This window comes from Genypterus blacodes, unplaced genomic scaffold, assembly GCF_046128005.1.
Source record: "Genypterus blacodes isolate CSIRO-AG114 ecotype Tasmania unplaced genomic scaffold, CSIRO-AGI_Gbla_v1 ptg000067l_1, whole genome shotgun sequence".
In the NCBI taxonomy this organism is placed as follows: Eukaryota; Metazoa; Chordata; class Actinopteri; order Ophidiiformes; family Ophidiidae; genus Genypterus; species Genypterus blacodes.
This window is the reverse complement of record NW_027466879.1, coordinates 11,920,721-12,061,552: the sequence shown is the minus strand read 5'-3', so window position 1 is coordinate 12,061,552 and position 140,832 is coordinate 11,920,721. Positions and strand designations below refer to the sequence as shown.

Here is a 140,832-nt window from a genome sequence, read left to right as displayed (position 1 = left end):
CCTTATGAGATGCTTTGAGGTGAAAACGAGCTGAAGGAATTCATCGGGCTGTATGTATGCGTTTGAGTGTGTGTGTGTCTGTGTGTGTGTGTGTGTGTGTGTGTGTGTGTGTGTGTGTGTGTGGGTGGGTGGGTGGGTGCTTGCGTACACATGCAGAGAGATCATTTATGTGTTATCATTGGCAGCCACAGCGTTTTCGCAAGCACGGGAGGTATTGCACACCTGAGCTGAGCACTGTCCTCAGCTAAATGTTTTCTGATGTACAGCCTTGAGCTAATATACTGTATCTGTATGATGCATTAGTCACAGCACATCTGACTCAATGCATAGTTCTGCAATCTGTATCTATACTGCAACTTTCTTACTTACTACAACACCCACAGCAGACATTAAAAATGAATAAAAACTCAATTTCCTGAACGCAATGAATGAAGAAATTGGTAAAGAGGCCTCTCACCACAACAGAGATGCAGTTGTATCGTAGGTTGAGTTCAGTCAAAGAATCCAGACCCTTGAGGTTTTCCACAATGGAGAGCTTGTTTCCCGCCAGGTTGACCACCCGCAGCCTGTTCAGGTGAGACATGTTCTCTATGCACGAGATCTGGATGAATCCACAGTCAAACATAAAAGACAATGGGTAATGTGAAAATTGGGCAAAAGGATAGACAGGATAAAAATAACAGATAACAATAGACAAAGAGGAGGATCAAACACTCCCCCGACCAGACAATGAGATGTTTCAAAATGTAAAGAAATCATCCCTTTGGTACATTAAATAACTTTAGGACGATGGTGTGACAGGGTGTAGATGATCTAACGCCCTGGTTTAGGAATCCATGACCTCGACAAAGCAGGCATAAGTTTACGACTACTGTCAACACTTTATCTCCTTGATCAACACCCATTTCTCACTCAGGCCCATTGTGGATAATACAATAAAAATATTTGAGGATCAAGTGTTCCACAGGACAAAACAGAGCTCTACACTTGGTGCTGGTCTGACATCCAAAATACTTTGGCTTGTGTGACTCGTCCAAATTTTGGTTCTGAAAGAATTTAACAACTTAATGTACATTATGCGCTGACAGTAATGTGATAAACATTAAACATGTGAGTAGGACATGGACAGCTTGGACTCAGGATAAAATCCTATGACCAAAAGAAAAAAAGCGACAACTAAAATAATAATAATAAGACCAATTTGCTTTTTTTCTAGATTCAGATCAAATTACACCTATAGTAGACAATAGAAATGGTCGTAAACCAGCTTCCCTAACTTGATGGGATCCCTTTTCTTTGTTGCATAAACCCCAGAGGACATTAGATAACTGTACTATCTCCTGTGAGTATTCAAATACAATTGCCCAAATGGGAGACATCACCATCTAACAAAAGAGCAGTTATTCAACGTGAGGCCACACTGTAACCCCAACACTTGGTCACAGAGATCGAGTGTGGTTTAAATGTCCTACACTCCCAGAGAGAATATCCTCTTTTGAATAGTTCCAGCAAAGTGGAAATGAAACAACATCCTGCCACAGAAGATAGTTGGCCATTCTGAGTTAAAAGGAGTAAAGTGAGCCTTTCTACAAGAGGACAGGAGGATGAAAGGCTCTAAGTGATCTACCGCTTGTGGTTATAGCAGGCACACATGAAAGGGGACCGGCAACAAGCTCATTAAACAACAAGCTGACAGGATAGGAAAATATAATAATGTTGAGCTGAATATCATTCCGATTTATTATTCTGTTAATTCACTGAACAGATTAATTCCATTCATCTGCTTTTCTCTTTCATCGTCAGCATCTCACATTAGATTTGGGTGGTGAAGTGGTGTGCTATTTTTTATTTACTGGGAGAGGCAATTGTGCAGTAAAATAGCACAACAGGTGGAGAGCAATTTCAGGACAACAAAGCAACCTCTGTCCGGAAAAACGCTACACATAACCCTGTGTAGTAGTCACTGACTAATAATTGGGATTCCGGCTCCTGTAAAGAGCAGCCAACGTCAGAAAGGGAAGGAGTCTTACAAAGGCTCCAGACCAGCTCTCAGAGGAGAGGTGTGGGCGGCCTGCTGGCAGAACGCTCATTTGGGTAAAGGCAGGCCTTTCCATTCTATTCTACAGGAGCTGCGAAAATCCTCATCAGTCGTCAGTATCAGCGGCATCTTTTTTTCTTCCCAGACTTTGTTTTGGTGGCTGAGAGACGAGATTTTTTGACTCAGATTAACTAAACTGCAGCATCATTTGCTGTCGCAAATTCGTTCTTGGGTTGCTTAAACACAGAAACAGTCGTGTCTGTTGAATAAGTTAAGATTGGGTCACACTGAGGAAATGGATGTGGGAGTAAGAACCCAGACAAAAGCTCAAGGGCTCTGATGTTTTTTAATCATTTGTTTTTGAACAATGGTGGGAACTAAAAGAGTACTATGCATGAAGTACATCAAGGGAATTAATGGAAGAAAATGATGACAACCAAAAGGTGGACTCTTCTTCAATAGTATTGATATATATTGGAGCTTCACCATTTAAAAGATGTCAGACTGTGTCAAGAATATACATCCTTGGCTAGCAGAAGTGATGATGGAATAAATGATTCTGAGTGAGCCCGACAACATTTGCCTGGTCTCCTGCGGTCATGTCGGTTTGCCTCTAGCGTTTACAGACTCTAACATAACCACCAGCTATCAACACTGTGGAGAACGAGGAGAAGCCAATCAACTCCTGCTGAACCTTGCAGCTAGAAATCATCATTTTCCTCCGGTTACTGTACAGGAAAGTAAATTACAATGCTCAAATACACAAACGCTATAGGAGGGTGGATAGTAACAGACAACTAACAGTACCTGATTCTCATGCAAATCCAGGACATTCAGTTTGGAAAGATTTTCCAGACTGCATATTTTACGAATTCTGTGAAGTGAGAAGAAAAAGTGACACAATTATCAAAGAAAATCTGAATTTATATAAGTATATGTGCACTTTTGCAAATGTATCAATTACAGGCTGGTGTCATTTTATTTTTGACATAGCTGATCTGTCTTTAGAGTTACATTTTCTATTCATCGCATTATCAGCTCTTTGTTGTTTACTCAGTGAAGCTGCAGATTGCTCAGAGGATTGACTAAAGATAACCTTTGTGTTATTGTACCAATATTGTCTCCATTACAAAGCCGTTTGCAGCCAAGAGTATTAAAATGTTATTTTCCCTGAGGAGATGGAGCGTAGTTTACACTGTCTTTTTGTTCACGACTGTCCATGTGGGTTTATATCAAATTGCATGTAAGGACATAAGGCTGCAGTTTGTTGAAATTGCCAACAGAAACCAAAATAAGTAGTATGCTTTACACTCCAGGAAGTACATGTGGCCCTGAAAGTGGGTCTAGAGACAAATGCCATGTTTTATAAATTCTGGAACAAAACAAGAGTTTGCCTGTAAGATCCTGATGGCATTCATTCAGTGATTTGTAAACTTAATCTCTTTCCTGTCGACCTTTTGAAACAAAAATGAGTAACACCGTAAGGTACATTTTTCTACTGAAACTGGGCACCTGCTGGAAACCACTCATCCCTGCAGCTTGCCACATGGCAGTAGCTAGTGTATCAAATGATACTACAAAACACAGAATGTGCTGAATATCCCACAAGTAACACTTCATTACTTCACAGCAATCCACAGATTTCCTTATAGAATAATGAACAATAGGGATTCTGTTCAGAAGACACCTAGTCTGCAGCTTATGACACCACTGATAACATCTTACTCTCATAAATAACCGGGACATTAGAACGAGTTTGACCTCAAGTGATGACAACCAACCTGTTCTTCCCCAAAATGAGGAATCGAAGAGAGGTCAGAGCTTCAATGCCAGTCATTTCAGAAATGTGATTGTCATACAGGTCCAGAAAAACAAGGTACTGTAAGTGTGAGAGATGCTGGATCCTTATGATTAAATTGTGCTGCAGGTTCAGAAACCGCAGCTCATCCATTATCCCCAGCTGGGGGCATTCGCCCAGACTGTGCCTTAAAAGGAGAAAGACGACATTTTACAAATCACACTTTCATCAGACCATATTTTACATTCAAGCCACTCCATGATAAATATAATCCAGAATATTGATGTATAAATATACTTATTGATTATGACCACATCAATATAAAAGTGTCTCTTTGTCAACACACTCTGATATTTGGATTATGAGGGTGCATATTTAAGTGAATGTGCTGCTCCCTGGTGGCAACATGCAGCACTTTCCATTTCGACAGCCATTATTATATGAAAATGACGTAATTGTCAGACTAAGTGAATTAAAACAACAAAACTAAATCACATAATAATACATAACATGAAAGGCACTGGAAGAACAGTACACATATATATGGTCAGCGACAAGACCTGAAAATTAGGCCTGTATGTGAGAGCTACACTGGATTGAGGAGGCAGCTACCAACATGTTCTAAGGTAAAGATAAGTGCCAAAAATTATAGTCCAGGATGTGAATGAAAGATGGAAGCCAGACTTTACCTGTCCAAGTCCATCCGTTCAAGGCTGGATGCAGAACCGTCGCACGTAAACGGAGTGACAGGAAAAGCAGCCACTTCAGTGTAATTACATCCTCCAGAACCACCTGGTGTGGAATTACACACAGCACTTTTCAAAACAGCTTTTCTCCATTTTGATTGAAAAGTTACGTTACATTTACCTGCTGACTTTGGATGCTTTAAGCCACTCTGACAGGAGTCGGTACTATCTGCAAATGCTGACGGCACTGGGGCTGTGTGGAGCATTCTGTGGCTGTACACATGGGTCCTGTTGTCTACATGGAACATGGTAGGGTGAGGAAACAGGGAAGTTATGAAATGTAGGATTAAGTTTATTGATTGAGTGACTGAATAAGTAGATTGTTGCTTACCTGGTTTTGAGGGATCCATTGTTTGGTGTGTATTCATATTTGTTTCCTTGGGCAGATCTTTTGAGTCTCTCTGTGAAACAGTAAACAGGAATAGTGACGCAGATATTGCAAACCGTGATTACATCATATAAATACACTACACGGCCGAAAGACACAACAGTTACACCCATATGTCATAATATCTTCGTGTTACTAAGATAAGGTCTGGGGACCGATGTTGGGGCAATGAGACTTGGATCACAGTCGGTTGTGTTCACGACTCTGTGCAGGCCGGTCAAGTTCTTCCTCACCAAAGACAGCATACTATCTCTTCCAGGCCCTTTGTTTTGTCATACATGTGTTATGTATGACAAAACAAAGGGCCTTTGCTGTCACAAAGTCAGACGCACATTATTGTATAAAATATTATAATACAAAAACCAGCAGTGAATCGAATGACAAAGCCTGTCCACACATTTTTGGCCATGTATGTTGCTTCTCTCTCATGTGACTCACCGCCCTCTGGCTCCTCGCTGCTGCTGCTGCTGCTGATCTCACAGCGGTGACGTGCAGCTTGCTGACCTGCACAGATTTGTCACGAAGTATTACAATAGACCCACACAACATTTAAACATGCACACCCAGGTTGTGGTAGTGTTGCATGTACCGTGGGGGTGAGCAGCGTCAATCTCTCGTTGTTGTTGTTGACGCTCAGGTTGTACTTGTGAGCGCGCATTGTTTTCGCGTTGATGCACTAGCTAACTTTGACAGGTAAGAACGGCCTAAAACGTCAAAAAGTCACTTTAATGTTGCTGCCAACTTCATATTTCGTTACTCCGATAATTCAAAGGAGAACGCAAAGTTATTTACAACAATATAGGTAGGTTTTTGTGGTTTCTTTCCTCAAAAACGGCGCTTAGTTTTGCTTTAGGCACATGTTCCGGCATTCCTCTCAGAGACAAGCGAAGGCGTTGCTTGGTTACCTTAATTTCCTGTGTCTCAGAAAAAACATTCCGCAGGGAAACATGCTGAGCTTTTGATTGCACTGCTAAATTAAAAGGATTTGGTTTATACATAAAAAGTTTCGTCTGGTAAAACAAAATAACTAGAATTTTCATTATAGAGAACAAAAAAGATAGACAAAATATAAAAAAAAATATTTACCTTGGTTTTGTTTCATGCTTCAGTTAAAGATGATTGAAAGATATCAGATCAGCAAAGCATTTTGGATCATATAGGCTTAATATAAAGTAATGAAAAGCTGAAACTTCACACTGATGTTGTGCTGCTCTATAGCTTATATAATGTGTGTCAGTCAACATAATATCATGTGTAGTCACCCTTACATCCACCAGTTTGATGCTGCTATGGCAACTTTTGTAAGACACATTTAATTTATCAAAAAAGTCAATAATGGAAAACTCCAGCGCAATGTGACATGTTGCATATTTTATTTTACATTCTGTGAGTGAGGCTTTTGCCGATAGAACGCATGTCCAGATTGATCAAAGTGACATCCTCCATTTTTCCTGTCACAGTCTATTCATGAAGCACACGCTGACACATATAATGGGAGGTGATCATCAACAGCTTGTGTGACAGGCCACATTGAAATAGCTCAATGTAAATCTTGGCTGAGTATAGATCTGTAGTACTTTCTGTAGCTTTATGCCAAGAAGCTCTGATTCTTTAACAACAAGGAGAGAGCAAACACTAAAATGTATGAAAGTATTAAGAAGCTGGAGTTCATCTAGTACAATCATTGTGCAACTGTGCAAACTTGTGACCTTGTGGCTACATAGAGACAAACAAACACAAACACACTCACACAGACAGGCATATTACAGTTTCCAATTCCTATTTTGAGGAGTATTTCATTCAGAAATTGAACATTGCTGTTTGTTTCATTTAATACCGTTCATTGAATGGCATTTGATTCATAATATGTTAGTGCAGGAGCACTGCAATTTTTAATTTAGCAGGGGAATAACAACCAGTGTCTGGCTTTCTCAGTATTTCCGCCTTTAATTAGAGGAGATTTCTTTAGAGTGACTCAAGGGGAGACAGTGAGGTCACCAATAATTTTCGCTCTGTGTCCATGACTACCCTTGGCCACCCCTTGGGGCACCATTGATGCCTTAAATGTTTGTATGTAGATAACCTGGTTACAGTGTTGACATTGAGGTTGTAATAACTGTGTTGGCGTAAACACATTGAATGGCACATGTAGCCGTGGTTTGGTGAATACTGTCAATACATCTGCTTCAACAAGACTGGAAACTCCCATAAATATCATCTGGTTATGGAACTGCCGTACCAACATATTAGTCTCTCTAGTGATATGCAACTTTAAATTCACGTTAGTTATAAATGTATGTGCTCAGACCTCATTGTTTGCTGAAGGGTTGGGGGAGGGAAACATTTCCTCTAAAGGTAGCAACCATTCCCCCTTTTTTCAGTGTTCCTTGGATGTGGAGGCAGGAGGATGGAACAAAAGGGAAAGCTGTGAATTAGTGGCCAAATCCCTTTCCATCTGCCATGTCACACCACAATACCACACAATACCATAATGCCTCAGAGGCTCAGAGAAGAGGGCTTGATTATGAAGCCAAGTGTTTGGGCAAGGACTCAACTGAATACTGATAAGCTGAGAGCTACCATTGTTACAAACCATAGAAAATATAAAACAAGAGCATTGTTAACTGATTAATTTTATCGGATTTTAATTACCAAGAATGCTCTGATCAATTGCTTACCTCATTTCAGCACATTTTCAGTTGATTTGTCTATTTGCAGTTTTTTAAGTTTCAACGGTTTGAATTAATCAATACAACTCTTAATTGATGAATGAATTAAGATTTGCTCATTGCAGAAATCATCCATCCAAGCATTTTATAACTTACACACTTCTTACATTCATCTTTTTTGTTATCAGAGAACACAGAAGATTATTCCATTGGAATTCCTATTGTTTCTGGTATTTATTCCAGATATTGGTGTTAATTTCATGGAGGGTAAAAGGCGTGCACATATTATTTTAATTTCTCTATTGCTCTAAGACAATAAAACAGAATGATTATAATAATTTATTGTGCTCTGGTTCCAACCCTTCCCCCTCTGATTCTCTCATCGTTACTCCCTCTGTCTCCTCCCATGTTGCTTTGTACATCAACAGGCATGTGGTGCACAGAATGACTCAGACTGCCCACCAGCTGTGAGCTTGCCAATAAGGAGAAGTAAAGATATTTTGTGCAGGGTTGCTAACTTCCAACAACATTGGTGTGTGGGTGATTCATAGGTTCATTAGGATTTTAGCCAACAACAACCTGCAAAAATGGACCTGAGACATAGCCAGCATGGGACTTTTGTATGATTGTAATAATATTTAAGTCTGATTGCCTTGTGCCAGTAATCAATGCCATATGACTCAAGCCACGGATTCTTAATGGCCTGCTTGTAGAGCTCCTTTCAGCCAAATCAGAGAAGGTTTCTATTGCCTGAAAGTTTGAATAATTTAAAGGCAACACTTTCTTACTATCCTTTTCTGTTTTCCTATGTGCACCGTTCTCAGAATCTAATAATCATCTGGACGCTGCCATAAATCAGATTCTGCTGCTATCTCCACCGACTGATTTCCATGTTTTCAGATATCCCCTCTCTCAGTGGATTCAATAACTCTCCAATCCCTTGCTTAATACAGCCAGAAACCATTTAAAGAACAATTTGACACATTAGTGATACACTGTTTTCACCCTAGATCAGTGTACGTTTCATGTCAGGGTTGAAAACTGCACCTCAAGCCACAACATCCTCTATGCTTGTGCCATCACTGGTAGCTACAGCTTAGTTGAGTCACATTCCAATGGAAAAGTGATGCCAAAGATGAATCTGATCTCTTAATAGTTTGTCTACTATCACCCTCACTTAACAATTAACAAGGTACATAAACAGACATCATTTCTCATGTACGATAATTATGTTTTATATACAAATAAACCATACATAGAGGAAATGTAACTGTAGAAATGTCTAATTTGCAAAGAACTGGTGACAATTCACATCTTATATTCTGGGACCCAGCCCATTGAATTGTGTCGTCTGTAGTGGACATTTTGTTCACAGGCAGCTCCTACTTCTTTGTGAACAACTCTATCAATCCCTGTTGCATTGTACAGAGTACATCCAGTGATATGTTCTTTTTACAGCATGTCCACTACAGTGACCATGCTGTAAAATAAAAATTTAAAAATTGCTGGATGTTTTTTTAAACTCTTAATAAGTAGGACATCACTAAAAAGTACATTTTTCCTTTGTTCCCAGGAGGATATAGTTAAAGCATTCAAATGTTTAATGAAGCTAAATCTATAAGCATTAGTTTACTGCAAAAGGAAGGAGTAGTTTCTTAATATCTGCAAATTCACCATATTTGGAAATAAAATAATTAGCAGAATAAGAACGATACAGTATTTTAAATTTAAGATACTAGGTATTTGTAAAGCAATGACCCGCTTTCCCTTCCCTCTAGGACACACAAACACACACACACAATAGACACCTGCACTCAACTAAACTCTGAAAGCCTATTATCCAATTAGCAGGTCAGTTGTCCTTGGAGCAGCAATTTCCCAATTAAGAAGAGACACGTGAGTTATGATGGTTTTACTCCGCCTATTTAGAGCCACGTTACCGGCCCAAGCACCAGCCAGAAACAAGAAACAAGTGTGTGTTTGTGTGCATTCTGAGTGTATTCCAAAACAACAACAAAAAAAGAAAGAAAGGGAGAAATATGCACGCTTTGGTGAACGCCTTCATGCGCTGCATGTGCTTCCTCCTGCCTCCCTCCTGGCTTTGTGTCAGCTTCTGCTTGTGGGCTGGGAAAGAGTGCGAGGAGACTCTGTCGCGGCCCAATCCGAGAGCCCGTTTCAAACGCACAAAGCCTCTTACATATGAGGAAGTAGTAGCAGCAGCAGCACAGGCAGAAGAAGACGAAGCGCACGGAGGCTCCAGTCCGTCGGTGTCGCCAGGTCCGGGCTGCGTCTCGCTGGCAGCTACAAGCCCCGTTGTTCCACAGGGCCCTCCGCCGGGGCTGATCTGGATCCGGGGTCTCTGGCGAGCCGTGGAGCGAGTCTTCGGAAACCCCTGGATCCTCCTCCGCCACCGCCACTGGTGCCCTAAGAGGCGTCGAGCAGGTTTACGCGCCCCGTGTCTCGTGTGTGCCTTCGTTTCGAGCGAGATTCAAAGCTTCCGCGGAGGCGCCGTTGCCGCTACAACAACCGAGGACCGGAAGGCGACGGGTGGAAGCACCTTGACTTATCCGTGTAACATGAGCGGGTCCTTGGGGATCCCCGAGTCGGAGCCTGCTGCTGCTGCGGAGTGCGCCTCGGATGCGTCAGCGGAGCAGGGCATCGATGAGGTGATCACCGTGGATCAGCACACGCAGGAGATGGGGACCGTGACGATTACGGTAGCCATTCAAGCGGCGGATGACGAGGAGCCCGAGGAAGTGCCATCGAATAATATTGACTTCCTCGGAGGAAGCTGTAGTGAGGACGAAATCGGAAGACACGACAAATCAAGGTTTGAGACTAAACTATGATTATCGTCAAAATTCCGATAGATCGTGACCTCCAGACAGTTATGATGAGGCAAACGGTCCTAATATCACCTTAAATAACCGACTTCATTTAACTCCAAACTTATTCCAGTCAGGTTTAGCTCTATCTCCTCATTATAATGCTGTATGTGGCATAATGGGCATGTAGATGTTGTTAAATAATCTGAGTTCACTTGGGTCTAGCCTCCACTGCATTACTCTGATCACTTTAATGAATGAAACCGTTTTGCTCTTGCTGTCAAGGTTATTGGAAACCCACCAGGCTGTTATTGCTCTGGATTATAGTCAGTTGATCACGGGCCAACACAGGAGAGGAGCTTTATTATAGCTGTGTTTTGTTTTTGTGTGGCTGAAAGCTCCACTTCAGCGGTGTACAAAGATCCTTTAACATACAAGTGGAATCCTGACAGGAATGTCAGTCACACCAGGAGTGTTGACAAGGACATACAGGATGTTTACAAATGACATGGCATGTACAATAGAAGGTGTTAACCACCTGTAGACGGCATTGGTGTTCTAAGAGGAGACACCTGACACAGATAAAGGATGAAACCTCCACTTGAGTCTTATTCACCTGCGTCATAGTCTATTTTTATCCTTTGGCCTATACACAGACTGTACACAAAGAGTGAGGCAGTGATGGAAAGGCCAAAGGTGAAAATGGAGCGTTGCTTCCCAGGCATTGTGTCGAGTGCTTTCTACCCATACTAAGCAAGTATTAAACACTCAATACTGCGTTTGAGTTTGCAGGAGAGTCCCGTTGTAATAGATCTGGAGCGTAAGGAGTCCCCATGGCACCTGTGCAAGCCGGGGGCACATTTTTATACACAAAGCATTATTGCGCACCCTTTTGTTAGGGCACCCGTGGGAGCTTAGATGTTCAGGGTCTTTCAGATTGTCAGATTATGTTCACATGGCATCTGCAAAGCAACATTTCACTTAACTCAACCGCCTTAATCGCCTAACTGTAACGGTAGTGTTTCTCTTGCATCATCCCATATGGGGGTAATGATGACAAAGTTGTATCTGCCATCCAGCCAGAGGAAGCAGCGATCCTGTGCTGGAAAGCTATTGACTGAGGGCGTGTGAGGGAGGGAGTAGGCAGGAGGAGGTGATGAGTCATCCACAAATTTTCATTCAGACCTTCACTGTGATCTGCAAGGCTACCCGACTGTGCCACTCCAAAGCATCAGCAATGTGTTTGACAAAAGGTCAGGAGTCTATGGTACCTGTTTTGGTAAATGGTGTTTAGCTGATTAGGTGAGCCACCGCATGCTGTGTGGGAGTGCCAGCCTATGACTCTGAACCCCTTTCATGACTGGTTAACACTCTGCGGTGTTAAGGTGCTGGCACTTGAGGCATATTTACTGTGGCTGAGGGCCCAGCTCGTCACTGGAAAAGATATGAGGACAGGAAAACAGCCCATCTCCTTTAACGCCGGCACGTTGCCGACGGTAACGGCAGGGCAAAGACGTGTTCTGCCAAAACCTGCATCTGCCTTATTGTAGTAATAATAAAACTGGCATGTTTGTCTCCTCTAATGTTTACAATTACTAACTGAAGCATAATGCGGTTTCAGTGATGAGAAATTATTCTAGGCAAGAGTTCAGTGCTTAACAGAATGGAAATGTTTTCTCCCACACACAGCGGTGCCGGGACGAGCGGAGGGGAGCTGGAGGAGGAGAGCTGGCAGCCCCCGGATCCAGAGCTCACCCAGAAGCTGGTGGCTCAGATCGAGTACTACTTGTCAGATGAGAACCTGGAGCACGACGCCTTCCTGCTCAAACACGTCAGACGCAACAAACTTGGCTTTGTTAGTGTCAAGCTGCTCACCTCATTCAAAAAGGTAACCATGGCTGCAAAGCACGTGGGCATGGTGTGAAAACGGGAAATTCATTTGAATTCCCTTTCTTTGTAAGGCTGGAAAATGCATATGAAGCATGGACTACAGATGGGGTTCCCCTGGTGGCTCGCAGTGTGCGTTTGTGTGTGTTTTATTATAATTGATGCAGTTACGTTGATTGCCCAGTCAGGGTTATCACTCTGTTCAAACGCAGTCAGCTTACGTCAGCGGGAAGCCTTGATTTAGAATATGCAAATTTAAGTTGAGTACCGGGTTCTGGTAAACGCAGTCTTTAAAATGGAACATTTATGAACCTGGGCAATGGTCCATTCTGAATTTCCTAATACCAAATAACATATTCTCACAATAATAGCCGCTGTCTGGTGTCAACATGAGGCGCTGCTGGGGGATGCAGTGAAATTCTCACATTAATTCACAGCAGCTGGTGCTACTTTAAGCTCATGCAAGCAGACTGCCTGGTTTCCTTTTCGGGTAGATGCCACTTGGTTTGTCCCATGTGGTTCTCTGCGTCCTGCCTGTTTAAACACTATGCAAAGGCCAGTTTGGTGACCGTAATGTGACGCACTTTCAAACATGCACACATTGCACAGGTGATATCAATTATGAGTAAGGCGCTGAAGACAGGATGTCTAGTTCTGTGATTCAATGATGATGCCACTAGCACAGATCCAGGAAGTATGACAAGCTGCAGGGTGGATGCAGTGAAGCACATCGTCCTGACTGATCCTGCTTGAGTGTTTATTGTCATTACACTGTACATTTTCTTTTTACTGGTGGTCTTCCTTTCTTTTATAAGACTCTCTAAACCACAAGGTGACTTGTCCATGTAACAAGTGTTCTTTCGTTGCAGGTCAAACACTTGACTCGTGACTGGAGAACAACTGCTTACGCTCTAAGACACTCATCGATTCTTGAGCTGAACGATGAGGGGCGCAAGGTGAGGCGCAAGTCCGCTGTGCCGGTCTTCGCCAGCGAGTCTCTGCCAAGTCGCATGCTCCTGCTTAGTGATCTGCAAAAGTGGCCCGAGCTGGCGGCTGTGGCAGAAGGCACGAGGGAGAATGGAAACAGCGAGGGAGGAGCGACTCAGCAGGAGCAGCTGATGAAGCTCTTGCTGAAAGCGTTCGGAACATACGGCACCATCTCTTCTGTCAGAGTCCTGAAGCCCGGGAAGGAACTGCCAGCTGACTTGAAGAGGCTCAGTGGCCGCTACTCCCAGCTGGGTGTGGAAGAATGTGCAATTGTGGAGTTTGAGGAGGTGGAGGCTGCCGTCAAAGCCAATGAGGCTGTGGGGAATGAGGATGGCGGGACCAGTTCCCTAGGGTTGAAGGTTGTCCTGATCGGTACGAAACCGCCCAAGAAGAAGGTCCCCAAAGAACGGCCAAGGGAGGAGGGAGGGATGCGCAAAAGTCGCTCCCTCAACAGCCGAGTGCGAGAGCTCCAGTACCACGGCGACGACTCGGCCTGCAGCTCTTCGGAGACGGAGAGCAACCCTACGTCGCCCAGGCTGGCTCGCAAGTCGCAATCCTGCAACAAGCTGAGCCCCACAACCGCAGGGATCGGCTTTCAGAACAATCATCTCAGCCCCAGCATGTCCCCGCGTAACAGTCCCTGGTCTAGTCCCCGCGCCAGCCCCTGTCTTCAGCGCAAATCTCCCCACAAGTCTCCCCTGGCCAGCGAAGGGAGGCTGAGCCCTGAGCCGGGGCGCCGCTGGGCAGACTACTCGTCAGACAGCAGCCTCACGCCTTTAGGAAGCCCGTGGGTCCAGCGGCGCAAGCAGGTAGCGTCTCAGGAGAGTAGTCCGGTGGGAAGCCCGATGATGGGGAGAAAGATGCAGAATGCTGACGGCCTTCCTCCCGGCGTAACTAGGCTGCCGAGGGGCCCCGACGGAACCCGCGGCTTTCACTGTGTCACTGTGGCCGAAAGGGGAAAAACTGCTGCTACTCAGACTTGATATGTGCGGCATCTTTATGCATTCTTTATTCCCCAGAAGAAGAGAGGGAAAAAAAAAAAGGAACTCTGGAAATCTGACCTGATCATGGCCATGTCAGTCCGCCTCCACCCCATGTTTGAGACTCTGTATACATGTTTTTGTTGAGTGCAGCTTTGGCTCTTTGTTTATATTTTTATATGAAGTTTGAGTTGAAATGGCGACATTAGTGATTTGCTAATGTAATTTGAGTGAATGTTACTTCGACATTGATTTAGGGAGTGATCGACTGTTTCAGACACTGAAACGGAGCAAGGTCATCTCCGTTGCTGTTTTGTTCTACATGGGGTGGATTGGAGAAGAATTTCCACTGAATTATTTTTGGTTTTTGTTTCTTTTAAATTGGTGTCCTCTTGTCTTGACGTGTATGTGTGTGTGTAAGTAAAAGCTCACCTGTCTGTGGATGGTGTATAAATATGTAGATGGTGTAAGTGGCATAGGCACATGGAATCACCATATGCCTTTTCTGTGTTTGTCTACTGTGAGTTCCATTTTTACATGCTGTTTAAACTGAGGCCATAATTGCTCCACTGCCTGAAAGGTGTGACAGTTAAAATTTGAGTTTTAGTTGTTTGCCTTTTTTTTTTATATTTTCTTTTATTTTTGCCTTGACAGTTTGGGAGAATTTCTTCTAGCACTACTTCGAAAGTAGCTACTTTAATTTATTTCCTTTTTAGCATTATTTTGTTCGAAGCTTATCCAATCCCCATTGGTCTGCGCTCAGTGCGGCTTTGGAAGGATGTTCAGGTCAGATAGAAAAGATGCTCTTGTGTTCATGCCTTTACATCCAATCAGGGGTGTTGTACACTGCATTTCCTATTGTACAAATAAATCACTAAAATATTGCAATTTGCTTGACTTGTTGACATGCTACTGTTGGTCAAGGTCTGAAGCAAATATGATTTCATTATGCAAGAATTAATAAGTTACTGTGCCTCCAGAACCAATGCCAGACTGTGGGGGGGGGGGGGGGGGGTAGAAATGGCATAATGTGAACCCAGGTTGAAATTGGATCGCTCAGATGATGGATGCTGTGTTGAGGTATATAAATGTGATCAAAACTGATAACCAATCCAGTCTCGCTCATTGTTTTTATGTATTTTTTGCCTTCAGATGGGTTTTCAAGCTCTAAGCTTGAGGTCGGATGGCTGCAGACATTTGATTTCACGTGGGCATTCTGTTTATCCACTTTTGTTACAGATGATTATCTGTGTGCACCATAAGAGCACTCGGCCTACTTGGACAGTTTCGGATTACAGAGGGTCAGAGCCCGGGCAGCAAAATTCACAGTTGTGATGGGACTGAGTGGGAATTGCGTAGGCACGGAATGAATACACTTTTATCCTCTTTTCATGATTAGCAATTCAAAATCATCACGGGTCATCGGTCATCTCGACTCAGTGGTTGGGTGCGATGACGTGATGTGTGTCCACGCTCACTAACAACTCTTCATTTCTAGTAAGTAAATTACTGGAATGATTACACCCATAATTAAACCATTATTCTCATTTGGATTAGTACATTTCTAATAATTGACCTTAATGATGGTTTAATCAAACATCGAAAGGGAATGTATAAAGGGAGATGGCAGAGTGAGTAAATTCTGGCCATTATTGTAATTTGGTGATATTTTACTGTATAGGGCACCAATTATGTTATTTGGTTTCTTTTTATTTCATCAACCGTGAAATATGGTCATTAGATTGCCTCCCTCCTGTTTGTGCCATGTATTTTAAAAAGAGAGCAAAAACAACTTTCTAATTTTCTCCACACTGAAAGGAAACCTTCAATAAGATCATCAGACAAGATTTTTCACCCCATAGTTCCAGATAAACGTGTTTATGTATCCATGTTCCGAGTATCTCTTCATACATCATGACTCATAACTTATTTCAGGTGACGGTGTATAGAGAAATGATATCTCACTGTGGCATTATTACTAACATCGTCCTCGCAGTCAGGAACTAATGCATCTTGTCATCATTTGATCAGTCATTTATGAATGTTAAGATGATTTCCGCAGTACTAAATTACAGGCAGAGGCAAATAACGGAAAGAAATTCTGAACAGACTTTCAATCATCCTGACCTCAGCGTATCTGTCACACACTTACATCAGTCTGTGGGAGGGAGTGAGGTGCTGTGAGCGGGTGTTGCCAAAGTTGAGGAAGTAGAATTTGGGTTGGGTAGATCTACAACAGTCTCGGCAAAGCAACCGATTGAAAAAGACGACACAAAAACCTCAGACGCGAGAAGGAAGTCATTGTTTTCTCTCCACTCACATTATGCACTGTTTTGTACAGTGAGGGGTTAAATTATGTTGGACTGACATTGCATTGCTCAAAGGCCTTGACACTAGTACTTGTTTAGCAAGTGTAAGCATTTCACACACACACACACACACACACAAACACAGACGACTGTCCCCTTCTGTCAAAACGCCGATGCATTCTAACACATTAACCAAGACCTCTGGCACTAATCGCTGTCTAATATGAGAAAAAGAACGGACATCTGTGAAAATGACCTCAGCTAATAATAAGAGACCTAATTTCCTATCGAGAGCTTCACTACAGGGAGAACGGCGTTGAAGTGGAAGGCTTGAGCTCACCGTCCTGCTGAGGCTCTCTGTCCTGAATGAACACCGTGTCCTGATTTGGTCCTTTGTGACTGAATCCGACCTATGAACCTCTTTGCAACGGGGAGGGGGCTTTACCGGATCAATCAAGCACCAGAAACTCAAACAAGTTTTTATCAAGGAGGATCCCGAGTGCAGACAAAGATCAAGACAGCTTTACACATAGTCGTGAAAGTGCTGCCTTTTTTTTTACTAAAATTACCACCAAGTGCTACTATCGGTCCTTTCATTGCTGCTGCTTTCACCTTCCAGTTTCAGTTTCATAAACACAGTAGTAGTACTCGCAGTAGTATTTCACAATTTATTTACATCACTTAGAAATATAATTTAGTCTTCCAACAGAGAAAAACATGACATCAAAACAGAATAAACATAGCAGAAAAGAGAGCCAATTTGATTTGGGCCACATTCAAACGACAACATTAACAAACTGTTCATATTCAGCAATGACAGCATGGAAGATACTTGATAACACATGAACACTGAAAAACCTCTAGAACCGACAAGCGCAAGTGATCGAGCGTGCGTGTGAACCTGTCAATTTGCATCATATACCACGATGCTGATGCTGATTATTATCTCTGCTTTTATCGCCTGCCGACATGCTGCAGCGAGCGACGGCGGCTATTTTAGCTCTTGCATCTGTGCTTCTATCTGGTCGTCGCTCAGGTTTCAGTGTTCGCTGCCGTTTAAAAAACGCAGTAACTTATTTCTTTATATAACGGGATACAGTGTGTGTGTTTACAGGGTTTGTCCTTTCTCTCATCTACAGTGGGAGGGGGGGGGTCTTCTTACAGTTGTGGCCCGCACCAACTGAATAAATGAAGGACGAATTCAGCTCAGGCAAGACTCATAACCGTCATGTACGTCTGCTCCTGTGTTTTCGACGGTGCATGCAAGAAAAAACGTGGAACGTATTCACAGGCCGGTAGAAAAGACATCTGTTGTCTGCAAAGCACATACGTACTTGTATACTTGTATGCCGTCTTCCCATATTCGTGCTCTATCGCAGGACAGAAACATTACCTTTCCTCTTTCCAATTGTATACCATAACTGTTCCATGTAGCCATGGTTACCATCTGACCCCAGTCGATGCATTTACCTTGCATTGAGGGAAGAACGCCACAGGGCTCCGAAGTGACGAGATGTGCCTGAGAGCACCACTTGACAGGAAAGCGAACCTATCTTTATCAGCATGACGCAGCCTTAGAAAGCAGTTCAGTCAAACCATCTTGACAAACCTAATTAGTGGCTCTCACCAGGAGAGGAAAGAAGGATGATTAGGATTGATCTCACGGCTGTGTGGGTAGAGTCATCCTGCATGTGGTGAGGAAGACGCTTCCTCCCCGTTGGCAGATGGGATGTGGACGTGTGTCGGGAGTGAGCTTGAGGAGGCAGGCGTGCTAAAAACACGGCATCGCGGATCTCGGATCAATCTTTGCGTGACGGGCGGAGCGGCACAAAGCGGGGAACATTCAGCCACGTCCCAAGAGTCCCCGTTTCAGATGTAGAGAGAACCGTCCGCGGGTCCCACATAACCGACCCCTATCAGAAGAACATCTATTAAAGTCCAAATGCCCAGGCCGCCGAAGCTGAACAGTTTGCCCAGACCCTCTCTCCACTGGCCCAGATAGAACCTATCTGCTCCAAAGCCCCCAAGCGTGATGCTGCAGGTGGGAAAGGGAGTGGGGGAAAAAAGAATTCCGTTAAGTCAAAGTGTGTTTCTTGCATCTACGCTTTCATTAGTCATGTGACACTGGTTTTACCTGAGTGCTAATGCCGTGGACCATTTGTATCCTCCAGTCCAGTTGCAATATAATCGTTTCTGAAAACGCCTTTTACCTATAGAAGGAACAACACAACACAATATAATCTAAGTCCTGTATTTTCTATGAACCTGAACCCACAAATGACTTCAACTTGTAAACCCTGAACTGACTGAAAAAAATTTGGACCCTTTTCTTAATATCTGCCTTCCTTTTCCCAGGAACTGAAACAACCACACATACTTTATCAATGAGCATTTATCCCACCTAAACAATGTACGTGGTCCAGCACATCACAGGTGGCGTTGTAGCGTTTGCGTGGGCATGACACCGTCATACAGTTAGTGGAGTTTGAGCATCGGTACTGGGATGGATCCAGCTGCCAGCAGAACTGACAGGTTACAGTGAGAGGGAAGCTGGATTGTTGCTGCCCCGACTCTGCCTACAAACACAAAAACACATCATTAAACTACAGTTTTGGTTTAGAATTCGTGAGTCTCACACATTCTCTGTTCCTATATGGAAAAACTCAAATAGGACTCACTATACAGTGGATGCCTCTCTTGGCTTTACAGGTGAAATTAGCAGGTTTTCCATATGTGCAGTTGTGTTGATAATTGCAGTGGACACAATCAGCTGGGAGGCGACTGCAGAGACCCGCGCTCGGACATTTAGAGGCGTAGCTCTCTTCTTCTGCGGGAGCCGCTGCAGGAGAAACATGTTTTCATTCAGCAAGAAGGGCAATCTAACCATTTTAATTCAATTCAAGACTTCATTTCTGATTTCATGAATGAGAAAGACATGAATTTTAGAAGAAGAAGGCTTGTGACAGATTTGATCTATAGGTTTAAACTAATTTTCCTCATGAATCCAATCCAATAATATGTCACAATGACAAAGCAAAAAAAAAAAAACCTACTGAAGGATTTTAAAAATTATAATGGCACACACTACTGTTACAATCTGTATAACGCTGATTACTGACGGAAGAGTTTACCTGAGGCTGCAGCGGGGACCACTGGGCTGCTGATGACAGGGCTCTGTTGGGGGTCTCTGGTGAAGGGGGCCTCCTGGCCAACGTGAGGAGAGCTCAGATATCCTGACAAACAGCCGGACGATAACACAAATATTAGAACAATGCTGCAGTTTCTGAACTTCACTCCACAGACACTATCCGTACATTATCATAGACATTATTAGGCTCAGTCCAACTCCTCTGCCATGATGATGAGACCACACTGACATGGGTGTGGAAATAACAATGATTGCTATAAAAAAAGAAAGAAAAAAAGAAAATGCTTGTGTTCTGAGAGAAATGCACACCGACGTCATTAAAAAACGAGAGAAAAAAATATAAAAACAACTATAAATTAAGGACTGTTATATGTAAATACGGCGTTGTGAGAAATTTGACAGTAAAATCAGGTTTATGTCTTAGTACTGAAACAATCAATAAAAAATGTTTAACTGGTTTAGGTAATTATTTAGCCGACTGAGTTAATACTAAAGGTGTATTTTGTATTTAAGAGATAGCTAATCAGTGCTCCCCCAATGCGTTCCATGTTTTCACAGCTGCCTGGCGTTAGCTTGGTAGCTAACCGCCTGACGCTAACTCAGCTAACATCACTAGATCGCTTTGCTTATGGGCCAAGACAGTGTCGATCTCTACCATACACACACACACGCACCGTTAACACACTGCAAGGCCAGGTCCATGAACAATATCGTCACAATTCCGTAGGCTTTCAAGCATCGCCCTCGATCCGGTCTCCATATCTGGTAGACAGTGGCCATTGTTGCTACAGAGAGCGAGCATACGCTGCGTTCAGGTCCTGTAGGGAAATACTGCTGTATTCATCTGACGAGTCTAAAAATGGTGTGCACAGGTTATGTATTTGCAAGTGATGTAACATGTTTGAATAAACATTGTTTCGATGAAACCAAATACTGCCATAAATGCCAAACCAAAATCTGCCAAATAATTATGAAATAAAATGAAAGCTGAAAGCTGAAGAGTTATGGCTACACATAATCTAACTATTCCCTACATAAGCATTTGTTTACTAACTTGTACTTTCAATACGTAGGAGGACGTTAAGGCAGAATTCAAGCTAGAGTGACATCAAAGCTGAGCTGAGATAAAAATGTCTTATCAATAACCAACCATCGACAATTTTCCCACGGAATATGAACGCAGCGAAACAAGTACTTCCGTGTCTGCATTGTAGCCACGCCCACCTCTAACCAAAACTCCATGTTTCCAGTATATGATGCAGGGCTGCACAGAAGTGGCACGCAGGTTTTTACATGTCCTGAAACGGAAAATGAGCTAATCTGATCTCTAGAAAGGAAATGCACATTTGTGTAACAAGAAGCGGCAGCCAACAGAGAAAAGGGGACAGGGGCGAGAGAGAGAGAGAGAGAGAAAGAGATAGAGACGTTTAATAATGTTGTAGAACCAAAACATCTAAAAATCAATCAATCTAATGATTAGATTTTCATGCAGGGCCTAATTTATTGTATTTGATTAGATTAGATTTAAATACAATATGCCTACATGAAATCATGATGACTTGATTTACCTGGTGATTTGTAAGACTTCGCACAACAAGAAACGATGATGTATCTTTAGGGTTTTTTTTAAGATTTTAAAATTCTTACATGTCTTTATAACGTGCGAGGAAAACCGAATGCCAGGGAAAACCCTCACAGGCACAGGGAGAACATGCACCACACAGGACTCCGGCTGTCTGCTGGATTTGAAGCCAAATACCTCCTGCAGTGATGCAACTGCTACTCACTACGCCTCATTCACACGTGCCGTCTTTCCCTGCAATGTCCAAGAAAGCTTCCTGCATGTAGACAGAGAGATGGGTCATGTGTGAATGGGAACAGGGATCGATATTCACGGAATTCTGTACCTCCAGTGTCTTACCTCTGGACAGCCTGTAAGGCTGTGCTTGGAATGAAAGCAATTGAGAAGAATGGAAGCGCAGATCAAGGCTTAGGTCCATCTGACGGGACATTTTTCATATGGAGGGATCGAACCAATCACAAGACTCTGATGAGAGCTGATGACCCATTTGAATCCTGTGTCCTCGTAATGACGAGTTGACAAAGTTTTTTTTCCAAGAATAGCCGGCGTTGAATATCAACTACATTACAAGAACAATGAAACCGGACAAAAACAGCTCCTTGCCCACCATGTTGCTGGAAATAATAGTAGTCTTTTGCCGAGTTGGCTTCAAGTGTATCCAGTCTTGTCCCATCCGTTCCTTCATCTATTACTTTTTTTAGTGGTTGGCATCCATAAATGTTGCATTTCCGCCATCTGCTAGACTGTCCCTTGCCCCATCTATTCCGGCATTGCCATAGCATGTGTGAAAAGGTGCAAGACAGCAATGCTCCTGAACACAACTGCATATATGAATACTGAAAATCACTAGCGGTGCCTAAAAGGTCATGCCAGGAATTTACTATGTTTCAAAAGGCCTTGAGCCATTGTGTCAGTCCTTTTGCCAGTGGCTAGCAATTTCACTGGCCAACCAATAGCCTCAGTACACCCCTGGTTTGACTCATTATTCGGTGATGGCTCAGACCTGGATTGCAGCCAGTGGTGGTTTACAAGGTCCTCCAGTGTGGGCCGATCATCTGGGTTCTTGGCCAGGCAACTCTCCAAAAATCTACGGCAATCTGAAGAGAAAGAATGAAATCCAAATGAATCCAAATATTTACATACATTGTCCTTAAAGGTGTTTTGTGTGTGGGTGTGTGTGCGTGTGAGAGAGAGGGAGACTGACTTGCAGACAGCTTTTTGCTGATAGTAGGTTTCATGAAGATGATATCAACTTTTCTTTGGAAAGGATTACTCCCATGCACCATTGCATAAAGCAATAAACCAAGCTGCCAAACGGTGGTCGGCTCAGCTTTGTAGCAAGAATACAGATGCATCTCAGGTGGACAGTAAGCAAAGGTTCCTAAAATACACACCAAGACACAGAAAGAGATACGATTAGTACAGAGTGAACTTTTCATCAGTGACTCAGGTTAGAGTAAAAAAGTCATGATTAAAAAGCAGCCCACCCACCTGCAGTCACATTGTTCTCATGTTGTGTGAATCGGATTCCACAGCCAAAGTCTATCACTTTGACACAAGGAACACTAGAAGTTGTTTGAATTAGAATGTTTTGTAGTTTGAGGTCGCGGTGGAAGACTCCTTTGGATTTCATATGTACGGCAGCATCCACCAGCTGCTTCTGTATATCCTGAGGCAGAGAGAGAACAAGACAATTAGTTTGTAGGAGACTGAAATTGTCCACAGAATGCCAACTAATAACACGCACACACACCAACTTTACCTTAGCTATGTGCTCTTGCAGGCCTCCACTGCTCTTAATGTAGTCCAGAAGATCCATGCAGGGCACAGGGCGCTCCATAACCAGGATGAGCTCATCGTCCAGATCAAAACAGTCCAACAGGGCAACTACGGGATTGTTGCCAGTTGACTCACGTCCTGCCCATGCAGAGTACATCATTACTGCCTCTAGTGAAATGAAGTGCAAGTCCCCATTTAATCTCTGAAGAAGAACACAAAGAGGATTGGAAAAACATGAATGAATATATGGAAAACAATCTGAAGAAATGTTTAATTGTGATTTAGACCAAATCACTCACTAGAGGTGTGCGTACTACACTTGTCTGGTCAACATGTTTAATAGCCACCTACAAGATAGAATATAATGAATACTTGAATATAATGAATATATCACATTATAGTACGTGAACTGTATAAGGTACTTGTGCTTTTTGTAATGTGTGTGTGTCTGTGTCTGTGTGAATGAGACTCACAGGTAAATTGTCTTCTTTGCGGTACCCAGCAAAGACTTCACCAAAGCCTCCTTGACCCAGAGATTCCTCCTCTGAATATGCTGCTTCAAAATAAACTAGGGAAAGCAAATCACACATCTAATCAATGATTGCAATTCATGTTTTTTTAAGAAAAGTAATCGCAATAATCTTATTAAGTTATATATTACCTCTGGAGTTTCGGCATATGTTGCAATTGAGAATACTCTTCATCACTTCAAGCTTGGAGGGAGTCAGAGATTTCCCTTTCCTTTCCTTCCCTCTCCTCTTCCTGGTGCCCCCTCGGTCATCCTCAGTCTTTCTTTTGCTGCTCCTCCCCTCTAACTTGCTCGAGGTCTGGCTGTCGTCCTGGGTCAAGCTCAGGAATTCTCCGCTATTGTCACGGATAACCTTTCGTTTTATCGTCTGTCTTCTTTTCAAGGTGGCAACGTCCGCCTCTGTGTTGCTGTTGTTGCTTTCAGTGGCTTCGCTTTTAACAACTTGTGTCCTTACACGGGTGCTGCCTGTAAAAATGAGAAATAAAATGATTTGCATGTTTAACTGCTGCTTGTTGTGACTCAGTTGCCCTTTTCTGTGTAAAGCGGGAGAACAAAACATTAGAAACATTTATGTTGAGGTTGAATCAATACAGCTGGGATGCAGTGTCCACAAAAAGTCAACTTTATGAGTTTCACAAATAGGATTTCCTTCGCTGGCATATGTACACAATCTATAACACACACACGTTGGTGCCGAGGACCAGCAACTACATACTTTCCCATGTCTCCCTGCTCTCCATGTGCCTCATCATCTAAATTGGGTGTGTTGTGTGGGTTTTGTGCCTTCCAGATCTGGATTAGTTAAACAGCTGATTGTGTGTGTAGGTGTTGCAGGAGGACAGGAGAGAATCAGATTCACATTCAACAGAACATATCATCAGTCTGCATAGTGTTACTACACAGGAGTACATCAAGTGTGAACAGTGTGCATCATTGTTGAGGATCTTCATTACTCACTATGCTTCCTATAAGGACAGAAACGTAATTCTCGTGTAGATGTGCAATACATGGTGCGTGTGACTGAAAGGAATATGGGAATGTGTTATAATAGAGTAAAGTGATGTCATGCGGGATTGACGGTAGAGAGATGGGGGCGGGACGTCCATCGATGACGTCGTCACCCGAGAAAATACGCAATCAAAAGGCACGCGACGTGTGTTTGAGCTTGCAGTTCGTGTTGTCGTATTGCTGTGCGTATTTGAAGTGTGTTTCGTTTCTGTGGCGGAATTAAAACGAAGTTGGTTTGGAAGTAGCGCTGCGCCGTGATGCCTTGGATGTGAAGAATGGACTGGCAAAACAATTTAAAGTAGTTCAAACAAATGCAATCTCCAACATGAGAATATAATTAAACTGGGACTTTATCGGCTCCCATCCCTTTAATTGCCGATTATAAAATACACTAATAAACTGGGACTGAAGGGTTATGTTCCTAAATATCAAATGATCAATGTGACAGTGGGATTAAACGAAACCTGAAAAAAAAGCTTCAGAGTAGAGGCTGATTTGGCTGAATTGATGACACCATAACATGTTGATATGCAAATATGGCCACCAAACACTCTGCTGCTACTCATACTCCCCAATCCAATAGCGAGAGGAGAATTAAAAAACCGTTTAAAATAATGTACCTGTTATGTTGACAGTTTCCCATGCAGAGTAGGTCAATGTCCTCCAGCAGGCTGCTTCAAAACTTTGATTTGGATGTACTGCAATATGCATGGAAATACAAACATAAAAACACAGTCTCAGTATACATATTGATGGTCTCACAACATCCAAAGCTTCATACAAACCTCTGACACAGATCCTCTCGCCCACAAACTCTAAACTGAGGCTTGTGTCTTCTCAGTCCTCTTTACAAAAACACACTACACATCCAATTCATGGACACGTGTCAAGGGTCTGACCCCAATGTTCCCAAGGGAACTCAGGCACAGAAGGACCAACAGGGATAACAAAGGAAAAATGGCAAATTAAGAAGGAGGAAGAAATTGCTACTTATTTCTGTCTTTCCAAGGTCAGATGTGCTTTTAAAGTGCAGTCCATTTACTTTGCAGCGGAACAGATAGATAAACTCAACCCCATAGGAAAAAGGACACATTCTTTACATACAATAGGCCAAGGGAAGGTTGCAAGTCATCGTATTGTCTCCAGATTGCATTAGCTGTCCATTAACTACACAGAGGAACTAATGCCTGGCACAAAGAGTGAATCTACATCACAGAGGCCTTCAGGAGATGAATACATGTGAACATGAACGTTGTTATTAATGGATTCAAACAGAGTTGCTGAATGTGAGCTGGCATAACCATTACACGTCATTAGCAGTGTTGATGATGGACCTTGCACTGTTAAAACACAGTTGGGATGGACTGTAAACGGACCAATGAGAGGAGATTGCGACAAGAAATTGGATGACTCAAAGCCGGAGATAATGGGCCGCAGGATTTTAGCCCAGAACCTGGATGTATTTTGGTAGCAGTTGTTTCAAAGCAAACTTCCCTGAATCCAGGATGATTAACCTGGACTGGATGAGGTGATCACAGGCTCGTGGCGCTTGTTCAGGACAATGTTAGAACACGTTAATTGTTGATACCAGAGAAAGGATGGGAACATGCCAAACAATAGGATAATTGCAGAACAAAGCCGGGTGTACTATAATTGTAATGTCTGACGCCGATGTTGACATTGTCGAATTAATGTTTTAAATTAAAGTGGAAGAACAAAAGAGTCGATAGACAGATTTTAATTTTATTTCTGGATATATCAATTCACCATGGAAACAGACCTTTGTCATTCATTCACATACAAAACCTTCTCGTTATGACAATTATTCATTTTTTTCCCAGTCACTTCCCTTCAGAAAGACTTTTTTCACACCAACATCCATTATTTTACTTACATGTTAGTTCATAGTTTCCCCTTCCCCTTTCATTTTTACTGTATGTACCACCCTTATGTGTGATGTCATTTATATCCCTTTAACTTTCGTCTTTCTTAATCGGCCCGAGTGTTCTGGGACTTAGAACTCTTCCTCTGCCCTTTGACAGCGGGACTGTTTGAGCAGGGTCAGGCGAGCCAGCACCTCCGCCACCGACAGCTCTCCGTGGACTTTGTTGTCCCTTGTGCGCACATTGACGCCGTCCGTCATCTTCTCCTTCTCGCCGACCACTGCCAAGACACAAGGGCACACAACAGCTTTTACGCCAGCCAAGTCACACTAAAACACACAGCTACACTAACACATTCCTTTTGCTTTGTGCCACTGAATTCGACAGCTCCGGCTGCTTAGGCAGCTTGGGGATCGATTTGACTCGCATTCAATCAGTTAAAGAAATGCATTATTTATTCTATTGTCGTTTTATCTTTTTAAGTGACTTAAATGTCCCTCCCTGACCCTTGTTTCTTTAAAAAAAAAAACTAAATAAAATATAAGATGACTGCAATGCTTAAGGAGCACCACAGGGGATTCAAAGCAATAAATAAACAGAGACAGATTGCAAAACAGAAACCACAGCCATGTAATTTCCTTCTCAGTTTGAGGTGATTGCAGCTTGTGGCCTGATTGGAGCCGGACAGACTTAGTGCACACTTGAGTTAAATGCGCTGATGAAATGCAGAACACTAACTTACCCAGAATGAAGTTATACTGAGCCAACTGAGCATTCCGGATTTTCTTGTTCAGAAGACAACCGGAGTCTAAGTCGACGTCTGCCATGAAACCAGCTTCTCCAAATTGCTTGCAAACCTGACAGGCAAAGATGAAACGCACAAAAGTCAGTCATGTCCCTTGCTGTCTGCTTTCATACAGCTGTTAAGAAATGTGGTCAACATGGGACAGTTTACCCTTTTGCCGTATTCCTCACAGGACGGGTTGACGGGCACCACCATCACTTGACGTGGTGAGAGCCACAGAGGCCTGGCAGAAGGACAAGTTCATTAACTCGGGGGGAAGATTACAACATTAACACCATCTTCTCCCTTATAAAAAAAAATTGCCTGGTAAAACCTTTAGTGCGACAGGCTTGAAATTATGTTTAATTTCATAAAAAACAAAAAACCCAATGAGAAATGAAAAAGCCTCTCACCATTTCCCTGCATAGTTTTCTGTGAGAATGGCAATCATCCTCTCCACTGAGCCCAAGATGGCGCGATGGATGATGACTGGTCGTGCTTTGTCATCGCCATCCTTCCTGTAGGAAAAATATAAGCTTTCTATTAAATATTAGGTATCGTGGCAAAATTAACCCCTCACCTATACAAACATCTCAAACATGCATACAATGCTTCACCTTTAAGAATATGCCTAATAATAATAATAATAATAATAATGATTCCATGGAACACAGTGCTCAAGATGAGTTATCTTCCACAGAGGGGATTAACATATAATCCTCTGTGGAGTAAAGCACGCAGACTCAGCAGTGAGTCAATATTTGGATTAGGTAACTGACCCCACAAAGGTTAGATTGAAGCGAATAGGTAGCTGGAAGTCCAACTGAATGGTTGCGCACTGATGGTAGCGTCCGATGGCGTCCTTAATCTTAATATCAATCTGAAACGATAAATAAGTGTTACAGTTCTTTCCAGTTCCAAGAGGATTTTTGATCTTGGAATTGACAGGAGATGTAATAAATACAGACCTTGGGTCCATAAAATGCACCGTCTCCAGGGTTGAGTTTCCATGGCTCCCCAAACTCATTCAGGCTGTTCTCCAGTTGCTGTCGACACACCAGACTCACATTAACATAATTGAAATTGAAATACAATCAATGCAGTTACTGTGATGCAGACCAATCTTCAGTGTGGATATTTATAGTGACCCAAACAAGTACTGAAAATGAAACGTGATGAAACAATACGAGTCTGGCAAATTACTTTCTACATTTATACTTTAGGTAAATCACTTACAAGAGCTTCTTACAAAAGGGAGAAACGCTCAAATGTATCCATGAACGAAATGAAAGCAAATCATGTCAACTAATGAGAAATGTATTGCAGTGATATTGATTGATGTTTCACAATGACTGATCGCTCTCACTGCCTCTTTCATCCACAGTATTGAGCCGATATCAACATGATGAATTATTTGTTAAGCCCCTGGATTAGAAAGCGAGTGGTAGGAGCAAAGTCAGAACACTGGATGAATCCATCCATCCATCCATCTACAATCGTAGCGCTGGTGTTTCCATTTTTTTACTTTGACTGTGATAAATGATGCAAAAATACGCCTTCTCACCTTCTCTGCCTGGTTCCACACCGCTATGTCACCCAGGTACTTCTCTGGCCGAGTGGAGAGGTGCAGCTGGAAGGAAAATCCAAACACATAGTAGACGCCGCGGAGGAAGTCCAGACAGCCTTTCATCTCTGACTCGATCTGTTGAAAAACACGACGGGGAGAGTTTTACAAATGCATTCAGAAATCATGCCGACTAATTGGCTACAGACAATCTGCATGACTGACACTAAGTGGATACTGATGGTCCCTAAACAGCCGTTTCAGTTTTTGTGATGGCTTTCCACATTACTAAGGAGATGAAAACTGTCAAACTCATTGTCTTTCACTGTCACAATTGGATCCCTGGGAAATGCAGAAAATTACTCATGTTGTCACCTGTTCCATTGTGCAGAAAATGTGAGCGTCATCCTGCTGGAAGCGCCGCACTCTGGTCAGGCCAGTTAGTGTTCCTGACAGCTCGTTTCTGTGAAGGACCCCAAAATCTGCCAGCCTCAGAGGCAGCTCCCTCCACGAGCGAGGGCGGTGGCTGAACATCAGACTGAAGGACAAGCAGAGAGGAGGAAGTCAAATGTCTGCAGCATACATGGAATATTGTCTATGTATATTATAACAGTAGTGGCAGGAAGCGTAACTCAAAATGGACACAATTATGACCTGAAGACATTGGTGCAATATTTGGGAGACATGTAAAATGTTGATACAAGTTCAGTGGAGCTTATAAAAACTTAGCTTTTTCGTAGTTGCATCTTGGAAAATATTAAATAGCAAGCTTACATTTGAAGCTATTGACATTTGAGCAGATTTGTCTCCTTTTCAGGATGATTGCATGGTAAGATTACTGATGCTAGTCGATCTAATAGCATAAAAATATAACATCCTGGAAACAGGGTCATTTCCTTGACAAAAACAAATTACCAGTGTCCAGGGCAGTTCATGGGCTTGAGAGCAAAGATGTCTTCTTCCACTGGGAAGGAGAACATGTTCTCACTGTAATGTTGCCAGTGGCCAGAAGTCTCCCACAGTTTGCTGTTATAGATGTTGGGGGAGGCTACTTCCTGGAAGCCTCTTCTCCAGTACTCATCCTGTAAAAGCAGACAAACTTATCAACTGAAGTGAGAAAACTGACATCAAAAAGGTCGTGTGGGTTTTCTTCATGCGTTTGTGTTTTTTGTGCAGACTGCTGCTGACCCCGTTGGGTAGCACTTAATATAATCAGCCAATGTGAGAATTTGGAGGCTTTTCAAGTAGTAGTTCAGGGGCCAATTGTTGACCAAATCAAACAGAACACAAAGGGAGCCAGACACTGCACTTAAACGTGAGTAACACAGCCTTTGCTCATAGGCTTTATTCGGTTCATTGTCCAATCCAGACAGACTCAAAGTTTGACAAAGGGACTCAAGTAGAAGTGTTTTGTTGCGACTTGATTACACTGTGCATAAGAAATGACAAGCATGATTTTGGCTGTAAATCACATACGTCTCTCTCTCTCCACAAGGTTTCTGCACCACTGAGTTCTGTGCACTGCAGCCCTGCTATAGAAACCCGGCTTCATGCAATTGTCGATGGGCTGTTCACCCCGACATCATTTCTCCCATACAAAAAAGCGCAGAGGAACGCCTTAACATAGTGTAGAAAACTGTGTGTTTAATAACTCTGTGGAAGCATCAAGGGGAGTCTGAGTGGCACTTGACATTTCAGGTTATTGTGTTCTTTGGAATTCAGGGCGCTGTATATCGCAAGGAAGCTTGAAATGTGAAACATCGACTTCAGTAAAACCTCTGTACAGGTGCTGTTTGTCTTTTGTTCTTTATTTCCATCCTTGTGTCTGAATAATGGGCACTATATAGATCAGTGAAGCGCGGATGAGCCTGCTATGCGTCAGCCTGTTGAAACCGTGGCATCATTTCCTATCGTTTAAGAAGGTGGGGTGGACTCTTACCCTGATGAATTCGGTGAGCGTGTTGTAGATGTAGGCTCCACGCGGCATGAAGAAGCAGCTGCCAGGGCTGAGGTCGTGAAAGAAGAAAAGTTCCTGATCCTGTTGAGCGGAGCAGAATAGATGTTTTAATGACTTCGCAGGTCGCCATTATGTGCAAATGGAATCAGTATGGGAACCCAGGAAGAAATCACAAACATGAGTCCTCCCTCAAGGCGGCTCTAAGTGCACTTGTCCACCCGCCGCTTCAGCTACATTAGCCTGACATAATTCACAAGTAAGATATGAATATAGCTGAGAAAATGAGGGTTTTGAGTTGAGAGCGTGGAGCGGAGCAGAATAGACGTTATAATGACTTTGCAGGTCGCCATTATGTGCAAATGGAATCAGAATGGGAACCCAGCAAGACCCATGCTGTTTGTCGAGACCTGATCGGTGCTCAGAACTGAAATTCTTTAGAAAGTGAAGCAAAAGCATTTCAGTTGGCACAGACTTTGAGACAGTAACCTGTAGAAATCACAAACATATTACCTCCCTCAAGGCGGCTCTAAGTGCACTTGACTACCTATTATTAGCCTGACATAATTCACAAGTAAGATATAAATATAGCAGGGAAAATGAGGGTTTTGACTTGAGAGCAGGATTTCTGCATGGTCTTCATCATTCAGATTCAGTGGTCTTCACAATTGAGTGGTTTCAGGATGTCGTGTATGTGTGGGGGTCAATTGGGTTCAGGCCAAAGAGCACCATCTTGAAATGGATATGGCACTTGTGTCACCTCCTGCACACTGACTTTAACAGCACTATCTTGACTTCTTGGGTTTAATATGGAGCCGTGTTGCAATCACTGTGTCGCCGTCTGTGTCTCCCATGCTGGGAAAGCAGCTGGGGTGCTCAGATGAGCTCAGCGGTCCAGACTGTCGTACAGAAAGAAACACAGTGCCCCCAACTGGTACAAACCGGCAACACAACAATGCAAAACAACTAGTATGTACGCAGACGCCTTTCATCAGACGGAAAGAACTGAAGAGCTGAATGCTTTATTAAAATGACAAAGGGGAATAAGATGCTCCTTGTAAAAACAGATAAGAATAATGAAATGCCCATTGAAGAGCAATCAAAAGCAAGACCACAACCGGAGCAAGCAGGAACATTAATGCAGATTTATGAGCGGCTTTTTATGCTTTGGTTATTCAAAGCATATTGTAAACGGCTGTGTCTCGCCGCTCCTCTGGTTAACTGAGGAGAGAAAATGTCGTCTTCCCCTCACTGCTGTGTGTTTATACTAAGAAATGATGATGCATGCTTGGCTTGGCTGAGACGCGCAACTTGCTTAATCAATGTTTAAATTACACATGCATATCAACACATACAGCAAATGTCCTCAGTTACTGTAGACAAACCTGTATGTGAGCTTTTCAGATCTAATAGAGTGGTCCCATTATGGATTAAACACACGACCACATTTGTGACTCACTTTGCCAATCTTGCGGTGGTCTCTATTCTTGGCCTCCTCCTGGAAACGTTCCCACTCCTTCAGCATCTTCGAGTCTGGGAAGGAAATCCCATAAATCCTCTGTAGTGTCTCCATGTCGGAGCGGCCCTCCCAGTAAGTCGCAGAGTTCTGATAAAGGACAGCAGAATCCGTTTCTATCCTGATCAAACTACTACAAATAAAAATGCAATCACTAATTAGCACTTGCAGCAGATATTTAGCTCCAACTGAGAGGCCTGGCATTTCTACTTAAGTGTGTATAAACAATACACAGGAGAAATAAATCTAACTGCAACACACTGCTGTATGATGGGTTCTCTTTTCTAATGACTTGATTTTCAGCATCTCCATACGTATATAATAGCATAGTAGTATAGTATTTTGTTTCATAGCAGGGTGAAGAGGGGGGAAATTGTTTGTGATTGAAATGCGTAAACACCTTGTAGATCTTCATGGCCTTGATCTTGCCTGTATGTCTGACATGGGGCCCTCTGCACAGGTCAATCAAAGGCCCGCATCTGTATAGATTGACATATTATACGATAATTCCCATGATGAAACACACATACACACAGACGGTTTAAATCAGACATAAACATAATGCGATACCTTACCTGTAGACTGTAGTTGTGGGTGTGGTGACTTTCTCATTCAGAATCCGGCACTTGAATTTGTTGTACTAGGAGGTTAAAAACATGTGGCGTTAATAATAATATATTGGGTGGATGGGAGATTCTCTAAAGCAAATACTTCAGGTTTTAAGTCTTTAAATTAAGCCCGAGGCTGAAGCTTACACCTGGACATCTAGTAAGCACAGAATCCCAGGCAGGACGCAGCCTCCTCTCACCTTAAACATCTCCAGCAGTGTTTCCTTGCTGATCTCCAGCCTCTCAAAAGGCTGTTTGTCCTTCACCACAGTCTTACACAGAGCCTCCAGGTCCCCAAACTCAGTGCTGGACACCCCCCTGGGAAACAAACAAACGTCTTCTGTTAATCATGAGTGTTTTTGCTCAGTAGATATTCTTATAGATGATCAAGCAATCACGTCAGTCCTAGGTTAGACTTTTCCAGCCAGGAACAAATATCTTGAAACGACGACACGCTTCAGAAATGGTATGCAGGTGAGGAGACTTGCCCTTAAGACACTAAAAAGTCAGTCTACTTGCTTACTTCTGTCCTTCCAGGAACATGTCGTAGTAGAAGCCGTTCTCTATGGGGGGTCCGTAACAAAGACAGCCTCCGTAAAAGCGCTCCATCGCCTCACCAAGGATGTGAGCGCTGGAGTGCCAGTACACCTGAAATACAGGAACCAAAATGAAAATGTGAACCCATGGTGTAGTCGTTACAGACGTGAATGCCTACAGTTACAAAATTGCAGACACAAAGGCTGGGTCTTACAATACGGAGGACAGAAGAAGGAGAAGGGCAAAAAAAAGCACAAATTGCTGTAACAAAGAACTTCAGAAGGCTTTTTAAATTTTTTTAAATGCTTAAGCTACAAGTGATTGAGTGATTTGTTTTTTATTGTAATCAAATGTTCTTTATACTAACGGCTTGAGCGTCCTCATTGTCAAAGCGTAAGATCTCCAGAGTGCAGTCCTGCTCAAGAGGTCTGTCCAGGTCCCACAGCTCCCCGTTCACCCGAGAAATCACAGCATTGTCAGCCAGGCCCTGGCTGAGAGAAGATGAGATTTACAAACAGCAATGCCATAAATGTGACCCCTGTCCAGACATATATTCAACCTGCATTATCTGGAAAAACACAAACGCATATTTCTCCTAACGCCAATCATGCACAACCTGTATATTCTGTTTCAGGTGAAGTATTTCCTTGCAGAGACGACTCACCTGATATCACAAGCCAGTTGGTATGGGGTCGTGACCCAGGCCTGTCCCTCGACCTTACGCCCATCTGGCAGCTCCACAGTGATGGGTTTGCCGTCTGAGGCTCTCTGGGCCAGCAGGGCATCGCTCTCCTTCTTCAGTTGCTCATATAGGCTGAGGCGCTCTGGGATGAATCCAGGCAAGGGCGACAACTACGCAGGAAAATAAATATGAATTATGATTTCTTGTTTTCAATAAAAGGTAGGCGGGCAGGTGAGCTCTATTTTTTTTAAATAAACTTTAAGGAATGGAAATGAAGTTGCACGGCAAGCAAAAGGGAAATGAATGGATTTACATCTCACCTCCTTCACACCTCCATCTGCTCGTCCCTTCTCCTGCTTCTTCTCCTTCTTGTTCTTGTCAGTTGATTTGGTTTCAGAGGTCGACACCTGTTACCAAAAACATCACACCATTCTGAGAAGGCTGTATTGTCACTATGGTGACGCCTACATCACCCTGCACTGACAGGGGCGGCTATTTTTAAGCCATTTGGTAAATAGGACAGAGCCCCCTCACACATTTCATCAAAGGCAGCCATTACAGAGGTATAACACTCACAAGCCCAGTCTGGGTTACCTTATTTTCTGCTCGGTTCTTTGTCTGTTGGTCATTGCTGGTGTGTTTCCCTGGAGCTTTAGCGTTCTTCACCCCTTGCAGCTGTCTCCTGCCAGGCGCCTCCAGCTCCAGCTCCGCCTGGAGCGCCCGGCGGAGGTGCAGCAGCCGGTACTGGAGCTTCTCGTTCTCGCTTCGCAGGGTCTCCAGCTGCGGGGAAACGACCGAAGCACAGATGGTGTCCACTCCCCGGCTAAGTCCATCTCGTAGAGAGGAGATTTCATTGGTGAGGTGCCGAATTTCCTCCTCCTGACAGGCAAAGCGTGCCGCCAAACGCTCCGCCATCTTTAAATTACCTAAAGGCGGAAACAACCCAAACTTCCGGTGACGACAGGCGAGAATAAATTTCATTCAAATTAATAGAAGTCTTTATATAAATTCCTACCGCAATGTTGTTTATGACATACTATTAAATGAGTTTAATAAATACAATGAACGGGAGCTTTGACGTGTGATATAAAACCTTACGATTACTTCTACAACAACTCCTCTTACTGCAATTTCTTACAAGCACAACAACAAAAACAACAACCACGATAATAACAATACTACTACTACTACTACTACTAATGATAATAATAATGATAATTTTTAATTAAGCCATTTATACTATAAACCTGTTTCATTTCTATTATTTGTGTTGTTTTTAATTCTATAAGTGAGTCTAATTTTGTATACATATATAAAAATACTGTAAAGTATTTAAACCGCGCACGTCTTCAAAAAGCATTCACTTACTTTGGTGTGATTGAAACAATTTTTGTAGTAAGGGCATTTATCAAAATAACGACTTCCGTAAGGGCATTCATCGCCACCTACTGGGCTTTGGTGCCACGCACAAGTTACGACCGGCAAGTTGCAGTAACGGAGTAAAACCGCTAGAGAGCAGTAACAAATTTTGCCGTGTGTTTTAACGTCAGGCTCAACTTCCTCGACGGTGTGGTAGAAATGTAAACAACCACTTTCACACATGCGCTGCGGATTTACTGGCCTGCAGGTAAATGTTCGCTTGTTAATGTAATTATGTGTGAATTGTTTTATTGTTTCATTGTTTCAGCATCTTGTCTCCCCACTGTGAATTTGCACTCAAAACGCAGCAACACAAATACATTAACCTTCAGCTAGCAGTTGGTGCTAATTTGTGACAGCTAGTCCCGAGACAGTTACACTCCTAAGCGGGTACTTTAACCGGTTTAGTCTTTATTATCGGTTAAATAAATGCGAAGTGTCCCAGAGAGAAGCTTGACTTACTGCTCCCTTGAAGAATGGTAGTAAACAGTCTTCATTTGGGATCAACACTTAACAATAAGCCTTATAGATCATATGAGAAGAGATCAAATGAGACATATTCAAAGGACAATTAAAATGTACAGTTTTATATACATGGGTCATATAAAAAGGAGTCTAATAACATGTAGGTAAAAGGTTACAATAGGCTGTAATTCTGCACTGTCATTTTCCAGATGATAGCATACATATTACTATTGTTGTGGTACATTAGTATTATTTATCTGCACGCTCTTTCACAGCTCAACATTACAGCTCAGACTCAGCCTGAAACTTTGATGTCGTCGTCGTCCACATGGCGTCAAGATCCAGCTTTGCTCCTCCTAAACTGGCTGACTTCATCCTCACAGAGCGGCTGGGTAGTGGCAGCTATGCTACAGTCTACAAAGCCTACAGAAAGGTAAAGTCATGAGTTTATAATGGCCGTGACATGCTCAGAATACATGATAAACACACAATTTAAAAAGTGAGTCAACGCTGAAGTGGCTCGTCTCTGACTGTGTCCTTGCAGGGGGACAGTCGAGAGGTGGTGGCGGTGAAAGTGGTCGGGAAGAAGACGCTAAACAAGGCGTCCACGGAAAATCTGCTCACAGAGATCGAAATTCTCAAGACGGTGCGCCACCCTCACATAGTCCAGCTAAAGGACTTCCAGGTGAGGACATCTGACCCTTAGAGCTGATCTGTGAAGGTGTTACTAAATGGCAAAGGGCTTTTTCCTTCTGCGTTACATGTTATACAAGTGTGTGTGTTAAAACAGGAGTTTTCAGTAGACGAAGGATGATAGGGACACTATCTTAATTCTGATTTCTCCTCTTGTCCTCTCTTTCGTCAGTGGGATGCTGAGAACATCTATCTTATTCTAGAATGGTGTTCTGGAGGAGATCTCTCTCGATTCATTCGCAGTCGCAGGATCTTGCCTGAAAGGGTGGTGAAGCGTTTCCTGCAGCAGATGGGTGAGTTTGTCGCCAGAGTTGTGTTTAAGTCTGTATTCAGATGATCTTTTTTTTGTTTTGAATGTTATGAGATTCAGTTTCAGATTCAGATTCAGATTCAGAGTCACTTCTTCCATTGTAAAACTCACTCACTTGGAAGAGATAATATTTTGTTGAATAAATCATGAATGTGTCTTTAATTTAACTCAGGTTTGGAGTTTTTACTTTTAGAAAATTCAGTCTGGAAAAGTATTTTTAGTCAGTCTGGATTTAAGAAGTAATTGTCTCATTGTGTGTGTGTCTGTGTTTACGGACAAACAGCCTGCGCCCTCCAGTTTCTACATGAACGAAACATCTCACATCTGGACCTGAAACCCCAGAACATTCTGCTCAGCGGCTCTGTGCTCAAACTAGCAGGCGAGTCCACACACACACACACACACACACACACACACACACACACACACACACACACACACACACACACACACACTCAATTGTATGAATATTTTCAATCGGTCCTTCTGACATGTCTCTGTGTTCTTGCTGTTTCCTCCTCTCTGATTGGTCCTCAGACTTTGGCTTTGCCCAGTACATGTCACCGTGGGACGAGCAGAGCGTCCTGCGAGGTTCTCCTCTCTACATGGCTCCTGAAATGGTGTGCCGACGCCAGTATGACTCCAGAGTGGATCTCTGGTCGATTGGGGTCATTCTGTATGGTAAGCACACTTTCTTCATCCTCTTGTATGTGGAAACCCTTTACAAGAATGACAGTACAGTTGCAGCTCAATAAATTAGAATGGTATCTTCCCCCTGATTGTGTCGCAGACTGAACCAGACTGAGAGACAATCAAGATTCTCTTTTTGAATTAAATCACTGCAATAAATGAACTTTTCCACAAGCTGCACCTGTATGTTAGCGTTCAAGTAAACAGCCTGTGAATAACCTTCTTTACTGTGAATGCATTTTAGAGGCATTATTCGGACGAGCACCTTTTGCTTCTAAATCGTACACGGAATTAGAGGAGAAGATCCGCAGCAACCAACCTATTGAGGTAAGTGTTGTGTTTCAAGAGTCTTGTGACATGTGATACTTTGTACAGATACAGAGCTGAGACCGCACAACACTGACCACCATCTGCATCCACCAAACTGACAACTAGGGGGCGCACTTTGACAGTTCACAAGTCCTCTAGTTGCGTAATTCCCACACACAAAGACTGGCACGGTGGCACATACACCTAATGCTCCCCCTTCATAAAATGGGCCTCAAATTTCAATTATTACTCATTTAGTGAGACGAAATACTTAAGTAGAACAATATAAGGGTAAGTGAATTTATATCACCTCAATTACTTGACCGTACGTTATTGATATTTGTATATTTCCACTAGAAACTCTGGCGTAACAATTGTTATACCCAACAACAACAGCATCAACAACAACAGCGTTTAGTCCCATTGCCCAGGGATTCAGAGTTTGAAGGTCACGCTTAGAGAAAAAGTCCTGGCGTCAGACAAGAAGGTCCTTGACTGCAGGATGTCGTCCTTGGTTTTGGATTTTGCTGTGCTTTGGATTAAGAGCAATATAATAAGGTCAAGCTTTGTGTATCAGCTCCCTCCAGGGGCCAGGGTATCCCAGGACTGCAGGGACCTTCTACTGCGGCTGCTGGAGAGAAATCCAGATGCCCGGATCAAGTTTGCGGAGTTTTTCACGCATCCCTTTGTAGATATGGACCACATGCCAAGTGCGGAGAGTCTCGGGAAAGCGGTAAGAGGCGACAAAGGAGGGGAAAGCGTGTGTGTATCTATCCTTCCCTACATTAATAGATGGCCGTGAATTGTGTTTGTGTGTGTGTCAGATACTAACTGACTGACTGCGCCTGTGTACACATATGGTTGTAGGTTTGCGGTCATGCCTGGCCCACATGTGCCTTCATGCATGAGCCTGCACGCATGCATAAGGGACGCAGTAGTCTGCATTCAGTGACGCCAGTTCCCGTTTCCTCTTTTCAGAAAGCGTTGATCCTCCAGGCCGTTCAGAAGGACCAAGAGGGGGAGAGGTCTGCCGCTCTCTCCCTTTACTGCAGCGCCCTTGAGCACTTTGTCCCCGCTATTCACCGTAAGAGCGACAACCGAGCTCGTATCCAGTTTGCCGTTCAGCCCCTTCAGCAGTGCACTGGCTTTGTTTCACCACAATAAACTGGAAAAGTAAACTGACTGAATGTACAACCAAAACATCTCTCTCGTCCCTTCCTAGATGAGGCCGACCGACAACGTAAAGACGCCCTCAGGCAGAAGGTACAGCGAGACTGAAAACACTCACAGTTGGATTACTTTCTGTTGTGATTCTGGTTTGTTTTCCACACTCCGGTGGTTTTTACTCTGAATGAATTCTCCTTTATGAGTACCAGATTGTGTGGATGGGGAGCATATGGCGCAGTTGACATGATTAAGTCGAGTCAATGTAAGAGAAATTCCCCGCAGGTCCGCCAGTACGTGTCCAGAGCCGAGGAGCTGAAAGCCCTGGTGGCCTCCGACAACAGACTGAGCTTCCAGGAGGCCCAGAACTCCAGGGATGTCCTCCGAGGTAATGAAGGAGCCCAGAGCCAAAGCAGGGCTGCCATGTGTAAGCATTAGCCCCGTCTAGACAAGACTAATAGCACAACAAGAGTGGTGCGGGTAGTTGTATTGAGTGTGGCATGCTGATTGGCCCAACACTGGATGAATCTCTTCTCTCTTCCTCTCGCTAAGAAACTCAGCATCTCAACATCCTTGCTCAGTAATGTCTTGCAGGAACAATTCTATTTCTGGTAGTTGACCTGGAGGGAGGACTCAGACAGGCTCTTTCTGTTTGCTTCCTCCACCTGCAGAGATGTCCCGGGATCAACCCCGGCTGCTCGCTGCCCTGGAGATGGCCGCCACTGCCATAGCTAAGGTTAGATGGGATTACTGCTGCTTGAGATGCACAGAGGCAGGGAGACGCAAGACAGAAAGAAATAACAAACCACCTATTCCCCATTCATAGGTTACCATCCAGTATTTGTTGTAACAAACAGAAGTAAAAGGTTAAACCCATGATGCCTGATTTCCTCCCTGTCATTGCAGGAGGACAGCATGTGGAGCAATCAGGAGGACGCTCTGGATTTGTACCAACAGTGCTTAGGAGAGCTTCTGCTCGCACTAGCAGGTAGGATTTTACACAAAGAGAGAGACAAACAGAACCTAAACTCATTACTTTAATTTGGGACGGAGCGAGGAACAAAACAGGAACCCAAAGACTCTCGAGTCGCTCCGTCTGCGGCGCAGGCGTCCATTAGGCTGGCGGGCTCATGAGCTCATTTAGAAGAGCGGCCTAATGGAAGAGGTGGGATGGAACGATCCAGATGTGGCTTTGAGCTGGGATGAGACCCGTGCCAGCACCCTGTGTGTGTGTGTGGTATAAGAGCCCTGCCATCTGGTTCCCATTCAGACAACACACTTCATCTCTCTGTTATTACACACTGGAAACAAATAAAAAAACTATTATCTCCCTAATAGATGAGAGGGCGCTCGTCCATCCATCTTGTATTATCTGAGGCTTTGCTCATCAGCCAAGACTTTTTTAGTAGTTTGATACTGGCAAGATGGGAAAACAACATTTGAATGACTTAATAAAGTTGTTCTAGGTGGTTTTGTGGCTCATGGTGGCGGCATGTTCACATTTATTTATCTATTGATGAGGGAAACTGCACTACATTGTTATGAAGTCTATTTACAGTCACACAATGAAAAGCATTGATTGCAGTATTATCCAAATTTGAAAGGGCATCAGGTGTGTGTGTGTGTGTGTGTGTGTGTGTGTGTGTGTGTGTGTGTGTGTGTGTGTGTGTGTGTGTGTGTGTGTGTGTGTGTGTGTGTGTGTGTGTGTGTGTGTGTGTGTGTGTGTGTGTGTGTGTGTGTGCGCGCGCGCGCGCGTGCTGGGGGGGGTCTGGTTCTGTGGCTCAGCTTGCAGCATCAAGGGGATTGTGGGTAGGAAACATTGGTTCTTTGTTTGGTTTAGAACCTTTTGTTCCCAACCAGGCCTCGCTCACCAGAGAGCCCCAGTCTGACTGACAAAACCCTGGCCTACATTTAGTAGAGCCATTAACCACCCAGGAGCCCCGAGAGTGAACACGCCAGCGAAAAACCAATCCACTAGTGAAAATGACCTCCATACTTGCACAAACACGTCTCATTCTCTCTCTCTCTCTCTCTCTCTCTCCCTCTCTTCTTCTTCTTCTATTCTCTGCTTCCTTTTCCCTACCAGCCGAGCCGCAGGGACGCAGGAGAGAGCTACTGCACAGCGAGGTGAGCGTGCGTGCGTGTGTGTGGGAAGGCTTCTGGCTGAGTGCTCATGGTGAGGATGACTTATCTGTACCTCCCAGGGCAGGCGGACGCTCCCTCACAACACCAACCAGCCTCTCTCTCCCCCCCCAGCAGTCACGTGTGCATGTTTCCCCGGCGTAAAATCCAAATAACATAATCCATCATCCAGATTGCTGTTCCATACACATAGATCAACGTCTGCTTTATAGGTTGGATAGTTACCTCCTCTCCTCTCCACTTTGCTCCGTATACATATGGTATATAGCTATGAGCTGGAGCCTCCCTTCGCAAGTGATTATGTTAACTTTTCAATGTAATTAACCCCGTTGTTGTACTTGTAGTTAAGTTCGAAGTTTCTGCAAGTAGACGGGATTCTTTCAGTGTTAACGGCTCCACATGTGCCGGGAAAAATGCCTGAAGAAATATTGAATTTTGGTTACGATCTGGGTCATTGAACCAACCAGTGCCCCTCCATTGTAATAATATTCCATTACAGTATTCAGTTGTAATTATATCAGAGTGCAGGGATTATAATTCTAAGGAATGGAGACACCGAAAGCTGGCGTTCATATTTGCACTCTGACAGCTCGCACAAAGGCCTCGTTCATGTGTGCCATCCTGCTCGCAGCCCTTTGCTTTGTTTGTTCTTTGTTTGGCCAGTAACTGAGCCAACAACAGATAATTTCACCAACAGCCCCCCTTCACCCCCACCCCCTCACAAAAAGAAAGGGGAGGCGGCTCAGACCTCCCTATTTGAAGTTTTTATGGGTGCTCGTCTTAAGTAAATTCAGATGCGGCTGTAATAATCTAACGCTGCATTAGAGAGGCCGGGGTGGAGGATTAGATGGAAAGCATGTGTGCGTGTGAGCGCCAAAAAGAGCCCTCACACACACACACACACACACACACACACACACACACATGCCGCCATGATTGGCCTCCATGTGCGTTCATATCGACAGCAAAGCGCCCTCACGTCTCCCAAAGCTGCCGTCACGGTTCATCATCACATGTGAGCCGCAGCTTTGATCATCGTAGGTTAACGTCGTGTCATTACAGCTGAATTTAGGCGGAATGATTTTAGTGTTTTGTAGGAGCTTTTATGTCGCCTGTGCGTCCATACGAACCGCCGAACTCTGCAAGTTAGCAACGCGGCCCTGTGCCATCCTGAGCCGTGTAGATTTCCTCCGCGTTTGTTGTGCTTTGTGATTAAAGGCGTTCTGATTAAAGGTTTCGGTCTGACTGTAAACTCATGGGCACAATGATTAGTTCACCACAAAAAGATTGGTATTTAAAGGCACATTACGCGAGCCAATCCGCTGTCATGTCAATCCAGTTCTACCCGAGCAGACCGGTGTTATGCTGCGACACAAAGCGGTGACACAACAAGGTACGAGGAGCAGCCAAAAGCCTCCATCATCACTAAAGCGCCGGTGACCACATTAAAGGCCTCCCTCGGGCTTATTATACCAACAGTTACTGCTAACACATGTGTACTGTCTGACAGCTTTTCCTCCTAAATAAAACACAAGAATTAAAAACAGAAAGAGGGAGAATCTGGCTCAAACAAACTTCCTTCCACGCTGCAGAAGAAGACAGAGAAGAGGAGACGTTATGAGAAACATCCACCGAGTCTGATTGTTGAGAACAAAACATTAATGTCTGAAAATTCCTGTCCATTTCCAGATTAAAAGCCTCATGAGCCGAGCTGAATACCTCAAGAAGCACATCAAGGTAAGCATGTTTTCATTCTCACTATCATCTTTTGCTGACTCGGCCCTCGTGAGCTTCGGCAAACAGTACATTTCCTCCCACGGTCCCTTCGGCGCTCCTGTCTCTGTAACGCAAAGTCTATGGGTGTCGAGTTCTCGCTTGTCTCGGCTGATTTCCGGGAATGTGCTGCTTTGTTTCAGATGCAGGAGACGCAGAAGGACGTGTGTCTGGAGAGAGAAGCTCTGGGAGACTCTGTCAGAAGCAGTGAGTTTGACAGCCATTAAGTGTTTCTCTGTGTCTGGGTTGGTGTATGGAGGGGAGAGAGAGGGGGCGGAGGGGGGGTTGAGTGAGAAATAGCCGCCTGAAGTTTGCAATGAATTTCCCCCGGAGTGGAAGCAGTAAAATATGAGCCTGTCTCTTCCCCTGCAGGCTCTTTGGTTTCATTCGGTCCTGAGCTCTGCTGTCCTCTGCCCTCTTGTAAACTCCACCTTATGAAAGTGAAACCTGCCGCTACCCAAGGCTAAACTAGCTTTTAAACGCAAGCAGACAAACAAAAAAAAACCCAGCACCCCCCGTCTCTAAGAAGACCATGTCCATATGTAGCGTTTATCTAAAGTTCCATTCCTAACACACTGGAACTTCCTTGTTTTAAATCTACACAAACCTTAATTCCTCAGGATTTACTGGGCTCAGCTCCTAGATGGAGAGCGGAGACCCAAAGCCCAGACAATATCCTGTTCTCAGTGAGAAATTCCTGGGGAATTATGGATAAAAAAATGGCTGTAAGGGAGATTGGAGGGGGGGAGGGAGGGGGGACTGTGAAGGACGCTCAAGTTTCATGAAGAACGTGGCTTCTTCTCCTTCTGCTGCTGCTGCTGTTATCTTAATGCAGCCACACCACAGTCAGCCATTCTGCCTGGCACTGGTCCAACAGCAGCTGTACTCCAGGGGTTACAGCAACGCCCATCTGTGTCTGGTGACCTTAGAGCACACCGCGCTGATGTGACTGAGAACCATCACGCTGCTTTACAGTTTGGTACAATTCTTATACATCTACTGCTGCAACCCAAACTGGAAAACAACCGCTCATAACGCGTCGGAACGTTCTTTCCCCTCTTAACCTCTTATTTGGAAACTTTGACATTCCCTTGTTTTCCAAAGTGCCGCGTTGACTTCAAACTAACGAGTCGTTTTATATTCCTCAGCTTGCTGTTTGCAGTAAACTCACTGGAACAAACCGGGGACGTCGACATCAGACGGCGGCCTGTCGGTCACTGATGCCTCCACCTGACCAGATGCCTGCTTAGGATAATCCTCCCTACTAACTCACAAACGCTACAATCAGCAGCAAAACATGGCTCTACGTTGATTGATTGTGCCAGATGCTGTAACGCTCGTAGACCAAATCAGCTTCAGCTGGAGGGGAGGAGGAAAAAAAAGTGAACTTAGGGAGTTTGAACGCTGCTGAATGTGAAAGTTTGTCTCCCTGCTCTTTACACCACTTAGCCTCAAATCCCTCCTCCTGTCCCGACTAACCATTCATATGTAAATGCTCCCGACAGCTTGTATGACAATACTGCACTGTCATGGTAAACGAGTTAAACTGAGACGGTGGCATTTTGCGTCACCGCCACGCTTTTCAAAAGAAGCCAGCAAACCCATAGAAACACAGAGAGAGAGATTTATCCAGGAGGGGAGTTTGGGAACGTTGGGATGTGTCACACAGGTTGTGACACATCCCAAACGTTCCAAACCCCTCGTTGTCCCCAGGTCATTACCCTTTGCTGTGGGCCGGCCGCAAGCTCACCGCGCTCTCCCCGCTGATGGAGTTCACTCCACCGCAATGAGGGGAAAACTGGAGAGGTGCGGCTTCGGCCTTATTTACTCTAGACTTTGCATGTTGGTAGGTTTGGCACCGGCGCACGGTTGGCCGCTCCAGCAAAGCCTTCATAACTAAGCCTCTGTGAAACGGCGAAAAGCTGAACAGTTGGTGGGGGAGCCGATAATCCTCGCTGTTGTAGGTCTTCGCGGACTTGATTTGATTTTTTGGAAAAGGGAGATTTCAGTATTAATTACTTTGTGAATATAGTTTATGGTCACTGTAGTAAAGACTTGAAACAGGAGGGAGGTGTTTACGTGTCTGCCCATCTCAGATCTACAACTGATGGACTTATTTTGTGTATGTTTGTCTTAATTACTATGTTTTATACACATGTGATTTTCTAAATTATTTATTAAAAGGAGTAAATCAGCGGGGAATAAATCTACCTATCTCTGAAACCTCTTGGTCGTCTGCGTTTCCTTGAAAGTGAAGCCGCTACAGAAAAGCAAACGCGCCTCATCTCAGGCCAGGACTTATGGAAAGATTTATGCGTCGCCGTGGGAGCTCCGGCGTTGGTCCTGCGCCATCACCATCATCATCATCATGTGGAAGGAGCACTCGCTCGGCAGAAACGGGCTGGCGTGCGTCCACAAAGGGAGGTGACAGGAAGGCAGGGGGAAATGAGGACATCTGATACTTTACCGTATATGATGTCTTACTTAGATTTAAACTGGTTTTGATTTTTTCCATGTCTGGCAAAATCCAGGAAATACACACCAGAACTCAGTAGACATTTGTGATTTTCTCTTATTTAATTTAGTGGTCTAGTTTCTGAGCTGCTGTCCTATACGTGGTAGGTCCAGCTTTTCTTAGAGGACTCGTGTCTCTGACCACAGCTGCATTCCTCACTACTGGCTCGTCATAATTACACTCTTACTCTCATTGTACGCTGTTCATAAAAAGAGCAGAGCTAGAATATTGTAACTACACAGCACTTTAAGACTCATAAACTCTGCTTTCTTTACGCAGTTTATAATGGCCATGTTTTCAGAGATTCACTCATAAACTTTTGTACTTTCAGTTTTAAAACCTTTAAAACTTTCAACTCCAAGCACTTAATGAAGTAGAGGAGAGAAGAGGATGATGCTTTACTGATCAAAAAGCATCAAAATCACCAAGTGTCTTTCTAAAAAGTATGAGTAAAGTTAAGTTATTATTTCTTTTGAAACGATGGCATAGAAGTATTTTTCCATGGCGCCAGTACTTCGACTCGCTCAGTGACACTGATCAGACTCGGCAGCTCCCAGGTGGGAATACGTGAATTTGCAGTGAATGCGAAGCAGAAGCTGTGCAGAAAGAAACCAGGCCTCCGCCATTAACCTCTCAAAGACGAGATGGTGCCCATGATGTTGGCTCGGCTTCATCGCTTTAATCAGGACGCGAGCGCTGCCAGGAAAACTCTGAGGACACATTTTGGACTCTTGTGCTCGCTTTGTTGCTGGTTCCTGAAGCGGTGCCAGTTTACATTGCCCCCCACAAACAAAACTGTGCCGAATATCCTCACTGTTAATGAAGTCCAGATAGGAAGATTCTAACACTGAGACCGTGACAACCAAGACGTCCCGAGACTCTTCTCCCTCACCGCAACCTACAGCATTGTGGCTGTAATTGGTCCTCCATTTTGCTGGGGCCCATTTATTGGCTTTTAATCCTTCTGCCCTTCTGTGTCTCAGGGCTCTGTCAATACTTCTAATGGGACAACGGCGGAGCTCCATCGACCTCAACCTCATCTGCATGTAGGGATCTCTTATGTCCCTGACCTGAAGGAACTGGGTGCCTTTTACTCCGCCGTTGAAAACACATGCAGATGAGCCATTCACCCAGGCTACGTGGCCGCCATGAATGGAACATTGTACAGACGAGAGACAAGAGCCTCCCAAATCCCTGTGTCACTCCTACTTTGGAGCGGGTAAATGAGCGCTGGGGTCAGGCTGTGTGTGCGTATGTGTGTGTGTGTGTGTGTGTGTGTGTGTGTTCAGTGGCGGTGGGGGACTGCGTTTCAGAGAAATGTTGAATAAAGATAATTTAGAAAATGGGCTCCTGCACAGTGCTGCCTCTGTAACCCCTTTCCCCCCCGCCCCGCACACACACACACACACTCACACACACACCCTACTCGCACTCCCCCACTTACCCGAGGCTGCTCTGCTTATGTTTGTTTTGATTTTGTTCCCAGAAGCTCTTGGGTGGGGGGGTTAGGGGAGGACTGGTCGTGTCGGAGGTCTCGAAGCTGCACGTTTGCAAATGGTTAAGTGAGATGTGACCAAAGATGAAGGGCTTACTGTGGCCTTTGTCCAAAGTAACTATTAAGATCTGTAGGAAGGATCCGGTGTTCTATGTGTTCCATTCCTGGCTCGTCATCATAAAGTTGGCATTTTTGTCCTATTTGTCAAGAACTTAAGCGACATATGTAAAGCAAGTGAACGCATCATGAGTCAGTGTTAATGCTAAGTGAGTGCTGTTGTGTTTTTACATCTGCTGATTACTGAGCAAGCAGAGAATAAACCCCAGCCGGCTGTTTGTTCATTATCCGGGATAATGAGCATAATACAGCAAGCAAATACGAATGAATAGGCACTAAACTAATAAGAGTTGACTAAATGTTTTCTTTCCCACTCCACAGATGTTCAAAATCGACCCTGAGCCCTAAACTAGAGTCTAGTAGCTTGGCGAGGCTGCAGAGGTACACACTTGCTCTTCATCACTTTCCCTTAGGGAGGAAAGAAGCAAATTATTACACAACTTGGCTTATAAACATTTTTTATTACAAACTTGATCCATATGGAAGACGGTGAAATGATGTAATGCGAAGTTCCAACATGATGAGAGGGGGAAAAAAAGAAGTCAAGTCAGGGTTTCTGGACAAAATATGAGCTCGATTTGTGTGTGTGTGGACTTCATTTTAAATACATTTACGCAACAGTGGACAGACAATGGCTTATTTTTTTCTGTATATAAATGTAAACTATATACACATTCTTCATATGGTAGTTTCATAATTTAACATTTATCAACATTTGTCACGATGAACAGCAACGTGATCGGCTAGAAACATTCTCAACCTTCATAAGCAGAACATTCAATTTGTTTAGACACAATTTCAAGTGGCATAGACGCAACGTGAACACACTCTGCGGTTCACCTTCCCTTTTAAAATAGCTTCATTTGAGGCTGCTGGTTCAAATCCTTGGACTGCATACAGCGTCTTCGACCTTCATCTGTATTTGGTCCATTGGTTGAATAGAGAGCGTGTGAGTTTTACTTCTGTTTGACGTACAGACGCTGTGTGAGACGCAACACGATCCATACACTTATCTGAGCGGAGTATTGGTTGACACACACTATGCAGGTATTGTTGTATTCTTCTTCATCTCCTTCATTTTCCCTTTTAGACTGAATGGTGCAACATGTGCTTCATTTTGCCACTTTTGAACAAAACACTCATCTTCCTCCTGACTCACGCTGTTTGTATACAGGAAGGTGATGATGCTTACACCAATTAACACCCCCACACAGTGACCAATGAGAGTCTTCAGCTGAATCCTGCGCTCCTAACAAACAAACCAGGGCCATCTGAGGCAGGTAAACCACTCGCTGTGTGTGCTGACACACTCGCGCCGGCAGTAAAATCAGGCCTTTCCTGTGTTAGCGTGAAAAACAGTGTTAAAAGGCGTGAAGAGGGGGGGAGGCGGGCGGGCAGGAGAAGAAAGGGTGGCGGTTTAGGGGGTGGTAGGGGGGGATTCTGAGGAGAAGTTCAATAAAACAATCCGGTGTGGGGGAGGGGGGAACGCAGACTGGAGTGCTGGAGAGCCGCTTCACTTCATTTAACTACTTGATCCCGTCGCCTGGCTTGTGCCCTGACTGTTCCTGCAAATATTTGAAGTGCGGTTTTCCTGCCGACAATGCGGAGGCCCCCCCTGCCATGGAGAGGAGGAGAGCAAACACAGTCTGGATGGGTCCAGTGTTTGTCTTAGGCCTTAATAAAGCCACAGCTTCAAGAGGCTCTGGACCCAAACCAAACAAACAGGAGCTATTTGAAGACGCACAACAAACACGCCTCCGACAGGAAGTCACATTTGGTTCACTTTCTCACCTGATCACAGGAAAGCAGATCTGTCATTGTTTCCTTTTGAACCTAGTAAAAGCATGAATAGTTTCAGTTGGACACATTACTGAGGTTGGATGTGCAACTATTTAGATCACAACTCCAAGAGGAAGAGTTTTCAGAATGTGTGTGTGTGTGTGTGTGTATGAGATGTGTTACAATTCAAACTGTGTAGTTGGGAACGACCTACAATAACACAACAGAGTGGCACCAAAGGCCTCAGTACTGTAGGAGAATGTTGTTATCTAGCAGACTTGGGTTGAATTCCTGCCCTACCCAAGTGTCCTGGAGCAAGTCACTGAATCCCCCACATCTTAAAGGATTACAAGCTCCCTGGGGAGGTCAAGTGAAACCAGATTTCCTCAAAATGGGCATCAAAACAATATTTGCCTTCCTGTCTCAATACAATGTCCACACTAGAGGAACAAACAGAAGCTGCGTGAAGCCGGACAGCAGCCGTGATCCGGAGGAATGTTCCGGAGAAGACGCCTCCTCCCTGTCACTCCTGGGCTCATAGTCTTCATCCTCATAGATCTCGTCCACATCTGGCTGATCTGAGATGACGCCTTGGTCTCCTATGGAGCACAGTTTGCTCATGTTCTCCTTGACCACCTCGCAGAATGGCCTCTCCACTCCGTCACACACACAGCGGTTGAGCAACACGCCGTTCGGGATGAAGAGCATCTGTTGAATGGTGGCTTTGCACCTGGAGGAGCATTTCCTGCCGTTGAAGAGCTGCCCGCAGTATGACAAGTAGGCCGTGAGGGAGGTGTGGCAGCTGCTGTCCTCCTCGCAGCGCTGCCGGGCCTCCATGCAGCCGATCCCCCCGGCGTCACTCGGGTGTCTGCGGGGCAGGCACGGCTCGATGGCCCGCTTGGCGCTCAGGCACTCCGGGTCCCGGGCGCAGTCGCAGGTCTCCAGCTCCGGCCCGCTCCGGGTGTGATTGAGCCTGATGAGCGCGTTGATGCAGTGGCTCGGGCATTGCCTCCGAGTTCCCCGGATGTTCCCTTCGCAGGCGGCTAAGTACTGACCGTAGGCGAGGTCACACTCGGGCTCGTCGTGGCACCGGAGCAGCGCTTGCCAGCAGATTAGGTGGGCGTCTAAGACCACCAGCACCCATGGGAGAAGTGCCAGGGCGCTGCACCAACATTTCATGCTTGGATGAAGTTCGGTGACGCACACTTTCTCCACGAGAGAGGTCGGCACATTAGGATGAAGAGAATCCACACATTAACAAAGTGTTTACAAAGTTAAGTTGTGAACTTCACAACTGCAGCGCGTCACCAACTAGTTCAGCCAACAACAAACACTTTCAGCTCGGGGGGGAAATGAGCCACAAACTGTGCGTGTTGGTGGAGTCTGTCTCTTCTCTCTGCGACAGTGGTGGAACTCGAGAGATCCGACTCGGGAGGAAATCACCACGCGTGAACCAGTATATCCCCGGTGTAAGATCCAAAGGTCCAAAGTGTGCGAGTTGTATTCCTGCGGTCGCTCGTTGCCATCGGTGGAGACGCGCTATCCAAAGTTAACGCGGAGCGACTTTTTACACTTGAACGCATCTTCCTTGCCATTGTCCGGTTCGACTCGGCTCAACTCCGCGACTTTTCTCTCTACAAGTAATATCCACACATTTTCGGAGTTGTTTTTGTTTTGTTTTTTTGTTTAAAACGTGTTTCTATCTGTCCCGTTCGGTCCCGCTATGCGCGTCTTTGTCCCTCCTCTCGCTGTTACGCTTCACGGTCCGCAGAGCATTCCCCCCCCCCTCACCCCCCTTCACCCCTCCCTCTGCAGGAGAAAGAAAGGAAAGTTTTCCTCCCCCCTCTCTCTCTCTCATTTACAGCCCTGGACACCGATTGGTCGTCATTGAGGAGTCAGCCGTGGGACCCATTTGCAGGCCTACAGCAACACACATTGGCACACAAATCCCCCCAGATAGGTTAAGATGAAAATGTTTATAATTTTTCTTGCATGGAAGCCAGAATCTGTGTGGTCCCCCCCCCCCACACACACCCCTTGCTCTCTTGTTGCAAAACACAAGTTAAAAGGGGGGAGGCAGAGGGGGGGCTTGTATAAGACACATTCCTTTGCAAGAAGCTCACATCTGCACTCCTCGAGTTTTCAGCACAGAAAAAACAAATCTGTTCCTTTTTAGCCACAAAAAGAGGAGGGAAGCCTACGATAACTGTGCCCCTGCGTGAAGGAGTTCTCACTAATTGTGGCTTTCCCCCTCTCTCCCTCTCCTGCCTCCCTTTCTGCTCAGTCTTAAGCCCTGATTGATAGAGGAGAATGGGAGAGAATAGTATTTTCTGGCCCGTTTCACCCCAATTGTGTCAGATTGGCCATGCAGTGGCCCAATGTCTTTCCAAGCTGAAGATTGTTCACGCACTGAGTCCTATCAATGGAGAGAGGTTTCAGCATCAATATATTTTACAGCTATTTCCTTTCACACACACTCGAAAACTACCAATAGCTCAGACTTTGCTTGCATTGAAATGGTAAGTAACTTGATTTTTTTTACAAAGCAGTTGCTGGCCTGCCCCCCCCCCCCCAGAGAGGCTGTGCCAGCTTCACACAAGCAGCAACACAAAACCAGATGGATGCCCGACCTGATATTTATTCAAGACCTCAACGTGAGTGATAAAACTGAAAATTAACACCTAACACATGTGGAGCATGAGGATCCGACCAACCTGTCTGTAAAATGAAGAACAGCCAAATTAAAGATTCACTTCTGTGTTGTAAGTTTGTCCTCTTCCAGTTGTACATTCATCAACCTACACACAATAAAGACACAAATAAAGACACTAAAAAAGGTCTATGAATTATCCTCTGTATATATAGTGAAGAAGAAATACTCATATAAGTAACATCTCTAATAGCAAATGGGGAAAACTCAACTTCTAGTCAAAGTCCTGCATTCAAAATGGAGTATTATCTCTACAATGTACTGCAGTATCAGGAGTAAAGGTGCATATTGTGTGATTGTGAGATATTGTTACAAGATTGTTAACCTAATTTAAAGTCCTCAATAAGACAGTTACTATAATTTTGTTCATAATCAGATCTGGGAGCACATATGCAGACTAATGTCGAATAAAATCAGATTTGTTTTGTACACACAGCTCAAAAAAAGCACATATATGTCATAAATTGGCAAAAATGTATGACATGTAAAACTGAACTAATGTAAAGGTAGCCAACATTCCTAACCACAGCCTGTTTCTATCAGTGTGCTGCGGGTGTGTTTTTGTCTCCCCCTAGTGTTCAGACTGTAGAATCCACGCACATAAAAACCACACTGAAAAGGGTTTTATCCTAAAAACCTGTTTATTGCATTTTAAACTCAAAAACCACTTCAATACTCTGACAGACAAAATAAGAAACAAGTGACCAATGAAACAGCCAAACAATGAGAACGCACTGATCACCGTGGCAACACCCTGAAATATGACACCACATTAATCACATTGGGCTATAATTATTATTGAATTAATGAATTATTATTAATATAAGTCACACATTCACACACAGCAAACAGAACGCTTTATGGCTTCATTTCCACCCATTGATACTATCACATGATCTGTTGAACAAAAACTTATTGCACATCGCCTTCATTTCATGTTATCATAATGTTACCAGTGCTGTGATCTATAATAATGAGAACAGCTGTTTTGAGATATTGCCTCTGTGTGGCTCATACAGCAAGCAGACGCTCCTCTCAGAGCTCAGTACAGGAAGTGATTTACCCCAAATGTTTTACCCCAGAGCTCCGTCCTAATGTTTAAAATGAAAACTTTCAAAGACACAGATTTGGCAGCAGAACCACAACAGGGCTCAAAGTCGGGGTCAGATGTGAGGTCAAAGCTGATATTCCTCCTCAATGCCACATAAAGATATCCCGAAAAATAATACTGCATATGTGTGTAATACAACAGCAACATCTGCTCTTGATTCTCCCACACCTCCACTTAATTCTGGATAAAAATAGACAAAATAGCAGGTTAGGCAGTATGCCTGGAATGACCGCGTGCTGTAAAAAAAAAAAAAAAATCCCACCAGCAGCAGCACTCTCAGCCGAAGGACAACGTTAACAAAGGGAACACTCGACACATCACGTCAGCTAAACAACACCAATCCACCAGCACAAAAACAGCACCACTGAGACAGAGGGGGTCATGAGAACAAGAACAAGGTCAAAGAGGTCATATGACACTCGGCAACACCGGCACAAAAACCAAGACCCAGAGTGAGTAAAAGCTGTTTGGGTATAGGCAAACCGCAGATACTTGAACATTTACATCTTTACAAATAAATATTTGTATGGCGGCTTTACAGTTATACACACACACACACACGCACACACACGCGCACACACGCACACACACAAACACACACCACACACACTGTGAATACATATTTGTGCCATTTCCTTAATATTGTTCATGAATGGCTTTGGCTTAACATCTCTAAAGCGTTTACATTTCTCTACTCTGAGCAGCTTTCGTCTCCTATAACCACTGAATGCGGCACACACACACACACGGATTTACTCCCTATATAAATGATATGTGTGCTTGGGTAAGTCTGGGCACACAGTTATTGAACACACTTAGCTGTAAATACTTACAACACAGTCACAAGTTTGATCTCTGCAAGGGCCGAAACACAGAGGCCGCGTATGCAATCCCTTCAAATCATTTGCAAAAAAATAGCTGAAAAGAAAAAGAAACAAACAAAAGAGGTCTGTGTTTGTAGAAAGTAGCTTACAGATCTTGGAGCAATAGTGAAGACAACCTTGTACGGACGTCCAAGGCACATGGCAGAAAGGGGGGGGAGGGGGGGGGGGGAAGGGGGGAGCCTTTATTATGATATGTCAAGGAAAAGATTAAACTAGAAATGTTGCAGCTGGCAGGGAGCTTTCATCAGGGCACCAGGATGCCAACATGAGTAAGCTACTTATGACAAAACTCAGCCTCGGTTTTGCTCTGCGTGACTATTGCCTATTTCTAAGATTATGTGCTTTTGTGTGTGGGGATATAAGAACTCCTTTAAGAGCTCCTTCAGTTCATTTCCTGCAAGAAATTCAGAATCACTGCTATATTATATTTATATATGTTGAAAAATCAGAAGAGCCAACTTCAGGCTTTTATGTGCAAAAGTTTCATTCAAACCAGAAACTACAGCAGCTCTCAGTGAAGGTTCATCAGTGAAATGAACTGCTCCTGGTTGGAATGAAATCCTGCTGAAGCTTTGCTGCCTCTCTCCACTGGGGGCGCTGTCTGTGCTGGAGCCAATAAGAGCCACAAAAACACTGTGCTTTGTTTGGAAAAAGCGATTCCCATGCCAAACAAACATTCTGGTGTGGCATGAAGGGAACCGTTGCTGCTTTACCACCTAAAACCTTCTGGTTCTGGACCAAGTTCTGTTCAGCATCAATGGAACCAAAGTGCTTTCTAGCCTGCATTTCCATCAATTTGTTGTGGCACCATAGCCACAATAGAATAATGTACACCTAGTCATGATGTCATCACCTCTCTGAGCATAAAGTCGTTTCCCAGCATTAACAAATTCAAGGAAACACACCTTGCAACTCCCTTTGGTTCCTTGGCTGCTGAACAGCAACATGCTCCACAACCAGAACCTTCTAGAAGGAAAAATGCTGACTAAGCTTCATATGGACCAAAAGGGAACAAGTTCCTTCTTTGTCGAAATGCAGATTGGTTCTCAGAAGGGAACAAGTTGAGCATCAGCACCAGCACAGCATTGGTGGGAAAGAGGTGAGTTACAGACAGTGATGGAGGTTCAAGGGAAGGAGGGGAAAGCTGTGGCTCCCAATCCTGGTCTATCTCTCTCTCTCTGTTCTACCTGCACTTGATTATATAAATCAGGCGGGTTCACTTGATCGAGATTTGGTGCCTGGACTTTATCTCAACCGGGAAGGTTAGAGGACCAGGATTTGGACCCACTGGTGTAAATGATTGAGCCGACGATGCAAACGAGACAAGATGCTCTGGAGGCAGAAATGCTGTCATCTCACTGCAGCTCTTAAAGGGCAGAGGAGGTTTATTGAATTCAAAATATCAGCAAAAAGTATGAATGAGTAGCAGAAGCTGTTCGTTCGTTTGTTCATTCATGTTGCTTCTGTTCAAAAGAAAAGTTTAGTTATGCCGCCGACCATGCCGACATTTATTTTTACTGACAAGGATTTCTGCCTCCAGAGCAGCTCAGCTTCTGAAGTAAAACCTCTAATCTGGCCAGATCACATGAGGCTGCAGTTCTCCGTCTGCTTCTTGAGGTCTTCCAGCGTGGCCTGGGCTTTGTCCTTTAGCTGGTCCATGTCCACATTCTGGATGTTGGACAGCTGACCCAGCACCGACTGCTTGTGCGCCTCCTCCTGGCCGTCCTCGGCGATCATCTTGGCCAGCTCTGTTGGCAGCACCACATCGTCCCCGGCCTGCTGGATCTGGGTCTCATCAGTCTCATTCTGAGGTGGATACACACATGCACGCACAGAAATTAACACATAAAAATGCACACAAACACACCCAGGAGGGCAGGAGAGAGAACCAGATTCACAGTTCATGAAGAGTGTGTGTGGTGATCCTGTGTGCTCTTAACATGAGTCATAGTCAGGATTTGCTGCTGGTTTACCTTTGGTAGTCTGTATTTATCCCGGAAATGACTTCTGACTGTGGCTCTCTCGGCTTTCTTCTGAGCAAAATTGGCTTCTCGTTCTTGCCTGTGTTGAAAGGAGCAGAAAATTGTGGGGGTAAGTATGGATGGGTGGGGTGGGTTGGGGGGTGAGGGTTAAGTATCCCAGATGCCATTAAAGATACAATTTGCGATGATTTCAGTTTCGGTCAGCAGCAAACGTTTCCCTTTAATCAGCTGTCCACCCTCTTAAATTGGGGGAAGATTAAAATGGCATCCAACCTCCACAGAAGCGAGATGGGAATATCACACAAAACAAGCCTGTGGCGTCTAATTACACACACGCTGAACCTGAAAATTAAGCACTTCCAAGACAATCGGGAGGCTCCAGCTGAGTTTACACCTCCAGGATCAAAATGCTCAGCCCTGTTATTGAGGATCGGGGAGCCTATAGTGTCATTATCTCTGCTCTAAAGTGAACGTCACACACTCTGGGGCCAGCTGAGGGCGACGCAGCAGTGATGCCTTAGGGGACAGAAACAGAAGCTTCTGCTCACGTTCAGCTGTCCCAGATGCACCATCCTTACCAGGCCACTGCTCCTCTCCGGTCATATTGGTCCTCTAGGAATGTGGAAGTGACCTACTAACTGCAGACAGACTAACAACCCCCCACATGTTCTTTTCCTTTACAGCTGGCGAACCATCTCACACACACAGCCTGGGCTCACCTCACCTTCAACATGTTGTCTCTATGGTATAAGGGCTGCATTGAAAATTAAGATTTCCAAACTGCTACACATCCAGCAACAACCACCGGAAAGATGATTACACTTAATTATGAACAATTTCATCATATCAAGGTGTTTCCTTTATGAACCGCCGCCTCAATCCATCCTGCAGTGTGTGATTGCTCCCAGCAGATGGCAGGCCGCTGGTAAAGTCTCTCTCTCCTGCATGTTATTAGAATATTTAGGGCTTGTAGAGTAGGTCATAATTGCCCCTAATAAATTGACTCCCTTGCTAGAAAAGACAGGTCTCCAATGTAATGAATCAGCAAATTGGGATGTAATTTAATTAACCGGACTGGATGGCTTGTGGCAGAAGAGGAAGAAGATGAACTAAATCACTAAATGACCGCAGTCACTTTTAAACACTTCAAATTAAATATCAATAGACCTTGAAATAAAGAGCAAAGAACAGAGGTCACATTGAACGACCAAAGGGATCAAATCAGCAGCAGCACAAGCTAAAGGTTTCCGTGACACCCGAGGGGGCCACGGGCGCGGTCTACCGAGCGTGTGTGCCCAAAGTGTCAGAGGAAGGTCAGCTGTGTGTGGAGATGTACAGCGTTAATGGTGCTGTCTGTGCAGGCCTGAGTTCACTTTGCATTAACATGAAACACTAAACGCATGCAGGCCCATGCAGCGCTCGCATGCAGCCAATGGGCAGAGCTCCAAGCTCTGTCTCTTCCCCTCTCAAGGACATCAGATGGCCGAGGTTGTCACTGTGGCCTCTGACGGTGATAAAGTGTCTATATGTGACATGGCAGCATGAGCAACCCAACCCCCCCAATCTTATTCTCCTTTAATCCGAGCAGAACGGTCTTCTCTGTGATCTACGCTCATGTTTAGTGCCTCTGACTAATAACTCACTTCCACTGAAGGTCACTGTATGACTGCACAGTGTTAAAGTAGCAAGCAGAGAGCATCTCCTCATGCCTCCAGTGGGCAGAGTGTGGAAATAATTCAGACGGTATTCAGGGTTCAGTTTGCATAAAGACAAAGTGTGTGTGTCAAAATCCTGAAATGTGTAAAGCACTTTGGATAGGAGCGTTTATCAGGTAGTAGGTGTTGGTGCTGTAGTGGAATTGAGCTCCAACAGCCAAGCTCAGGGATCAGATACAGATGGATAATCTGGGTGTGAAAAGCATAAGAATACACCCTGCCTGTCTCAGACTTGGGTCCTACACACTAAAACAGCACCAGAATCTAATATTCCCTGTCAGAAATGTGAATTTGTGTGAATTTGAAACCAGCAGATATGGGATATGGAGTCCTGCTCTGAGGAAAGCGCCACACTAATCAATACTGTGTTGCAGTAGTGGATGAACTCTTTTAGCAGAATGACCTTGTTGACGTAGCAGTGATTCAATTTGTCCTCCAATCTGCTCAGGAGATCAACACTGTGAGCTGATATATGCAGCGAAGAATAAACCTGTAATCAACTCACATCAGAAGGAGAGAAACAAACTAAGTAGGTGAAAGCTCTCACAGATAACAAAGAGGCTGGAATGAGCTGTAAGTATAAATGAATCATATTGTGATGTCATCATTTCCCTCAGAGTCTAAATATGGAAAATTACACGCACTCACATGCACAAAGTAATAGGAGCGCACATAATACCGACACTTTCATTTTCCACACCAGACAGATTCCATTATATTATAAACGCGCAAGGCAATATGAGCACTTTCAGCCCAGGTGTGAATCCCTTCACTCATTTCCGTGGAACAATATTATTGCAATGTTCCCAAATTACAAACATAATCAGCCGAAGCTCGGAGCCGGAGATGAGCTCCCTGCAGGGCGAGAGGAGCAGCTGCGCGTGTATGGAGCGTCTCCCTCCCTGTTATGGCACTGATGCGTAAAGAAGCGCACGGTGCACTGGGAGCCTTCATCATATTTACGCATCGCGCACACGCTGCTTTCCAGATTTCCATACATCACAATCACAACATCCATCTATTCATTCTATGCCTTACTTTTCTTCCTCTAACTGTTGCTGATATTGTTCAAATTCCTCTTGAGTCATCCCCTGCGCGCCGGCTTCGGTTTTCTCTCCTTCCGGTTTTTCCTCCGTCAAACCGCCCGTCAGATTCTTCAGCTGACCCCCCACCACGTGTTTCACCATGAAAGCCATAGCCGAGCCCCCGGTGAGTCCTCCTCTGCTGAGATCGGTTCAGAAAGTTGGAAGATCGGTTCGGTAGATGCGCTCCTGGACAACTGACGCGGTGGCGTTGGGGATGGATCGATATCCGCCAAACGACGCTTGCTAGCCCGGGATCTTATACTTTCAACAACAAACAAAAGCTCGTCGGGGAGCTGAAGGTGCGTCTGTTGAAGCGTCGGTTTCAGCACTACTGGCCGTGGACAGCTCCGCTCCGCTCCGCTCCGCGCCGCGCAGGATGCTCAGTTATGAGTCAACAAGTTTGGCGTTGAACTCACCAATCCCATGCGTCCGTCTCTCTCCCCCTCCCCCCCCCCCCCCCCCGGCCGGGAGAGAGGGGCGTGCGTCAGGCCGCGTTGGCTGCACGGGATTCCGTGATTCGCCCTCCTGACTTGAACTCACTGCTGCTGGAGTCAGACATGACAAACACACGTGACAAGCCCCCATAGAGTCCCCTGGGTGCTTTGGTGCCTCAGTGACTTTCAGGGTCATTTTACGCGCTGGAGCACAGAAGAGCAAAGCGCAACGATCGGAAATGAGCGCAAATTAGCCAAGTGACTGTCTGTTGACCTGCGGCCTGTAACTTTGGTTTAATGGGGTAATCTCTTGGTAATGATGGATGTTTGCGCTCAGTTGCTGATGCTTCTCCAGCAGGATGTGTTTGATCTAAACACGGCGCTCGTTTCCAGTGAGAACGACACTGAAAAGATGAAGAGTTGATGTGTTGCACAGGCAATTACGCATCTTTCAAACAGAGCAACGCTGTGGCCTCTAGGGAATGCTCGTGCAATATTACCACAACAAAGTGCCAACATAAATATTCCTTTAGAATTCCTCTGGGAGCTGAAATGAGTATTAGATGATTTTATCCTGCTTCAGTTTCACCATAATATAGTGCGTCACGTGCTAGCTGTGCTCCAAAATATCTCTCTTACGTCATCGGTATGTTTATTAGGTCTCCAGCAGGATTATCTGTGTGTCTTTTCGTTGTGGGTAGACGTGTTGAGGGGTTCAATTCCCATCACCACAGAAGATGATTTCATTAAAAAAATGAAAGCTTCTGGTTGAGTCGGAAGCCTGAAGTCTCTAAATATAACCTGCATGTTATGTCTGTGGAATATTTTAAATCTCTCTGTGAGAGATTCTTGACGTGCTAAAAGGAACTTTGATCGTAAGTCAGAAACTTGAGCATCCTGATCCTCACAGCGGTGTGACAGCAAGCCTGGCCTACTTTTCCAGTCCCTTTGGATCAGCAGAGACAGAGCACGTCTCTGTCTTTTTGTCAGCGGCTTAGCGAGGCCCTGCAGCCTACCTGCATTTCTTTAAAATATCCTTCAAACTTCAAAGCTCCAACCCTTGAATAGGTTCAAACCTAACATAGTAATTCAAAATGGTAATCTCTGTGAAATTGAATAAAAAGAAAGAATTTGCCAAACCGGCACGTTCCGACATCAAATTATAATTATTTTTGCTTTTGATATTTCATGCAATCTGCCCACAGGCAGGGCTGACTACAGTCTATTGGAGTCGTGAATGCAGGTATTGCAGGAGTTACACAGCTGGAGGTTCTCACATAGATTGGATTAATGGAAAAGAAGACCTAAAGTGACGGCAGCAGCCATCACAGAATGACGCTGGGTGAGGTGAAAGTGTAAACACATCTCATATACTGTACAATATATACTGTATAGCTATATTGTATTGTAAATACTGTACATGCTTAACGTGGGTGGCATGTTGGAGCAGTTTGCATCGCCCCACCCACTGTGTGTGTTTCCTCCGTTCCCAGACGAATTGGAAACTATAAATGCCATTTAGTGGAGCATGCGAGTGTTATTGAATTTGTCTGTCCCCATATGCTTCAACATGTCCACCGTGTCCCTGCCTCTCGCTGCAGCCTCTCCGTGACCCTGCACAGGATCAGAGTACACACAGGATCGTTGGAGGACTGCAAAACAGCAAACGTGTGGAAGGGGATAGTGAGCTGTTTTTAAAAATGTGAGTGTTTGGCATTGTTGAAACCCTTGTGGTCAAATACAGAAAAACAACATTACTCACAGTAGCAGATTTATAAATAGCTCCATGTGAATGCTGGCCGGCTCCTTTATGTGCTCAGTACATTTACTGCCCATTCAGCTCTCACTCAGATGTTGTTGTACGATGAAAATGATCTGTTAAGGTCTACGTAATGCACATATGATGCATAGATGCACGCAAAGACTTCACACAGATGTTCAATGTAAAGGTCATGCATGACTGCACACAACCCGCACATGTAAACACAGCTCCTGCATACAAATCAAGGCTCTGTGGGAAAGCTTTGTGTCAACATCCACTACGAATAATGAATAATATTGCATAAATGTAACAATTTACATGATTTCTATGTTTTATCACTGACTGAAATAAATGAATACATACCAATAAATAATTACACACAACTCTACACAAGGACGTCGCTGAATAAAAAGACACACGCGACATATTAAACATTTGTCCTCTGAATAAGCAGATGAAGAAAGACGAGCAGATGAACATCTGACTTGGCAACATCAACAGAGCGGGTTGACGTGCTGTGGTCGCTGTGAGGCTGGAGTGATCGCAGTGAGTCACATCACCCCGTCTCACTCCTCCTGCCTCCTTACTTGATCTGCTGGGCTTAGCAGCCAGTGCAGGATTGGGAGGGACGGGTTTATGTGTACACCATCACTCACACTTACTGATCCTCACCTTTATTTATTTAGACAAGGGATTAAAGTCATCAAAGGCATGTGGCCTGCAGCACAGGAGGAGACGATGATATTGGGAAGCCGGCCTTGAGGAAAGCAGCGTGTGTGTGTGTATATATGTGTGTGTGTGTGTGTGTGTGTGTGTGGTGCTCCCTCCAACTGATGGCAAAATACTCACACTAATCCGATTAGAAGTGAAAACTGCTCTCTATATGCTCACTAACACAACACAACACCAGCTTTTGTATCAAGACAGGATCTGAAGACATGTGGAGACTTTTTCATGAGCTGACATTTCATTTCTCCCTGCGTCAGGATCAGGATCAGCCAGCAAACAGACAAGAGGAAGACGGGCAGCTCATACTGTACAACCACGGGATTGTACAGTGAATGAGTTTGGGTCCACTCATTAGGGATTCTCGGGGATCAGTTGCCAAGGAAAATAAAGAAGCTTACAACCCAGCTTCACCTAGATAAAGGTTATAACCAAAACAGCTACTACAGAATCCAAGTGCGTGTACATCTGGAGGAAGGTGAAACGCCCCCTAGCTGTAGTACTTCAGATGGCTATGGAAATGTTATCAAGACAAAACTGTGTCCTTCACAGCAGTGATACTCAAAGCCAACGCACACAAAACTAAATTCTGATCTGTCCTCTGACGCTGCTGAGGCAAACGATACAGACGTGTCATTGATAGCTGAGACGGCAACATCATCCTCTTCAAAAGACAAGATAGGCTTCTAGATGAGGGACTGACAGACAGAGGAGACGGAGATTAAAACAGGATATTAAAAAATGACATCGAGCCTGACAGTGTAAGTACAAGCAGCTCTGGACACAGAGACGCTCCTGTCATCAGCCTCCAGAGATGGAATCCAGATGAAGAACAAAAGCCGAGGTGAAGGGTGATGGTGGGAGATGTGCATGTTGACAAGCGGGGGCGTCTGAGGGAGCTGGCAGACATGTAGGGCGACTCGTGACTCCCTCAGTTTACCCCATTAACCTGCCAAAATTGATCCAATTCGTATTACAACTGTCCACGTTATTGCTGTGGACAGACAGACACGCAGACACATAGATGGACGCCAGAATATAGACCGTAGAAATTCACTATATGACAGGAGAAAGTCATCTGGGAGGCCTTTAGAAATATGAAAGGAGCTGCAGGGATTTCTGTGAGGAGCTGGTGTCTCTCTGCATGGGACGACACTCTTTCACATTTCTGCTGCAGTCTGCAGGGGACGAGACACGACAGATGTCACTTCTTAGAAGAAAAAAAAAAAGACCTTCAAGCCTGTCTAAATGTTCAAGGAGAAGCACAAACCATGTGGGGGGAAAAGTCTGATGGCGGGATGAGACCAAAGTTTGCCTTTTTGCCTTTGATTCTACGAGATATGTTTGGCTCAAAGGCACTCCGACTGCGAAGCAAGGTGAGGGCGGGATGCGGTCTGTCATCGTAATGGACTGATTTTTAAATAGCTGCGGTTATTCATATATTGTGGTCCAAAAACCTGCTGAGCTCTGGTGGAAAGCTGAGGATGAAGAGGAGTTTCAACCTTCACTGCATGATAAGGATGCAAAGGGCACACATACTAACCAACAAGCAGCCATAGTTTCCCCTCTGATATCAAACCGAAGACTCATTTATTCAAAACAGCCTTTAAAACTTACAGCTTTGAGTGCCAACCTGTGACAGATTTTCACGCGTATCCTTCTCTTACACTTTCTGTGAAAACGTGTTGTTATAAAGCACTCGCTCTCGTCTTCGCTCCACACTTTGCACCCACCAATTCTGTCTTCATCTTTAGGCGTAAAGATGGAGCTTGAAGGGAGACAAAGGAGAGAGGGGACAGGAGAAGGGACATTTTTTTAAAAACCTCAGAAAGCTGTTCAGGTCAGGGGTTATATTTGAGTCCAGATCCTGGTTTCCTCTCTTACCCATCCTCCATCTAATCCTTCCCACCTTTTCCCCCCCATTCACATCTCCTCTGGTTTCTCCTTCCAATCCTCCCTCCGTCCTCTCCCCGCCTGATTTAGACCTCTTGCCTGAGAGGAACATCAGAGCACAATGGGTTAGTGCCGGCTGAGCTTAAATGGAATGAGAAAACCGGAAAATTCTCTTTCATGATAGACACGGAGAACTGGCAGGGGTGAGGGTGAGCGGAGGAGCTCAGAGGGGGGAGGAGAGGAGGGTGACACAAAGCCCAGCCAGGAGGAGAGAAGGGCGAGAGGAGGATGGAGGGAATGAAGACAAATGGCTGCTGAGATGGCAGGAGATAGGGTGAAGGTCGGCGGGTGAAGGATGGCAGGGAGAGACGGAGAGGATGTTGTGGCGTTTCATCCCAACGAGCTTCACCACCGTTTTGATGTCAGTTAGACTCAACTAGACGAGGTTTCTTTTCACTAGAATCATGAAAATTAAAACTCTTGCATCATCAAACATTTAACAGGAAGGAGAACGGCTGGACTCAGTATATGATAAATGTAATCTAACATAAAGTAGATAACAGAGGATGTGGCATGTGTTTAGTACATTCCTCAGTGACATACGGCGTTCCCACTATACACACATTTGGACGCAGCACTCCACATCATATATACAGTATGTTGTCATCTTGTCCTGACCCAGAGGTCTGCCTGAAGCCTGATGCTCCATCTGTTTCCTATGTGCTGTGGAGGTGCAGCTCTCTCTCTCTCTCTCTCTCTCTTGCTCTGACAAACAAATCACACTCACACACTGACAAACAAACTGAGAAATAGTCACAAACATCTTCTGGCACGTCAGTACAACAGCAACAGCCATGATGGGGGTGTTGGTGATTTTGAGGATAGTCATGTCTTCATCTGTGGCCGATACACCATCTCCCCATATTAACACACACACACAAACACGCACACATACACACGTGCCAGAAACATGAATCCTTTTCTTGTTATTACGTAATTCCCCTCCCCCATCAACACAATGAGAGGTTATGACAGAAGCTATGACCCAAACATGCACGCTCTCTCTACACACACACACGCACGCACACACGGACACACACGCACGCACACACACACACACAGTCACGTCTATTGATGATGTTCCGCAACACCTCCGTCACATGTGCTTGAGTCACGGCTGATCCAGAATTGCGTCTTCACTCACGTAAACATGCTGTGTTTACATGTCCTCGGAAAATCTGCGCTTTGGCCCGTATTTACCCCGAAACATGGCAACCCAAGGACTCAAAGCACAAACAAGAGAGAAGAGGACAGAACGAAAACACGGGAGAGACTACAGTCCTGCATTTGCGAAAGTCTTGCTGCGGCCCGGGGCATGCATGATAGAGGGGAATTAGCTCAAATGGTAGAGCGCTCGCTTAGCATGCGAGAAGTAGCGGGATCGATGCCCGCATTCTCCAATAACATTTTTATTTTTGTTACTTCACACGATTTGTAGTACCTCGCCGTTGTTGTTCGAACGCCATATGTCGTGTTATACTGCTGCGTAGGTTGAATAGTGTCAGGTTTGGACCCCCTGTACTGTACGGTATCTATAAGACTAATTCACGAGGTGACGTGTGTACCCTTCGATAGCTCAGTTGGTAGAGCGGAGGACTGTAGCGGTGACGTAGAAATCCTTAGGTCGCTGGTTCAAATCCGGCTCGAAGGAGTTTTTTTTGCCGACGACACGTGCTCGTACACAAACGCAACACACAGACAAGGTAAATAGAAAGCACGGCTTCCCAAACAGCAGAGTAGTAGAGCAGTAGAGATTCTACGAGAAACGCCTAACCACAGCCGTGGAGCAGGAGGACCGTTTCCCTGTGTGAAATTACGCCCGTCAGAGGACAATACTTCGAAAAGTTCCAACACGTTCAAACTTCACCAAAAGTCAGACGTGCAATTGATCACGAGGGAGACGACAATAAAGCAGCAAACTAGCAAGCCAATGGGTCTATGACGTCACCAGATGAGGGACACACACATGCAAAAATAGTGTATATGGTAGAATTACTGTAGCATATGCATACACATATTTTTTCACATGTATACTTAATTGTTCTTTTGAGTGTTTATTATTATTATAATTTGTTTTCATATTTATTTTTTATATTATTGTTGTCCACTGTACACTTTGATTTGGCAATTATGTGATCTGCTGATGAAGGTTTTTGAAATTGAAATTGAGAGAGTTGACAGAGAGAGAGAGAGAGAGAGAGTGAGAAAGCTGCTGTCCTCACTTGGCTTTAGGACAAACTTCCCTGAGCTTGCAGGTCCTGCTGACCTCATCTGCTCGCTCTCACATGACTGATTCTCAATCCCAGGTTATCTTTAGAAGCCTCATATCTGCAGCAAACACACACATTAACGTCAACACACGCAGACACAGGTCTCACTAAACTGATGACGTTCCACAGCAGAAAGTCAGGTTTGAGTCATGGCTGATCCTGGCTGGCTGCTCCACTCATGAACATGTTGTGCCTTCTTCCTGAACATGGCAATGCAGGAAGAGGGCAGAGGAGTGGGAAAGATCTTATGGATTTTCCTGACCTCTGCACACCTTCATTGTCTCTGTGGCCCTGACCCATGACCTGGCTACTCCATCCAAACTATCCTGTCTGCCTGTGCGTGTTAATATGTGTGTCCTGCAGCCTGCAGTCATCTGTCTGTTTACTGGGATGTTGTGTGCACCAATGGCTACAGCGTCCCGGAGGACAATGTGGAGTGATGTGTGGAGTTGGGATGGATCAGAATGAGGGCAGATGAAAGGCATGACTGTCTTTTGTGCTATAAATAGGTGTCCAACGTTATCCAGCCATGCATCATCATTAGGTAAATAATGATTTATCAACTGGATTTAGATAGATCAATCAATTGATTGTACCCTAATATTTCATATTTTCAAAGATCATAAGAATAGAACAAATCTAACACATATATCCTTCGATGCTACCTGGCTCAGGACAGTCTACTCTCGGCGTCATATCGCTGTTACGCGCTGGCCATTCTAAATTGGACCGTCGGCCTATTGCTGCATAGTCAAGATTGGAGCGTCAGCCAATCACGCCGCGCTCAGAGCTTGCCCCCCATTTCAGCCAATAGTGCCGCGGCGCCGTTGCCCCGTGTCAGCCAAGAGCACCAGAAGCCCCAAACCCAAAGCAGTGGAAGTGGCAGGATCTCTATCAGAAGGTTAGCATCAACATTATTAAATCATACAGTCATTACTATGCAGGTAACTTGGACAATACAATGGTGCAGATAATATCATTCAGGTGAAGGACTGTACACTGAGTGACTCCATGGCTAAATACTGATTCTGATCGTTTCAGATTGAAAAATGCCTCATGCTTGCTCCATCCTCTGTGAGGACCCCCACCCCTGCTCCATCCTCTATGAGGACCACCAGCCCCGCTCCATCCTCTGTGGGGACCTCTGCTATTAAAATCTCCCTGGCAGTCGCCTCTGTGAGTAAAGCTACATCTATTTATTGGTCTGGCTCTGTTGTAAGTCATCTTTTGTACAGCTTTCTTTTATGCAATAAACTCATTCTTCTTTGTTGTTGTCTTCCAGGATGAGCCTGGAGGAGTTCAGCATGCCACTGCCGGGGCTACACCTTCATACTTGGTAAGATGACCAGAGGAAGCTGGGGTGGATTGCAATCACCATTTTTCACTCTGAAGCTGTTGCACAAGCCCCCTGTCCCAGCCCGACACACTGCCACCCCTTCTGCCCCTCCCCTCCCAGATGCATGGACACTGGACACCTTCTAAATATATGTGTTGTAAATATGTTTATATTGTTCTTCCTTCATGTTTTCTGTTATTGTTAAATTTATTATTGTCGTAAATTAAAGTTCAATTATTTGATTTCCAGGGGGAAAAAATGAACCTCTCAGTATATGATGAACAACTCAATTTATGCCAAGGGTGGGAATCGAACTGGGAACATCAGGATCAACAGCTCTTCTCCCCATTTTTCTCCTTTCTTCCCCCCTAAGCAGAAAAATACAAAACTACGTCGTTTTTTTAAAATAATTTGTGATCCAAATCAACATATAAAGCTTTGGTGATGGAGGGTTAGGTCAGGAGAAATTTCTCCTCTTTTCCTCTCCCTTTCTCCCTTTTTCTCTCTGCTGGTTCAAATCCGGCTCGAAGGAATTAACTTTATTGCCGACAATAAATACTAAACCGGACGCACTCCCACACATGCAGAGCTGATGTCCTCACTGGGATTCAGGACAAACTTCCCTGATCCGAGTTCCTGTTGACCTCATCTGATCGCTCTCACATCACTGACTCTCAATCCCAGGTTATCTTTAGAAGCCTCATATCTGCAAACAGCAAACGCACACATCAATGTAGACACGCACACACAGGAACACACAAGTAGTGATTTAGTGAGAGGCACGATGGCCCTGTTTTGTTTCCCATGTGATGAGGCAGGATGAGTCAGTGTCTGTGTGTGTGTGTGTGTGTGTGTGTGTGTGAGAGGTGGGGTTAATTGTCCTCATCCTGTCACTTCTTCCATTCCTCTGTTTTACAAGTAAAAATATACAGATACAATGTTATTTCTGTATCCCACCCCTATTCAGACAAGAAGGTGGCCAGTCTAGAAGTCTGTAGCCTATAAAGAAGAATACAGAGGAACCATGTCACTTGTGAAGTAAGTCTACAAATTCTCAAATTTGGTAGATTTTGGTGGGCCACGTGTATGCTGCAAGTATACAGCATTGATTCCTCTGGTCATACAGAGGAGCCACCTTGGTTAACTGAGTCCTCTGGAGTTCTCTGAATGGATGAAGCTCCTACAAAGAGCAGACATATAGCATCTTGTTGAGCTTACAGAGACCAACATTTACTATTCACATTGCTATTCATGTTTCTACACTGCTGAATTCTCCTGTAACATTCAAGGCAGGTTTCTACACAGCCAATCACCCAGCAAAGCACATGGAAGTGTTACGCAAGATTCTGTCTCAGCGTAAATGTCTCTGCACACATTCTTACACCCCTTCCAACCAAAACAACATGAGGCCACGAAACCCTCCGAAAACAGTCCATATGCTCTACTGCACGTGAAATATCAAGCCTCTCCCCAAAGGCAAATTCATCATCCTCGTCCCTGCTTGTGTGCTCATGTCCGTCACCCTCTCCCTCCTCTCTTCCCTCAAACCTTTACTCACCAAATTCAATTAACTCTGGCTCAATCAGAGCATCTCTCCATGCATCACTGCTGAAGGTGAAGGTGAAGGTGAAGGTGAGGCGAGCTCTCCACGGAAGACTTACGTCTGTGAAGTCAGGGCCAAATTCTGGAGCCATCAAACTTCCGGCAGCTGGACAGGATGTGGGATTTATGTGACAGGCTGCCTGAAGATATTTGCGCCGCTGGGTGTCACAGGCGGAGACGGCACGTGACAGAGACGTGGAGACATAGGCTGCATGGACGTTTGCAGCCAGGAGAGAGTTTTCGTCACAGCTTGTTGCCGTGAACTGACACGTCACGGAAAACACAGCCACAGGAAAACTTCAGTTAGATATGGTTTTCTAAACAGTAAAGAAGAGGAAGGTTCCCTGTCATAATACATGCTTCAGTAACTAACCCCTCCATTTGTAAAAATTAAATGATAAAAATCCCCCAAATTGAACACACTTTTCATCCAAATATGGAGATACAAGGTTTTCACCCTGTCATGTAAACGCTCAGATGAATGTAGTGGAGTTAAAGGAGTAGAAAGTGTTACAAAATGGACAAACTAGTGTACAGTAAAGTACAAGTACTTCAAAACTGAACTTTAATGTAGTACTTGACTAGATGTATTTGGTTTTCACGTCTGTAAATACATAAGGGATAACAGTCTCAGCAATAAACACTTTTACTCTGTACATTCATTTTAAATAAATGTATAACTATACGAGCTTCCACCGGGATAAACAGTCTCATTGTTGTTACTCTGAGCTAGCCTAGCATCTGCACTGCTAAGTCAACACAGAGCGGCTATTGAGAGTTACAGTTTAAAAGTGTTTTTTAACTAATTGCCAAACGGGACATAGTGAGAGGAATGTCTTGTTGCTTCTCAATTTGGAAACCTGACAGGTCTTCTTATCAGATAAAAACAAGAAGCAAATGCTAGTTTGTTAGCAGCAAGCTAGCTAGCTACCTTGGTTATGTGAAACAGCAGCAAACATGATTAAGGTCATATGTCATTAAATAATTAAATACATAGTTGACTGTAAAATGTCCAAAATGGAGCAATGAAACTTAATCAACATTCATCACTGAAGGACAAAGTCTGGATCAGAAAAATCTTTGCTCAGATCAGTTTCACAACAAAGCAAAAACAGGTCATGAAACCTGAACTCCATCATTTGGTGAACAATGATTACGTTTCAATCCGGTCCAAATATTTTTAGCACTGTGGTTCTGATCAGAAGCGAAGGACTCATTCATCCCACAGTGTGTTACAATGCAAACAAATTCACACACAACAACAACACACAACAGCATGAACAATTTACAGACACACACACACTTTGTGACACACACAGGCCGCTGAGCAGGCCGCGATGACTGACAGTGGCGCTTTCACAATCCAATGTGTCACTGAACATCAGAGATGAAGGAGTCATAGGATAGGAGTCATCTATCAAACGTTTTCACACCAATAACAGAAGACGGGGTGAGATTTGGGAACAAACAATAACAATACATTTAGTCATTATAAAGACAGGCTTTTAATGAATTACAGACTACAGTAGTGTTAAAAAAGAACAACTTATCTCATCCTGTTGTTCATGAAGGGGAATTAGCTCAAGTGGTAGAGCGCTTGCTTAGCATGCAAGAGGTAGCAGGATCGATGCCTGCATTCTCCAGAGAGGTTTTGTTTCAGCAGTTTCAGAGACTTTTTTCTCCCTATGGTACCAAGCACGATGTTGTGCGATCGATAAGATGCCCATGTCTTTAAGGGGAATTAACTCAATTGGTAGAGCGCTTGCTTCGCATGTGAGAGGTAGCGGGATCGATGCCTGCATTCTCCAAAGACGTTGTGTTTCGGCAGTTCCGGAGACTTTTTTCCCCTTATCGTACCAAGCACGACTGTGCCCAATCAATAAGATGCCCATGTCTTTAAGGGGAATTAGCTCAAATGGTAGAGCGCTCGCTTAGCATGTGAGAGGTAGCGGGATCGATGCCCGCATTCTCCAATGGTAATTTTCTTCTGGAGTTGGATAAGAAATTTTTGACCCTTATGGCACCAAGCACAAGGTTGTGCAATGGATAAGATGCCCCTGTGAGACAGCCTTAAGGGGAATTAGCTCAAATGGTAGAGCGCTTGCTTAGCATGCGAGAGGTAGCGGGATCGATGCCTGCATTCTCCAAAGATGTTGTGTTTCGGCAGTTTCAGAGACTTTTCTCCCCCTAAGGCACCAAGCACGAGGTTGCACAATCGATAAGATGCCCCTGTCCAAACTCATCAAGGGGAATTAGCTCAAGTGGTAGAGCGCTTGCTTAGCATGCAAGTAGCAGGATCGATGCCTGCATTCTCCAAAGACTTTGTGTTTTCGGCAGTTTCACAGACTTTTTTCCCCTTAAAGCACCAAGCACGAGGTTGCACAATCGATAAGATGCCAATGTCTTTAAGGGGAATTAGCTCAAATGGTAGAGCGCTCGCTTAGCATGTGAGAGGTAGCGGGATCGATGCCCGCATTCTCCAATAGTCATTTTTTTCTGGAGTTGGATAAGAAATTTTTGACCCTTATGGCACCAAGCACAATGTTGTGCAATGGATAAGATGCCGTTGTGAGACAGCCTTAAGGGGAATTAGCTCAAATGGTAGAGCGCTTGCTTCGCATGTGAGAGGTAGCGGGATCGATGCCTGCTTTCTCCAAAGACTTTGTGTTTTCGGCAGTTTGACAGACTTTTTTCCCCTTAAAGCACCAAGCACAAGGTTGCACAATCGATAAGATGCCCCTGTGTAAACTCATCAAGGGGAATTAGCTCAAGTGGTAGAGCGCTTGCTTAGCATGCGAGAGGTAGCGGGATCGATGCCTGCATTCTCCAAAGACGTTGTGTTTTGGCAGTTTCGGAGACTTTTTTCCCCATATCGTACCAAGCACGACGTTGCCCAATCGATAAGATGCCCATGTCTTTAAGGGGAATTAGCTCAAATGGTAGAGCGCTTGCTTAGCATGTGAGAGGTAGCGGGATCGATGCCCGCATTCTCCAATGGTAATTTTCTTCTGGAGTTGGATAAGAAATGTTTGACCCTTATGGCACCAAGCACAAGGTTGTGCAATGGATAAGATGCCCCTGCGAGACAGCCTTAAGGGGAATTAGCTCAAATGGTAGAGCGCTTGCTTCGCATGTGAGAGGTAGCGGGATCGATGCCTGCGTTCTCCAAAGACTTTGTGTATTCGGCAGTTTCACAGACTTTTTTCCCCTGAAAGCACCAAGCATGAGGTTGCACAATCGATAAGATGCCCCTGTGTAAACTCATTAAGGGGAATTAGCTCAAGTGGTAGAGCGCTTGCTTAGCATGCGAGAGGTAGCGGGATCGATGCCTGCATTCTCCAAAGACGTTGTGTTTCGGCAGTTTCAGAGACTTTTCTCCCCTTAAGGCACCAAGCACGAGGTTGCACAATCGATAAGATGCCCCTGTGTAAACTCATCAAGGGGAATTAGCTCAAGTGGTAGAGCGCTTGCTTAGCATGCGAGAGGTAGCGGGATCGATGCCTGCATTCTCCAAAGACGTTGTGTTTCGGCAGTTTCAGAGACTTTTCTCCCCTTATCGTACCAAGCACGACGGTGCCCAATCAATAAGATGCCCATGTCTTTAAGGGGAATTAGCTCAAATGGTAGAGCGCTTGCTTAGCATGCGAGAGGTAGCGGGATCGATGCCTGCATTCTCCAAAGACGTTGTGTTTCGGCAGTTTCAGAGACTTTTCTCCCCTTAAGGCACCAAGCACGAGGTTGCACAATCGATAAGATGCCAATGTCTTTAAGGGGAATTAGCTCAAATGGTAGAGCGCTCGCTTAGCATGTGAGAGGTAGCGGGATCGATGCCCGCATTCTCCAATAGTAATTTTTTTCTGGAGTTGGATAAGAAATTTTTGACCCTTATGGCACCAAGCACAATGTTGTGCAATGGATAAGATGCCGTTGTGAGACAGCCTTAAGGGGAATTAGCTCAAATGGTAGAGCGCTTGCTTCGCATGTGAGAGGTAGCGGGATCGATGCCTGCATTCTCCAAAGACTTTGTGTATTCGGCAGTTTCACAGACTTTTTTCCCCTTAAAGCACCAAGCATGAGGTTGCACAATCGATAAGATGCCCCTGTGTAAACTCATTAAGGGGAATTAGCTCAAGTGGTAGAGCGCTTGCTTAGCATGCGAGAGGTAGCGGGATCGATGCCTGCATTCTCCAAAGACGTTGTGTTTCGGCAGTTTCAGAGACTTTTCTCCCCTTAAGGCACCAAGCACGAGGTTGCACAATCGATAAGATGCCCCTGTCTGAACTCATCAAGGGGAATTAGCTCAAGTGGTAGAGCGCTTGCTTAGCATGCGAGAGGTAGCGGGATCGATTCCTGCATTTTCCAGAGATTTTTGTTTCAGCAGTTTCAGAGACTTTTTTCCCCCTATGGTACCTATCACGAAGTTGCACAATCGATAAGATGCCAATGTCTTTAAGGGGAATTAGCTCAAATGGTAGAGCGCTTGCTTCGCATGTGAGAGGTAGCGGGATCGATGCCCGCATTCTCCAATAGTAATTTTTTTCTGGAGTTGGATAAGAAATTTTTGACCCTTATGGCACCAAGCACAATGTTGTGCAATGGATAAGATGCCGTTGTGAGACAGCCTTAAGGGGAATTAGCTCAAATGGTAGAGCGCTTGCTTCGCATGCGAGAGGTAGCAGGATCGATGCCTGCATTCTCCAAAGACTTTGTGTTTCGGCAGTTTCAGAGACTTTTCTCCCCTTAAGGCACCAAGCACGAGGTTGCACAATCGATAAGATGCCCCTGTGTAAACTCATCAAGGGGAATTAGCTCAAGAGGTAGAGCGCTTGCTTAGCATGCGAGAGGTAGCGGGATCGATGCCTGCATTCTCCAAAGACGTTGTGTTTCGGCAGTTTCAGAGACTTTTCTCCCCTTATCGTACCAAGCACGACGGTGCCCAATCAATAAGATGCCCATGTCTTTAAGGGGAATTAGCTCAAATGGTAGAGCGCTTGCTTAGCATGCGAGAGGTAGCGGGATCGATGCCTGCATTCTCCAAAGACGTTGTGTTTCGGCAGTTTCAGAGACTTTTCTCCCCTTAAGGCACCAAGCACGAGGTTGCACAATCAATAAGATGCCAATGTCTTTAAGGGGAATTAGCTCAAATGGTAGAGCGCTCGCTTAGCATGTGAGAGGTAGCGGGATCGATGCCCGCATTCTCCAATAGTAATTTCTTTCTGGAGTTGGATAAGAAATTTTTGACCCTTATGGCACCAAGCACAATGTTGTGCAATGCATAAGATGCCGTTGTGAGACAGCCTTAAGGGGAATTAGCTCAAATGGTAGAGCGCTTGCTTCGCATGTGAGAGGTAGCGGGGTCGATGCCTGCATTCTCCGAAGACTTTGTGTTTTCGGCAGTTTCACAGACTTTTTTCCCCTTAAAGCACCAAGCACAAGGTTGCACAATCGATAAGATGCCCCTGTGTAAACTCATCAAGGGGAATTAGCTCAAATGGTAGAGCGCTTGCTTCGCATGTGAGAGGTAGCGGGATCGATGCCTGCATTCTCCAAAGACTTTGTGTATTCGGCAGTTTCACAGACTTTTTTCCCCTTAAAGCACCAAGCATGAGGTTGCACAATCGATAAGATGCCCCTGTGTAAACTCATTAAGGGGAATTAGCTCAAGTGGTAGAGCGCTTGCTTAGCATGCGAGAGGTAGCGGGATCGATGCCTGCATTCTCCAAAGACGTTGTGTTTAGGCAGTTTCAGAGACTTTTCTCCCCTTAAGGCACCAAGCACGAGGTTGCACAATCGATAAGATGCCCCTGTCTAAACTCATCAAGGGGAATTAGCTCAAGTGGTAGAGCGCTTGCTTAGCATGCGAGAGGTAGCGGGATCGATTCCTGCATTTTCCAGAGATTTTTGTTTCAGCAGTTTCAGAGACTTTTTTCCCCCTATGGTACCTATCACGAAGTTGCACAATCGATAAGATGCCAATGTCTTTAAGGGGAATTAGCTCAAATGGTAGAGCGCTTGCTTCGCATGTGAGAGGTAGCGGGATCGATGCCCGCATTCTCCAATAGTAATTTTTTTCTGGAGTTGGATAAGAAATTTTTGACCCTTATGGCACCAAGCACAATGTTGTGCAATGGATAAGATGCCGTTGTGAGACAGCCTTAAGGGGAATTAGCTCAAATGGTAGAGCGCTTGCTTCGCATGTGAGAGGTAGCGGGGTCGATGCCTGCATTCTCCGAAGACTTTGTGTTTTTCGACAGTTTCACAGACTTTTTTCCCCTTAAAGCACCAAGCACGAGGTTGCACAATCGATAAGATGCCCCTGTGTAAACTCATTAAGGGGAATTAGCTCAAGTAGTAGAGCGCTTGCTTAGCATGCGAGAGGTAGCGTGATTGATGCCTGCATTTTCCAGAGACGTTGTGTTTCGGCAGTTTCAGAGACTTTTCTCCCCTTAAGGCACCAAGCACGAGGTTGCACAATCGATAAGATGCCCCTGTCTAAACTCATCAAGGGGAATTAGCTCAAGTGGTAGAGCGCTTGCTTAGCATGCAAGAGGTAGCAGGATCGATGCCTGCATTCTCCAAAGACTTTGTGTTTTCGGCAGTTTCACAGACTTTTTTCCCCTTAAAGCACCAAGCACGAGGTTGCACAATCGATAAGATGCCCCTGAGTAAACTCATCAAGGGGAATTAGCTCAAGTGGTAGAGCGCTTCCTTAGCATGCGAGAGGTAGCGGGATCGCTGCCTGCATTCTCCAAAGACTTGTGTTTCGCCAGTTTCGCAGACTTTTTTCCCCTTATTGTACCCAGTGCGACGTTGCACAACCGATAAGATGCCCCTGTGTAAACTCATTAAGGGGAATTAGCTCAAGTGGTATAGCGCTTGCTTAGCATGCGAGAGGAAGCAGGACCGATGCCTGCATTCTCCAGAGAGTTTTGTTTCAGCAGTTTCAGAGACTTATTTCCCCCTATGGTACCAAGCACGACGTTGCGCAATCGATAAGATGCCCATGTCTTTAAGGGGAATTAGCTCAAATGGTAGAGCGATTGCTTAGCATGTGAGAGGTAGTGTGATCGATGCCCGCATTCTCCAAGGTAATTGTTTTTCTGGAGTTGGATAAGAAATTTTTGACCCTTAAAGCACCAAGCACAAGGTTGTGCAATGGATAAGATGCCCCTGTGAGACAGTCTTAAGCGGAATTAGCTCAAATGGTAGAGCGCTTGCTTCGCATGTGAGGACTTGTTTCTCTACTTGATTAGCGTTACCGTAATTTGTCAGCACAGGTTTATCCTCTACACCCATTTCTGCTGTGCTTGATTGTGGGTGAAATGGAGTCAACCCCAGTCATCACTGAGTGATAGGCAGGGTCCTCACTAGATCTGTTAACACACACACACACAAACACACACACACACTCTCATCCATGCTCATGTTCACTCCAATTGGCAATTCAGTTTAGCTAGGCAAGTTTCCACTTCAACTAACCTGCATTTGGTCGGACTGTGGGAGGAAACCAGAGCACCTGGACTGAATCCACACAGATCCAGGGAGAACAACACATTTCAAGGCCCCAGCTGAATTCATACTCATGACCTTCTTGCTGTGAAGTGACGTTTATTTTCAGATTACCAAAGATCATTTGACATTCACCTGTGCAACAATCAAATTCGCTCATATGTGTATTTTGGTGGCTCGGGAATGTGTGAAACAAGTCCCTCATAACTCCACAAGCAAGTCAGCTGGTTCATTCAATAACTGATTGAATATGTTGTAGGACCTCTCAGGAAAGCCAGCGCCCATTGAAAACCCAACACTCCTCTCTGCCACGTGAGTCATGCACCGTGTAGCAGCCCACATCTGTGTGGGGTCTGATGAGTAATCCAGATTGGACTCAGCCAGGAGGTGAGGCTTTGAAGTCGAGTCTCAACGGAGAGGGAAAGAAACTGGGGCACAGACCAAAAACCAAACACACAAAAATGCAAACGATGTAATATTTAAGGCACAGATTAGTGAGTTAGTCACCTTAGTCGTCATATTCTATATTCGGCTATACTACGTCGACTTAATCTCCTTTCAAGCGTTGTGCATGTCACCGTGTCGGTGAAATAATCCAGTAGTTAAAAATAGGATGGTAGTACGAGTATGAGTTACACTAAAGAAGTGACTGACTCGTGGCCCTCTCTTTCTTTTCCTCAAATCCAAAGGGAGAGAGGGAGAGGGTGAGAGAGAGAGAGAGAGAGGGTGAGAGAGAGAGAGAGAGAGAGAGAGAAAGGAAGTGATGATGTAAAATTGGCACCAGGCTGCATTTCCACAAATGAGTGAGTGAATGAATGAATGAACAAAGTCGGCATATAATACCTGTGGATCGAGGTCCAAGGTTCTGATCGCAGGCAGCAATCACCAGCAATCAACAAATCCCACGCTGTGGCAGCCAGTTCTATTTCTGTATCATTATGGTTTCCACTCTGCAAAAAACATCTCTTACTTACAACAGGAAGACAGACAGGAATGTAAGCAAACCTGACATGGCATCTTTTTGATATTATCATTAAATCTAACTCCTACAGTAGACTATCCTACCTGAAATGTAATAAGCAATGTCTCTCTATTTAAACATTTTGGGATCTCAAAACAAGGACATTTTGTCTGTGAAAATCAGTACTATTTCTGCCATGACCATGATCACAAATGTAACTCCAGGCTTATGTGTTCCGCCATTGTCATTTATGGTTTAATAAAGGAAAAGATGAAGAAGTTGTAAATAGCTACTGGATGTCACAATTCACAGTTAGCAATGACTTATTTTATACATAATCATGCCATTATGCAACAACCACCTTCCACACGCACAGATAAAGAAGGCGGTGTGATCAACACTGGTATTGTTGTAAATTGGCGCGATTTAATGATCACATTGTGCTTAAGTAGGGAGCAACTGTCACAGTTTCCACATGAAGTGTCCTCTAATAAAACAGATGAATAGTGGCCCACAAATCAGCACAGGAACACATCAGCCATTATAAAAGCCAAGGAAGCACTGATCCATTAAATTGAGAACACAAAGGGACAAAGCCAAGGGTCAAGCACTGCCGAGAGAGTCGATCACGCCATGCTGGACCTATAGAACCTATAGCATGGCATCCATGTAGTCTCCTGTATTTACACAAGTGCGCATTCCTTAACAAAACGTCTTGGCGAACGTGCCTGCTCGATAACAGCTTGCGTCGCTGAGGCTATGTGATTATACATGTACGTGTACATGTGAGTTGCCACAGTGCATCAACTTAATTAATGTGAATGTGCTGGGAGCAGCCTGGAGTCATCGCTGCCCACGGTACACACACACACACAGGCTGTTACATCACTCACACATAGGCCAGCGAGGAAAACACAGGACAGAGAACACACAGCAGCTATTTCTCTGCCATCACTCAGCACACGTCCCTCTATAGCTGCACACATACTGTATACCTGCTGCTAGAAATAATTGCACCCTGGCCACAGTGAAGCTTACATGTTAGTGACTCATGTACTGTACAGGATTCTACACCATGTGGCTCTACAAGATAAATTCCAGTTCTTTATTACGTCCCATTTTCTCTTTCCTCCTCTTTCAGTGCTGTGTAGCTGCAGTCGCCGAGCCACACAGTGACTTCTGGCTGCATTCATTAGCTCCAGTGTTTCTGGGAGGCATTGGATAACAAGCTTGCGTTGGCTTTCTTTCAGCACTCATCTACGTCTCTCTCTCCCCCCCTGCCTCTGTGCCAGGCTGCAGGAGTAAAGCTCAGACGGTGTGTGTGGTCCCCACACACCATGGGTGCATGGCGGCAGTGAGGGAGGGAGGTAGAGAGAGGTGGGGTTCTGACTTAATGCCAGTGGTCTTGTCTCTAAAAAAAAATGCTGTTATTCATGAATTTTGTCCTCATTATAGAACAACAACATGTACATTTTCTTTTTGTTCAAGACTTTAGAATAAGCAGGTTGAGAAAGTTGCTCACTGGGTTAGGGTTAGAGGAGAATGTTCATGTTCATAGTTGTGAAGATACCATTGTGACAGGTTTTTGACTGTGTAGCAGTTACTCATGGTTGGCTGCAGTTCTTCATGTGTCACAAGAGTTTATGGTCCTCTGCTGTCGGTAGCCAAGTTACCCAAACAAAGCCCGGCTCATTCATGAGAATGTTGATTTCTATTCATTTTCATCTCTAAGGAAACAGTTGGACATGTTATTTTCTTCTTTTTGTCATTACCAAACTACTCTCTGTGTTCTCTCCAGGTTCTTGGTTGTATCAAGTTTATTGCACCCTCTTTATAAACAAGCTTTCTGGCTCCAACAGGCCCGGTTCTCATCTATAAAAAGTCACAACACATTCCCACTATTTCAGCAAGTGAGTCTTTAGTGTCAGACTATGACTAATACAGAGAGGATTCATCCTCACACACCATCAGCACAGCTCCAAATGAGTATTTCATGTTTCAACTGCACCACAAAACTCTCCAAACGGTAGCGCTGGTCCTTGAAAACAACTTGAACTTCATAACCCATAAATTCTGTAAAGTGATGTGAGGAAACTGCATGCAGCTAATTTAAGGCTCTGTTTGTATGAAGCTGCTGTCCAGAATGTTTCAATAAATGAATTCCTGTGAGTAGAGAATATGTTCCATTAGAAGATCTGAGATAGTTTTGGCAAATAAATCATATTACAACAAATTCTATATTCTATATTCTAAATTCTATAATGACTTAAATGAACAAGCACATAGGGAGAAAGATGTGGAGGTGATTGGACTATAGCGTCGGTCCCCATATAGAGATATGTGCTGGCACAGCTCCTCCCTCTGGCTACCAGCAGGCCGGGGGCCCAGGGCAGAGGGAGGTGAAATGTCACGAGCAAAATGTAAATCTTTGCTGACAAGTGGTGCAGAAAACATGTTCTGTGCTACTCGGGGAAACCTTGATATTTCACAAAGTCAAATGGACATGTCAGCCAACACTGCAGGGCAACTATTGGGTTATTTGAAGAGGAGCCAAAAAAACAGGTCGGCGTTACATCACAGGGACTGTTTACGTGCTGTGTAGTGAAGCGGGCCTGTCTGGCTCTGAGGGAGTTAGAGGAGACACGTCCAGGTTCACAGGTCACTCATTACATCACTGCCGCGCTCACATCTCTGACCCCCGTGTGTGATCTGTTCCTATCACAAAGCTCCATTTAGCTCAGTACTGTACAGATCAATCAACCTCATAAGATTCTTACAAGATTACTTAAAACACATTTCTTCTGGGGTTTTGTTTGTCGTAACGTCTTTAAATCACAAATAGCTTGTAGCTTTCAAACTGCTGTGACTCATAGCTACTCCATCATGACAGCGTCCTCCTCTGCGCTCTATGACGTCACAGTCGTTCTTCCAGCTGTGTCGCCTCCCGCCATCACATATGAAAAATCCAGTAAATATCTGAGAGTCCTACTGGGCGTAATAACCGCCATGACGGCAGCTACTTAAAATCATTATGAATCAAAGAGAAACATAGCGATCCAGAAGATTGCAAAGATTCAAAGTGCACAATGACTCTCTGTTGTAATAGAATAATCTTTATCTGTTGCATTATGTACAACAGAGCAGCGTGTCAGGATAATAAAGCTCCCTGCTGCACTGCTGTGAGACAGCATAAGGGCCTGGACACATGTGTCCCACACAGGGACAAAAAAAAAGTCATGCCATCCGTCTGTGACATGCTAATGTTTGTGTCTCCACACGTCCCCAAATAGAACCTAATTACAGCAGGAGACACCAGCTGAAGACCAAAGCTTATTTTTAGGCTGTTGGAGCAGAAGCGTGAGGAAAAGTGACGAAAGTGAGCAAAAACATCTCTGTCAGCGGGGCCATGTGTGCATTTGACACAGTCACACGGCGGCCTGATAACGTCCATATCGTTTTCTTCATCTCCTGTCAGCACGACGCCCGCCGCTCGTCACAGAAACAGGCTGGAAATGGTGAACACCCACGCTGACAGTGACACTGCTGCGAACCTAATCAACTAAACGCTCCCGGTCTCTGTAATTCAGGGGTAGCCAACGTTTCTCCTCCATTAAACAAAGGCTGAGCAGGTAAAGGCAGGAACCTCTGAGTGAAAGAGAAGAGAGGGAACATTTTTAACCAAGGAAAGTGACAATCAAGCGATAACACAGGTGTTAAAACGGTCTATGAAAGCAAGCGAATGAGTCATCAAATGCCCAAGTGCCCTTGATCAAATTGCTCAAAAGGTGAGTAAGATCAGTGTCTAACAAATGATGTGCCGTCATGTAACCCAGCAACAGCATCCAGCATCTCCACCCCCAATCTGCCACACACATGCATGACAAGCGAGCACAACAGACAGTCCAGCACTGTGACAACCTGCCCTATGTGCCGCCCTCAGCATCTTCCCCCGGCGGGCCTAAATGTAAAAACGTGTGGGCGTCAACAGATTCCATTCTGGGGAAGGGGGGGTAATTTGTGGTGTTTGGCGGATCCATAACTTATCGGAAGCTGATTAACGCGTCAATCCTCCTGCTTTGCGCCGGCAGAACTGCGCGGCTGTCAGGATTAGTGAGCTGTGAAGGAATGAGCGAGTCATCCAGACGCATTAACTCGCCATCCTGCCGCCACAGGCTCCATCGCCGTGCTACCTCAAGTGCTGTATATATTTTTAGACGTACAGTGCACCATAATCTACGCATTAATCATATACTTCACGCTGATCCTGTGTATCTAAATGGATTTTTTTATTATGAACATGGACAAATATGATGCTGGGTAATTGTCAACCTGTGCTGATGGAAGTAACTCTGTAACACCAAACTCTGCTATTATTCTATCAATACATTTACAAATAAGCATAGTTTGGACTTTGAATACTGCATAGGCAAACACACACATTCATTCAGGGTCAGTTTTAGAGCCTTTGACATGTCTGAGTATTAAATTAGATACAGGGAGAAGACCAAGCTGCATAGGAAAGTGTAGTAGCCCAGATGTCCCTCTCACTAGCCACATCCTCTGGCTCTTCTCGAGGAATCCTGTGGTATTCCCAAGCCAGATGGGATTTAAATATATATATATGGGATATATATGGGATACATAATCCTTCCGTCTGTATGCGGTGTCTTAAAGCTCCACTTCACCTCACTAGTGGTCCAAACACGCGGTTGCTGGACTTGCAGTGTGACTCTGACCTCCCTCCTGACCCCTAAGGTGAGTCCACACCTTCAACATTCTCATTCTTTCAGCCCCCTACCCAAGGCTGTCTGCACCTCCTTTTTATTTTATAGCTCCCTTTGAGACTAAACAATGCCTCCCGGTGGTGACTTTTGGCAGTCAGGCAACATCCACAAACACTCCCACAGTAGACTAATGAGCTGTGGATGTGCCAGTGGAACAAACTGAGCATGGGACCTCCTGGTGCAGCTGTGGTAGGACGGTAAATTGGAGTGATTCTGACACGGGCACAGTCTTCGCCATGAGCGCTGCCGCCTCGCTTATGTAACCAGCCCGTCGTTACCATCCTGTCACTGCCATTACAATCCAATGCGAATCACAGGGAAATTCAGCCTCTAACTGTTTGCTCGGAGAAGCTGAAGGTACGACAAGGGAGGGGGGGGAGGGAGTTTTCAAGGTGAGACCTCAGAGATGACAGAAGAAAGAGACAGAAAAGCAACAGACACGTGGTCAGACGGCCTCGCTGGCTTTGGCTGACAGACACACTCATCGACGCTGCACTTCACACCTTCGAGACTCTGCTGGCACTTCAGTTGCATTCTGAGCCTGACACCACCTGTTCGTCGCACTTCTGCTATCAAAAGATGATCACGGGAGGGAATATTTATAGCTGTACATCTGTGAGGAGAGAGGAGGCGGAAACAAGAGATTTCCTATAGCGGCGGCTCGATGGTTTTGGCTTACAGGCTGCGTATGGAGCGCTACGAGAGACGCTTCCTCTTTTCATGACGCTTTGTGCAATTTCAGGAGGCTTAGAGAAAAAAAACAAATAAATGAGCAAAAACTGTAGAATGTAAAGACATATTTCCTTTGCAATCATCTGGAGGGACTCAGATTATGTAGCACAACACACAGAGACGCTCATCTTGAAAGCAAAAACTCACATTTGGTTTAATATTTAAAAGAATAAAAATATTTTCTAGTGTTGATGTGATTGATGGTTGTCTTTCCTTTTCTAATACTTAAAGGCCTGGGAATGCTGGGATAAACCCGCTCCACTTTAACTTCATACTATCATAATACCCTTGAGCAAGGCACTTCACCCCAACCTGCTGGATCGTTCAGTGCTCAGTCAGACATTCCAGGTCAAATGTAGTTTGGAGAAATCATCCGAGGATGCCTCACACACACGCACGCGCACACAGAAACACACTTGAGGCCGACACACTTCTATGGGACCGCCCCTTCCTGTGCCAGGCGCTCGTACGCACACTCACAGATATAATGAAGCAGGTGTCTCCACAGTGTTCAGATGGAATGATTTATTCATAATCATAATAGCATAATAAAACAATGAACATTGAAAGCACTGACAGATGAACCCAAGGCCTCTCACACACAGCATGCACCACCCCGAGCCAGGCGTCCACAGACACGCCGGACATTCGGAACGCCGAGAGTTCAGTCTTTTCGTCTTGGGGGCTTCTGAGTATCGTCCTTGCTTGATTCTCCAAACCGATCAGTTTTTTCTCCTTGCTCTTTTTTTTTCCAAACCTTTAAATATATTTTGATATAAAAAAGAAAAACAAGCCCACATATGACGAATCGACCATGTTTGCGAACCGCCGCTCCCCCCCCTTTTGTCCTCCTGGCGCATCCTTAAAGGAGGAAGTCAGTCTAGGGAAGAACACAAATACTGGCCCAGGAATCCTCTGTCTCTCCTCCTGCTCGCGCTCTTGTTTATGGTCACGAGAAGGAGCCCAGTCTGAAGGGGAGATGGTGGAGGTGAGGGGGAGACGGCACTAAAAAACAGTTGAACAAAAGTCCCTGAACAAAAAAAAACGAAGAAGAGAAAGCAATAAAAAAAGATTTCTTAAAAAAAAAAAGAGAAGTAATTTCAAACAGTCCAAATTGAAGAAGATGAAGAAGTAATGCTGGAGGAAGGTCTGGAGCTCTGCAGACTGGAGGCACTTTGGCACAGAGCGAAGGCCCCACACCTGACACCACACCAAGAGGGGGGAGAGGGGCGGGAATGGAATGGAATGATGAGAGAGCTGGGGGGGCTTAAAAGCATGCAGAGTTACCGCAATACAAGGATCAAGGAATGATGATGATACGGGGGGAAGAAGAAGAAGAATAAAGAGCACCTGACAAACGTGGAGGAAAAGGCCAGCCTCCCCGCCAGTTAATGCCATGTTCAGGAGAGGAGGAGGAGGATGATGTTGGATATGAGGAGGGGATGGAGTGAATAAAGAAAGACTGATTGATGTTCCAAATGGAGGAAGAGGGTGAAAGACAGAGGGAGGATGCGAGTAAGCAGCGGCAGGGACAGAGGGAGGGACAGAGCCGAGAGAAGAGGAAACTGTCTGGCAAAAGCTATACAACATAAACAGGAAACAGTCCTTGTATGGAAGAAGAGGAAGGCTGACGGCTGTCTGAGGCGAGGGGAGGGGAGGCGGTGCAGTATGGCAGTCCCGCAGGCCGACAGGTTGTGCAGGCGGGAGGCGCCGTGGTCCCTCTTCATCTTCATCTTCCTCCTCCTTCTCCCACTGCACAGCTGCGACGCATCTGCTGTATCTCCGACCCCCTCCTCCTCCTCCTCCTCTCACCTTCCTCAGCGCCCCTCTTGCCTCCCTCTTCACAGGTAGAGCTCCTTGGCTCTGATATGCTGCAGCTTCTCCCGCAGCATGCGGAAGGAGGGCCGCACCACCGCGTCCAGGGTCCAGCACTGCTTCATCAGGTCGTACACCACGGGCGGGCAGCCGTCCGGGGCGTCCATCTTGTAGCCCTTCTCCACCCGCGGTACCACCTCTTTCAGGGGCTGAGAGAAAGAGAGAGAGAGGGAGAGAGGGAGAAGAGAAAAACATGTGGAAATGATTAAATTCATAATAAAAAAACAAACAAACTGCCAGATTCTCAGCAGCATGTTTGGAGCAATGCAAGAAATTCCACCTATTTTCACCAAAAACACAACAACTACTGCCATCTGCTGGTGATCCAAGGAAACTCGGCTCAGGTACTCACAATTCTAGGGTAAGGCACGCGCCCAAAGGAGTAGATCTCCCAAAGTAAGATCCCATAACTCCAGACATCAGACTTGGTAGAGAACCTCTGTCGGGCAAGATCGGAAGACATAAAGAAATAACATTAAGTGAAGGATAAATTAAAACAAATAACATTTATATGCAGGAACTGATGAAAATTGATTGTGCTGCTGTTGTTTGTGCCAAACTCCTTTCAAATGGTTTGTGATTAGTTAGCAAGTGATTAAATCTGTCAGCAGGCTCCTAGTGTGTCAAAGTCAGAGCTGAGCAATGACTGAACAAATGAATGACAAGTACAAATATAAAATACAAGTAAAATGAAGGTTTTTTCCCCAATATTGTGCTGTTGAGCTGGTCAGCACAGAGAGAGAGCGCAGGTGTGTGCGTTTTGAGTGCAGTGGAGCGTTTCGAGCCCTGGGAATGTGAAGAAGAGAAATCAGGTAAAGGTTTGAAGAGTGAGAGAGCGACACTTAAAAGAGGAGAGACGGGAAGAAAAATAAACCGGATGACATGACAGGAATTCCCATATGGTCGGGTAGGGAGTGAAAGACCGGAAAGAGGCACGGAGCTTGGAAAAAGAGAACCTGGTGTGAGTGTGTGTGAGTGCGCGAGAAAGAGAGAGACAGAAATAAGGATTGGCATCGCATCTGGTAAACGAGCAAGAGAGCGACTGCTAATTGACCCCCGGGTGTGTGTGTTGTGACACTTTGACACTTTGGTGCCGTCTCACCTTCTCTCTTAATGCTTCGGGGGAGGTCCACTTGACAGGCAGCTTGGCGGTGTCCTGTATGGAGGAGGCCTCCTTGGTGAGGCCGAAGTCGCTGACCTTGGCGATGTTGTCGTCGGACACCAGCACGTTGCGGGCGGCCAGGTCTCTGTGGACAAAGTTGTTGATCTCCAGGTACTCCATGGCTTCACACACGTCGCTGGGGAACAAAGGACACGGTGAGACGAGGAAGCGGCGATCAGGATGAGACGCCCAAAACTACAGCTACTGTATCTTAACCAGCCCTTTATCTATGTAAACTTATCATCAGACCTCTAAAGAAATATATCAAATGACAAGCAGCAACACAAATACAAGCAATCTCAGCAACCTAAAACAGCTGTAATCTACAAATGTGTCACAAAATACTGCTACACCGTCATTCCCTCCTTTACAAGCTGCCGCCCCAAGTTAAAAGCTTTTCCCTTTTATTTGTCTTCCGGTAGCTATCACATTCACATTTACATTTGTGCTGACTAGGTGATCATCTTGATTGTTAAATGGTTTTAAGGTGGTAATCAATTTGCCCGATGAAAGCATCAGGTGAAGCCGTACATTGAATTAAGGGGATTAAAGCACTTGACTCGCACCTAAAACGGACATTATAAAGAGAGAGTCGTTAACGTGAGCAAATGGTTGCTTTATGTTCCTGCCTGTTCTAAGAGCAGCAGTTCAGCTCTATAGGGCCGAGATGTGCTGATGAAACATCTTTGATACATATTTAATGAGCAATTGAGCAGATGGCCGGGACTCACAGAGAGAATTTGAGTAAGCAGTCTCCTCCCAGCACGGTCCGTCCTCGAGAGCGCAGGTAGTCCACTAGACTGCCCTGTGAGGACAAAAGACTAAATTACAACCACACCACAGAGGCTGTTTGCATCACTAAAGTTTGTATCTTTATCCTCACAATGCCCTGAAAAATCAACATCCTGTTTACTGCAATATCTTTTCCATGTGTATTCCTGAATTAGATGACTTATTGATTAGTGAACCTGATTAAGACGGAAGTACTGACCTTTGCCATGTACTCCGTGACGATGTAGAGACTTCCCCTCTCCTCCACAATGACCCCTAGCAACTGCACCAGGTTGTTGTGCCTCAGTTGCCTGTGCGGACAAACGGGAAAGACGAAGGGCGTCAGCAGCAAATATTGCAGTGACCGAATAAAGTCATGTAAACAGTGGGATAAAGTCTTACGTCATAACAGAAGCCTCGGCGATGAAAGCCTGAGCCGTCGCGTCGTTTTTGATACACTTGACCGCCACCTTGGTCCCTCTGTAGTCCCCTACCATCACATCTGGTGAGGACACAGACAGGGTGAACTTTTGAGGACAAACATCCAAGAGGACCTTGCTCACTGTGATTAACGGCGTGATGTCTGAGGAGGTGTTTTTATTGATGCTGCCGCAGAACGTCGCCAAGATCGTCCTTTTGGAAAGCACTTGCTCACCTCCAAACTCTCCTTTGCCAATCGTGTGGATGAGCTTCAGCTCTTTTCTGTTCAATGCCCAGCCGCCTGCCAAGAGAAGACACATGACGCTTAGCAGATGTCCCACACACACAGCATAATCCTCTACTAGCTGACTGTCATAATGTAAGACTCATATTGTACAACATGCAGGGAAAAGCCCTAATTGTAATATGTAATAAAAATGTATGTTGTTAATTGGGAATGGTTGAAAATTGTCATAAAGTCATTTGGTAATTAACTCCTAAACAATATACATAACATATGGTAACACCTGGTCCATTTGATTTCATGGGGAAAGCCTTTGAACATTTTCCTGAGGTCTTTGAATTTGTCTTTCCACCCTGCGTGCTCTCAACATGAAGGCATGGAAGGACAGGGACGATCAGGGACGATGAGAGAGAGAGAGAGAGAGACTCAGATTGACCTTGAGAGAGCTGCTGAAGCCGTCTGTGTGATGAGCCAAACATCCGTCCCCAGACACAGGAAGATTAATTACCCTCCGCTGATTAAAGCTTTTAGGTCTGGGTTAATAGCATAGCATTGCAGGAGATTCAGGCTTTGTCTGTATATGTGTGTGTGTGTGTGTGTGTGTGTGTGTGTGTGTGTGTGTGTGTGTGTGTGTGTGTGTGTGTGTGTGCGCGCATATCCGCTGTAGACTTCATGTTTGTGAGCTTAGGATCCCCACACACACACACACACACACACACACACACACACACACACACACACACACACACACACACACACACACACACACACACACACACACACACACACACACACACACACACACACACACACACACACACACACACACACACACACACACACACACACACAGTCCCAGTGTGCATGGGCGTCCCTGGTGAGTTGTGTAATGAGGCTCAGTGTGTGTTCTTACTCCTGGAGAACTCGTCCTGAGCTGCCACTGTTCCCTCCATCAGCTTGGGTTTATTCAGCCGGGTACACAGGCCGTCGGCATCTTTGGTGTAATGCTGGGGACAGAGTTAATGAGGTTTACAATCTGAATCACTTCAATCCATTTTGTGGTATTAATAAAAAAAGCAACATTGTTTTTTGGCTGGGAGAAATATGACAGTGGGACTTGTATTGAATCAGTTTTGTATTGTGTCAGAGTGGAGTGTTCCAGTTATAAACAACTTCAAATCTGTCAGTACGAGTGTAAATGAAGCTTCTCAATAGTAATTTGTAAAATGCAGTGGTGAATTAGGGCTTAGGTCTTACAAGTCACTGTCAGAAGGAAATGGATGAAAGTCAGCCGTACATTCAAATTCACTGTCACGCTGCCACATTGGACCGATCCCAGCGTGGCCAGAGACTTATGTTCCTAAACTAAACTCTGATTGGTGGCTCTGACTACAAGCCGTTGAAACGCGAAAACTAAATAAGATAGCTATTTCCAAAAAGAACACACCTGTTTCAACCGTAAAGATAAAACATGACAGGTCGGTACCGCAGGTGGCTGCCATGCTGACTTTCATACACAAGATGAAATCAAATATCGCTCTGATCTCCGACTCTCAGGGAGACGCAGAATGGAATTTTCATTCACTGAGATAAGAGCTTATTAGAATGAAAGAAAGACGGTGGTGTGATGAAAAGATGGATCAGAATATTCTACAGTATGAGAATGATTCTACTAAAGAGGTGGGATCATCTCTGAAATACAGAATGTAGCCTCAACTTGTACTGCAGATATTACAGTACACGTAAGTACGAAACATTTATTCTTATGTCAGACAGGTCCAAATAGAGGATAATCTTATATTTTTCCCCTCAGAGATGAAGCACGATAGGAGAAATATGGAACCTAGCAATGACATAAGTCGTATTTGAAGAGCAAACAGAAGTTAGTGTGGTTGTCATGAATGTACACGACATCATAGTAATAGTATATAGTAATGCAGTAAGCGAGAGAGTGAATACCAGCAGAAGAGGCTAAGTGTGTGGGTGTGTGAGAGGTCGATGCATTTGAGAGCAACAAACCCCCGTCAGTGCCTGCTGATCAGTAATAAGAATAATCCCACAATCACTTTGCTAGCTCGTATTCTGTTGACACGCGAGAGGAAATGAATCTATTCACCTGCAGCACATCTGACAGGCAGAAAGACGAGCAAAGATATGAGCTAAAAAGGGATTCAGCATCTTCCTGATCAGTGACAAGAAAGGGAATCAACCATCATCTTCCATTATTAGATGAATGAAATTAAAGCCTGCAGGTTTTAAATTGCAGCACGGTCTGAACAGTGCAAGTTACACTGACAACCACCAGGGAGCAGCATGGTGACGGAGGGGGCCAGGCCCTCTATATTACTCACCATGGAAGCTGACAATGTGGCTGCTGGGAGATATTCATGTTCCCGCATGCACAAGAAGCCCTCCCACCGCCCCGTTACGTATGCACCCATGCACACAAACACACATTTACGTTCCTCCGTGCTGCTGTTATTTTGCTGTTTTCAATATCATCTTCGGGGATGCAGAACAACAACGGACATTCCTTGAATCCAGTTTGTAATTTGTGGAGGAAGCTGTGAAAAGGGTCTTGGCTACACAATGAAAGCGGATAAATCAAGATCCTCCCATATACAATTAACATTGAAGGATGTAATCTGTAGAGGTATAAAAATAGAAACTGCAATTAAATACATGACATTCGCTGTGCAGTGACTGACGGAGTGGAGTAGCGTTGGCAATTGTTGCAGCATACAGCTCTAGAGCAAGCGTGTGTATGTATATGAATATAGTGTGTGTGTCAGTGTGTGTGTGTGTGTGTGTGTGTGTGTGTGTGTGTGTGTGTGTGTGTGTGTGTGTGTGGAATGCGTGGCTCTGCTTGAAGCCTGCCGTGACAGGTCGACGAGAGAGCAGGAGAACAGTGAAGAAGGTGGGGGAAAAAAACAAAAGAATGTAAGGAATCCTCTCATATGGAAAGAGAGAGAGACAGATAGACAGAGAGAGAGAGAGACACTGTGGGGGTGTACATGTGGCTCTGTGACAGCTGGTTCGTCCCTGTCAACATTGGCCCCTCAGGGCACAGAGACGACGCCCAATTAAAAGTGTGATGTTGGCTTGGTGACGATCCCACTGCTGCTACGGCGTTAGTCCCTAAGTGGGCGACGGCGAATAACCTTGTGATCAAATCCCATTTATACGCTTCACTGATGTGCAATGAGTGCTCGGTTGATCTGGATGCTTTACAATCAGTAACTGACCCTTTACGACCCTGATTAAGGCGAGCAGGGTGTTCGCGGTGTCTTGTAGTAGTTCATATCTGCCATCTCTCTCACCTCCACCAGCTGCATGAGGTTCTCAAAGTACTCCTCCTCGTCGATGGTGAGCTTGCCGTTGTGGTAGATGATGCGGTAGTGCTCCACTTTGCCGTCGCAGCTGACGCACAGGGTGTAGTCGCCGGGGTAGTTGGTGCTCTCCCTCACCAGGAACAAACCTATTTCAGGAGGGTACAGCAGCCGCTCGGCCTGCTCCCGAGTTATCTTCCCGTGAAACCAGCTGCAGGCAGGAGGAAGGGGGCGGAGGGCGAGGAGAGGAGAGGGGCAAAAGAGGAAGAGAGGATGGAGAGAGGAAGGGAGGGATGTGAAGGGAGAAAGAAATAGGAAGCAGGAGAGAAGACAAAGGGGTTGGGAAACAAACGGGGGGAGAGAAAAGCGGTCAAGTCTCAGGAACTGACATCTCAATCTCTCTCACTTCCATCAACAAACATTTGATCGTACGTTTAATTTACTGATTCAACCATCAAAGGGAGAGAAAGATCCACTTGCACAAATGGTGGACGAGGGCGGCGCGGTGAAATGACAGCAGGAAGCAGACAACAACACTTCCAGTCTGCTCGGCCTGAGTGGTGCAGAGGAGGGGCTGTCTCCTCTAAAAGAGTTACTAAGAAAGTACCTGAGCCCAAACAACAGGAAACATGCTGCTCACACACACACGCGCACACACACACACACACACACACACACAGGGCCTAGGGCAGAGTCGGAAACTGACACAGGCACTGCAATAACAGGAAAACGGCTCGGACAAGACGCTCGGTCGGGACAGGACCAAACCGGCCCGCCCCTCCCCCGCTGACTGTGGAGAGCTGGAAGCGGCTTCGCACCCACCCACCCACACACACACACACGAGTGGCACAGGAGAGTCTGCGCCCGGTGTAAACTAAGCCAGAAAGCCATTTGGATTCTTGTCTACCAGATCTGAGGAATAAGCGCTAGCCGGAAGGGAGGGAGGGATGTGACTGAGCGAGCTGTGCAGCCCGGCTCGACCTCACCATATGGCCTGGAGGGCACAGCTATAGGCTGCTAATGTGTGGATTAGGACGCTGCATCACAGCCGCCCACTTACATCCTTTACAAACCTCTATGCCTCTTCTACTTAATATGCTTTCAAACTGCATATTTACTGATGATGCTACTCGTTACAACACTCACACCTCCGTATTTAACCCTGTACATTCATTTATTAGGCCCACTTGATGTTTACTGTGACACTTTTTTCAGTTACTGGTCCAACTCCTTATATCAATATTTATCCATCCCTTCCTCCCCATCTATAATTTATCAATCCATCCATCCACCCCCTCTCCCTCTGTAACCTGAGCTGCTATTGTGAAGACTCTGAGCGCTTCATCCCTTTCTATCGCCTAATGGTCTTGTGCTTAACACCACCGCCGCCACCATTCCAGCTACCAGCACCGCCCAGCACATCCACCCGCTCCCTCTCATTGTGCGAACGTTCCTTTTGGCAGCCGACAGTAGCAGCCCACAAGGTCCCTCTGGCTCGCGAGTGGGCAGTAATCAACGGCTATAATTGATTTAGCCTGTTTCCCTTCCTCCTCTCTATTTTTCTCCGTCCTCGGCCTCCTCAGACAGAGCGCGGAAGAGGCCCTCGTGGCAAAGCAGCTTAATGCGGCGTTGAGTTGATTAGATCACTGCAGGCAGCTTCTCCTGTGGACAGCAGCTCCTTAACTTCCATTAATCCCAGAGCAGGAGTGCAGAAGGGCCTGGAGTAACACAGAGCCCCTTGGTCAGCGGACACTGCAGGGTTGTCCACAGCGATAAAATGCAGGGCACATTTAATCGGTGACATCATCTTGGAATGAAAAAAAATGTCACAAAAAAACGCTGTAAACAATTCAGTATGGACAGGACGGAAGGAGGAAATGGAACAGAGAACAGACGGGCTTTCTTTGGAAGACGGCGTTACATGGGGGGGCAGATATTTGCCACACGGGGGCGGCAGAGAGGGAGGCGGGTGTCTATCTGTCCCTCAGCGTACATCAGTGAGGGAGAAAGCATGGAGACAGAAGACCACAGCTGAGCCCTTATGTAACCCTAGCGGAGAGGGAGACGTCTTCCTTCAGACATCTGTTATTGATTCATAACAAAAATACGCACATCTCCAATGGTTACGACTAATGGCTCCAGATGATGATCCCGATGATTCGACCTGTTGATCGTATCTAAGTCAGTGTGGCTCGTTACAAATTGTTTGTTTTCCATGAGCCAAGTTACTGGGAGAGAGGTACTGTGTCATACCTTCTACAGCTTCCAAGTGTTTTACCAAAATCAAAAGGAAATATGAAAATCTATTAGATAGATTAGATCTAAGAAAAGATTCAGCCTTTTCCAATTTCTACCGGTTGGGAACATTGCCATTTCAAATGACATATTAGAGCTGAAAAAGCAACAAGCAAAGTACAAGTACAAGCAAAGCATTCCGAGTTAATGGCAATGTCACACACACACACACACACACACACACACACACACACACACACACACACACACACACAAACACACACACACACACAGGGAGCGGATTTGCGCTTTTATCAACAGATGACCAAGTTACACAAAGAGCTGCATAAGTCAACAATGTCGTCCCATTAACTATTTGTAGACGGATCTACAAAGCGCTGTTGTACAAATACCTTAATTGCCCGCTCTCTGCGTTTGCCCTCATTGTGTAAATGCAGGATGGGTCAGGCCTTCACAACACCAGGCCGTTATCTTATCAGTTCAGGTCTGACTGAATGAGATCCATTAATTTTCACACATTAGGTAGCAAAGGGCTCGGAAGCTGGTGAAATGAAAAGCATGACATCACCCGGGGGTCAGCAGCGTCAGTCACATTTGAACTTGTTTACAGGCATTTGCATGGTGGTGCTTTCGGCTGTCATCAGATAACACCTCATGGTTATGTCATCACACTGCACCGGGCCGATCGGCACTTTGCTTTCCTGCCTCTTTCATTTGCATTTGCCTCTCGTTTCATTTTCCTTTTTTTCTTTCCTTTTTTTTAATGTAGCTGCCTCAAAGAGCTTAATTCAAATGTGCTGCACAGCTGCCATACCGAAGCAAGGGAAGACAAAGTCGATGCCAAGTGATTCTGTTGGAGATTAAATATCCATCCTATGATGCATCTGCCTGTTTTCCAATGTTTCCCCCTGTTGTGAATATTAGTATAATTTATTCACGCACCAAAGGAAGGTTGGCATATGTGGCAGGGACATAGAGCAAACTCTAGGATGATGACGGTAGCATACTCAATTTATGTTGTGCCATATTTGAATGAACACAATTGAATGAATATTGCTTGAATGTGAGTACATAGTTGACACGTGTGTTTCTCCTCTAATCATCTGATACTTACGGCATTAGACTGAGTTTCCCTCCTGACTTGACTCCTTCCCTTTTCTGGACATAGTTTGCTGGGATGGTTCCCTCTCTGCCCACTGTGTTCTTTGCTCTGTACCAGTTAGGATCCTGAAACACAGATCAGCACAAACTTAATATTGATTTTGAAAGAGGAGGCGAGGACCAGTCGTTCTAGTTTCCCTCCTCGACTACACCCGAGTTGGTAGCAGCAGGGCTACAAATCCACTCCACACGCAGCGCAGAGTGGAGGCTGAGATCCACTTCAAAACCACTGGCTGAATTAGACATTTGTGGGCAGAAGTTGAAGCAGGCAGCGAGGACTGCGACTGCCTCTGGCTAAAAAGAAACTTTCTGACTCGGTTCGAACACAGCTAATGTGAGAGTTTGAGAGAGGCGAGGTAGCTTTGACCAATAACAAGACTGTAGGCAGAACAAGAAGTAATACGCTACCTTCAGCTCTCGGTGAAAGTTAGCCGAACTATTTCACGCAACCATATTTGGGATAAATGAAAACAGTCAGGTACTTTTGGGGTGACAGTTATTTTGTTTCTAACAACTCCTAGCATATGCATAATGAGTCCATTTATTGGAGACATTTCTGCACTTCTAAGGCTTAACTTGTGTGATTGATGCAGCCATGTGCGACCTTACCCTGGTGGCTCCGATGATGGTCAGTACGTCTCCTTTACAGAAGGGCAGGTCTTGCTCGTTGGAGGTCTGGAAGTTGTACTTCGCTACACACTCTGTGCCGCTTGACCATGGTGTCTGCATTACACAGGAGAGACAGAGAGGAGCCGACATCAGTCACAACACAAATCAAGTTTGACAGGATGAGAAGAGAGCGATGTGACAAAATCAAGTGAGCATGCAGCTTAAGCACGGATGATACAAAGACAATGAAAAAAACCGTGCCTTTGCATGTTTGACAATTTTTGCTATAGCTTTTGTGCAGATTTTAACGCTACGAAGCATTTATAGTTACAAATGACAGCCAGGACTATGATGCTGAGTTTGTATGGCGTGATAAAATGCCACGGTACTTCAATGACCATGAAACGACTACAAAGCAGCAGGTGTGTGTGAGCAGGTACAGGCCTGGTGCGAGCGGCTGGACTCCTGTCAGCTCTCAGTACGCCTGAATATCAGTGACTGAGGCGCCTCAATCAAGACTGCAGAGTGAATTTGGAACGCTGCTGATAACCGAACACGTTAAGAATTCATTTTATTCAGGAAAATGGCTTTGGCCGATGAAACAGTAATACTGTATATCGCCGGTGGAAACGTCTTTGAGGATCTGTGCTGTATTTCCTTGATTGCAGGCTGGAATTTGGAGCAGTCGAAGTCTGATATGTGCTCAACTGAATCCAGGCCTATTTAGAGCTAATACAGGCCACCACTCTGCGTGCCTCTTCACAGGAAAGTGCCACCACAACAGAAACAGAAGGTCACCCAGATGTGCAACCGGTAAATAACAACAACAATATTTACTTGCAGATACAACATGTGTTGCGACTTTTATCAAGCATTGCAATTCTGTAAATAAAGCGATTCGATATGTAACCGATCTCTTTCTTGTAGAGAATGTGAATTTTCTTTACAAATGTTTACATCTACAAAGTTTTGATATCATCTTAGCGCTGTAATACAACATTTTCAGCCAACTCTTGTTTGAACAATATTCAGGAAAGTAGTAGTATTGGTCCTGCAAACAGCAAACTGTTGGGTTAAATACGGCAAGTTGTACAAAATGGGATTCTGAAAAATGTCTTAATGGCAGCTAAATGAAAGATGTAATGGATCTTACCTGGATCCCAGACATGATGAAGGGAGATGGGCAGCAGGCGTCCTCGGGTAGGTAGAGGCGGGGTCACTGTTCACTTGGTACCATCAGAGCTGCAACACCAAAGGAAGTATATGGGTATTTATAGTATATATGTATATGTGTCAGGCTGTGTGGTGTTAACCTTGATGTCTGATGTGTGTGTGTGAAAACCAAACGGGCAGCTGAATGTTTCTACTCGCTCTCCTCTGAATCAGCTCAAACCTCAGAGTGTGTAGGAACCACAACAGCGTTGTGGTTCCTACACACAACATCTGTGTGCGTGTGTGTGTGTGTGAGATCAGTGAACCGCCACACTAGCTGGCGTGTTTTCACTTCCACTGCAGCGTTTCATTTCAAAACCAGTGCCAGCATTATTTATTAAGATGACTGGAACAATGCGAAGGTGTTACGGCGGCTGAACGCAGGCCTCCTGCCTGTGCTCCCATCGACAGCATCTCGCTTCCTAACAGCAAGCCGGGAGAACAGGAAGTTGAAGGGGGGAGGGGGAGGAGGGAATACGAAGGAGGAAGTGGCTGACGCTCTATTTTCCAGTGAGGCAGAGAGGGGGCTGTGGTTGAAGGCCAGTTTGAACACGGGGCACTCTGCTGCCCTGCCTGACTGTAGACATTTAGAACAGCATCGGGTCAGTGCAGGCCAAACCAACGCTGCACAAATCAGCATTAACAACTTCTATCAAGCAGCAAGCTGAAACTTTTCTATTGCATTTTCAAAGTAACATGATGCTGTGCGTAACTTTAGATCCATAGAAAATACTGCAGGCCTGGCCAGTAGCTAGCATTCTCTCTCAGAGCATCTACGGACACAAGACGCCGCTCCGCCATATCCTGCCTGAAACAGGAAGCTGCCTAATTGCAGAGCAGATGTGTGGGGGGGGGGGGGGGGGGCACCTCCCCATTCACATTAGCTTTCCACGACATAGTCTGAATATAACGCTTCTCTATACTATACACTGTCACACACTTCTTATATTCAGGCCGAGGAATACTTCAAAAGGCACGAGATGAAACGACAAAAGAACTTTGAGCATTTAAATTCTTTTAGTTACACTCGGTGTCAGTAGGGGGCACAGAGCGGTCACGAGTTGCCTGTGATCAGAGGCAGCAGTGTGAGAAGCTCAGGCCTGTTTCACACTGGCTCCATATGCATGCCGTAGCAGTGAAGCTGTGTGACTGCAACTGCTGGACAGCATTCATCTTTCACACGAGAAGCGTCGCTGCTGCAGGGCAGAACAGATTCCCAGTGCAGCAAATACACTTCAGGCTTCCACGCAGTATTATTTTCCAGCTTGTTGTTGTTTAACGTTCCACAATAAAAGTTAAATCCTGTGCGAGCATCTGACATTGTATATCTTGAAAATTCTCATTCTTCAGCCAATTCAATTTCATACTTGAATATAAAAAAGGGACCCACAAGTCATTATTTTGACACATTCAGCTTGCAGCAGACAAGAAAAGATCGACCCTTGCTGAATTTTAAAAGCCAGCTATGCCGCACCAGTGTGCAGTGTGAATGCTGTAACCTGGTATCCTGGGGGCTGAATAGAACAGCGAGCAGCTACCTGCTGCTTCAGCAGCCAATGAGAAAGGGGCGTCTCCATCTACAAATAGAGGAATTGGCAGCAGCTATAGTTTATTTAGCACTACAATGAAGACTGAGATGATAGTAAATCAGAGCAGGAAGGATGATGGAGAAGAACATGGACAGTAGAGGAAATGATGAACCAGCTATTTGATATTTAAACCACTTCCTGTCTGGGGGAAGGATCACAAGTAGAAAAGACAACCGGTTGCCTTTGGGGTCTTACACAAAGAACATGAAAAGGAGTCTTTATTTTTTTTTTAGCCCTGATTCTTCTTTATATTAAGTCAAATTGAGCCTTTAGGGGTTTTATTCACCTGGTTTCTCATTGGGGGGGAATATGGTGAAGATGCATACACTCACTGAACTAAATATAGGCTGTGCATTCTGATGACACACATAACAAAAGAGGCAGAGACAGAAGTGGACCAGCCCACAGCATGTGAGGAGACAGACAGAGCAGCATTACACTCGGTGCATATCTATGAAGGAATCTCATTTGCATCTGAACCAAGGTCAAGGACCAGCTGAACACCTGATGCCAAAGCTTCAATCTTGTTATTAAAGAGAGTAACTGTGTGGCCCTGCATACGTTAAGGTCACACATTGGTGGATCTTTAATGAACATTTAGTATTCTAGTCCATCCTGGGTAGAAGAGGAGCCATATGGAAGTGGAAATCTCCCTGTGCACTACCCGACCTCTTCATTGTCTCCATCCATACTACGGGAGCTCTCAATGACGGCGCCATGGCAACCCACAGTGACGTACCATCACGGTTTGATGTAGCACTTCCCAGATTGCGATTCCATGTTTTCCTTTTGCGATGACAAGTGACAGTAATATGATTGCTGTGGGTGTCTAGTCTGCCTTTTCCATTATTACTTTGTTGTTTGTGTTTATAACTTCATTGGACCTACTGCCGCAGTTAAGTGCATGACAACCGCTTTGATGAATGTAGATGAAAGTGATACGGCTCACTGTGGGATCCCGTTGTTCCTCAACCTTCTCCTGTATGTATGATCTCTCCTCAGGAGTCACCACATTCATATGTCAACGCTCCACCAGAACAAATTCCTGTGAAGGTGTCGTACTTTGAGAATAAAGTGACTTAACGCTCCGCTGTAGTCGTCTACACTGCAATTCAGAATCTCTAAGCAACGCTAGATACACTGCGCATTCATCTACTTTTTGGTAGTCCTGTGTCTCCACTTGAAGCCACCCTGGCCATCTTAGACACACAACGTATTGGAAAACCAAACATCTAAGCAAATCTGATCTAACTGTTCAGAATGTCTGTGGAGGGTCTCAGTCATCTAGGTCATGGTATCCAAGGAAAGTTAATCTTAGGGCAATCTAAGCCTTGGATGTTAAGAACAGCAGATTTTTGCGGCTTAGCATTTGAAAAAGAAAAGAAAGACGGAGATCATGAAAAGTATGATTAGATGGTACCTGTAGGTCTGCATCTGAAATTGTTGTCTCGTGTTCCCTGAAACTGTTTTATAGACATAGCCACACTGTTTAGTTCGGCCTTTCAAAGCTGACAACAATTTGACCTAGAAACAGAAAACACAGTGATCCCTTTCCAGCAAATGTTCAGTCTAGTGACAGCATTGCTTTCATAGCAGTTGTCCATTTGCATGGGTTTTTATAGTTGATAGTTAGCAATATTTAATTTACTGATAATCATTTTGCACCTCAAACATACATAACCTCCTCTGCTGAGACTGAGTGTGGGTCCAGTGGCAGCACACAGGATGAATATACAGCGTAATGTTCCAATTATTGAGTCTCATAGTTTAGTCTGGCATAAATATTAAACGTTAGAAGTATAACAAATAATTTAAATGCCATCCTACAATTGCAAAAATCGATCTGCCAATTCTTTGTCAATGCAAATGCAGCAACTGTGGGATTTGTCTGGATGACCTAAGTATCAAGTCTATCACTCTTCATGTCCTTGCTTTTGGATGAAGTTACAATGATAGACTTAGACCCAGAGTGTCCCTCGGCACAAAGCTGTTAACCTGATGACATAAATGTGAAACTAGCTGTAGCACGTCAGCTTAACTGGATAAATAAAAGCTTAAACAGAAGTCTGACACAACAAGTCATTGGTGTTTGCTCTGAAATACATTGAAACCACGTCAGGTTAATTATACAGAGCAAATTGCTGTGACAAAGGCCCAAGGCCATACAGACGTTACAGAGTTCCTACTGCCACAGCCTTCTGCTGACACATGTCTATATACACAATGATGCCATTAATTGTCCCGAGGGACAAATTGAATTTTCTGAGCCATAACAGCTCCTGTCACACACAACTAAATAGTTTCCCCAGTCAACAACATTCCTTGTTAGTCAGGTTGGTAAAAGCAAAAACAAAGCAATTTGTATGCTGCATAACAGGCACGACACAAAATGCATTTATGTAGTCTAACATTTGCAGCCATGTGTCAAAGTGTTGACAGAAACACATGTAATAGTGGAAGCCACACTAAACTCTGTGGCAGTTGTTGCAGTCTCTCAGATGCTGAGACACAACCCTCAAAGCGTCAGTATCATCTTCATCCTCAAAAGTGTTGATTTCTACTACATTTTGTACAAAATACTGTCAAATGTGTCAAGCTACAAACTTAAATTGCACAAAATTTACAGATAAAAACTGATGATCTTGTTATTCATTAAATTCTCCTATATTCATAAACAAAACACATTAAAGAAACCATCATACTTCAAAGCCACACACACACACACACACACACTCACACACACACACACACACACAACAACATAACAAACTGTGGGCTATCAGTTCTTATGAGCACAGAAGAGAAGGACACCAGTGAATTCCATTGCTGGAAAATACAGCAAGCGCAAGCAGTTTCAGGGCGGACAAGAAGCTGGTTTGGCAAGCTGTCAGAATAGCTGATGAGTGAAAAACACTGAGGATGAAGAATAGGCAGAGCGAAACTAACTTACAAACGATGGGGTCGCTTGGGACCAAGTCAGTAGTCTGCTCTCCGCTCTTGTCAAAAGTGACCAAAGACAAATGGACACGCTGGATGCATTAAAGTAGTTCTGGAAATTGCTCAATTTGCAGTATTTTTCTGAATATATAACTGCAGGCTTACACTGCCAGTAAATAGAACTATTACTATTTGTTCTTGTGTATACACATTTTTTTCACGACTTAATGCCACTACATACAGTAGCTTAGCGGGGGACTTTAACGACATCATCATAAGAAAAGTGGTGCTTTTGGCAGGCGAAGCACATCGATCTAGGACTCAAGCTCAATACAGAGTTTGTGTTGTGTAGTGTGGCGTAAAAGGAAAAATATGGAAATGTCATCTAGTTGGTATGCAAATATACAGTACATGCTCACAGGGCTGGAGGCTGTGCAGAGCGGACGGCGTGGAGCTGTCAACAGCCGATGACTTATGGCGGTATCAACTTTCCCCGTATGTAAAACTCTTGACAACATGCCTACTTCTTTCTGCAAAGGATGAAAATGAGCGATATCAGGTGTCCAGCATGACACATGCTTAAATATGTCACCCCTGGTTCCGAAAAATGCAAATCTGTGCGTTTGTGAGTGTGGTGAGATGTGAGTTGGTGTCTGTACTCAGGTTTGACCTTCAGTGCATTTTGTGTTTTAGCTTTTCAGCTTTGGCTACACGGCCTTGTTGTCGCTGATAGTAAATTGCATTTAGCAAACACGTTCTTGACAGTTTGTCTTGTAATTGAAACAATGTGTTGCGTCTCCTCCTCATCAACAACTCAACCTCTTTAAACTGCGTGGTTCTGACTGAGACTATAGCCTGTTTGAGGGAAATGTGTGATGTTTTTGTCCAATGAAATAAATAATTCACTGCAAACACTACATGATGTATTGATTTATTGTCATAGATAAAATCATTGTATAACACATGATAGGGCTACATTATCAGAACACACAAGATTGAGTGCTGCACAGATGAGATGGTGAATATACTGCACTGCCTTTGAATGTGCTTGTGATCAAGTTGAACAGCATAAATTGACAACAAAGGACAAGGGACCCATGGACAATCAGACCTGATCGGAAATTGACCGGAACATCATTAGGCTTGATCGAAACTGCGACTGGAGCAGACACAAATACAGAGATAACGCCAGCATTGGATGGATGGATTGGATGTGTAAAAATGCAAAGACATGCTCAGAGATGCAAGCAGCCTCCCCCAGACAATTAATGAGCCCCAATGTCCTCGTGTCCTTTTCCTCTGAATGACCTTTCCTGGTGCCACAGCAGGCAGTCACCACGAGGCCTCCATATGCCTCACTGACCACGTCGCTCTGACACACTGTGATACGTGCAAGAATGAGAGGACACCACCTAGATTTCTCCACTGATCAATCAAATATGTCTGGACCTTTTTGATTTGCTACGTTTTCAGCTCTTTTCACCCTTAAGTCCTTTACTTAGCCTCTTTGCTATTTTCTGCTGGGCATCTGGGTTTTGTTAAGCGCCACGAAGACTCAAAACAGACAAGCGCACAAATTGAAACAATGAGCCGAAAGAGCCTGAAAGCTGCAGCTGCAGGCTTGTGTGCTGAGCCAACAGGGATGCTTGATGAAACTTACTTGTCTCCCCCTTTAAGCAGTAAGTATAGCAGTGGACTGGAGGTTTGGCCCCCTGTTCAAACCAATATCCATCTGCTGAGGCTCCTCAATAACACCCTCTTACTTCACCATTAAGCCTGTGGTGGTTGTAACTTGCTGGCGTTGCTTACAAGCGATTAGGCAACAAGTAACGGCGGCGTGGCTGGGGATAGTAAAGCGGGCGTCTAGGGATCAGAGGGTTAACTGCTCCTGAAGTGCAGGTTGGCTCCTTGCGTGGTGTGGTCCCTGGCTTCAGTGTATGGATGTGTGAATGCGAGGTCAGTGTAAAGAGCTGTGGAGTGAGGTACAGTCTATTTACCAAGTGCCATCTGCCAACTGATACTAGACATGAGCATTTCCTGGCAGGAGAGACTATTAGCAGGCCAGATTGAATGAATTCAGTGAAGGAATTTATTTATCATGTATTCATTCTGGCTAACATGAGTAGAATGCACACCTCCTTGACCAGCGCTATGGTTACACGTTGACATCATTTACAGTTTTGAAGGCGTTTCCACCGAGACCAGGGACAGTTTGTGATTTTATCCTCCAGAGTTACATAAAGCAAGCTGAGCAAGTTCTTAAGCGGCCTCTTTTCAACCTTTCTCTACTTTAGAATGGAGTCATGCACAACGTCTCTGGAATGGAGACGGTCCCATGACCAGAATCCACCGGGCGGCTCAGGGGGCTGTGGCTGTGACTACGCTGAATCAAAACACTGTTTGTTCAGTGGTTAAACACTAGACACTTTGAACAAACCACAATCTTGCTGATGCATCATTTGTAAACAAAAATAGACAAAGGACAATTTTGTAGAATTGTCAATTCTTTGAGCAACGAGGAAACTAGGTATTCCTTGTGTTATTTAATATCAACCCTCCTCTGGTTGGATTGGCTGATTCCACTGAAAAACAAATGACTGAAAGTGTTCCTGGAAGAATAAAATGCAAGGAACAAGATGCATTAAAATTGGGGGCTGCAAGGAAGAAAATCCACGCGTCCTACGCAGTTGAGCGATAATGTGTTACCCAGAGCCATCGTCGCCTATTTCTGTCTAAATGAAAACTGGAGCAGCGTCACAGAGAGAGAATCCTCTTCCACTGCAGACAAACAGAGGTGGGTAGACAGGCAGTGGTCCCACCTACCTCTGATGTAATAAGTGACTCGCTCGGGTTCGCCCATACTGACAGATTAAAAGAAAAAAAGAAAAAAGACAGGAAGTGAAAGAAAGGAGAGGAGAGAATCCCGTCTCTCTAAGGCCGTGGGCGGCTGCAGGACTGGAGAAAGGAGGAGGGAGGCGGAGCGGTGGTGGTTTATTGTTGGAGCTTTGTGAGCTGCGGTTCCACTGTCTCAGTGCACGCACACGCACGCATACGCACACACAGGCCTTGCTATTTATATCTCCTCAATATCCATGCAAGCTGAGGCAGGCTGCAGTTATTCTCATGATTGCATACATTATGGAGACGCTGCATTAAGGAGTCTGCCTGCTGTGTGTCTCCTTCTCATGTTATTCTCCCAATCACATAAATCAACCGTCACCTATTCAAATTGCTTCAGATATTGATGCATGTGCAATACAAACATCACAATTTACCAAGACAATTACAACAAACAAATTAAACCAAACAAATTAAACCAAACATGCACAACTATATTGGTGAACTGCATCCTCAGTTTATCTGTTATTTTACAAATCAGTCCATGAATATCCTTTTGAGTATTTGTAAAATTTGTGTGAATAGTTCAATTATGTTTTGTCTGAAATGTGTGTGGTTTACATCTCCCTTCAAGCTAGATCTGTTCCTTTTACTTGGCTTATCTAAAACATCTTTAGCCGAGTACAAAATGATGTACAAGAGCATCGTGTCATTCATCAGTGTGTAATATTGAACAGGTCAAACACTCTAAAGCCCACATCTGCTATTCAGGTTGTAGCTTCAACACTGAAATCCATTCAACGTTACAGATTATAGCAATAGACTTAAACTCTTAAACTTGATTATTTTTCCATATTTATATGTCTTTCCTGTATGTAAAGGCCCTGGATGCTGTTCAGAGAGGAAAGCTCACAGAACAGGAGGTGGCTTTGGTGGATTTGAGAGGTGGCAGTGATGCTGGAAGCTGGAGCTACATGATCGGAAAGTCATGTGTGATAAAATAAAACAAATAGTATCAAACTACTATATAATTAAATGAATAGTACTTAATAAATACATTCTGTGAGTGGCTTCTTTTCTCCCGCGCACACATCTGTGACTTGTTATATTCAACATACACACACGTACACACACGCCCCTGGGAGCTGCCGCTGCTTTCGCGGATCCTCATCCTTTGACTGCAACACATGGCAACTTGTCCATACAGACCAGTGGAGGAGGAGACATGAAGGCAAAGCATGTGGATGGGAACACAAAGGATGGCATTAGCAGCAGCCACAGGATGGTGCTGGTACAATATGGCAGGGGAATTAGTGGTGACTGGGAGCTCCAAATCTCTTTCATAAAAGAAGCATTCAGCGACAGCGGCGGCGGCGGCACTGACACCATGGAGGAAAACCAGACTGGAGAGATGGGAGGAGAAGGGGTTTATGCTGAGGATAGAGCCAAACACAGCCGGAGATTAAAAGCCAAATGAGCAGACGGGGAGACTTTTCCTCGCTAAAACATACTGGCAAGGCAATGAGCAGTGATTGCGTCTGTCAGGCAGCTCTCCTTTCAGCTAATTAGACTACATTTCCAGCCTATGAAAAGAAACTAATGACCTAGATAACATTATCTCCAGGGTTGCACTATTGTAGATCCGTGTTAAACTGGTTGCCTTCCTAAATTTTCTTTTGAGCGGTTAATCACGCACATTTAATAAAGCGGTTGTGCATCAAATGCTCCACTTCTTGCATTGTATTTCCGTATTGTGATTTCCAACCCAACCAAGCATTGTAACTATGTAATGCCATTTTACGGTTGCTTAAATCATAACATTGAACAATAATTTGCCTTATGGCTGCACCTGATGTGGTGATGATTTCCTTGCAGTCTCAATTGTTTGTCCTTAAGTAGAACTCAACAATCCTTGAATTTCCTCGAACGGTGGAACACTTTCATGTCCTTAGCTTGCTTTTATCTGTGCAGCTTATCAGCTCAGCCCAATTAATTCCAAATGAACCCTTGTGTTGTTGTACATGTTAAAGCTGTGTGGGTATTTTTCATATGAAGGATAATAGTTTCAGGAAAAGTAGAAAAACACAAAGGTTAGATTATTTCTAACCTAACCTGTCGTCTGTTCACTTTTAGATTTACAAAATCTGTTTTGAAGAGGATAATTTCACCTGCTGCCATGAGGTAAATAAACATGCATGAATTTGCGTCGCTATACTTCTGCCTGCCCACACACACACCTGTCCCTTCCTGTGTATGTGCGGTGGCGAGTTCACATGTGGTTCTCAGCATCATATGCTTGTGTTCCTGCACCCCACAGTGGACCCACACTGTGCACCGACGCAAGTCTGGGGTTGGGGATTAATAATTCAGAGTGCTGGCATAGCTGGGCGGAGCCTCCATTATTCATGGTGGGCATTGGAGCTGTTAGATTACTAATGTTTATATTAAGGACTAGCATACCGTCCTCTGCCTAGATGGTGGGCAGCGCTCTGTAACTTTCACTCTTTCATTCCCTCTCCTCGGGTCGACAGCAACAGTTCTGCGTCCTCCCTCTGGTCCACTTGAGCCCTGTCCTATGTCTGTCTGGCCATCTGTCTTTGTTTCCCTCAGTTATTATATCGTCTATATTTTCTTTTATCACCTGTGAAGTCTGATTAAAATGAAATTACGCTTCTTTGGCACAACTTGTTTGTTTCGTTGAGGTAGCACTGACTTGATAACATTACTTTGCATTTAATTATTCACATGGACCTGAATCATCACACATTAAGTGACTTGTAGGGTGAAAGGGCAATTACCTTTTGATTTTTAAATAAAGCAATTTCACTCCACTTTGCTGCCATAATTACATAGGACAATAATCACCCCACTTATAGCGCGATTCTCTTTCTTGGCTGCTTACCAGCCTGGCAACTCAACACTGTCAGGTCCTGATGAGCGTCCGTCACTTTCCAGAGGAAACCTGCGGCTCTGTTCCTGTCCTTGTTCACTCTTGGTTAACCAAATCTGCCTGTGCCTGCCTGCATTTGTTCCATGGTGCACATTGTGACAAGCAGACAAGCGCTGGTGTGATTAATGGCCCTGTTTCATCTAGATGTGTGTCTGTGAGCCACCCCAGTGAGCCCACGTACACACTGGCACACTTAAAGGAAACGGTGCCATTGTTAATGTTGTTACGCTTGAGTCTGATACGACCAAATGTCCACTGTGGGACAGATCCACTGAGACGTCTGCAAACGTCCTTTGTTTCTTGGTACAGTGTTTCGGAAAGCAGTTTAGATACATTTTTCTTTTTTTTAACGACAATCTGCATTTGCCATTTTAATTACAGATCTGATTCTATCATGAAAACATTTATAGATTGCAAATAAATTGTTTCAATCCCAGCTTCCCCGTGAGTTCACAATTTAACTGGACTTTTTTTTGGATCAAATCAAACAAAGTGTGTAACAAGAGATCCCTTTTTATGATTTTTATTATGAATACAACAGAGATTAATTAAATATACTATGACTCACTTCACCTATTACAGTGTTTAGAGTGTTGCGATCTCATTTCAAACACCGACAGCTTGAGCCGGGCGAAGGCAGCCGTCATTCTCAGCAAACTCCGGCCAAAATCAACAATGGGGAAATGTTTCACCGATTGTTGTTTTGAAACCACAAGACATCAGAGAGTTACACTAATTCCTTTGATGTTTTTGCTCCAAAATATCAATGCAATTCCATATTTAGCAGTTACTTCAATTAACAGGAGTGGATTCTGTACTGCTGGGTTTAGGTGACAGCTGGGTGTGTGTCTCCGTACACCAGTGAGACAGACAGACTAAGCATGTATTATCACCTACTACTAGTTTAAGCCCTTGTTTTACCCAACAACAAATCATATCACACACAGTTACATTTCTCATGCAGACGCAGTAATCTACACATGTAAAACCGAACTCTATTCATCGGCGTCGCCTCTACTGCACGCCAGGCATCACCTCTCCTCTCTTAAACGAAGCAGCAAACAATGCTGTTACCCGACTCACAATGCCAACCAACCGTCTTAATTGTCAGGCAGGAAAACCATGAATAAGATCAAATGTATTTTATTAAATTACATGAACACAATGAAGCTGAAACAGAAGGCAGAAGGCCAAAGCAGCATATGTCATCTCTTTGGAATGAAGCTAAAAAACCACAAGTGTATTCTTTGTCCCACTTGTATAACTGGACATTTGGTGATCAGATGACGGTAACGGTGCAAGTGGAAAACCTGACAGCGAGACAGGAGACTTTTTGGCTAATGCAAAGTCAATGTTTGCGAAGGCAACTTACAAATCCTGCCTGCAGAGGACAGAGCTCAGGGAGTTCTTCAATAAATGCACAAAAGCCTCACACGTTTCATGCAGCGATAACCTCCGTCCTCTCTCACAGCCCAGGGACACGCATATATCATTAAAAAGAAGACTGAATTAAGAAGCAACAATATTCCAAAGGGGTGATGTCACCAGCCAGTGTCTGTGTGCTTTGCCGACAAATCTGGGGATGAAGTTCAGAGACCAATTCCAGGTTGTGGTAAGACAGGATGATTTGTAAAACATTATCTCATGTCCCTAACAGTGCTGTGAGATTATTGACAATAGCGACATTACCACAATGACATCACATAAGGCTTAAATAGTGACTGAATGCCAGTTCTTCCAACTTATCCATAAATACACCCTGCACAGATATCATTCTAAGGTAGGCAGTATATTGCAAGGTTAACTGAGGCTGTGTCATGTTTATGTTCCTCATAAATACATGACAGTGAAGGTTTGGAAGGTGCTAAGGCGTTGTTACCAGGTTCAAGTCAACAGTGTGCTGAGGGCTGAGGGGGATGAGGGCTGTGTGAAGATTTCAACATGCTTGGCTGGCCAGCAATCAAAGCCAAACTGAGTTTTGTTTTGTTCAGAAAGCGAGACTTTAACCTGCGAAATCACATTAAAATCAACAAACCTTACAGAAGTGCAGAGCGCAACAGTCTGAGCAGAGTTAACAGGGTGTGGCTGAGCAGCTGAATATGGGGTAAACTAAGACGTCTAACCTGCAATCCTCAGTTGACTCACGCAACCCGAAAAGAGTAAATTTAGTCTCATTCGGAGACCGTGGCGGGCTCTTAAAATTGCCACAATGAGACTCGCTGGGTACGGCTGAGGCACAATGACAAATTACAGTTTCTCTGTACTTAAAAGAGCCGTGATAGAGGGACAACAAGACCTCGTACTGTACAAAAAAACAACAGTACAAGGCGCTTAAATGGAAGCTTACCCTGTAAATCAGCCTACAAATAACTTTCATATCTGCCCGCGTAACATTGCTCAGCACCGGTTGATGCTTTATACCGGGATATAAACAAAATTGTAGCTACTACTGCTATAACATCAAAATGTCAACAGCCCTGCCAGTTACTCTCCAGAGCCTTAAGTCAATGGCCGTTCTCTTTGATTGTCTTGCTAAGCTAAAAGCAGGAAGCATTTCTGGAAACAACCACAACAATAACGTTTTAAACCCAACATTTATCTGGACTATCTTTAGTTGACACAATGAGGTTAATACCAGTCAAAGAATATGTAGGGAGGGGTCCACATATCCAAAATGACTGGTACATTCTCACATTCCCAAGAGACTGAAGAAGGAGAGTTGCAGTAACTTGAGACTGGTGGCTTTATTTTCCCTCCATGCTTGCTGACCTGTGATCCTGTGATCATCAGCAAGAACAGCAGATGATCTGAGCGCGTATGTCTGCATGTGTTTGTATGTCCATCTGTGTGTGTGTGTGTGTGTGTGGCGGTATCGGCTAGTAAATGAGGTTGAAAGCCCTTTCCTGGTTGGTTGTCTGAATGTTTTGAATGCAAACAAAAGGCAAACAAAAAAACTAAAAGCCGCTGTAGCTTTAGCGAGTTGGAGGTATGTGGGACTGTTTGCAGCTCTTTCTATTATCACGCGCTCTTTAGTTTTACTTTAATGGTTATTTCAATTTCATTGGATTTTTTTTGTTGCGGCTGCCCTCATATAATTACGAAACGATAATATTCATGGACATCTCCAAGTTGATCGCATCTATTTTAAAGCCAACTCTTAGTGTGTGTGTGTGGGTGGAAGGACACGGAACTATGTCTTCTTGCCCGTAAAAAACGATGATGTGTGTGAATGGGCGATGTGTGTGTATGTGTGGGAACAAGCAAAAACGAGAGTCAACGGCTTAACGTGGCCAGCATGGCACAAAGCGCTCGGTGCTTCAGCTGGGCCGGGAACCCATGTTGTGGCCTGTGAAGCCACAACTCTTCTATGAACTGCCAACATTTCCAGGAACCGAGAAGTACAATGTCAGATACCGTGACCAAATGTCCTCCACACACATTTACAGTAAAACGTGGTGATCTCCTGGCACAAGTAGAGACCGACTTACTGGTTTTCCACTCGTGTAGAGACCTGAGGCTGATCCATTTTCAGAATCACTATTCATGAAAAAATAATCAAGAATACATTACGGTTGAAGATCTGCTACGCCATCGAGTACGCCACCCACAGTTTATTGGTCAGTACACAACCATCCATCCTCTCGTGACTCAACATTTGAAGCTGCTGTCTGGGAATGAGAGTCACAAGCCGCAGTTGAAGGACACAACAGCATCTTCAGTCTGCTGCTTGGTAGCGATATGGATTTGAAAGGAAGTACAACAATGAGGGGGAAAAGGCCGCTGCATGTTAACGCTGCTCGACTTGGGTGTTGCTAGAGGGAAACACATCGAACATCAATGCCAGGCAACTGTTTAATAATCTGACGACGTCTTCATCACATGACATATGGGCCGACACCTCTCTTCCAGTTTTATACTTGACCTTAAGTCTGCGTATAATTTGCGCCATTTACTACGGGGGAAGAGTTTGCTCACATACTCGCATGCAGATTTGATCTTGTGTGGAGGCTTAAACACTGTAACCATGAGGGGAAAGTGTTGGCCTGAAACAGAAATCCAAGATCCAGATTTCAATCTGTGTATTGCGAGGGGCAAAACAAACAGCGGCGTCGGTGACAGAAATGGCATGCGAGGCTTTGAAACAAAGTCTGCCAATTCCATAACAATCGCTCATTGTTCAGGGTGTCGATGTGGCTGTGCGGCTGGCATGACGTAGGTTGGCATTGTTGCCCCCCCACGATTACCGCCGTGTTGTGTTTTTGTTTTTTTGTAAACAGGCTGCAATAATTCTGGAGGACTTAAGACAATGGGTCGGCATGGGAACCATCTTGTGTGCACATCTGCAGAGTTAACATCATGTTCCTAAACGGATAAAATATTCCTGTTTCTGGGATTTCAATAAAGTGGTAGAGAATAAGACCTAAAGAGTTCCATCTGTCCACCTTTAAATCCATCATTCTGTGTCTATTTATCCAGCCATCCATCTACCTCTCCATAAATCCTGCGTCTGTCCAGCTGGTGTGTCCTTTAAAGCAAAAAAAATCCAGTAGCGCTGGTTCAGATCATTCTTCAGCCGCTACTCCTACGCCATTAAAGCAGAGTCATCCAGCATTGAGGTGCGCCCCATTACTCAATTGCACCAGATACCCTGGAGTGCCTTAAACCGCAGATAGAAGAGGAAGAACTCCAGACTCCCATCACCATCATCACCAGTGAGTCACTCTAGATACTTTTCAAACTAGCAACGATAATAGCAGCAAAGTTGTACGTCTCGGCATCTGAAGAAATCCATCAGCAGCATAAACGACACGGTGCTGCTTTCGCTTTCATTCCCTGATTTGGCCTAAACACAGAGGGCTGTAGCCAACAGGGACGCAGATGTTGAGAAGGCGGAGTGACTGGAAAGCAGACGACAGCAGGGGAAGCCCCACATGCGTATGAACGACTTGTTGACTTGGTTATTTGTCCATTCAACTTCCTGCTTGGCTGGTGAATCTCTGTCCCTCTGTCTGCCTGCATGTCACGTGTGAGCCTTTGTATGGAAGATATTTACTGGTTTCAAAGCAGAACGTCTAGAGTAGATGATTTACAATTAACTCCAAATAAGTACAGAAAAACAATAATTAAGTCTTGATTCAAACTATATTTGTTGAAGGTGGAGAATAGCTTAGACTAAGCTTCACCTGTAAGAAGGTGAAGGTTCAATGAAAAAGAGGCCAAACGCTGGTTTTGTATTATTGCTTGTCAAAATTCTATTTCACTTGTTTTTTCACAAAAAATACTCCTACTGAGATGTCAGATCTTTTAAAAATAACCAATAGCCAAGTACTATGAGCCCACCGATGCGTAGGTGGAGTCTCTTACAAATAAAAGCCATTCATTAAAGCCGTAATAACAAATAAACTGCTTCCAGAGCCAAATGGACAATGAAACCAAGAAGATATGAATTTGTTTTGAGTAGGGAAAACTCTATGTCTGCTCTAATTCGAAAATGTTGTGATGTCTTTGTTCTAGCGTGAAAGAGATCCCAATAGGAAACTGTGCAGGCTGTGGGCGTGATGAGAGACGAGGCATGTGTCGGGCCTGCAGCTCTGCTCATTGCCGACATTGTGCAGTTAGCCGGCAGGCGTGGCAGTAGGAGCCTCCCGGGCTTCAAGGAGCTGCCTGACTGACCAGCCGCTGCCCAGATGGAGAGTTTGCACCCAAGATGGCAGCCACAATGCCACTATTCTGCCGGGCAGCGTGATGACTAGGAGAGTGGGAGGAGAGGGGGGGGCGGGTGCCTCTATCGCAGCTCAGCAGGTGGTGAAGACATCGATGTTACAATGGAAAATGGAGAAAAGGGGGGAGGCAAAAAAGACATGTTGACGACCACCACTTTGAACAGGAAAGACTTATCAACCGCATCCTGCTTAGATTTCTCTTCGGATCAGTTTTGGATGCTTTATGTATTATTACAGCACTTTCTTCTTATTGTAATTTTTCAAAACACAAGGACTGAATACTATTATGCGCCAAAGTGTTGATAAAATACAACAATCACTGAGTCTGTGCACGATGCATCTCAAATCACCTCGAAAATTCACACTGCCAGTAATTAAACGAAATGACCCATTTCATATGCTTCACAAAACAACCAATAAACCAACAGCAGTAAAACGTTCAGCCACCGCAACTGTCACCGGTTTGCTTATGGTTATATCACTATTCAAACAGTACTTGGTCTGCATCCATAGGAGGAACAGAGAAATAAAAAAAATGCAAACCTCGCCTCTACACAAGGAAAGCCTGAGTCACAGCTAGACAAATATCTGTGGTCCCTCAGCAGTAATTGCTCTACTGTGTGATGCTACTACTGTATCTGTGGACGAGTTCAGAAGAGCACTGCAGGTGCAGTGCAGATCTGCTCCCAGTTTCACTTCCTCTCACTCTTCCTGAATAAATGGACCGTGGCAATGCTTGGACTGCTTACATTTTCCACGTGAACATGAATATGCACATTACTTAATAATCAAACAATGTTGTGTACAGTACAAACACCATTTATTTACTTCATACGTACGTCACGCATTCACACATTTCCATATAATGTCCTTATAATGTGTGTGTTTGGCATAACATTCCTTCGACACAATGCCAAGCTGTTCAAATGCAGACAGCCATGAAGTAGATGATGGTGAATGCATAGTGTTATGTACAGATTACTGTGTAACTGTGCATCATATGTTGTGCACAATCTGTTCTTCCCTGTTGACCATGTGTGTCAGGATACTGTTAAAACTCTGCACAAGAGTCCCCGGCACAAATCCCTCCTCTGTTATGACGATTGGTGATTAAAGGCACAGTGGTCATTGGAGGGAAGAGGCCGGGAGGAGGAAAGAAGTACTAAACGCTGTCATTGTGTGGAGGTCAGCAGGGCCTTGGACAGGCTTCAAATGTGCAATGAGATGGTCAGTGTACAGACAGAGAACCATTACTTCCCCGCTGAGCACATAAGCTGGGCCGAGAGCTTAACATAAGACAGTAATACAGTCCAGCTCTCCAACGCTTTGAGGTTCGACCACAAAAGTGATTTTTCCCTTTTTAACTCCCCAGCAAGAAGAAGAAGAGAGCCCACATCCGATCAGGCTTCCAGACTTGTCCTGTCACCTCTAGTCTTTGTCAAGCTAGACCATGATTGGACTGCTCCAATCTATCATCAGTCAGACAGTGAGACCAGGAAAGAGCTCTTGAGTGAGTCGACAGGGAAGGGAAGGTGAGGGAAGGTCCTCAGTGTGGTTGAACGTTTCATTTGTGAGTCTGTTTGCACCTCATCAGATATGTCTGACTTCTGATGGAGAGAACCCTATGCCATCTCAATTCCTTTGCGGTATTTATGCAGAAGTCTGGTACATTGCAAATTCCACTTTAAGGTTTAAAAGCCGGAGTCAGAAACCAAGATTTCTAAGCTCTATATTACAAGCTTTACACTCACAAGCAAGTCTGACTAATCTTGCCACACAGAAAGTGCAGGAAATCCTACCTGAAGAAAAGGACAAAGACATAAATTGTAGCTACATTACGCAGAAACCCTGTGGGCACTACGCTGAACACGACAGGGCATATGAATGTAAACACGCTGCAGGATGGTTCATCAAATTCCTCCGGGGATCATGGATGCCAAACCCTGACACCTCCATCTCACCCAACCTCAGCCAGGCAACAGATTTTGTCTAATGGAATTCCGGAAAACGATCATTCTGCTTCATTACCTCTCTGCTAGACAGTTAGGAGATGATGTCATTAAAATTAGATACCAACTATCTGGGAAACACACACATACTTCTAAAGAGTTGCTTATAATTAAATTTAGAGACACATTGAGGGCCATTACATATGAATTTGTTACAAATTTTGCTTAACTTAAAGCCCCATACACACATAACTAACACACACACACACACACACACACACACACACAGATACACGCATACATGCACGCATACACACATACACGCAGGCGCACACATCAACATGTAGTAATATTCCGCCCAATGTATGTAAATGAATGCCAACGGTAATGAATCATTTGTCAGCCTGGAACAAAGACACAGACAATTCTTAAAATAGGTCAACAAGGATATGGGCGCGACATTTCGGTTTCTGGGCAACCAATTGACGCTAACATCTCGTGTAATAAGTGCTCAAAGCTGAGATAATATAGATTTATACGAGATTGTAAAGACTGAAAACGACCAAGCATGTTACAAGGTAGAACAGCTGGTCATTCTTCACTCACATGTGAAGTAACAATATGCTGACGCCACAGCACGCTGAGGCATGGACATCACAACCTAATGCTGTCTGACAATTACCTTCCAACATGGAGAGTGAGATCACAGCTTTTAATAGTGCACTGCATGTCCCCAAACTACTGTAGAGGGAAGTATCGACCATACCTGAGTGCCCTTGAGCAAGACGCTGAATCTACACACGCTCCAATCTGCCATCCTGCCATCTAATCTTGACCTCTGACCTCTGAATTTGGAATATTGTAATATGATCATAACACTTATTTATTCACTGTGATTACGTCAATTGCAGCATAAGCACCCAGCTTTTTTCTTTTTTTTAAAGGACACATATGAAGTATTGGATAATGACGACCACGTTGTTTTAGAACAATACCAGCATCAAGTTACCGTGCAGTGTGTGAATATGAACCTTGCTGCAGCCCTGTGATCCTGATGGCCTCATTACGGGACAATACACGACCTGACGTCCTTTACTTAGAGAAACACACACACACACACTCATATATCTGCATAGAATTTAAACACACGTCATTGTTTATATGGAGCATTCGTCTTTACTTTCTGAATCTACTCCACCTCTCCACCAAACCCAGTAGGTGCATCATCATCATCATCATCCTAACACACCCCTGTCCTGCTCCTCGCCTTACTGACTCTCACGGCTTTGTCTAACTGCTTTGCTTTGGTCCAACACCGCACCATGTCAACAAATATGTAAAGGAGAGACGGGATGAGAGTCCAAGGAAAAGGTCAACGGACGAGCGGTGTTAGCTGGGCGTCCGGTTCTAGAACCGTCGAAGGGGCAGATTTTGGGGGGGTTTGTGTGCAGCTGCAAAATCGCCCATTACAGCATCCAAACCACTGGCGAAACCAATGTCTTTTAAAAGCACTTCGTCGCTGTTAATGTGCTCGCTTGAGCGTCACATCTAATGAGCTCATCGTAGAGTATGCGTGAAGGGTGAAATCTGTTCGGAACGAGCTTCAATTGTCCAGTAACGGATCTTGTAGCGTTAAAATGTAACGTTAAACTAGTAGCTAACGCTAGCACTCCCAAAACAATCTTAGCTTTGCAAAGTGAGAACCAGTGATCCACAATGAGCCAAAACAAATGACAGTATTACAAACAGCCCGAGTGTGACATTGCGCCTCCGCTGCCCTCAAGCTTTCCGCGGTACAACAAAACACGTTTACAAAAGCAGAGTAGCGACACAACGAGACAAAACACTGAATGTGCCTGAAGGCAACTCACCGTAAAAGATCCCGCTTTGACCAGATGTGTGTGTAAATCAGCGATCAAGGCCCATGAGGACGACTCCTGTGGTTGGGGCATCCAGGATTTTACGCCGTTAAGATTAGACAATTCCAAACGGGACTTTGCTAAGACTGTGCTCGCTGTGTAGCGGAGTGTGTACGACTGGATACGTGCGCGCGCGTGTGAGTGTGTTTATGCGTGTACCGAGTCTCTCCGAGGCCTGCTGCTGGAGGAAATGGTCTCCGCTCCGCCAAAGGACCACGCATGCGCAGACTACAGCCACGGGGCAAATGGTGCGTGAGCGCAACCCAGTGGCCAACAGGTGTCACTGTCAACTGATGGCGGACTTGTTACTCTGAGATTCCTTTACTGTCAGTCTGTTTTGTTAAATATGGCGCCTTTGAAGCGTTCTAAAGCCACCAGAACAGCTTCAGTCCACTCAACCACAGATCATATAAGTCTCTAGGATTCAACATGAGGGACTGAAAACTGCTCTTTCAAATTAGAATCCCTCATGTGATGTCAAAATTTCAGCACGTTTAACTACCATAGCACATGATGATGATTTACATTCTTTTCATGTAGGAGACTTCTCCCAACTAAATAATATGCTATAAACATAAGCAGTGTTCTATAGAGATATGAAAAAAGGGATTTGATCAGATAAGTCATCCTACAACAAGAGAAGGATGCAGGCGTGTTTGGTGTCTCCACCACCACCACCACCCCCATCAAAACACTGGATGTTATGTTTTAGAGGAAAAATGTTCCATCCCTCCAATTAAGTCCCAGAGACTGTTGGAATCTAGAACAAGTGGATCAGGTTTTTCCTTTATCACCTGTGTACACGCATGCATGTTAAATGCACAATTGTTTATGAAGGTGACGGTCTTTAAAACTGAGTGACAAACTTCAGACACCATACTAATGGATACCATTTCATGATTATGCTTAAAGGAATTGATAATTGATGTTTTAAGGTTATATAAGTCTATTATTATGTAAGTTTTAAAACCCACCAATTACCTGATATCTGATCATCCATAAGGAAGTCTAATTTGTATCTGTCTCCATCAAACATTACGTAAAACTTGTTGTGTGCATGCATATAAAGGTCATACGTGTCTGCATTGGTATTTTCTGCTATACTGTAGCTGAGGCTGCCTGATAAGACTCATGTCCTGTCCAATTTGAAAGAAGATGTTCTAAGTGTATTCAAAGGTCTCTAAGTGCAAATTTCCACACACTCAAAACTAATTAAAGTAGTCAGGGAGATGTCTATCCAGTGCAGTTTGAGAGGGATAGAAAAACTCAAAAAGAATAAATCACCACGATCTCTGTCGGGCAAATGAAGAAGCCACAGTCCTGAGATGGACCAAAACAAATGAGAACACCTCTGCCTGATGCAGGTTGTGATGCAGCAGAGCCGGGCTGGGTGTCTTCAAATGTCACATTTTGTGGGTGAGAAATGCCATCAGCAATCACAAGTGTGTCAACTTATCTTTTATTGGACAAATAGATTTAAGGTTCCAAGAGCAAAGAGTATAAATAATTTATTGAAGCACAAAAGTCATCAGTACTGTTACTTAGATATCACCCTGTTTGATAATATTCAGGTCTTTATTTGAAAGATTGTACAGTTAAAAATTCAAGTGGAATCAAAACAGTAACAATAATAAAAAAAGATCCATTTGTTAAGACAGTAAAGCTGATAGATAGATACACACGGAACCAAGAATAGCACCATCAAAACCTATGACTTTAAAACCACCATAGAGTAGAATCAATATCTCACTAAAACAATGTCAACAAAAATGGAACATTGCAATATTCACAAAAGTAAAAGTTATTGCAGGGGCTGATATACAGGATTGAATTTGATGAGGTATTGCTATAAATGTATCTAGCTGCAGTCGCGAGGCTCCACGACATGACTTGGTCCTAGAGGAAAAATAGAAAAACCCAGTGTGTTTGCTATCACTTCTCATTTTGTGTCAGTAGTTATGAATTCAAGAGAATTCAGGAGGAGAAATTGCACAATCACATGTAACATAAATGTTGATATAACCTTTTCATGTTTGATATTCCTGAGAGGTGCCTGAAAAATAAATACAAATATGTTGTGTTACATCAGGTTTTCAGCATAACATGTTGCAACAACTATAAATCAAAAGACCTCTGACCCTTGCTTTAATAAGGACATCAGTAACATTAAAAACCAAAAGAAACTGAACATGGAAACAATTATAAGAAAGACAAAAGAAATTGGACACGGATATCAACTGTGGGGGCAGATGCCTGACAGATTTGTGTTGGCACTGAGCTTTCGGCTGAGCTGGGCTCAGGTCACTGGGTCAGGAGCAGACTCCACATGCAATCTAAAGAAGGAAACAGGAACTTCGTCTCTGGTCCTCTGACTGGCCACGGGGTCAGACATCATAGACGGACTCACAGTGGTCAGCATTTTGTAAACATATGCGCGTCGTCACAGAGCCCTTATCAAAACGAACCGAAGAACAGGAAGCCTTTCCCTCTCAAAAACAAGAAGTGTCACACGCGACGCACAGAAAGCCCCGGGAGTTTCCAGCGGGAAGGAGGAAAAACCTACATTGCACAATTCAGTTTGTAAGATGATAACACCAAATCTGTCAAGTAGTTGTGTACCCTTAGTGACTGAACATTGTTTTGGCCATACAGTTGTTTTTCAGCGACTATTGCCACATACACGACAGCACCATCGTCTATTGGGAAGCAAATATTCCCTCCTATTGTTCGATTGTACTTAAGTGCAGGCAGAAGGTGTTTGTGGCAGAGGAGCCAGATGGAGCCCTGCTATGCTGGATGCAGGGGGATGACAAATTTACATCCAAAAGGCGAGTGGTAATTTATTCCTACTTTTTGGAAAACCATCTTAGGGATGCCTAGGTCACAGAGGTAGACTCTGCTGTCTCTCACGTCTGAAGGCAGTGGCAGGCCTAAGGAGAGGGTCCACTTTGCCTCGATGGTTTGACGCTGTCCACTGACTGGAGGATCAATGCTGAGGACTGGGGCCCGGTTCTGGTTGGCCCAGTCGGCGACCGACTGATACCAGGCCTGTTCACTGAGAAGTAGATTCTCATGGCAGTCCAGGCAGTTGATGAGCAGGTCCACGGGACTTGTGGGTAAGTCTGGGGAAAAAAAAAAAAAACAGAACATACATCTGGTGGTAACAGTTTTTTAATGTTGTTTGGCACAACCACAAAATGAAATATCTGACTGACTGACCTAATAAACACTGATTACATACTGCCGAATATATATTAAGAAAAAAAAACCCCAATAATTTCTATCTACATCTAGAATATATTACTTACACTCACCAAAACAGCTCATCAGAAAAGACAGTGGACGTTTCCCATCCCGCTCATTAATCTATCCGCATGTTTCAAGGATACATAAACAACCTCACCATTAAATATTCAAATATGTTAATCCGTTTTGTAGCATTTTACAGAGATGAAACCACATCTCTGAGTTTCTTTGATGCCTCTAAACTGTGTGAGCCTTCAGGTACATGAGTCAGGTGTAAATGGTTGTTTTCCACCAGAGGGCATGATTGTCTTTGTAGGTCAGCTCCAACAGGACACGAGCCCGTGCATGCACAGATACTCCTCTCTGCATTTATAAACATCACTTTTTACACATCAGCCGAGACGTGTAGCTTAATCCTTCACCTCGGTGTCATTACAATGACAAAATAGGAGTTATCTGCAGCTCTAATCCTGAGTGACATACAATGACTTTCAACAGAAGAATGATTTTGATGTTGTAAGTAGCCAATAGTAACAACAAGGGTAAAAGGCACATTCCCAAATAGTGCTTTGTCACTGGAAAGTTAAGAGCCAGTAACCCTGAATAAACATGAATTCACTGCACACTGCAACTTGAAATTACTCTTTACCACATCCCAATTCACCTTTTCAGCATAAGTTGCAAACCAATTGTGTGTGTGTGTGTGAGAGAGAGAGAGAGAGAGAGGGACAAAAGACAGTTGAGTGGCTTGGAGGGTTTAATCAAGTCTGTCGTGCGTCACCCCTGTGTGTGTGAGTGTGTGTACCCGTGTTTGTAGTGCACATAAAGTCTGCAGTCCTGTGTGTTCTGTAGAATTCAATATAATGTATCTACCTTTCACGCTGGCCACTTGTTTCCTGCTGGTCCTAATATAGAGGTTGAGCTCGTTGGTGACTTGCTCCTGCATTTTGACAAAGTTGGGCAGGAAAAGGAAGACTTCCACCTCATGGTTGGCCAGGTGTCGACCACAGCTGATGCCCTGAGCTCCCTGGATGTGAGGGCCACACAGGAGAACCACAGTGGGCCTTTGGTGGACATTCTTTGGAGTGAGCCTGGGGACAATCCATTAGTCAGTCCTCAACTTCAAAGCCCAATTCCCCTAATAGAGAAGTCACTAAAGAGGAGACGCTGACTGGATGGTATCCGACATGAAACATGGCCGGGTAATACTATTACATTCAAAATCACTGTTGGTTATGACGATACTGCAAGAGACTGATTAGAGCGGTCTGATCTGGCCCATAGGCTGCTGACGTTCTAACGCAGAGTGTAGAAGTATCTAGTGTCTGTGAATCGTAAACTTGATCTGAGCTTGCCGCAGCTCCTGTGAAAATCTGAGACACATAAGTATTACAGTGCTAAATTGATAAAAGGATCTGTGAAGACAATAAACCTGTTTGTTATACGAGCCCTTGTGCTGCAATTCTTTGATCCTCAAACAAGAAAAACAAAACTGCACCACTCATAAAAGTGCAGGTAAACAATACCAAGTCAGTCTGTGAAGATATTCCTGAAATTGCTGTGCGACGGCTCACTGCAGCGCTTTAAAAAGAAAATAAACCTTGAGGGGGATAGAGGTCTGAAAGATCTAAGATATATGGAAATACAGTAGTAAAGAGGATTGTCATGCTGCATACTGGACAACCATAACTTCAATATAAAAACGGGCGGGACAACACTCTCAATTTAGAACTCCTCAGAAAGAGATCACAAAAAAAAGAAGGATACATGTGTGACTGCGGCAACTCTTGTGGTTCGTTGTTGTTTGTGAAGGGAACAATAAACCAGTAACCAATACATACCAAGCGTTTAGTGGACCTCAAAGTTTCCCTTAATAAGCTTCTTATAAAAATCTATCAATTCTTGAATCTGTTTTCTATCCATAACAATTCCAATGCCCCATTTTACACACTGGGTTGAATGTAATGTGAACAGAAACAGAAAAATGTAGAGAATGGTAGTGGTTTACCTATAATCTGCAAATACTTGGATTACACTTCTGTATTATTCCATGCATAATGATGCTGTGGCCACTAATCCCCATCACGCCACTGTAGCCACACAATATCATTCATATCAATAAATAATCCACAAAATCTGGGTGACCTCGGATAAAAAAAAAACCCACTTCCTGTACAATGTTTTTCCTACAAAGTATTTCATAAAACACAGCACCAGACTAAATGTGTTTTTATGGGCAAATATTACTCAATTATGTCCCCTCATTTATTAACAGTTTGTCAGTGTCATATTCCTTCAAATAGGTGCGATTATAAAACATAATGATGCAAAAAATTATGACAGTAAATTTCACCGGTATGAAATCTGGGGATGTCTTTAACTGGATTTGGCTCATGCAAGTTGATTAATCAGTTTATTTAAAGGAAACATTTTCATCTGATCTCACACAAATTCTAGTGGAACGTCAGAGAAACTTTATGAATGTGTTTAAATTATAGTGCATCATATTTTGCATCGTACTGTGTAGCAACCATGTGTTTTTGAAAATAAATTACCCCAACTGTGTGTCTGCACAGGGCCTCAGAGAGGGACAGTATTGCTCACCTGTTGGGTCCACCCAGCAGCGTGAGAGCCATCTGACTGGAGCAGACTCCTATGGTCTCCAGCCTGCGCTCCAGAGACAGACCGCAGCACTCGGCAGCTTCTAGAAGGCGTTTATGGAGCTCGTAGGGTACAGTGGGAACCACCAGGCCCGAGTCTGTCGATGGCAAACATGGGATGAGATTAAAACAAGAAGGAAGGACGAAAAAGGACGTGCTGTGCCTCATCGTCTGTCGCTCACCCTGACCTCTGACCTTGCAGAGGGAAGCAGAATATGCATTTCCCTAACAGAGATAAACTCCCACATTAACATTACTACTATTACTACTATTTACACTCTTAATAATCCTAAATATGCACCTTTCACTACCCAAGGAGAACCGGGTAGGACAAAGTGTCTTGTATGTAAATCCAATAACATTATATGTTGTAAATAGAACAAAATAAATTAGCTCCCATAGCAACACCATAAACTAAATGTGTTGTTTGTGTAGAGTGTGCCAGTAAGACATTAAAATACAATGACAATGTTGCGATCAAACACACTCACTAAACAGTGCGGTGTTCAAAGTTAAAAAAGAACAAACCTTTCACTGAAATCCATTTGAGGTCTGCTTCAAAGGTGCATACTGGGCTTAGATGGTTTGTTTGGTTTGTTTGAATGTGTTTCAATGTCCTGTGAGGTCTGTTGGCTGGCTCAGAAAGCGCATCTTTCTGTCACGAAATACTGCTTACGGTCAAAGTAACAATAACATCTAACTGTGACTCTAAATATGCAAGAAAATAGCTGAAGTGGGATTTTCAGAGAGCCTCCCAAATGGCAAAACTGAATACTGAATTTACATCTGTGTTCCTTAATAATGGCTCGAATTAGAAATGTCACGCAAGCAGAATTTCGCAGAATTCTAATTAGTGTAAAACTTTTTTTCCCCTTTTTAACACCCAAGAGAAATGTGCAAAAATTGTGTGATCTTTGTAAGTTTTTGGAACTTGTCAAACTATTCTGCAAAACATCACATTTCTAATAAGAGCAACTTTGTCATGCATCTTTGTTAGCCTTAACACCATTTCGCAATTTATCTTCACCAGCGCACCTTGAAAAAAACCCCCAAAACAAACCCAGCAGAAACCTGACCTCTAAGATAAAGACAAGTGCCGGCCTGGAGACAAACACCCCTCAGGTTCTCAGGGGGTGGCGGTTATATGTAAGCAACACAGATCCTCACGCAAGGAGCCCATTCCCCTGGGAAAAGCTTTTCCTCCTCATGACCTGTTCTCATTCCTATTACGGAAGATTCTCTATTTCCTCTCCTGTTTGTCACTGCTGTCTGCTGCAACAAAGGGAAGATTGGCAGTCTTTACAAAACATGACAAACATTCAGCGGCCAGAGTGAGACGCCTACTCCCTGTGGGCCCTGGGTTCACACGCACCGTCGCATCGTTTTCTGACCAGGGGCTGAACCCTTCGCTCCGGGATGGGGATGCAGGGGGCTGGACCTCACACATTGACTGCTACCCTCAGTCAAAACACAGGCTGGCCTGACATAAAAGGGGACAAACATCATATGCATATGAACACCTGTACCAGTATGCCAACAGCTTGTGATGAGAGACTGGGGAGGAATAAACATGGTTTGGGTATGCTGGTTACTGAGATAACAGTGAGGGAGGGTGTCACTGGGTTTCTTCAGTCGGAATTTGACTTATCTGCCATTGACACAGCCAAACACCATCTAATGCAAATAATACACGTAATGCTACCTTAAGAATTTTCTGTTCTATCTAATACATACATGCACCAGCCACCTTGATCTACTAATGTCCACCTAAGCTCTCCAGATTGCAGAAATGTGTATCAGACCGAGATCTAATCTACACCAGGTTCTACTTTTGACACCAAGACACAATGACCAAACCTCTGAAATTGGAGGATGAGGAATTTTTGACGACAATAAGGGAAAGTGACAACATTGAGATATCCTGCTTTAGTACTAAAAAGGGCCTTCTTCTCCAAGCTACAAATCAAAAACAAACAGAAACCGTGTATTCTGCAACATTGGTAAGTTCTGGTGTATATGTGACAAAGGGTCTTGAAATGCTGCCCCACTGGCCTGAAGTTTAATTCCATAATAACCGAATTGGATACATTTGCTTCATCTTCAGGAGCCGTCCCATTAAGGGCGAATGCTTTCATAAACCTTTTGTGTGTCCTGTTAAGTCGGATCACCCGACGCTGACAGACCTTTTCTCTCCTTTTACTGCAAGAGCATCACCACTGTTCAATCTTTTATCGCTGTGCAAACTAAAGTGTGCAGAAACCTTTAAAGAGCCCGTGTTAATCCCTCACTGTCTGCCTGTGGCACATTAGAAGGCTAATGAAAGTCAAGCTGGGGGACCTGCGCGGCACAGGATCCCTTTGATAAATAAAGCTGCTGGGAGGCGGATAAGTCCTTAATGGCCTCCGACAGATCTCTAGCCTGGTAGCTGAGAAACTGGTGGCGGTGCACAAATTCACACGGACGAATGGACTCACAACACACCCGGGCATGCATGCGTACTGTACATGCAAGGACACACGAAGTGATTCATATGTATCATGCAACACGCACCCACAGAGCTTACACACACACACACCCAACCTCATACGCAATGAAATTATAAACTCAAGACAGTGGTTTGACTGAAATGCTGGCTTATGATTAGATTGGCCCTCGCCCTCCGCCCACTATTCTTTTATTGACGCGGTACAAAGACACTGGGCATAAAAAAAAAAATTCTGCTGCATGCCAATCCTCACACGAGCGATACACGTGCAAAAGGCAACTGCTTCTTCGCATGCAACCTTCTGTCTTGAGTGTCAGGCTTGGAGGAAGTATGATGTCGTTGTACACGCATGCATTAATTGCTTTTCAGCTGCTCTCCCAGGTGCGCTTCCTCCCGTCTAACCAACCCGACAAGCACCTGACGAGCGTTTCCTCCTTCGCTTGCCCATTCACTCCCACACACAAACACTCTGATGCGGGGGCAAGAATCAAAAGCAACACTCAACTAGCTAAACCGGGTAGCCATGAGTGCGTGGCGTCGCTAAAATAAACTGAGCTGGAAGCAATCCTTCAAGCGTGACAAAAGAACTGACGGGACTGAAAGCAATACACACTGGCTGGATGCGGGCCATGTGTGACGAAGACTACTGCTGGCATGGGGAAGGTTACACAAGGCTGATACCTTCCTCTCTCTCTCTCTCTTCCTCGCACTGCCAGGAGCTGAACTGTTTTGACCTGAACTCCTGAAGACGTACAGTAGATGGAGCAGCAATGCACTGAGCCAAGAGAAGATCCACACAGTAATCCACCAGATCCTTCTTTTCATCACTTTTAGAACATCTTTGGTGCTGGCCCCTTATTGCTTAGGGTTTTTTTTTGTGTGCGCTGCACGTCTCAAAGATTACTCACCAAACTCGCTTGTTCACCAGCTGAGCGAAAGCTTTTTGTCATACTGACAAAAGTTTTAGGAGTCGTCTCCAACAGGATAAAGCCTTAAAAAAACAAACTAGAAAAACCAGCTACTGGCAATTGGCCTCGGCTCGATTTGCGTTGCGGCCCGGGATTGCTTCCACCAAAGAGGTTTGAGCGCACAGCTGGAGTTCATAACGTAACCGGAAGGCAATACTTAACTATCGTGGACAACAACCTGTAGAATAAACAATGGCCTATAGGAACAGGTCTGTCAAACCCCTTTGCCAATGCTTTGCAGCAACAGCAGGGCACAATGTTTTTCTTTCACTAGTCTAGTCTCTGGTATTGTTGATTTATCTGTTGCAGAGATTCTAGTTCAGCTGCACTGTGGTTTGTTCCTGCTTGAGAGGTGCTGTTTATGTAAGGCTGTAGGGCGGCATGCTAATTACAGAGTGGCGAGGATGGGGATTAAGATGACAGCTCTGGGAAGCAGATCTGCCTGCACGGTAAGAAAAGGAGGCTCTGCCCAGGAATTGCCTGCCAAATGGTAGACTCCTCACGGCAAGATGTTGAAACATTTCCTATCATTTTTTTTGCATATAAAAATTCATTCAAAAATTCAAAATTCAAAAAACAATCTCCAAAGTGTCTTATAACCGTTTGCTCATTGTCCTGTCAAATAAAATATTTATCAGCAGAAATAAAAAATTCTGAATTTTGACATAATTTGTTTGAATATATCTAATTTCGGAATTCTTATACAGAAATTCCATGTTTTTGAAATTTGATATCAAAATTCGGAACACAGACTTTGAGAATGACACAAAAATAACACAAAAATATTTTGCGACTGAGAGAGCCAACACCCAGGGACGTGTGTGTGGACAGTGTGCAGAGTGTTATACTGTATTTGATATCAAATCAAAAATATGAGCAGAATTTTGGATTTTATCTACCAAACATTTTTTGGAGTATCAAAAAAAGTGATATCAAACTTGGAATCATCATCAGAACTAAATTACATAGCCTAGGGAATCAATAATCCAAAATTCCTGTGTTAATCACATTAATCCAAGTCTATTACACATCTGGCACTTCATATAGAACTATCCTTGCTGAGCAGAATCAAACAAACAATTACGTGAAGTTACTCATAAAATATTACAGGAAATGTATTATTTTGCATGTCTATTTGCTAACTCTCCATTTACTTAAAAGGTTTTCAAAAATAGCGATGGAGCAGCCAAGACAGGGGCTTTTATCAGCAACACACTGAGGTTGACTCGCCACAAGCTTCCCCACCTGGATAGCATGTGCTTATGTGTTATGTCACGTGTGAATTTCATGTGGATAACGTGTCTACAACCCCATAATCGACTCCATCTCATGGCCAAAAATTGAATTATGAACCTCTATATCTGGTATCACTGTAAAGTTAACCTAAGGAACAGCTACACCTACACACACCCTTCCCCGATTCCTAGTAAGTGCAATAATGCAAAGACAACGCCTTGGACTCAAAGGCTTGTGTTAGCGTGCCATTTACTAACCTTGTGTCTACATTACCTTTTTATGTAACACACAGTTGTGGAGTGAGGTGATGTGTGAGAACGGACAGGTTCACAATCTCTGTGGGCCTGCACAGCATTGGGTCAAGGGTACAAAAGTCGTCTCCGTGCTTAACAGTAACCAGGGGCACACAAGTCCCAGCCTTTCCCAAGGTGAGTGTGTACTGTATCTTTATGCTCGGTGGGAGGAAAATATTACACGTCCACAGTGAACCTCTCCCATGTCTGACCAAAAATTCCTACTGTGGCGAGCGAGCAAGTTTATCACAACTGGCGCTATAACCCCAGCTAAGATGAAACTGGGTTAAGCAGCAACAAAGAACAAAATCCCCTAAATCCTTCACCTGAGCAGCACTGATTCTGAAACGAAGAGAAAAAACAAGCAGGACGATTACGCCTGAATGCCAAGAGATTAGAGCACTTCGGGCTAACGCACGGATGAGTCCTGCGGGAAACTCCAGAGAGAAATCTATCCAGACCAGTATTCTTCCTGTTTTTTAGGATGGCGTATGAAACCTAATCGGTATGGTCGCAGAAGGAAGGATTTTCTTCTGACATAACCTCTTCATACAGAGATCAAAGGTCAACATCAGCCCTTCCAAGATTCAGCTCATGGTCAATTTCGCACTATAAATGCTCTTACTGAGGTGAAGTAAAATCTACGTACTTGCATGAATGTAAAGGTGTGTTTCCTTCTCACCTGTGCAGTACTCTTTGCCTCCATGCTGGGGCACCGTTATCTGTCTGTACACGACCGGCTTGACCTGCAGGATGTTCTCATCGTGGCGATAGGACGAGGGCTTCTGCTCGGTCACGTTGCCGTGGGGATGAACCCTGCTGCTGTGGACGTTGGTTCCGTCAATCTGGGAAAAGACTGCAGCCTTGTCGAACAGCGCCAGGTTGCCCTCGAAGTCGAAGTCGGTGTCCAGACCCTCGTCCGTCGCGTCTCCAAAGCACTCCTCGTCCTTTGGCCTCATTGGTCCGGTCGCCGCCCCGTTCCTCCCGTTTTTCTTCAGTGCGGCCTGTGTTGGTCCCCTGCTGGTGGATGAACCTGCGGGAGCTGCAACATAGAGAGGAGGACATTAGGTTGCTTGCTGTAACAATGTAGTTTTCACTTACAAATGCTGTAAATCACTATACCTGTGATCTGTACACTCATTTCCCATCATATACCTATAGTAAACTAAAGAAAAATGTGTTATTGTGCCCACTTAATGAGCAATGACGCACACACACTCACACCTGGATGACACATAACTACACACTACCAGTTTGTTATTATATCATTTTCTGAGGTGCAGACAGACAAGATTCTAGGTTAAGACTGTTGGGAGTGTGAAATGAAGGATACACGCACATCAATACACTTGGACTGCATGGCTCTCTGATAACAAAATACTACGCAACTAGGGCTTCGACATTCATTGACTGTTGCAATGCTTCAAATCTTTAATCATGCTAATACATTACTATGGTAAAAGAAATAACTGGATTGATCACAATGGCATCAGCATTATGTAACATGTTATTGTGCTCAGTAACGTCAACAGCCAGCCTCTTTAAAGTGTAAAGCTTAGCACGAAAGAGAACGATCGGGGGACTTTCCAGTGCAATGCATGACTGCTTATTGGACAGACAACATTCTAAAACATGCAAGGTACAGTAAAAACGCTACTAATGTTCCTACACCATACATACATTATCCAGAAATCCCTCACATTTAATCAATTCTGCATGAAAAACATAAAAGGAACTATGAGTGCTCACACTACACATCACGGTGTGCTAAGCGGTGTAATCCATACTCCGGTACACAATAAGTTCCTGCAGTTACCAGTTTCAAATTCCGACTTGATGTTCACAACTCTTTATCTTGTCTAACGCTGACTGGCAACCCTCTTATCCTCTCACAGTCATTTATTATTTCACTATGAGAACAAATGCAGCCGACAACAAATAATAAGGAAATAAAGGTACAATGTGCCACCGAGCGCGTCTCAATGAAGTTTACATACATCTAAGCACAACCAAAAAAACACCATGAACCAAGATGAGAACAAAAAAAACTGGAAAAACCTGGCCTTCAACCCCAACCATCCTGAGCTCTCACGCTAACCAGGAGACAGAGAGGCACAGTCGCACGCTACTGTCAATGTGACAGCTTTTACTTTGGACTCTCTCACGGTAGACACAAAGTACACTGGCGGCTGATTCTTACCACCGCTGCTCCGACAAAATACAAGCCCCCCCCCAGAAATCATCGATCCAGGCGCTTCCCTTTCAAACCTTCAGATGTCATTTATCAGATTTGAAGGAAGTAAACATTAGTATGCCACTTCCATTACAAACGCTGCATGACATTGCGCAGGACGGAACCTTTCTCAACTCGTTAGGGAGAAGGGGCTTGCAGCTGGTGAGTTAAGAGTGTTAATCTGTTGTGAATGAGGATGAAAGCCAGCAGTCGCTCTTACCACAGGCCAACAATGTCATCATTTAAAAGGAAGTGTTCTGTCATGCAGTGATTCAGAAATCTGAATGAACTGGGCGGCGTGCCAAGTCAAACAGGCTAATGAATAACAAGTAGTGCAATACACAGCAACGCACTAGTCGTCACCAACTTCAGTTTAGACAAACTAACTGGCATGAATTAACAGAATTACACAGGCCAGACAGATTCCGGTGTGAGTCATGTTGAAATTGAGCAACTAAACACATCTAGGCTCAAACATAGCATTACATTCTGACAAAGAATGCGGTCAGGAAATGTTTATTTATCCTTTGCCAGCTTGTCATTAAACACTTGTTATTTGACTTATTACATTTCCAGACCTTGAAAGCGTGTTGTCAAAGTGCGTAACGTCCCCAGGGCCCCACAACTCAGTTGTTGCCTGTATTGATGAGGAGTGAGACTTTGTGTGTGAGAGTGTACAAGACCTGTCATCGCGTCGTTAATGTGTTCGTACGTGAGACCAAACGCTCCTTCAGCGGCGACACCTCAGCGTGTCAACAGGAGCCATCAAGAGGAAGAGGAAGGAAGAGGGGGACAGCGAAGAAACAAAAGGCTACTGGTCACGATCGAAAAGCGAACGCGCATTTGCAACTCACTTAGCAGATGTGCCTCTGAGCAAGGCACTTATAACCTGTCAACGCCACGACGTTGCTCTGTGGCTAATGAATGGGGGCGGCAGTAGCTCAGTCCATAGGGGACTCATCTGGGAACTTGAGGGTCGCCGGTTCGAGTTCCTGTGACGACCAAGAAAGTGGACTGGCAGCTGGAGAGTTGCCAGTTTGCCTCCAGGGCACTGCCGAGGTGCCCGTGAGCAAGGCACCGAATCCCCAAATGCTACAGGGGCGCGAAAGAATGGCTGCCCTGCAAGACAACTTTCAAGTTCCTGTGATAAACATTGTGAATTGCATGTGACCTGACTAAAATAAAGTATCTTATCTTATGAAATGTCAATACATGGAACTAACTTAACTAACACTAACACGAGTTTGAGAAAAGGCTGCACACCAGCTATGGGAACATTTGATAAGAACGGGGGATTTTAAGAAGCTCCTCTTCCAAACAGCCATTTTAATGAGTCCAGTGGATTTCAATGTCTGGAGGCTTGGGCACCACAAACTACTCAGTCTTCAAATTCCCATCTTACTCTCCCAGAAAGATTAATGGCAGATATTATGAAAGCATTTCGGCCTCTGTAATCTTGAAAGCAGCAGCCGTCCCCACCTCCCCTTCTTTGTGGCCAGAGGTTTCTTGGGAGCATGGCATTGCGTGTGAAACCACCGGCCCTGCCCAAGCCACTCAGCATGTTGGCCCCATGCAATTTGGGCATTAGCTCCCTGGCCACCAGCCCAAAGAGCTGGAGATTCAAATAAAAAACGCAAAGGTAAACAGTGCTTCCACAATTGATATCGCTTTGGCCTCCCGAGCACACTGGGACAACATGGCTTCCTGTCGGGGGGGGGGGGGGGGGGGGGGGGGGGGGGGGTCTGGTTTCCTGTACTGAGCAAGCAGCGAGGGAGGGAAAGGAGATTGAGAGAGAGGGGACAGGAGGGCAAGAAAGCCAGGCTTTGCATAACCTCCTCTTTGGGAGCAGACACACTGAGGGAGGGGGAATGTTTATTGATCTTAGTCACACACATATTGTAAAGAGGAACTTTGGTACAAGCCTTTAGCACGCTATGGGAATTGTAGGGGGGGGCAGGTTGGTCCCATGCTCAAGCTTAACAGAAATTAGTGGAACAGAGAGAGGAAGAGCAGATACTGGCTCAACCAGATATGAAGAGGAGATCTGAGCCAAGCTGACACCAGAATAAAATGTAGACTAAAAGGTGAACACATTTCCTTAATGCAGGTTGCGTCGTCCACGCAGGGAAAAATCAAATCAGACACAGCAGAGATTATTCCCACAATCAGGCTGAAGAATATTACACTTGGTCCATGAGCCAGTCCTACTGACCTTTGACCTCTCCATTGTTTGGTGTGAAAGTGAGCTGATTCTAATCGGTACCCGGGGAGGCCACAAAGCCGTCTGAGCAGACTTCCTGCTGACTGGATATTAACGGGTGGAAATGCTGTTTTTAACCCTTATCTTATCAGGAAGGTTGAGTAACACATTGTGATTTACAGCCACAGCTTGTGACAGCAGAACGCAGATTTGCTCTTCGCAATCAGTGCGCACGGTCTCTGTATGACCCAGGAACCTGATATTAGAACTCCACAAACTAATTGAATCTTACATTTTTTCATTTAAACCACACTGTGTATGTGATGTTTTTCATTTGCATTCCACTATTTGTGCATTTGTGCAGATGGAATTGTTAAACGTATTTGTCAGTTAAAGTGTTAGAGATCCAGTTACAGTGGCTTTGTATCTGCAGCTTGTGTCCATAAACACTCACCGATGCATTTCCTGACCCCAGAATGACTTACTAATGACTTACTACAGTATTGTAGAATTACTGGAAGTCCCTGATCTGACCTGTAATGGGCAGTGACTTGCTTTGTTATGAAAGGCTGGAAATCACCAGTGTTTCCATTGTGTAATTAAAAACAGTGACGCTGAGTGACTGTGTGTTTTAGGCCCATCCACAGCGGCAACAATAGCGTGCAGATTAGCGGTGGGGTGGGGAAATATGTGAAACTGTTGTGGCGTGTGTCACATTCCTCTCTGTGTGGATGAGATGTGTAAGATCTATTTTCTGCTCCTCAGCCACAGTAGAGTACTGCACATCCATCGCTGTGGTGAATTCCAGTATGAGGTAAGTAACTCTCATCCCAGCGCACGCAACTCAAAAACAATAGCCTTGTTATATGATATGACAACTATAAAATGCTGCTTCACGGTGAATAAGGAAAAGCCTCAAAAATGGGCCGTCCTCAATAGCAACAAGGACTCATGTTTTAGGGTTAGATTGAGCACTTGAACACACACAAATCACGAGTGTATAAAGCCGTATCTCCTGTACAAATCCTGCCACTGCTTATTGGTTTGTAGTTGATTTAGATTATTAATAGTTCTACAAAAGTAAAGGAGAAAATTAAGAAACACTGTAGTTGCGGTGATGTTCCAAGTTTCATTTATGTACTTACCTCTGCGTAAGATGGTGACTGGAGCAGTGGAGCTTGTGACGTGAGAATGAGTGCTCCTGTTACTCTGGATGCTGCGCCCTGAAGGCATGATGGCTGGTTCTGTCATCACTCTGGGATCAGAACCGGACTTGCAGACAGCCTTCTGGATTTCTAGGAACTTCAACTCTTTGATATCCATGGCACTGAAGGCAGACATGAACAGGACAGTGTTGAAACATATCTGATTGGAAGTCAATAATAATACACCATTATGTTTCCGGGCTGCGTTCAGGGACATATCCATATCAAATTTTTGACCACATGCCACATCTTGTTACTTCAGCAGGAAGAACAACGATGTCTGTCGTGACATTCACTGCCTGTGGTGACATCTTTTGCGATCTTGTAGCTACTTTGCGTGCAAACGTGTAATGTAATGGAAACTATGCGGAAAAAAGGGGAATATTACAGTTAATCCTGTGTCTATTCTGGTAAAAGTAGGTGTGCAGTATCACATTTCCCCCCCCACCCCCCTTTCTTACCTGAAGGTGACCTCAGGAACAGGACACTTGACCCCATTGTGGTACGGCTGCCTTAGAGAGATGGTCTGGCTGGCCTGATCCACAGACGCCACCTCTCCCTGGTAAACCCCGAGGGTTACGCCACAATTTATAGACACCACACTGCCCAGCCAGTCTGCAGCCATTCTTTCTTCTGTACTCTGATCCTAGTATGGGTCAAACAAACATTTTTCAAAACACTTTACACTGTCATATTCACAATACACAGAATGAATACTTTCTTGTGGTTGAGAACACACAGTCTCAGTCATAATAAGGACTTTATGTCCAGCAGCATTTAGCATTTAGAAGGAAGAATCACCATCATTAGTAACGGAAGCTGGCAAGTTTCAAGTGCACAAGAGGAAAAAGAAAGAGATGAGAATTTCACGATTGATCATAATATGATACACTGTACATAAAGATCCATCACTCTGCAGATATCTTTAGAGATAGTTTTGAGAAGCGAACGTGGGCGATGTGTGCATGACTAAAATTAGTAAAATAAAAGTGAAGTAATTAATCAACCGCAGGATTCAAGACAATCACGGTTTTTATGTGTTACTAAGTGCTACTCAATTGGTTATTGACATCAAATGAGCGATATAACAAATGCTTATTCTACACCGCCTTGAAGAAATTTCGCTACTTCAATGTTATATGAGGTTCGAAGATAGGGAAGTAAAACAATGGCTAACGGTTTAGTACCAACGTATCTGACATTACAAACATAAAAACACTTTTGACGGTAATATTCACGGGGGCAGTGGTCACAGATTTGTGTGGTGTGTGTGCGTGTGTGTTCGAGTTAAGTCCACATTTACAAAGATAGCACTTGCGTTCATTAGCTTGCCGGCTAACGTTAGCTTAGCTTTGGTTGTAGGTCTATACGCATTCGGGCGGAGAACTGAGACGTGAGCGGTGTCTACAGCCCCACAAAGCTCGACCTGAGTGAATCCGCCGGCACAGAGGGAAAGCTCAGCTAAACCCGACCCTCGGTCAAGCTTGGACCTCCCCGCGTCACGGATGAAGTTGTTGTTTTGGATGTTTTCCGGGTTGTTAATGTGACGTCACTTCCGTTATCTCCCACGTGGGTTTGTTGTGATTTTTTTTCCTCCGTAAATTTTGCTCATTTCCTCATTGTGATGTTATGGATCCACATTTGTTTGAGTTGCCAATTGGTACACATCATCATACGAGACGTAAGCTATGGAATTGTGTAACGTGTGTATGTATTTGTGTGTGTGCTTCAAATAAGGCAAACGGCACAAGTCATTATATCTCGTTCTTATTTAATTTGTATGACATATACAAGTATAAAACTTTTGACAAATATAATTCCAACAATCAAACTGTTTTGGTGTCGTGATAAATCATGTAGATGCATTGCAAAACTATTTCACCTCAAATATATACACACGCTAAGAACATAAAAATAACTTTACAAAACTTTACAAAAAGTTCAACAACAACAGCAACAACAAAAATCACATTTTGGGACACAAATCAGTATCTTCGGTGTTTTACATCCACTTTATAATGGAGGAGTAATTAGCTTACATGTGTAAATGTTACCCATAAAATCAACTCCTGTGTTTCAGATGTAGAATGTGGGTGTATGAGGCTTAATTAGTGAAACCTATCCAGTAAAACTTGCATATATCCCAAAGTAAAACAAGGTACCTTAGTCTTCTCAGGGATTAGCAGTTGTGTTTTACGACAGTTAAGTTTACTAGAGAGGAGGCCTGATCACATTATCCTGATACTTCACAGAGTCCTGCTGGAATATCTCTCCAGAAAATTAACTGGCAAAGACATTTTCAACTAAACTTCAGCATCTCTGGCAACCTGCAACAAGCAACTATCACGTCTTTCACAATTAGCTCTGTAAATTAAACTCGACCTCCACTGTCTTACATTCTTAGAAGGATGCTTCTTCTTGTACTGACTCTTAGTCTGAATGTTTACAGTGTTGGATTCAATTTGCACTATATACCATGCAATATGGTTTATGAATGTCCTCACTGCTCATTGCTTGCTCGAATTGTGGCTCTCAGGTGGCAGCGTTTATGCTTCATTGTGAGACCATATTCTGGGGTCATGTCAAGTGGCTCTCCGGGTAACGCATGGAATTGTAGCCTCTGGACGAGGATTGCCAAGAAGAGGAAGACTTCATTGCGTGCGATGACCTCACCGATGCAACGCCGCTTACCCATGCCAAAAACCATCACCTTCTCCCCTTCCATCTTGTTGAGCTCAGTGCCGTCATCAGTCAGAAAACGACTTGGGTTAAAGGTGTTTGGCTCTTTCCACAGCTCTCTGCAAAGTGAAGACATCTCATTTGAACTCTGCCTCTTACTGAGCAACTCCAAGTATGAATATACTGTATTCAGCCAATTTCATCAAAATGGACAGTGTGTGTTATACTTACGGGTCATGATTGATCTGCCACTGATTAATGAAGACGCAGGTATCTTTGCGGATGAAGTAGCCATCAAGAGACGTGTCTTTTGTCGTGCTAAATCGATTGAAAGTATGTCATTTATTACTACACTATAACTGTATCAAAAGTAAAATTAGAATCTTTAAAATATCATGTCATTGATCATGTCAGTAGATGAATCTCACCAGTGTGGGATAGTGAATGGCAGGAATGAAGAGTGACGGAATATCTCCAGGATAAATGCCTCTAGATAAGGTAAATTGGGCCTGTCTGAAATACGGGGAAAGCGCTCCATGTCCACTTTGTCCTCTGGTAGGGAGCAGAGAGAGAGAGAGAGATTAATTTCACCAACATTTAACTGAGAAATCAGCTAAATGAAATTTTACACATTAGCAATCATCATTATTCACATTACAATTATCAATTAAAGGGACAGAAGAATGAGCATCATCGAAGGAAATACATATCGCATCATTATGACGAGATACATAAATGCATAATAATCCATAATATCTACATATTATGTGACTAAGACAAGGGCAACTCTGAAAACACTTAACAGTCAATCAATGCACATTTGAAACATTCAGCTGTACTTACTCAGTTCATCAAAGAGCCTCTCCTGTATCTCTGGGTAAGCCACTAAGTACATCACAGACCAAGACAGGGCAGTGGAGATGGTGTCGAAACCTAAAACACAAACATAAACCATTGCGATGACTCCTTTGCTTTATCTATATTATTTACATTCATTCAGCAGGTAGATACTGTATGTTAAACCTACCAGCTCCAAACAGGTCATTGACGATTCCTACAATCTTCTCATCTGACATCTGGACATTAGAGTTCTCATCCAACTTCCTGTCCTCACAGTGATCAATCAGGGAGTCAGTGATGTCACGAATGTTGTCCTGAAAGCAGATCATTGGATACATTTCAGACTAAAGAAACAATGTAACAATGTAAACAGGCACGGTTCGAATGTAAGTATTGTGTGTGTGTGTGTGTGTGTGTGGTGTACCTTGTCATAAGTAGCATAGTGCTCAGTGACAATCTTTTGCACAAAGTTTGTGAAACGGGCATTGATGTTTAGAAACTTCTTCATGGTTGCACTGGGAAGGAAACGAAGCAGCGGGATGAAGTCTGCAGGGTTTCCGTTGCCCACCACTTGACCGAACTCATCACTGAGGTTCACCAAGCTGAGCAGTTCCTGGTCGTCATGGCTGTAACGTCGGCCGAAGCACATTCCACAGATTACGTTGGCAACGGAGACCACAATGTGGCGTAACGGATCAAAACTGCCGTCACTCTTCATGACCGTCTTCAGCTGTTTGATCAGATACTCTCCCTCTTTGCAGACATGTTCCTCAAGAATACAGGAGTACTCAGGGGTCGTGCCCTCAATAGTGGCAAAAGAACGTAGGGCGCTGTAGGCCAGCTTCCGCCGAGCGCGCCAGACGCCGGCCTGATCTGTGCTGAAAGCTAGACTCTTGCCTTCATTGATGAACTGGAAACTGTACAAGTTAGGTCTGCCAGCAAAGTCATCCCCTTGCTTGATGAGAGCCTGTCGAACCATTTCACTGCCACTCAGCACAACAACAGGACGCATGCCGATCTGGATTTGAAAAACAGGCCCGTAGCGTTTGCTCATGGCGGTAAGACTCAGGTAAGGTTTGCTGCCCACCTCCAGCACATTTCCAATGATCGGCAGGGGCTTCGGTCCCGGGAGCTGACGGAGCCCCTCAGGAATCTCGGAGTGCCGAAGTTTGAGGATCAGGTAGACCAGACACACTGTTGCCATGGCCACCAAACTCTCAGATACTGACACTGATCCGATGAAAGGCAGTATCATTAGCACCATGATGACAACTCCTTTTCTCCTGGCTTCTACACAACCTAAAAATTAAATAGGAGGGGCATTAGAGTAGTGAAGAAAGGGAGGAGAGCAGTTGTGCAATATGTTGACTACCTGCACAATAAACTTAGAAGTGCTTTAATGCTGTGACACAGCACACAAGTTATTAATCTGACTGCATATTTCCATACACTTCAAAACAACACTGTAATTTGACAAATGCCGCACAAACCATTACAGGTTGTTGCACAACACTTTGGCACAATGCACCTTACCAATCATGATGAAAATGAATAAACAGGTAAAGAAGTTGCAACCACAGGAAGCAAACTACTCCCATTGATCAACAATACAACTAATCTTTGCAACTACAAAAAAGAATCTCCATTTAGCACTCTTGTCTAATCTCCCACGTTGTTTGTTTAGCTATGAATCAATCAATCAATGCAATCTGCAAGAATCGACCTTACCTTAGTTACACTGCAAAGGAGGCAGACTGCTGCGATCCCTCAAGCACTTTCTAGCAGGGGCGACTTGCGGATAGTAAGTTATTGTCTGAGTTTACTACTCCTTAGACAGAGAATGGACTCCTGCTTTATAGTCTGCACCACTGCTTCATTGGCTGCTCCTCCTGACGTAATCTCTCTCTCTCTCTCTCTCTCTCTCTCTCTCTCTCTCTCTCTCTCTCTCTCTCCTCTCTCTCTCTCATGAATGAAGTTTAGTTCAGAGGGAGGCGGGTGTGTGAATGTGTGTGTATGTGTGCGCGCGTGTGCGTCTGTATCTGAGGAGAGTTTAATATCATATAAAGTGATTGACTTTATTACTTTTACACCGCGTTATAATCTACAATTTATACATTTCATGCACATTAGCTTTCAAATGACTTTTCATGCAAATTGTATTACAAGCAGTAGAGGTTTTTGGTTCGATAAAACGACTGAAAAGCGATAGAAATGTGATAATAAAAGCTTGTATGGTGCATAATCATCTCACAGGCATGTTGTCTATTGGGTTGTTTAAATGAGACGCACTTGATTGTTAAAATAACCGCGCGAATGTATTGTATTGATTCATTTTATTTCCATTGCTGCTGCCAATCTTTGCGTTTAATTCAGACTTTCCCTGTCCACCTCTATGCATACTACCTACAAAACAATAGGCGCCTGTACAGGTTGTTTTATCTGCTGCTGCTTTGTGCATCATCTCACAGAGTTCATTCAAGTTTCTTATTATCTAATCTAGTCAGCTGGGCAGCTCTGTGTCGTTCCCATTATGCTCTTGCTATTGTTGAATCCTAAATCAGACGTGTATTGATTAACCTGTGGGGAACTATGCCAAAACTACGACCGTCTTGTACTAAAAAGTAAAATAAATCCACTCAATAATGTCACCCCCCCCCCGCCGCCCCCTCCTCGCAATGCTATGAATAAGACATGATTTTGCTGTAATTCGTCAATATTAGCAAGCTTAATATCAAGATTGCGTGTGAAAATGGGAAAAAGACTGAAATTGCAAAATCCTACAATGACGCATCTTTGCAAATCAATTCCTGTCACGAAATGAGTGAACACCGAGCAGCTAAATGAGATCATAATGGAGGCTACAACACTGTATTTTGTGCCAAAAATAATAATATGGTTCACCCCCCCCCCCCTCTCGTGTTATTGTCTCGTCTATTATGTCGATTACAGAGTTTGCGTGCGCATACAACACAATGAGATCAAGGTTTGTGCGATAATGGGAGTTTGTGACACCTTTACACAGCAGCCTGCCAGGCTGATTTAAGTCCCGATAAAACAGTCAAAAGCCATTGCGTGCTTGTACCTGTTAAGTTATCCAGTTCTGCAGTTAAAGATTGACCAGTTGCGTGAGAGCGCAGCGATCAAACCCGCGCCTCCCCTTTGAAGAGGATGCTGGAGCAAAGAGGGGAGCAATGGAGCGCCGCCGCGGCTGCTGGTTCAATACCCGCTCTCACTCGCTTTGCCCCCTGCTCAACCTTTTGGTGTGTTACTTTAGAGCACATAGCACCGCTTCACACGCCACCGGTCATATTTTGACGAAAACAAGTCAGAGTCAAACATCACGTTTTCGAAAAAAGACACGAAACTTCCTAGAAATTGGAGGAAAAAAATAATAACCTGTGAATGACTTTTACATTTTAGATCGCATATCTCAAAACAGGATTTTACAATGTTGACGTGTTTGATTGATAATATTTAATATTTAAAACGCACATACATCTGCCCAGGTTTGTTTGCAGCTGCATCTTACGACATAGCGGCGCAGTCAGTCTGGGGATTCAAACCGGCGACCTGGCTCTCATGAATGTAAATGATGAAAATATATTGTATATGTTTCAAAGTGGGTCAGCTACAATCATGGAAAGTGGCTGGTTCTCGTCTTTGCTTTGGTTGTCTTTCCTCTGATTTCACGCACATTAACCACCAGACGCAAATATTTGGAGGCAATTTACTGAAATCAAGTCGTTGAAGATAGATGACTGAAATGTAACGCATTCACATATAATCATGTTTCCCTGAGGACACCACAGAAAAGTCTCCACCGATCTTCACACTCGTGTATAAATGTGTGTGTAGACTCCAGTTTGGGATCAGTGACTGACTTCAACTCATTCAACTTGCTGGCAGAAATATTCCAGGGCCAATTTAAAAAGGAGCTTTCCCCTGAACTGTACATGGATATTTTTGAAATTGTCTTTTTTTCTCCAAACGTGGTCAATAGGTGCATACGTCAATGTATAGAAGTCAAATATGATCGTAATTCAGTGAAAATTGCCTGATCTTTCCTTTTCTTACGCCCTTGCACTATATTTTTTCCAAAAGTCATGTGTAGGAATGTTTATTTCCCAACGTAAGTCATAAATCGTCTAAGGAAAATAACTTAAGAACACCATGAGAGTGCCTGCCTCTATAGTGGAGATGAGGCTAATTCAGCACCACCAACTTCATTTTACTGTTCTTTTTCTGATTTTAAATATGACTAACTTGTAGAATCCCAGATGTTCGAGCAGCAGGAACAATTTCTGAGACGTTTGCATCCAAAATTGGACTTCTAGCCCTTTGTTCTGCAGCTTCAACCGACTGCTGATGACACATGATGGGTTAATTAGTGGGTTTAGACTAACAGAACACTATGAAACATATGAAGTGTCTTATTATCCATTAAAAATATCATGAATGAATTTAAGATAAGTTTCCGTTCAGAATGAAATAAAACTAAACCGTTTTAATGAGGCAGAGAAAATAAGAAACATACAATATCGTAATATAAAATGGACTTCAAAGTTTTATTGGCGTGTAATCCTGGTGTCCCTCTTCGGTTCACCCCTGATCCAGTCCGGCTGTGTGTGGGCTCAGCAGGGACTCTCATCGTGCGCCCCGGCGCTGCGCCTCTGCTGCAGCAGGTTGCGTGAGAAGCGGAGCTCCCGTTCGGAGGGGAGGGTCCCGTTCTTCTGGACAATCCTAAATCTGCTTGGTCAAGTCACGCGAAGGTAGCAGCCTCTGGAAAAGACACAAGGGTTAAACTTACAGAACAATGAGCGCAGGACGTGAGACTCGATCTCCCCCCCCCTTCTGCTTGAGCACGGAGGTGCACATATTTGCGCGCAATGGCTTCTGTAAATGCGAGGATCTTGGGGCTTTGGAGTCATGCAATCTGCCACTCAGGCTTCATTCATGCAGTCATGCAACATGGTGGGGCTGGAGGAGCCACACAAACACCCACCGAGAGGCAAAACAAGTTAGGAAAGCTGGAGGTGAACAATCACAATCTCTGTAACACATAGGGTCCTGAAGTGGATTCCGTGTCTTTACAAGGTGTGATCCAGCAAAATGCGTAATAGTTTAATTTCACAGAATTCAGTGTATTGAAGACAATAATAGAGAGATTTGTCTCATTTGTTTTCTCTGTGGTCTTTCATTTAGAAAGCAGCTCTG

At 44.4% G+C, this 140,832-nt stretch overlaps 11 protein-coding genes, 1 long non-coding RNA gene and 3 other non-coding genes across 16 annotated transcripts in view; 6 read left to right on the top strand and 9 right to left on the bottom strand.

Moving 5' to 3' along the window:
• lrrc49 (leucine rich repeat containing 49) overlaps window positions 1-5,469 on the bottom strand; it is a 25,911-nt gene extending 20,442 nt beyond the window's left edge. Inside the window, exons 1-7 of the mRNA XM_076155978.1 lie at window positions 5,409-5,469; window positions 4,914-4,983; window positions 4,704-4,817; window positions 4,526-4,628; window positions 3,820-4,023; window positions 2,846-2,912; window positions 458-601 (exon numbers count right to left, since the gene is read on the bottom strand). Of these exons, the coding sequence (XP_076012093.1) occupies window positions 458-601; window positions 2,846-2,912; window positions 3,820-4,023; window positions 4,526-4,628; window positions 4,704-4,817; window positions 4,914-4,950 (669 nt within the window). The 5' untranslated portion in view covers window positions 4,951-4,983; window positions 5,409-5,469. The remainder of the gene's footprint in view (window positions 1-457; window positions 602-2,845; window positions 2,913-3,819; window positions 4,024-4,525; window positions 4,629-4,703; window positions 4,818-4,913; window positions 4,984-5,408) is intronic.
• A 3,713-nt stretch (window positions 5,470-9,182) lies between these two features.
• larp6a (La ribonucleoprotein 6, translational regulator a) lies at window positions 9,183-15,198 on the top strand. Its single transcript, XM_076156325.1, has 3 exons — window positions 9,183-10,469; window positions 12,154-12,352; window positions 13,221-15,198. Exons 1-3 carry the CDS (start codon window positions 9,679-9,681, stop codon window positions 14,319-14,321), a joined length of 2,091 nt encoding a protein of 696 aa, XP_076012440.1. The 5' UTR covers window positions 9,183-9,678; the 3' UTR covers window positions 14,322-15,198.
• A 2,000-nt stretch (window positions 15,199-17,198) lies between these two features.
• Window positions 17,199-20,595, bottom strand: tm2d3 (TM2 domain containing 3). The gene is made up of 6 exons (XM_076156307.1): window positions 20,450-20,595; window positions 19,759-19,860; window positions 19,306-19,466; window positions 19,029-19,203; window positions 18,762-18,837; window positions 17,199-18,662 (listed from the first exon to the last, which is right to left on the bottom strand). Exons 1-6 carry the CDS (start codon window positions 20,553-20,555, stop codon window positions 18,497-18,499), a joined length of 786 nt encoding a protein of 261 aa, XP_076012422.1. The 5' UTR covers window positions 20,556-20,595; the 3' UTR covers window positions 17,199-18,496.
• Window positions 20,596-21,568: 973 nt separating this feature from the next.
• Window positions 21,569-24,405, bottom strand: LOC143004853 (serine/threonine-protein kinase pim-2-like). Its single transcript, XM_076156015.1, has 9 exons — window positions 24,381-24,405; window positions 23,798-24,130; window positions 23,610-23,704; window positions 23,436-23,483; window positions 23,111-23,338; window positions 22,849-23,017; window positions 22,611-22,738; window positions 22,387-22,506; window positions 21,569-21,613 (listed from the first exon to the last, which is right to left on the bottom strand). Exons 1-9 carry the CDS (start codon window positions 24,403-24,405, stop codon window positions 21,569-21,571), a joined length of 1,191 nt encoding a protein of 396 aa, XP_076012130.1.
• A 1,997-nt stretch (window positions 24,406-26,402) lies between these two features.
• Window positions 26,403-35,121, bottom strand: tars3 (threonyl-tRNA synthetase 3). Its single transcript, XM_076156192.1, has 19 exons — window positions 34,796-35,121; window positions 34,522-34,608; window positions 34,184-34,371; window positions 33,887-34,010; window positions 33,506-33,630; window positions 33,183-33,300; window positions 32,950-33,014; window positions 32,775-32,853; window positions 32,318-32,464; window positions 30,844-30,942; window positions 29,820-29,986; window positions 29,280-29,442; window positions 28,905-29,042; window positions 28,309-28,386; window positions 28,120-28,220; window positions 27,754-27,858; window positions 27,512-27,584; window positions 27,299-27,413; window positions 26,403-26,836 (listed from the first exon to the last, which is right to left on the bottom strand). The coding sequence occupies exons 1-19, from the start codon at window positions 35,114-35,116 to the stop codon at window positions 26,688-26,690; spliced, it is 2,442 nt and encodes an 813-aa protein (XP_076012307.1). The 5' UTR covers window positions 35,117-35,121; the 3' UTR covers window positions 26,403-26,687.
• Window positions 35,122-35,746: 625 nt separating this feature from the next.
• Window positions 35,747-44,801, top strand: ulk3 (unc-51 like kinase 3). The gene is made up of 17 exons (XM_076156190.1): window positions 35,747-35,828; window positions 36,361-36,518; window positions 36,630-36,770; window positions 36,951-37,071; window positions 37,372-37,467; window positions 37,626-37,769; window positions 38,023-38,105; window positions 38,665-38,820; window positions 39,066-39,171; window positions 39,310-39,350; window positions 39,537-39,639; window positions 39,923-39,987; window positions 40,158-40,239; window positions 41,338-41,378; window positions 43,083-43,130; window positions 43,310-43,373; window positions 44,315-44,801. Exons 2-17 carry the CDS (start codon window positions 36,414-36,416, stop codon window positions 44,329-44,331), a joined length of 1,413 nt encoding a protein of 470 aa, XP_076012305.1. The 5' UTR covers window positions 35,747-35,828; window positions 36,361-36,413; the 3' UTR covers window positions 44,332-44,801.
• Window positions 44,802-47,734: 2,933 nt separating this feature from the next.
• On the bottom strand, window positions 47,735-50,826 carry LOC143004419 (growth arrest-specific protein 1). Its single transcript, XM_076155282.1, has one exon. The coding sequence runs from the start codon at window positions 50,249-50,251 to the stop codon at window positions 49,496-49,498; it is 756 nt and encodes a 251-aa protein (XP_076011397.1). The 5' UTR covers window positions 50,252-50,826; the 3' UTR covers window positions 47,735-49,495.
• Window positions 50,827-55,358: 4,532 nt separating this feature from the next.
• On the bottom strand, window positions 55,359-58,670 carry cplx3b (complexin 3b). The gene is made up of 3 exons (XM_076156298.1): window positions 58,513-58,670; window positions 55,751-55,838; window positions 55,359-55,583 (listed from the first exon to the last, which is right to left on the bottom strand). Exons 1-3 carry the CDS (start codon window positions 58,668-58,670, stop codon window positions 55,359-55,361), a joined length of 471 nt encoding a protein of 156 aa, XP_076012413.1.
• Window positions 58,671-64,999: 6,329 nt separating this feature from the next.
• On the top strand, window positions 65,000-65,085 carry trnay-gua (transfer RNA tyrosine (anticodon GUA)). Its single transcript is given in 2 exon segments — window positions 65,000-65,036; window positions 65,050-65,085. It is a non-coding gene; the product is annotated as a tRNA-Tyr (tRNA).
• A 1,305-nt stretch (window positions 65,086-66,390) lies between these two features.
• LOC143004475 (uncharacterized) lies at window positions 66,391-68,069 on the top strand. The gene is made up of 3 exons (XR_012963969.1): window positions 66,391-66,605; window positions 66,746-66,880; window positions 68,008-68,069. It is a non-coding gene; the product is annotated as an uncharacterized LOC143004475 (long non-coding RNA).
• Window positions 68,070-70,212: 2,143 nt separating this feature from the next.
• trnaa-agc (transfer RNA alanine (anticodon AGC)) lies at window positions 70,213-70,285 on the top strand. The gene has a single exon. It is a non-coding gene; the product is annotated as a tRNA-Ala (tRNA).
• Window positions 70,286-75,147: 4,862 nt separating this feature from the next.
• Window positions 75,148-75,220, top strand: trnaa-agc (transfer RNA alanine (anticodon AGC)). The gene has a single exon. It is a non-coding gene; the product is annotated as a tRNA-Ala (tRNA).
• Window positions 75,221-83,143: 7,923 nt separating this feature from the next.
• Window positions 83,144-115,769, bottom strand: cskl (c-src tyrosine kinase-like). The gene is made up of 13 exons (XM_076155842.1): window positions 115,526-115,769; window positions 95,610-95,698; window positions 94,457-94,570; window positions 93,801-93,913; window positions 90,421-90,640; window positions 88,014-88,107; window positions 87,092-87,157; window positions 86,839-86,938; window positions 86,657-86,747; window positions 86,397-86,470; window positions 85,606-85,801; window positions 84,856-84,942; window positions 83,144-84,652 (listed from the first exon to the last, which is right to left on the bottom strand). Exons 2-13 carry the CDS (start codon window positions 95,622-95,624, stop codon window positions 84,470-84,472), a joined length of 1,353 nt encoding a protein of 450 aa, XP_076011957.1. The 5' UTR covers window positions 95,625-95,698; window positions 115,526-115,769; the 3' UTR covers window positions 83,144-84,469.
• A 1,303-nt stretch (window positions 115,770-117,072) lies between these two features.
• On the bottom strand, window positions 117,073-133,653 carry LOC143004795 (enhancer of mRNA-decapping protein 3-like). Of its 2 annotated transcripts, XM_076155944.1 has the most exons (7): window positions 133,526-133,649; window positions 132,561-132,745; window positions 132,040-132,221; window positions 127,144-127,503; window positions 121,424-121,577; window positions 119,693-119,910; window positions 117,073-118,695 (listed from the first exon to the last, which is right to left on the bottom strand). In XM_076155944.1, exons 2-7 carry the CDS (start codon window positions 132,722-132,724, stop codon window positions 118,361-118,363), a joined length of 1,413 nt encoding a protein of 470 aa, XP_076012059.1. In that variant the 5' UTR covers window positions 132,725-132,745; window positions 133,526-133,649; the 3' UTR covers window positions 117,073-118,360. The 2 variants fall into 2 exon arrangements, with proteins under 2 accessions (XP_076012059.1, XP_076012060.1); XM_076155945.1 differs by having other exon boundaries at window positions 132,561-133,653.
• Window positions 133,654-133,853: 200 nt separating this feature from the next.
• cyp1a (cytochrome P450, family 1, subfamily A) lies at window positions 133,854-137,492 on the bottom strand. The gene is made up of 7 exons (XM_076155685.1): window positions 137,347-137,492; window positions 136,043-136,917; window positions 135,806-135,932; window positions 135,622-135,711; window positions 135,207-135,330; window positions 135,010-135,096; window positions 133,854-134,897 (listed from the first exon to the last, which is right to left on the bottom strand). The coding sequence occupies exons 2-7, from the start codon at window positions 136,880-136,882 to the stop codon at window positions 134,600-134,602; spliced, it is 1,566 nt and encodes a 521-aa protein (XP_076011800.1). The 5' UTR covers window positions 136,883-136,917; window positions 137,347-137,492; the 3' UTR covers window positions 133,854-134,599.
• Between the last annotated feature and the right edge of the window lie 3,340 nt (window positions 137,493-140,832).

Excerpts from the sequence above, each read along its gene's own strand:
- larp6a (XM_076156325.1), top strand. The coding sequence starts at position 9,679 with ATGCACGCTTTGGTGAACGCCTTCATGCGCTGCATGTGCTTCCTCCTG. Across the intron at positions 10,470-12,153 it reads GGAAGACACGACAAATCAAG|CGGTGCCGGGACGAGCGGAG; the intron begins GTTTGAGACTAA and ends TCCCACACACAG. Across the intron at positions 12,353-13,220 it reads TGCTCACCTCATTCAAAAAG|GTCAAACACTTGACTCGTGA; the intron begins GTAACCATGGCT and ends CTTTCGTTGCAG.
- tm2d3 (XM_076156307.1), bottom strand. The coding sequence starts at position 20,555 with ATGGCCACTGTCTACCAGATATGGAGACCGGATCGAGGGCGATGCTTG. Across the intron at positions 19,861-20,449 it reads GGCCTTGCAGTGTGTTAACG|GATATCTGAGCTCTCCTCAC; the intron begins GTGCGTGTGTGT and ends GCTGTTTGTCAG. Across the intron at positions 18,663-18,761 it reads TCCACGGCATTAGCACTCAG|CATCACGCTTGGGGGCTTTG; the intron begins GTAAAACCAGTG and ends TCCCACCTGCAG.
- LOC143004853 (XM_076156015.1), bottom strand. The coding sequence starts at position 24,405 with ATGGAGAGCAGGGAGACATGGGAAA. Across the intron at positions 23,018-23,110 it reads ACATAGCTAAGGTAAAGTTG|AAGCAGCTGGTGGATGCTGC; the intron begins GTGTGTGTGCGT and ends CAGGATATACAG. Across the intron at positions 22,739-22,848 it reads TGAGAACAATGTGACTGCAG|GAACCTTTGCTTACTGTCCA; the intron begins GTGGGTGGGCTG and ends TGTGTATTTTAG.
- tars3 (XM_076156192.1), bottom strand. The coding sequence starts at position 35,116 with ATGGCGGAGCGTTTGGCGGCACGCTTTGCCTGTCAGGAGGAGGAAATT. Across the intron at positions 33,631-33,886 it reads ACAATGAGGACGCTCAAGCC|GTGTACTGGCACTCCAGCGC; the intron begins GTTAGTATAAAG and ends CCTGTATTTCAG. Across the intron at positions 33,301-33,505 it reads ATGTTCCTGGAAGGACAGAA|GGGGGTGTCCAGCACTGAGT; the intron begins GTAAGCAAGTAG and ends TTTGTTTCCCAG.
- ulk3 (XM_076156190.1), top strand. The coding sequence starts at position 36,414 with ATGGCGTCAAGATCCAGCTTTGCTCCTCCTAAACTGGCTGACTTCATC. Across the intron at positions 39,172-39,309 it reads CTTTGTCCCCGCTATTCACC|ATGAGGCCGACCGACAACGT; the intron begins GTAAGAGCGACA and ends GTCCCTTCCTAG. Across the intron at positions 39,351-39,536 it reads AAGACGCCCTCAGGCAGAAG|GTCCGCCAGTACGTGTCCAG; the intron begins GTACAGCGAGAC and ends AATTCCCCGCAG.
- LOC143004419 (XM_076155282.1), bottom strand. The coding sequence starts at position 50,251 with ATGAAATGTTGGTGCAGCGCCCTGGCACTTCTCCCATGGGTGCTGGTG.
- cplx3b (XM_076156298.1), bottom strand. The coding sequence starts at position 58,670 with ATGGCTTTCATGGTGAAACACGTGGTGGGGGGTCAGCTGAAGAATCTG. Across the intron at positions 55,839-58,512 it reads CAACAGTTAGAGGAAGAAAA|GCAAGAACGAGAAGCCAATT; the intron begins GTAAGGCATAGA and ends CTTTCAACACAG. Across the intron at positions 55,584-55,750 it reads ATAAATACAGACTACCAAAG|AATGAGACTGATGAGACCCA; the intron begins GTAAACCAGCAG and ends TATCCACCTCAG.
- cskl (XM_076155842.1), bottom strand. Across the intron at positions 93,914-94,456 it reads CCATCATCGGAGCCACCAGG|GATCCTAACTGGTACAGAGC; the intron begins GTAAGGTCGCAC and ends TCTGTGTTTCAG. Across the intron at positions 84,943-85,605 it reads CCGAAGCATTAAGAGAGAAG|AGGTTCTCTACCAAGTCTGA; the intron begins GTGAGACGGCAC and ends CTTGCCCGACAG.
- LOC143004795 (XM_076155945.1), bottom strand. The coding sequence starts at position 132,724 with ATGGCTGCAGACTGGCTGGGCAGTGTGGTGTCTATAAATTGTGGCGTA. Across the intron at positions 132,222-132,560 it reads GTTCCTGAGGTCACCTTCAG|TGCCATGGATATCAAAGAGT; the intron begins GTAAGAAAGGGG and ends GTCTGCCTTCAG. Across the intron at positions 121,578-127,143 it reads AGGCAAAGAGTACTGCACAG|ACTCGGGCCTGGTGGTTCCC; the intron begins GTGAGAAGGAAA and ends TGCCATCGACAG.
- cyp1a (XM_076155685.1), bottom strand. The coding sequence starts at position 136,882 with ATGGTGCTAATGATACTGCCTTTCATCGGATCAGTGTCAGTATCTGAG. Across the intron at positions 135,933-136,042 it reads ACTATGCTACTTATGACAAG|GACAACATTCGTGACATCAC; the intron begins GTACACCACACA and ends ATCTGCTTTCAG. Across the intron at positions 135,712-135,805 it reads CAATGACCTGTTTGGAGCTG|GTTTCGACACCATCTCCACT; the intron begins GTAGGTTTAACA and ends TTTGTGTTTTAG.